Genomic DNA, 130000 nt, shown 5'->3' with positions numbered 1-130000 from the left:
TGTTCCTCCAGACAATGGCAGTGAATGGAGAGAGAAAAAAAAAACACAATTCTCCAGTCTGCTCTACCGGAGCAACAGATCACAGAATCACTGATTTGGGGTTTTTATCATGGAGGAAGAGACACGAGCCAAGACTCTACCAGAGGCACACAGAGCTTTAAAGTGAATTAAAAGATGACAGTGACTTTTCCAGACCTGTGGAGTTGAGCGGAGGCCGGCCGCCGTCCTCGGCCATGGCCGTCAGCTTCAGTATGGTGTCCTCTGTGACATCAGCAAGGTCAGAGGTCAGGGTCACCGCCCCGGTCTCACTGTCTAAGGCCAAATATGGAGAACTTCCTGCAGAGAAACTACAAGACCAGAGAACTGGGTTGTACACCAGAGAAAAAAAACACAAAACACTTTCAAAATTACATGCTAGGATATTGACAAATAAACATATTGAGATTATTTTGCTGAATACATGAATGTTACAGAGTCGGGGGTTTCTGGCACAACTTCACCTACTTCCAAGGTGCATGGAGACACTTGTAGTATATAGAACAACTTTATTGTTGGACCAACGCGTTTCGGCTTGTGGCCTTCATCAGGGTCATCATGAAACACATTACAAACTCTGTTTATCTATTTAAATGTTGTTTGTAATGTGTTTCATGATGACCCTGATGAAACGCGTTGGTCTAACAATAAAGTTGTTCTATATACTACAAGTGTTGCTGGAGTTTTGACCTGTTTATTCAGAAGCTGCTCTGACCTGTATCTGATGAGCGAGTTGTTCCCGGCGTCTCTGTCGGAGGCGGAGAGCGTCAGCAGCAGCTTCCCCTCTTCGGCGTCTTTCACCAGGATGGCGCTGCCGTAGCTGCCGGAGCTGAACTGGGGTCTGTTGTCGTTGACGTCCGTAACGCTCACTCTGACCGTGGTGATGTTCTGGAGCGCAGGGTTCAGGTCAGTCAAACACACTCCCAGTAAAGCAGATTTTAGATTGTGTTATCATTCTAGTTTTTTAACCACACTTCCCCAGTTCTTCTGTCCGTTTATGATGTTGGTTATCTCGTTTCTGTGCTTTTAGCCGTGTTTGTGAAGTACTTTGGTTTACATTGGTGTATCAAATCTGCTATATACTGTACACTGCCCATCAAAAGTCTGGGGACACTCACAGACCGAGCACTAATCAATGGATAAGACAGATGTTATCAAGCCTTCCATTAGAAGGGATAACTTACATATTAAAGGCTAAACAGCGTATTTGAGAATATATGGATGCCCTTCGTTAATTATGTTAAGGACTTAGATTTAACAGATGATCGAGCGAATGAGTAATTTTTGTGGACAATGCAGTTTCTTCAGTTTTTTTGTAAAATTATTTTTCTTCTAAATACTTGTTTCGTTTTGTATCTATTGCAATTAATATACTCAATTTTGTTTAGATTATCCTTTGTATCATTAAACAGGAGGAGCATTGTTGTTTTTTTGTTTTGTTTTGTTTTGTGTTAATGCAGCAACTTTATGTTGTATTTTATATTATATGAATGCAAAAGGCTGTATTTCATGGTGTTGAAAATTTAAATAAAAATATTGTGGAAAAAGAAAAAGTCTGGGGACACCTAGCTCTGGAAAGTGTTTAATAAAAGCGGGCGTTTTCTTTGTCAGTTTGCAATAACCTAACCCCATTAAAGACTAACTAGGTTTAGTTTGAGAAAAAAAAAATCATACATGTACATATTTGTGACGATAAAACTAAAACAATTAAAATATACGTTCATGAAACTTTCTTCACGCCGACAGTCAGAGACGCTCTGCTGTAAAAAACCTTCTCTTCACACCAAAGAGACACTTTGATGAACATGAAGCTGAATACATTTTTTTCTGTTTTTTCCTGGTTTGAATCCCAGCCCTCCCACTTATAGTTTCCATGTTATTGTTGTCAGTTACGGAGCCTGGGCCATCGGGCCATCGGGAGAAAAATAATTATGTCGTGGCCACGATTTACTGTAACGTGCACGACATGCAACTCGAGCTCTCGTTTTACTTTTTTCGTGTGCACGAGATACAATTCGTTCCCTCGATTTCCTCTTCATGTGCACAAATTGCCAAAACGTGCCTCGAAATAGTGACATGGTGCTCTGGATATATAATCCATGCGCTCTTCAGGAGCTTATAAAGAGTCAGTCACATATTGGTGACTATCTGCAATACCTTTTAAGTTGCATTTTTTCCTAAAATACACAGTTTAACGAAATTGAGGGAACAAATTGTATCTCGATTGAACTAAAACGTGACGCACGTTACAGTAAATCGTGGACTCAATATAACTTTTTTTCTCTCCCAATGGCCACTCCCGGGCTCCGTAGTCAGTAGTGTGAACACTGGTATAAATAAGATGATGAACGAGATCAAAGCCCTCTCTCTGTCTGTGTTCGTACCTCTCTCTGTGGTCTGCCTTTGTCCGCAGCCTGAACCACCAGGTCAAAACTGTCCTTGCTCTCCCGGTCCAGAGCGCCCACAGCCAGCAGGGTCCCGTCCTGCGGTGCGACACACATTGTCAGTAGGTACAATATATATGACATTCAAATTTACAGTGAAAGGAGTTGGAACATGGTGGTTTGTCTACTGCTCTAAGTGAGGGAGACACACTCTTAAAAAGGATGCATCACTTTCAACACGTTCATGTGTTTTTAGGCTGTTTTTTAGCCTGCATTTTTTTTTCTCTGGGTTGGATTGCTCTGTAGCCTAGTTTATATATCTTGTCAGCTCTGAGCCTGTGGTTTAGTTTAGTTTAGTTTAGTTTAGTTTAGTTTAGTTTAGTTTAGTTTAGTTTAGTTTAGTTTAGTTTAGTTTAGTTTAGTTTTATTTCTGTGTCATGCCAAACATCTGGCCCATCCCACATGGGATTACAGGACACCACCATTTTACAAAACATACATCTTCCGGTGATACATATAAGAGCAAAAAATAAAATAAAATAAAATAAATTACCAAATTATAAAGTACTACTATATTCTTTCAAATAACATATTTGAAATGATAGGTTTCAAATGAACAATACACTGAAAAGAACTGCTACAAACTTACAGTTTATCTTGATAAAGAGCTTTTCTTCTCCTCTCCCAGGCTTTCTCCAGGTAACTAGCTAATCTAAATGTTTCATAAGCGAACAGCCAACTCAGTCTTTGTGCATCATCCATATTTACAAAATCAATATCTGTTTTTATCTTACTAAACAAAGTATTGCGCAGTTCCCAGTAAAAAGGGCAATAGAAAACAAAGTGAAACTCATTTTCTATATCAGTCAAACAGCACATTGAACAAATCCGCTTTTCTTCTTCCAGACTGACACACCGTCCAGTTTCAACCGTAAGTGGTAAAATACCAGATCTCAGCTGGGCACATAAGGCTCTTTGCTATAAATTAATATCTATAAAAAGTAACGTTTTTATTGTGCCAGGGTTTATTGTCCCTGATTGAAGCCACAGACTGAAACAACAAAATGTGATGCGACCGCCAAACCGTCTCAAAGCACCAGGCTGATCTTATTATGTGCTTGTTGTATCAATAACTTCATTCCTCCTACCTGGTGAATGGCAGATCTTTAGTGGTGATGTCATGGTGTACCAGTAGGTGCACATAAATAGTCCAACCGATAACACCAGCCCAGATTTCTTTTAACAGTACAACAGTGTTTCAGCAGGTTTCATGGGCCCAAGGGTCATGAAACTCACTCAACACATTAATGAGCATGGACACTTTCAAGTTAGAAAAAGAAAATCACCAATATTGGAGTCTGTCTGTCTTTTAAAACATGGTTAAAACCACAGTTTAACCCCTCGCACCCCGAGTTTCCCCTTAAATTTCCTCTTAAGTAGCTTCAACATTAGAAAACATTTTTTTTCCATACTGTACGACAATTTCACAGATGTTCTGTATCTGCTCGTTCCAACGCTTCATTGAGGCTATACAGTAGCTGCTTACATTGAGTTAAATATTCAAACCCAAGATGCCATTTTTTATGTCTGCGCCTAGTGTGCCATTACAACAAATGGAGAAAATCTAGATGTTTGTGCACCATTTAAAACACATGATCCTGTAATTCAGCCTGATATATTTGGTATCTTTGGAAACCTTGGGATCTTGACTAGACTATTATAATGAAGCTCTGTGGGTTTGAACAAAACTTGGCCGTGAAACATGTTTGTAATGATGGGCCCACATGAGGGACGTTAGGGTTAATCAATTCTGGCCAAGAGAGGGAAGCTTCCCCGTCTTCACCTCACCTCTCTGAACCTGAAGAGCGGGTTGGGGGAGAGGAGGGAGAGGGTGACCTCCCCGTTGGGCCCCAGGTCAGCGTCGGTGGTCCGGATGGTGAACACCTCCCCTGGGGTTTTGTCTGAGTAGTAGCCCTCTGGAATCTGGAGGGGGTCTGGGAAAGCCAGGAACTGGGGCGTGTTGTCGTTATAGTCCAGGACTGTGATGTTGAGCTGGGCTGTGGCGTTCAGGCCATCGACCGGCTGATCCACCGCTACCACCTGAAAACACACAGAGAACAATATGAAGCAGGGCTGTAGTTCTCGAGTCAGACCACTTTTTTAATTATAATGATAATAATAATCTTTATATAAAGCACTTTTCATTATTAGGTCAGGATTGGTAGAGCACTAAAACTATCATCTTAGATTATGGGTATAAGGCGGCGGCCACACTGATCCGTTGTGTCTGTCCGTCTCCGTTCATTTCAATTCATTTTCAATGACAGTTATCTGTTGTCCAGACAGGACTGATGACGCTCCGTCTGTCAGATTTCCTTCCGTTTTGACGGACAGAAAGTTCAACCCACTTGAACTTTTTCTGGATGGACGGATTCATCACCATCCATTTAGCCCTAATGCTGGGCTCTGCACCGCCGACAACAAAATGCATCAGAAACACTGCAGAGAAGACCAATGTTAATGGAGATGTTCATGCTGTTATACCTGTAATATGTAATTGTCGGTTGTCTCTCTATCCAAGGTGACATCCTTCTTCAGGGAGACCACACCTTGTTTGTTAATGTCAAAAGTATCACTGGTGTAGAGGAAGTCACCGTGGGAGAATCCGCCCTGTAGCAGAAGATAAGGAGGAGTTAAGTACCTTGGCTTCTTTATTATTCAAAGTTAGTGCGATGGACAGCAAGACTAGTTTTGAGAATTGATTAGTTTGAAATGTAACAAGTCACATTCCTTGTAAAGAGCAAATTATCTCACAATCACTATTCAGATGTAAAAAAAAAAATCCATCAAAATATATCACATACAGAGAATCTCATCTTTCTTCCAAAAGTCTGTTGGCTCGTCTTTGGGCAGCCTTTGCTGTTGTCATGGTTGTGACTTTCTGCCTTTGTTCATTGTCTAGATTGTGTATTTCTTTGTGTATTATGTTTCCCTGTCTAGTTCTTTTAGTTCTACATGTACCATGTTTCCTGTCTGCCCCAGCTGTGTCTCATTTGTAATCACCCCCCATGTATATTAGTCTTGTTCCCCAGTCAGTCTTGGTTGGATCATTGCTTTCTGTTGTGTCAGTTTATGTGTGAAGAGCTCTCATTTTTGGTTTCCTGTGTCACCTGCAACCTGTTACATTAAACACCCAGTCTTGGGGTTTGATCACCACCTGCCTCACTGTCCTGCATTTGGGTCCTCACCACACCTCCACGTAACAGCTGTTGTTAATATATCGCACTCACTGTAGAGACCATTGGTGTTACTATTGAACGATTTTGTTGTTTTATTGCTCTGCTGCTTCTGGTGAATTACTCCCAGTTCATTAGAAAGCAATTTAAAGATTTTTGAACCAGAAAATGTACAAATCTGCTCATAGGAGAGGAGAGGAGAGGAGAGGAGAGGAGAGGAGAGGGTTATAAATTCTAGTTTAATTGCGCTGACTTACCCACTATAACTTGAAAATCTACTTCTACTTCCTGGTATGTAAATGTCCACTGGCTGCAGCAAAAACCCTGTCCATGCCTGTGACTTGTACTGTACCGCCTGGTGTGTGAGCGCACACTGTATTTCCCTAACGCTGTACTCTGCTTTGCCTAAAGAGAGCATGCCGTAAAAAGCAATACAGGAAGGAACATACAAACAAACGAGCCAACCAACAAGTTCCCCCTAGCACCTAATCATTTACAGAGCAGAAGCAGGTGCTCAGCTGGCTGGGTATTACTGACCTCGTCCCTGTCAGTGACCTCCAAGGTCAGGATGGACGCGCCGCCGGCCAGGTTCTCAGAGACGGCCACATCGTAGCTGTCCTTACTGAACCGAGGAGGGTTGTTGTTCACGTCCTTCACCCTCACCACCACAGAGCCGTTCCCGACCAGAGAGGGAGTCCCCCCGTCAGCGGCCTGGACCGTCAGACTGTAGGCCTTCACCGCACTGTAGTCCAGAGTCCGGGCTAGCCGCAGAGCCCCGGTGGAAGGGTCCAACTCGAAAACGGCGGGGGTCGACGAGGGATTTTGCTGGAAAATACTGTAAGTCACTCTCCCGTTTGCCCCTTGGTCTGGATCCTCAGCTGATAATGTGAGCAAGGTCGTTCCCACTGACTCCGTTTCTGAGACTTCAACCTCGTTCTCGACCTCAGAGAACACGGGGACGTTATCGTTGATGTCGGACACTTGGACCAGCAGGGTGGCGGTGGCCGACCTGGCTGGACGACCCTGGTCTTCGGCCACCACAACCAGGCTGAACTCTGCCTCGATCTCCCTATCCAGCTCACCGGCCACACTTACCATCCCAGACACAGGGTCAATAGAGAACTTCCCTTCTCCTCCTTGCAAGGAGTATCGGATCTCCCCGTTGAAGCCACTGTCTTTGTCTGTGGCTGGAACACCAGAAACATTGGATCCTATCTTTGTGTCCTCTGGGACGGATTTTGTGATTGAATTGGAGGCAAAAACAGGACTGTTATCATTGACGTCAGTGACGTGAACCTCCACGACTGCATTGTCAGAGCTGATGCCATCAGAGATGGAGATTTCCACAGAGTAGTTGTGGGGGGCCTCATCGTAGTCAAGCTTCACCTTGGAGGTGAAAACACCGTCCTGGTCGATGGCGAACTTGTCGGCGTCTGTCTCGACTCGGAGAGTCACAGGAACCTCTGCGGCTAGTGCTAGGAAGTTAACCTGAATACATAAAGATGAATGGCAGGATGTAGAAATTATTGTTAAACTAATTACTAACATGGACATAGTGACGTCTTGTATAGCAACACAACAACCAACTGGCAATAGTGGCATTTAACATTGTGCAGGATCTGATGACTGGTGACTATCCAGGCCTGGTTCCAATCGCGTCCTGCACACTCTTCAGATTTTGTTGAGCGATTCAGAGAGCCGGGTGTTGCTCTAGTCAGTGACTCGCGAAAGTGGACGTATTGTTACTTTGCTGATATTTTACTTAAGTAAAAGGTGTAAAAATCTACTGAAGTAAAAGTAAAAAGTAGTAGATATTTTCCATGCAATTCTAAAAGGATGAGAGGACAGAGTTCAAACTAGATTCTTTTAATTGGAAAAACTATAAATTGAAAAATAAAGTGATTAATGCATGTAAGTTGTTCACTGAAAAATAAGCAAAACCAGATAATTGTGTTCACAATCGAGCCGATTCATTGCCCTTTCAGCAGAATAATATTTGTTGAAATCACCCTCTTAACCAACATATTGTCTCTAAGTTAATAAATATGCCCAGTGTCAGTATCACTGAAAATAATGTAAGAGTTGTTGGATACTAGTGATTGGTTCGGGGAAAATCAACCCCCCCCCCCCCACACACACACAGAAAACGGCTAACGAGGCAATATCAGGCTGAATAATGGAGTGGTAAATAAGTGGAAATGGCCATTCAGTCTGAATATCAGGCTGTGACTATCCCTCTTGCTTGAGTGCCAACATGAAAACCTGCTTTGGATGTTAGAGGACAAGGTGGTGGGTCAGAAGATCTATGACTTTTTGGTTATCAGTTACAATCAATACCACTTTGCAGAGAAGCTCACCTTGAGGATCACGACTCCTGGGTCCTGCTCTTCTTCTATGGTGCCAACGTAGGTGCTTTGTAAAAACTGTGGTTTGGAATTTCCAGGAGCAAGAATGTCCACCAGCACTGAAGAGGAACGGGACACTACGCCCCCTAGAGGAGAGGTAGAGAATAATATCATCATGACAAATAACACCAGTCTCAGTCGAGTACACAATTTTGAAAGATGCGATAAAGTGGGTTGGGGCGAGAGCAAATAGGGTGTCAGCCCATCTCTACTTGGGGCGGCAACAATTTTCTGATCGCAAAGCAAATACCTGCTCTGACATCACTGATTGAGGCGTGACCAGAAGTGAAACACGGTTGAAAGTTTCAGCCCATAGAGAGCAGTGCAACAATGATTTTCTGCCCCTTGAAGCAGATGCAGGATTTAATTTGAAAAATGTTTAAATGAACATTATCTACTCACCCTCATGTCCGACACTGGTGAAGTTTGTTTGTCAATATAACACACAGCGAGTTTGGGTTTGAGTTCCAATATTTACCTCATTATCTCCTAGATTTCCCCCACTCACAGAGCTCTGGTCACCCTACACTGATCTGGTGGAGGAGTCTTGCTGCCTTCATGTGCTGCTCGTTCGCTCGTACATCTGGATTTTACTGTCGTAAATACAACTCATTGTGTATTCAAGTACTTTTTAGTCAGAAATAACAAAATGGACAAAATGCCCCTTTTGGAAGTCAAAAGGGGCAAAAAAGGGCACTCCAGTTGCTCTGCGCCAGCTAACTCTCTGTGTTATATAATCATATACAAATTTCACCAGAGTTTCAACGGACATGAGAGTGAGTAGATTTTACATTTTGGGTGAACTTACTATTCCTTTAAGTACAGGATTACTGCTATTTGCTAGAATAGCATTAATCCCGTCCTTAATAGAAGCCATATAAGCATGTTAAAGCTTAAAAAACATGATTTAGTGCAGATTCGCCCTTTAATTGATTGGTTGAATTAAATGATTCATCAAAATCGTAATATAATAATTGAGACTGGTTGAATTTAAATGATTGCTCAACTCTGTAAAGCAGTAGGAAGTGCTCATTTGACAGAGAAATATTGTTCAGATCTACCATCTCTGGCCGTTACGTAGAGAGAGAACTCCAGAATTGTATTTTCCACCAGTGGAATGGTTTTAGCCAGTGTGATCTCTCCAGTGTTTTCATCAATGGAGAAGTAGCCGTCTCTGTTCCCAAACTCGATGGAGTATTTGATCTGTCCATTTGCTCCTGCATCTGGGTCTTCTGCCTTAACCTTTGAATACCATTATAAAAATCAGTATATTTATTTGTATAGCACTTCTAAAAGATCAAACAAAAGACAAAAGAAAATCTCTAATCTCACGGGATGACAGGTTACCAAAACCTTTCCTAGCTACTGCATTCTGCACAAGTTGGAAGCGTTGGAGAGACTTTTCATTTGGGCAGGAATAGGACAGCCAACTTTTTATGTTAGCGAGGCACTGAAGAGTTGCTAGGCTATCTGATTTTCTGGATTTCTGGGATAGTTATAGCTGTGTATCATCAGCATAGCAGTGGAAGGAGATGTTGTGTCTACAGCTAATGTGGCCAAGTGGGAGCATGTACTGCAAATAGAAGAAGGGATGGGGCCTGAAATTGAACCTTGAGGAACTCCATAGGTGATGTCTGCTGAGGATGATGATCAGATGATCAGTTTCCAATTTGAACAAGCAGGGTTCAACAAGAAAGATATGACCTGAAACAATTTCCATCTGTTCTTACTGCCAACCCAGGAATTTCAGTGAACAATAAAGATATTGTGGTGTATAATGTGGGTGCTACACATCGGTGGTGGATGAGTTGAGTCCCCCCCCCCATATGTGAAGCGCTTTGAGTACCTAGAAAAGCGCTATATAAATGTAATCAATTATTATTATTATTATTAATTATTAATGTCAAAAGCTGCACTAAAATCTAGCATCAAATAGACCTTTCATCTAAATCTGCTTCCATTAGAATATCATTTGCAACCTTAATGAGGGCAGTCTCCATGCTGTGCATTTTTCTGATATCAGACTAAAATATCTCAAAGATTGTATTAATCAAAGCTATAAGTTGAGTTGAGATAACTTTCTCAAAGTTTTCTAAAGGTTCTGATAAAAATGGAAGCTTGGATATAGGTATGTAGCTGCTGGGATTCAAAGGATCTAAACTTGTTTTCTTAAGCAGTGGCTGGACCCCTGCATGCTAAAAACAAACTCTGCTAGATTACTCAAATTTAATATCTAATCTTATTACTTATAGTTACTATTGGATTACTTTAGCTCAAAAATGTGTAAAATGTGATGCTGTCATGTTATACATAGTTTATTTTAAATTACAGGCTGTAATCTTAATATTACATTTCCAACCATTATCACCCATTCTTTCAAATTGTGTAAAACACTGTTTGTATAATTTATCACACAATTCAAATGCCTTTTCAAACATGTAACTCCGCTCTTTCAGTCATTTTTCTGCTCAACGGTCATAAACGGTTTCGTACTGAATCCTCACCTGTTCAAGCAGCATTCCCACAGTTTGGTTTCTGAAGACCTTGCCCTCATACTCGCTACTGGTGAATGCAGGGCTGTTGTCATTCTCATCCAGAAGAGTTACGCTCACATCAGCCATCACAACATGGTTGGGTGGATCGGTCTCCCTTGCTTCAATCTATTCAGTGGACAGGAGAAGTAATCAGGCCCACATACAACACCTTTCCCTTTTCCCATAACTTGCTCCAGTGGGAGAGTTGAGTGCCAGGGTTACCTAATAGTTAAAGAGACCATCATATATCCGAAAGGTCACAGATTTGATCCTTGCAACACCAAATGTGTGTCCATCAACAGGCATGTACCCTGTCAAAGTGTCCTTGAGCAAGACACTGAACCCATACCTGCTGGATAAGAGTCACGCTGAATAAGGGCCTTAGCTAAATGCCTAAAAAAAAATATATACATGTAAACTAGTACTAGTACGCTGAAGAGACCTGCACCCCCAGTACATTCTACCGGGCTGCAGAACAGCACAGATAGGCTGGGCTAGAGCTAAGGCTAGGCTGTATGTTTTGACATACACAGAGCACATATGTAGAACTGGGGAACATAGGACCCTTTGTTATGTTCATTATGTGCCATATAAATCTGAATCGGAACATAGGACCCTGGGAACATAGATACGCTCCCTTTGAACACTCTGAGTGGGAAACTCTACCTCGAAAATTGGCGTATAGGCTATAAAATTAGGGTTACTTCAACACATAAGTGAGGACTTCAGATAGATCTAACATCTTCTTATAATCATTTTATCAATTAGCAAGTAATCCCAGGAACAACCACAATGAATTTGAGCAGGGAAGTTAGTTTGCTAGCTTATTAGTTAGTAAATTCCTAGCTAGCTACCTAGGCTAGACTAGAGAAAATGGGCCAATATTAAACTGTGAACCTATATCCCACTGGATTCTTGAGACCCATTAGTTTCTCATATATTTTAAGTAGGTAATCTGTAATAATCTGGTGGACAGTATGACAGAGCTGGGCTGTAGCCTACTTGTTCTTCCAGGTATTTTCCCACTCCGAGTGTTCAAAATGGCCACCGTATAAATAAGGTCAGTGGCTGTTGATAGTTTTAAAAGAAATTAATCTATATTTCAGATAGTTTTAAAAGAAATTCATCTATATTTAAGATAGTTTTAAAAGAAATTAAGATTCAGATTCTAGATTACCTGAAACATTAAGACTTCAGTTGCCTCTCGGTCCAGGACTGTGGAGTTCTTCACTCTGACCGTTCCATCAGAGCTGACAGAGAAAGGAGCGGATTCTGGAAGGATCCGCAGAGTTCCTACAAATCCTCCCTGGAGAAGATTAGGGATGGGGAGAAGAGATTGCATGTTGAATAAGAATTGGGTAAGGGTTATTGTTATGTAACTGTTACAGCTGTGGGTGAGCACTATGCACAGGTTTCGTATTTGTAGCAGGAATGTGACAATTATCTAGCATATGCCAATGTGCGGATGCTTTTATCGTAAGCACCTTACAACACCATGAGTGCATGCATTTTTAGCATTGGTGGCTCCGGTGGAAACGAAACCCCTAACCCTGGCCGTGTTAAAGGATAACACCGGTGTAATTTTAGCTTTTTTCCTGTGCACACTATATGAAGCCAAGGCAGTGCTGCCAAAACCACTGGTGGATTTTGAAGCCAATACTGAAGTGCAGCAACAGCAATTCCTCTAACGTCCACTAGAGGCCGGCTCCAAAAAGTCTCCAAACTGCCCAACTCCATGCAAGTCAATGGGACCACAACCCAATTTATGCTAAAAATATAAAGTCAATACATTTTTTCCACAAGAGGTTATGGCCTCAGTAGCTAATTTCACTTCTAATGTGTGTCCTTATGTAGATTTTCAAAATAATTGCGTCATTAACGGGATATAATGGCTATAACACAAGATTGTTTTCCTAGTGATTGACAGATTGCCTCTCCAGTGATTGACAGGTTACAGATTACGGACTAAGTGAAGGCGGAGCTGCAGCTCTGCAGACAATCTGAATTCCACCCTTTGCCTCTCTTTGACTCCTCCAGCGCCAAAAAATGTCAACATGGCGGCAATCGTACACCCAATCTCCAGGCTTCAAAACGTCTCTTCAGAAGCCAGTGGGTGACGTCACACTCACTACGTCCATCTGTTTTTACAGTTTTGCCAAACTTCATGTCCGTAGCAAGTATATAGTGGCCTTTAGTATCACACTCCATTCCCTGTATATCTCAACAGGTAAAGCATGGCACTAACACTGCTATGGCTAAAGGCTTGGTTTCCCACTGGGACCACCTATACTAAAATACATCCATGGTAATATATAAGGATGAAAACGTCCATCACCAAGTGGTATACGTTAGGTAATTGATCTCTCAACACAGTGTTATTTAAGATTTCTTCCAAATTTGAGGAGTAAAGACCAACCTGGTCCTTGTCGGTGAGTATGGCTTTGAAAAGAACAGCATCAAGAGGAGAGTTTTCCAGAAGGGTTACAGAGTAGTTAGATCGGTCAAACTCTGGAGCGTTATCGTTGATGTCCTCGACAGTGACGGACACCACAGCATCAGCCGTCTTCGAACTGTCGTCCGTCTGAGTCGCCTGGCAGACGGGGACAGGAGGGACGGATATTAAGCACCGGAATAGAAGAATCACTAATACTGAGGATGATGGTGAGTTCAGAAATAGATGAAGATGAAGGCTAGGGCTGCACAATTAAACGATAAAAATTGAAAATCACAACATGAACTACTTCAATTTCCAAATCTCAAGAGGCTGCAATTATTTGATACTTTTCTGGTGCTGAGCCCTGTCTCTGGCCTATACATTAACTTTCACTGTATTCAGTTTTTGATTTAAAATGTTTCTGGTTTGCTGAAATATCTATAATATTGAAAAATCTGTGCCTGTATACTGTATTGCATTTCCTATTGCAATTCCAATATTCAGCAAAGTAATTGCAATATGATTAGGCTATTTGTCAGTATCAGTGAAATCATCTGGTATTAGAAAGTAGCTAACGTTAGCTTCATATATGCATGAATGACCACAGGTGTAGACGTCAGTGTAATACCTTGATGCTGACAGAGATCACAGCGCTGTCCATCTCCTCTCTGTCCATGGCAGCCAGGACAGTCAGGACTCCATTGCTGGAGTCAATGTTGAAATTACTCTGATACTCGCCTGGAGACACTGAAGACACATAAACCCTGTTAAATATTACCTTGACAAGAGAGCAATAGAGGCCTGTCACTTGTCCTCAGTTATTATGTCTATCACTAGTCCATACCCGGGGGTGCGCGCACCACAACTCCGTGCAGACTTGCCAAAAAACTTGCTGATTTTGGCATCAGAATAATTTTTTTCATTAATCATAACTCTGATAAAGATTTGGTTGGAAGTACCGACTCAACAGAAGTTGTTTTCTAAACAAAGCCCCTGGATAGTTTACCTGTTGCGATGCTGTAAACTAGAGTCGCGTTGATCCCAGTGTCTCCGTCCTGGGCCTTTATCGCCTCTGGCAGAAAGGTACGGAAAGGGCCAAGCTGAAATATATAATATATATAAAGGGATTTATTCCAAAACTCTACAGATCCATTTCACAAAAAAATGCTACCTGAAATTCAGCAGTAAATATTAAAAAGAGGATTCTATCTATTAAAATAGAACTATTTCATACTAAACTAAATGATTTCAGGGTGTTAAGATGACTCGTGAATGTGCTTTACATTCATGCTTCATCATATCCAATCAGCAGTGTCTGAGATGTCACACAAGAAGTGAATGATGGAGGAAAAATGTAGCGCCCCCCTGAGCCAGTTGGTGTAATTTTGATAATGCTGGAATACAATGGTGAGATGCATCACTTCCCCAGGTTTTGTCAAAATCTGTGTTCAAATAAATGAACAAATGAATGAACAGAAGAATTGACTTGAACTGAATTCCATCGTGAAGAACAAACTGAATTTCCCCAAGGGGATTAATAAAGTGCTATCTTATCTTATACTAATAAACTAATTTGAACATTATTCTGACATTACTGCTTTGGCTTCCCCATTATCCTCTCAAGTGTGACATAATCTTTCGTCCCAAATAAGGGATTCCAGATCCCTCCCCCTTTCAGTGTAACGTCAACATGAATAGGGTGTAAAATGATCGCCTTTAGCTATGTCTGGTGCTAACTGACTATTGTTGCTTTCGAGAGGTCCTCTATTATACATTTCTTTATTACTTGAGGTGATTCTGATAGTTTTGAAGCTGCAATGGAAAAAAAAAAGATTGACTTAGCTTAGCATTCCAGCATTTTGTGGCTTTGTGAAGCGAGGATAACGCAACATCCACACCATGGTTGTTCGCAAAATATTTGTTTTAATTCAGTAATCAATAAAAATATGTAAGAACTTTGTTATATGTCACTTCTACTTACATTATTTCACCCATTATAAGAACAGAATGATCAGCATGGAATCCAAAAATCCCAAAATTTTTTGACATGGGCAAAAAAAGATGCGGTTAGAATCTGAAAGCCCTGAAATTACGACAACGCTTGAGAGGACAAATTGGGAATGCACCATGACTCTACACCTCAGACTCTAAACAATGTTTGATAATGTTTCCATGGAAATGAGCATTGGTTCGGCATTGTCAGAGCCGATGCGTTACCATGGCGACAGCACCCTTCGGTTGAACTTTCGGAGTCTCATGCACTTTTCCTTGCATTGAAGAACGTTGCCAAAATTCTATGGCAGCCATCTTAGGCGCATTCAAGGAGATTTGCATGATCCACCAGGAAGAGTCCTTTCCATCTGTTCGAGACCTGTGCTGTTGCCACACCAGGATTTGAGGAACTGTGAGAGAAACATACTGTGCCGTTTAGTTTGTGAGACTCACCTGATTCTCAGGAATAGAGGCCTGGTACTGGTTGTGGTTGAAAAAGGGGTTCAGGTTGTCAAAGTCCTCTACGTCAATCAGCACAGTGGCTCTGTCACTGAAGCCTCCGATATCCTGCAGTCGGTGATTGCAAAGACAATGTAGGCCGATCAAGTATTCATGTCACTCACTCACTGATTGTTCATTTGTTCATTTCCATAATGCTGTACAACTACTTTAAAACAATTCCAACTGGAGTTCATCATTGTCAACCAAGAACTTGAATTACCTATTATTCTTTAAAAACTCCCGTAATTTGTTGTGTTTCATGCTGTAACTCATTTTGTAAGACTAGGTGTCACATAAAACCCCCCCCCCCAAAAAAACCTCATTATTAATTGTATTTAATTATGAGGCTGAACCCCCCCCAAACTTTTACAAGTGTATGGGGCAAAAACATTGCCCATTGGAAGAGAATGTTGTGTGATGACATTTTCACTTACCTGAGCCTCCACAGTGAGGTTGTACTTTTTGACTGCGTTGTAGTTCAAACGTCTCTTCAAAATAAGAGCCCCTGCGTTGTTCACTATAAAGTCTTCTGAAGATGGTGCCTTTGGAAAGAAGGAAACTATGATTACATCACATCTCCATCCAGGTTATTGTGACATGTAGGTATGTTATGAATCCAGTTATCTTGAAGATCGGACTTAATTATCTTGTAATCTTGAGATTAGGGCTGCAACTAACGATTATTTTAATTGTCGATTAATCTGTCGATTATTTTCTCGATTAATCGATTAGTTGTTTGGTCTATAAAATGTCAGAAAATGGTGAAAAATGTGGATCAGTGTTTCCCAAAGCCCAAGATGACGTCCTCAAATGTCTTGTTTTGTCCACAACCCAAAAACATTCAGTTTACTGTCATAGAGGAGTAAAGAAAGCAGAAAATATTCACATTTAAGAAGCTGGAATCAGAGAATTCTGACTTATGTTTCTTAAAAAATTACTCAAACCGATTAATCGATTATCAAAATAGTTGGCGATTAATTTAATAGTTGACAACTAATCGATTAATCGATTAATCGTTGCAGCTCTACTTGAGATAACAAATGAATGGTGTTGCTAATGTGTAGAAAGACTAAACTGGACTTGGCAATGTCAAAAGGAGAAATCATGATTGATCAACGCATTTACTTTAATCAAGGTAGGCTATGACACAGGTAGAAATCGCATTTAAGTTGTGATCTGGAGATAACTGGATTAAAGCTGATTGCTCTCAGTAATCTCAGGGTAGTGGTGTACATGTAAACATACTCAATATAGCTTATCCAGTAATGAATGCAACTCACCAAAATGGAATATGACACTCTGTTGTTGGTTGGGGTGCTGTCTCCATCCACGGCTTCCACTCGCAGAACCTCGCTGTCCACAGGCAAAGTCTGACAGAGGAAAGACTGAGTGACTTACAGCCACAGATACCCATAAACTAGATTCTTCAGGTTCTCAAGCCCGAAGCCATTTTTATTACTACATTTATCTTCTTTCAGCCGTTCTTCTATAGCCTGCTCCTCAGCTTGTAGTCAGCTCAGCCAATCAGAAGTAACACTAGTCTGTAGTCAGCTCGGCCAATCAGAAGCCAGTCTTCCTGGCTCTTATTTCTTAAATGATACATCCAGCTTCTGAATCTCTTACACTGTTAGATCTCATCAATCTGTGATGTTCAATACATTCCAGGAGTTATTTTATGTTGTAATTTACTTTTTAGGTGTACCCACTTTCCCTCAACCTGCCTCATCTAGTTCTACTTCATTTAGTGATTTCCTAGGTTTCCCAGAATGCCTTTGGATAACCCCAGAGTCAAAGGGTCGTGAACTTGTTACATTCAGCTGTGGCTTTACGTGTCGGTGGGGAGAGAGATAGCATGGTAAGAGCAAGAGTAAGAGAGTTTTCCCAGTCGAGAAAAAATGAGAGTTGCGTTCCTTACTCAAAACACAACATGTCTTGTGGCTGCATTGCATTCTGGTCTATTGAGACTACTGTTGGTGGAGAAATCATCGGTGAATGTCAGTGCAAAATGGCGTCTCTAGAAAGAAGCCCTCGCTCTTTGATTCTGAGGGACTGACACCAAAACCTGACGTTTACCGCTGAGGTTTTACATCCTGAAACATTTTCTCATATCAAACTCCACTGGAGCTGCTGGAAACATCTGGAGGTGACGTCACCTCGTCTACGATTGGCCGGTTATCCACCAAGAAGAAAAATACACCAAACCACTAAATGGACCCAGAAATGCAAGGTACATTGCCAATAGCTGTTTTCTTTAAACACTGTTTTAGAGTTTTAACCATGTTTTTCTCTGTCATACAGGCTCTTGGGATACGTATCTCAGAGAAGCAAGTTTACACTCACTTTCTAATGAACTTCAGTGACTTACCTCGGAAACAGATTTGCTGTACACCTTCTGTTTAAATACAGGACTGTTGTCGTTCAAATCGTTGAGTTCCAGTGTCCGAGTGTTGTTGAGCTACAGGGGCAATCAGCACAGCATCATTTGAAATATCTGAATATGAATTATTGTGAATGTGAATTTAAATGTGAATGATTGTACAGTAAAGCTTTGCCTTAATCTCACTCACCTTGCCTGTGCTGTCACACATGATAGAATAATACAAGGTCCTGCCAGTCTGCAAGACAGGAACAAACAGAACGGGTTTATGTCCGGTTATAAGACATACTGCAAAACTCTAACTTAAAGGGCTATTAAGTAATATTCTATTAATATTAATAATATTATCTATCTATCTAGAATTTCAAGATAGATATTAGTATATCTATCTTGTGGATCGGGAGTTTTTGCTCCAAAACAGAGTACAGGTCATAAAGTGAGTTCTGAAAGCCAGAATTCTCCAATTATCGATATATTGATCAACAACCCTATCAACCCCCGCAGATACATAGTGATCATTTTGTGCTATGCCAAAAGCGGTACTGTAACCCAGAGTTTCCCTTAAAGAGCTGCTAACACTAAAAGAATGTCATCAATCTGGGTTTCAGTGGAGAGTTTTAGTGTCTCATGATGGTCTAAATCAGTGATTCTCAACTTTTTTTGTATCAAGGACCCCTAATTTAGTCCACATTAGGGCCACGGACCCCCATTTGATGAGATTTTGTCTCTCAGACCCGAATCTGAGAATATTTATATTGTTAGATATGATTTGTTCCAGAATTCCATCACTATCTGTATTGTAGGTAGAGAGATAACAGTGAAACTATGATCAAAACAGTCATTCTTCTACATTCTCTAATTGTGTTAACTTCTTGTAAATTAAATAATGGTGAAGTTTAACAATTCATCAATTTGCTGGGGACCCCCTGGAACCCCCTCAAGGACCCCTGATGGTCCCCGGACCCCACGTTGAGAACCACTGGTCTAAATGCTGTTTTAGAGGTTTTTCCACCCTGAGAAGAAGAAAACCCTTGGGGGAAACACTGAAACCTTGTATTCTTTTGGCATGAAAACCCCTACTTCCAGCATCTATCCACCACTTTTTCCTCCATCCATCCAACCCTCTTCCATCCATCTATTATTCTATGAATAAATGAATATATATGATATGAATAAAGCTAGAACATTTTGAAATTCAAAAAGACTATTTTTTAAAAACACAACTTATTTTTGGTTTAACATTTTTTATATTTATGTATTTGGTCAACAGTATTTTTACTAAACTTAATTTTACAGGTTTAGAACTGATTGTTTTGCTCTCAACTCATAATTATTTTGTTCATCATGGTTTTGGTTCTTGATTTTAACTTACAATGACTACTTTTTGGTTACAATAATTTTTGTTTCATTTACAACTTTTTCTTTTTCAACTCAAACATATTGGCCCTGATTTGAACCCATATCTCCACGTCAAGACAGGGCCAACATTACCAGAGAGAAAACTGAACTTGAGAAAGCAAAAAAATGATTTGTGAATGACTGAAAGAAAGTGTGCAAAGAGAAAGATTGACAAAATACTTAAAGCTAGAACATTTTGAAATTCAAAAAGACTATTTTTTAAAAACACAACTTATTTTTGCTTTAACATTTTTTTATTTATATATTTGGTCAACAGTATTTTTACTAAATTAATATTTTACAGGTTTAGAACTGATTGTTTTGCTCTAAACTCTTTTTAACTTACAATGACTACTTTTTGGTTACAATAATTTTTGTTTCATTTACAACTTTTTCTTTTTCAACTCAAACATATTGGCCCTGATTTGAACCCATATCCATGCCACCAAACTCACGTTTGCCAGCACGTCTGCGTCCAGCGGCTTCTTGGTGCGAACGGTAGCGCTGGTGTGTCCGACGGTGAAGCTGAGCTCCAGGAACTCCAGGTGAGTAGGGAACAGGAAGGGCACCAGCTGGACCCGGCTCCCCTCTACGATCCCATTCACCAGCTCCACATCTCCTGCAGCGTCACAGAGACATGTGAGGAGGACAACATCAAATCTAACATTCGATGGATCTACAGTACCCGTGTGGGCATACGTTTTTGTCCCCCATGATGAAATCGGGGAAGGGACTATGGATCGGCCCCGGCCCGTTTGTCCATGCGTCCACTGATTGTATTGTGATTACAGTTTGGAGAACGATGTGTGTGTTTCCAGCATTTACAAAATTACAGCAATTGGCCTAAGGGGGGCGCTACAACGTTTGTTTACTTGCCTGTATATCATGCACAACATCTCGGACAATACTGATTGGATTTTCACTAAACTTAGTGAATAGTGCGTCTCATTGCTCGGCTTCAGCATTTTTTCAAAATTCCACTGAATGGCCTAAGAGGGGAGTTACAGTGCTTGTGTAATAGAGTGGTCCAGCAATTATGTTTTTTTTGTAGACCAACGAGGAAGTTAGCTCCACAATGGTTCGTTGGCCATGGCCCCTTTGTAACTTCAATGAGCTTTTGAATGTGGTTTTGGATTGAAGCTGAAAATAAGCTCTTTAACACAGGCTTATGACATTCACGCATTTTATGATTCTTAAAGCAGAAATGTAATCGATATTGGTAAAAAGCAAATGCTAGGCTAACCTGTGAAAAACATAACTACAGCAGATGTTGCGCTCTCCAACGTCACAAACACTCAAAGCTTCCTCCAGCAGGCTAGCACCAGCTAGCTAATGTAAAAACCTACAAGTTAAAAAACTACAATTGGAAAAAAATATACATAGTTAAATCTACAATGGACAATCATTAAATTGAAAAGAATGCAAGTACTAGACCATAGAGCCTTTAAGAGACTTTTCAGTGTAATGAGAAGGAAATGTGAAACTGTCTTAAGCTCGTCTTAACCACAGACTTTTAACAGGATTTTAACCAAAGCCCCATTCAAATTGTAATCACTTTCTAGCCGAGGGAACCCATGGCTCCAAAATAGGTTCCACTTACGTGCTAATGTTTTTTATGAGTCAAAACTGGACGGCTCTATTCTCTGTATGTCAGACAAGAAACATGAGGTAACATATTTTCTACTCTGCATCATTCGTGGGGGACGACATATGTTTAATATTTACTCGTTAGTACACACTGTAATAAGTGCTACATCCATCATGTAGGTTTAATATACTTTAAATAGTTGTGATCTAGTTTATTTTATTTGTTTTATCCTAAAAAGTATCAATATACTTTCCCTTTACTTAAAATGTGTCAGTATATATACAACAATATATTTTAAATAAAACTATCACAATTTATTTGAGTAGTTATGTCTATGTGATTGTTGTGTACATGAAATGTTATAAAAGTGAGTTGACATACAAAATTTATTTGAGTAGTTATGTCTATGTGATTGTTGTGTACATGAAATGTTATAAAAGTGAGTTGACATACACAGTTTATTTGAGTAGTTATGTCTATGTGATTGTTGTGTACATTAAATGTTATAAAAGTGAGTTGACATACACAATTTATTAGAGTAGTTATGTCGATGTGGTTGCTGTGTTCATGTAACGTAATAAAAAAAAGTTGACATTATCACTTTTCCCCTGATGCTTTGTGCTGCAACGTGTCTGTCTGGTCTGGGCGGGACAGGTCACTTTACCCGGGAAGGTATCAGCAGCTTGCTTGGCACTACAGCCTACTCACTCTGTTCGCCGCTGCAGAATTTTATGGATCCTGGATAAAGCGGTAAGTTGAGCAATTTTAGCCGAATGATTGGTGATGTAAAGTCGCGCTAAACGTTAGCTAAGCAAATCTGTAGCTAACGTAGCTGCCCTGCACACATGGCAAGCTAAGTTAGCTGCCCGGTGCTAACTAACGTGATCCTGTCGACCACGGTTCTGTCACCGTATTTACCGCAACCTAACGTTACACTTGGGGAAAACAGAAACCTGAAGCGAAGCCTGTAAAATTTAATGTAGGCTAAGCCAAGCCGATTTAAGTTTCAATACAGACAGGCTACAGACATGCTAGCTAAAGTATGCCTTATTAGCTAAGTTAGCTATCACGTTTCAGTCAGAGTGAATTTTATGCACTTGTGCTCTTCATTATGTCTGCCATCTCGCTTCCCTTGTTTTGCCTCAGAGCAGGAAACTTGGTGTGTGGCCGTACACGAAATTAGAACCATAAACGGTTAGTTAGATAAAACCCCTAGACAAAAGACGCTAATGCTAACGCTAGTTAATGCTAACGCTAGCTAATGTCAACTTACTGTAAGTTAGCTGTAGCTGACTGTCTGATATCGAGTGTTGTGGGTTTTGGGCAGGCAGTAGTTGTTGTTTATTTTCTCAAAAATCCAATCCAAATATAGACAAAGTAAGTTTTTTTTTTATTTTCCTCTCCACATGCCCGTGGTAGCACGACGAGTTGAGAACCACAGCTTTAAAGAATGCTTGGTCTATTATACTGCAGTTGAATGAATAGTTGAAATACAGAGGGTGTATAGTTTGTGCTGGTGTCATCAGGCAGTGAATTTTGAACAGGTTTTACTTTTTGATAGGATCCATCTGCCTCTGTGGAGAAAAGGAGAGAAGTGCTCCTGAGATGCCTGACCGAGTGGGGGAGAGAAAGAAGAACTCATCAGAGACCACCATGTATGTGTTAGGCTTAAAGCTACGTATCTATCTGTCTGATCAACAGTCTAACTGGTCACCTGTTTTTGATCAGTATTTTTAAGTGAATGTCTTAATGTGTTGATATTGTGATGATATTATAGGGATGATTATCATTGCTCTCAAAAGATATTTACACACTGTAGATTAGTGATGAACAGTCATTAGTAATGTGATGACCAAGCAGGTAGAGGCAAAGAACAGAAAATTGCATCCCTTTATTGTAATGCAGCCTTTAAAACCAGGAAAAGACAACACTTATGCCAGATCACGATAGTACAATACCCACACTCCATGCCATTGTCATGGCAAAGTAAGATTGGCCAACACAGCAGGCATACTTACAGATGCTGTTTGCCAATGCTATAGTACTTAGGTCCATGGCTTGGAATTCCAGATTGGAGCACTGGAAACCAACTTGAAAATTGACTTGGATGTGTAGCTTACAGGTGACTGGGACACTGGTAATGGGGTCTTCAATTTTGGTGACTCAGACTTGAAAGCAAAGGAATTGAAGCTAAACAAACTTAAGATCCAGTGATCCAAGAACATAACTGCAATTTGGTGTTGTTAACATTACACTGACAGTAAGTGCTATATGAGATTGATTTTGACATATGCTGTCAACTAGTGTAACTGTGTAATGAAGTATCCGTCACCTTTAGCAACAATGGTACAATTTTGACTTTGTGTCTGATCTATCTTATTACCTGTCTGATCTGTTTATCTCATTACCTGTTTCTCTGACCAAACTCTTTATTCTTCTTTGTCTCCACCAATAGAGTCGTGATGAAACCGAGGTGCACGCCGAGCTCAGCAGTTGCCCGATGAAAATTTACGCGTGCCATCAGCCCGATGCCATTGGCATCATCAAAGAAGGTCATCCAGTGGTCAGAGGTCTGACCAACCTGTCAAAAGCATGCTGCCTTCTCTTTGGACTTACCTATGCCCTGGAACTTAAGTATCTACCAAAACTGGCGTGTTACATGTGCTGAAAATAATTTGTCTTTTGGCAAGTTACTCATGTAATAGAATTTTAGTTGGCATTTTCCTTTTGTGTTCATTCTAATGTGCCTTAAATGAAAATGGACTTAACTGTGTTCTGTACCATCATTGTCATTACCTCATGAGGTACATATTCAACAGTATTGTGAGCGCAATTCAGCAGTTATGGCCTGTTTTGCAATCTATGGCACTGTTAGAAGTGAAACCTTTGAAACAGTGGGTTGTGAAGAGTTAAATAAATGTTATAATCTTAAATCTGTCTTTCCATCTTGTTCTTCTGAATTTTAAATTGTTATTGTTATTGACAGGAAAGTCTATTTATGTAAAGTTAATCAAAACGTAGGGATATAGAAATTAGAACAACAAAACCTTTAGAGAAATTAATGTAGCATAATTTATTCACCAGAGGTTGTAGCCTGGACTCAATTTAATGGAGTTCATTCACATGTGTGATTAGGTTAATTTTACTATTTTACATTTTATCTACAAGTAACCTGTACTCATTTTAATTAAGTTCATTATCATGTGCAAGTGAGTTACCTTTACCAAGAAAATTAAGTTTATCTAACTAAGTAATATCAGTAGTATTAGTTAACTCAACCTGATTTTACTTGGTTCATGTTAAGTAATGTTACAGTGTTCATTCTACTTAAAAAAGCCTTGAAGTTGACTCAACTCAAAAAGTCCAATGCAACCACTTACCTCACTTTTTATAAGTTAAAGAAAGGCATTACTTTTTAGAGTGCAGGTTTCATCAGTGGGAATCAAACTCCTGTTGCTGCCTTGCTACACACTGAGCTACAGAACCATTTTAATGTTTTATTCACCTTTCTTGTTGTCTATGCACTTATCCATTATGTTATTTTGTTGTGTTTGCACCATGCTCCTCCCTGCTGATTATTTGTATCATTTTTGTTTCTGTCGTCCAACTCACTTGTGTCTTATTTAGATTATTTAGATTTTTTTTATGGGCAGATAAGCTAAACCAAACCAAAAACCACAGGCAGTAATACTTGTAGTAGTAAATAAAAAGGTGTGTAAACTATAAACTCCCATCAGAGATTGCTGTACAGCAAGGAATCACTGAAAAAACAATTTTTACAACATTTAAATACCGTACTTCCATGAAAATACCTTATTTTCATATAACATCAGAATTACATTAGTACTAGTTACTATACTGTATACTATGAACTTCGATAACACAGATTTACATTAGCTTGAAAAGGTAGTCAAGCTGTTATTTCACCAGTGGAAAAAAAGAGTAAACTCTATTTCACAAATAAAAAGGTGAGTGTAGGATTGGAATTGGCCTTTTCTTTCTACAAACTACAAAGTGAATATCACACCAACTTTACCTGTATATCCTTCATTCACTGCTCCCAAACGAAGATCTGAGCCGCTGAAGCAATTGATGTTTGTTGTACCTTGAAAAACAGAAAAAAGTTCTGCTAGATAGCTCGGAGACAGACAGATAAATAGACTGGAAACTGCAAAACATAACTTTCAGATCTCACTGTAACTCAAAATACACATCTTTTTTGAATCAGTGGCTGAGATGACAAATCTGAGAGTGAAAAAAATGTCTTCAATCCAGTGAATCAAAATATAAACAAAACCAGCTGTGGAGTAGGGTTAGACCAATATATGGGGCTGATATTGGTCTTTTATTAAATATCAGATACAAGCCAGTCAGTGTCGTCCACCTCACATGACATTTTAGTTTCACATTTTATTTTTCCATGTAATGTTTATTGTAAATTAATTATTTCAAGGCAGTAGTGTCTCCCAGAGTTTCTCTACCATTGAACAGGTGTGGTGTCTCTCTGCCTTAAAGAGCTGCTGACACTAAAAGAATTTGGTTTCAGTGGAGAGTTTTAGTGTCCCATGATGCTCTGAATGCTGTTTCAGAGGCAAAGGAAATTCTGAGGGAAACACTGAATACTTGTCATTTTTTGGCATAATGATGATGATCAAATTTAATGATATTGAATATCGGCACAAAATATCAGCTGTCAGTATAACAATAAAAACCCATATCGGCTGATGGAGGGCAGAGCGTTACTCATTCATTTCGTCACATCAGCTTTTCCTGGTCGGTCCAGGCAATTGAACTGGCAAGCTTCCAGCCACAAGCCTCTCTAATCTCTATGTCGTGTTCAAGTTCATCAGTACTGATATAACCGTATAAGAAATAAAACGTCTATTAATCTATTTTTGTCTAATGTTCTATTTTTCAATTATTGTTTTTTTTCCAATTAGATCAGGTTTGTAAAGTCTTGATTCTAACATGGAAACAGGTGTAAGAGAGTTTACTCTGACATTTATAGACCAGTGGCTGAGAGGGAGTATAATTCAAGATATACAGTTCTGGTAAATTAGGCCTAATAAATACCTCTGAACTGTTAAATTGGGTCAATGGCAAAAATGGCTGTCAAAAGAGAAAAACGACCTGACCAGGAAAAAACACATTCGGACAATAATGCACTTAAACTGGAAATTGAAGTGCGTATTCAGTGTGTAGCCTACATATTTCTTTTATAGCCTTTAAGATAACATGAACTAATTTTTAAACTAGATTTCTGATCTTACCAGCCAGAGAATGTGAGGTGGTGCAACCGTATAGAATGTTTAAATATGTACTTTAACTGTATTTATCACCACCAAAAAACATACATCTTCTGATTAACAGCTATTTGATTACTGCAGTTTTGTTCTCTTCATGTACGTGCGGGACAGTTACGCCACCTGACGTTTTTGGACTTTGGAACATCAACGCACTCAGAATTAACTGAAATGAATAAACTCACAAATTCACACAAAATCCAGACATTTGGTCTCGATATTAAACATTAGACCTATTTTGACCGAGCAAAATCAGCCTCATTATTTTTCCTATTGTTCATTATTTAAAATCTATATGTCATATTTCACCATTTTTAAACCTCAGGTAAATCCTCCCACCCTTGCTCCACTCACCTATAGGGCTGCCAGTAACGCCACACACACACATGGAGACAGTGAGGAGGACACAGGTCTGAATCAAACCAGCAGGATCCATATCAGCTTGGTGGTGTTTTCCCACGACCTGCAAACGGACACACTGAGGCGATCATCTGAATCGGAGGAATAATGAAGCGGCCGCACCTTGCCCACCTTCCCAACAGCCCTGTTTTATGGCGGGTTGTTAAGGGTTACAGCCGGGGCGTAAACACCGAGTTATCACTGAGGCCGTCACCTGCCTGAAGCGTTCACCGAGCCACAGAGCAGCATGAGGCCTGAGTTTCATTTCCCCTGTAGGAGTCTTTTTGCTTACAGAAGGCGCTGTGTGTAGGCTTTGTTTAGCCCGGATCTACACAGGGCCGGCCTCCAGCTCCTGCTGCTCTGCTACTGGACTGTTGCCTTTTAGAGTTTGGTAGTGAATTTTGACCTTGCTCGTACCTTTCATGTGATTTTTATTGTGTTTTGCTTCTGTAAATTGTCATATGTTGGTGCAGTGTTATAAAATGTTGCCAGGTCTTCCTTGAAAAATAAATTCTTGCTCTCAATGGGGTAAACTGACCTAAACTAAAATTAATTGACTTGACCCAACCTAACCTAACATAACCTAAACTAAGTTAAGCTAAACTAAACTAAACTAACCTAAATTGTCCTGACCTAAACTAAACTAACCTGACCTAATCTAACCTAACCTACTGTAATCTAACCTAAACTGTCCTGATTTTACGGAAAATAAACTGACCTAACCTTAACTGTTCTGACCTAAACTAAACTAACCTAACATAACATAAACTACCCTGACCTAACCTAGCCTAAACTAAACTGACCTAACCGAACCTAAACTTACCCAGCAAACATTTTTGTTTGCTGGGTTTGCCGACATGACATCATATAATCTTAGGGGAATGGTGATTTCGAGGAAAACTTGTTTTACAGTGGTGTAACCGAATAAGCACTGTATTTAATTAGCCTACAAGGATATAATTTTGTAACATGAGTGCGAGCGGTAATGTTTACGCATGAATCAGGTTATTATTCTAAACGCAGTATGCTATCATGTATATGGCCAATATAGGGGCTAAAATAGGTTTATCTTTTATTACAGCATTTTCCTCTAGCTGCCTTTATAGGAACTATTTATTAACCTCGCCTAAACTAACCTGATCTAACCTAACCTAAACTTACCTAAACTAAACTGACCTGACCTAACCTCACCTAAACTAACCTGATCTAACCAAAACTATTACCACGTGAAGATCCATGACTGTCAGTAAATCTCCTGCTGAAAGACAAACAACACAACAGATAGATACCACACAGACAGGCATACAGACAGACTGACTGAATAAATTGATTCTGTGTTTAGTCCATGTGGGATCTTAATTAATTACCACCAGCCATAAACTAACAACAACAACAACAACAACATGACGCCCCTATCATGGAGACGAGTCTTTGTATCTCTGTGTTTCACATGCTATTGATTCCCATAAGGCAGTGCTGCCTTATCACTGACATAACGCCAACAGATAGTTTACTGGAACACTGATAGATTTATCTATGAGGTAAATTTTATTACTGGTAATATTTCAGGTTTGACTCGTGGAATCTGTTAGTCATTTGAATGAGTCATCCTAATGAGTATGAGTTTCCATTCAGCACTAATCAGCAGCCTGCATTTTAGTTGGTTAACTGGACTTAACATGAGCACAAAACATGAACGCAGAGTTAGTTGTAAAGACCAAACTCTTTTACAGCTCGCAGACCAGTGGACAACATAATGTCCTACAATAATGTGTGTTACACATTCACCCAGCTTCCTCCAACTCCTCCTGGGGGATGTCCAGGAACTGCCAGGCATGCTGGGAGATGTAAGACAAGATAAGATAAGATATCACTTTATTAATCCCCGTGGGGAAATTCAGGTGCCACACAGGGTTCCTACGCAGGTCTGGAAAGTCTGGAAAAGTATTAAAAATGAATTTGATCATTTCCAGGTCTTGAATAGTTTGGGAATTTGAAAAAATGTCTGGAAAAGTATGGAAAATGTTGCGGTTCAGGTCCGATAAACACATAATTCTAGCTTTTATGTTGTTGTAGAGCCACTTTGAGTCCACAGTTTTTGTTGATGTGAAGAATAATGTTCAGATAGAGGGACGCTCTTATTACCCAGCCGCTGTCAGCATGCATTATATCAAATACCCACCAAAATCAAATCCAGTCAAGAACATAGGGTCTGGGAAACCGTGTAGGAACCCTGCCAATTATATGAGAAGACGCCTAGGCCAAAATTGAATACTGGTATATGTGTGTGTGCATAAGCACACACACATATACATACTCAACCACACACACATACATACATACTTATGCACACACATATATACATACTCAACCATACACATACAGTACATACATACTTATGCACACACGTACATACATTCTCACACTCATATACATAGATACTTACATGTGTATGTATGTATGTGCATGCCTGTATGTATGTATATGCATGAGAGTATGCATGTATGTGCAAGTGCTTAGTACCGTGAAGTATTCAATTTTGGCCTAGGCGGCTTCTCATAAATAGGAGTTCACCATCTCCACCTCCTCCCCCTGGATGGTGACGGGGTTTGGGGGCCTCCTGCTCCTTCTGAAGTCCACCACCAGCTCCTTGGTCTTCATGATGTTGAGCTGGAGGTGGTTGTTGTTGCACCAACCTACAAAGCTCTCTACCAGCTCTCTGTGTTCCTCCTCATTGTCCTCCGTGATGCAGCCGACAGGAGGAGTCATCAGAGAACTTCTGTAGGTGGCACGATCCAGAGTTGAAGCGGAAGTCCGAGGTGTAGAGGGTGAAAAGAAATGGCGACAGTACGGTTCCTTGGGGTGCGCCGGTGTTGCCCACCGCCACGTCTGACAGGCTCCCTGCAGCCGGACCTACTGCGGCCTGCCGGTGAGGTAGTCTGTGATCCAGTCCATGTGTATGTAGTCCCTCCAGTCAGTCTCTTTCCAGTCAGTTGTGCCCTGTATAGGGGAGAACTGGCTAAGATGAGACATTTTTTACATTTTGTGCTACTACAGCAAAGTAAATGTGTATGTATCTCAAACAATAACTGCTATGTATATTTAAAGTTGTTGGGCTTCCATGGAAATTAAAACATTTTCCGAAGCTAATAGTTTTAGATGTATGACATAAAAAAAATTGGCTGAACGTACCCCAGGGACGGGGCAAGTTGAGCCCTATGGGGGTAAAATGTTACACAATTTAAAACCTTTATTCTGTCCTTTTCAGTCCTTTCACTAGAGCCAGACAGTCTGTCTCTCCACTCTGTCTCCACTTCTTCTTCTATCACATTCTAACATCATGTGGTGATGATTTCTCGTTCACACTGGAAGCCTTAGTGCTCAATTCGGATTTATTGCTCAGATCTGATTTTTTTGTTTGGCTGTTCACATTATTTTTTAAATGTGGCCAATATCAGATTCCAGTGTGAACCGGTCACGGTCCTGAACTGACCCGCATGCGCAAAAGAACAACAACAAAGACGTCACACGCAGCACGCTGTCATACAGAAGTAAACATGGAGGCCACTGAAGTCGGCGTTTACGGTTTCAAGTCGATGTGCAGTGGAAGCCGGTGAATTCATGAGCAGATGATAATGAAGACGAGGATGAGGAGAAAGAGAGCCAAATTTTTAATTATGGCTTTTTGTGGAGCAATGGCTGCTACTTCTGTACGGAGGTGTGTGTGTGGATGCGGAGTCGGAGCCAGGAGTGGTGGGATTGTGACGGGAATGGCTTCACTGAAACAGATTTCATCCAAAATTTCACCCCAAATACTTTTGAGGTCTAACACCTCACTGTCCCTCCACTGACTCCCTCCATCGCAGCTGTCTTCCATGTTTTACACCGACTGACTCCCGCCAGCACAGAATTGTGACGAATGTCGATCTAGAGTGACGTAATGACTGTTCAGACTGAGGTCGCATTGCAAAAAATCAGACCTGTATCTGATTTAGGACCACATATGAAAGTGGCCCAAATCAGAATTGAAAAGATCAGATTCCATGTGATTTGTGTTGTTCACACTGTTATGAAAAAAACAGATCTGAGTCACATATGAGCAAAAAAAAAATCAGATTTGGGCCACTTTTGCCTGCAGTCTGAACGTAGCGATACCGATGCACAACTTGGTTCAACACAACTTTCAGCACAATGTTTGTGCGGTGTGTGTGTGTGTGTGTGTCCGTCTGTCATAACCTGTTCTTGCTTCTTCTTCCGTTGTCGATCTTCTCATATTTCTTCACTGTGATTCTGTCTGTATCTTCTGTTCCCTTTGCCACTGATCGAATCGACTTCCTCGGCTGCTGTTAGATCCTCCAGAGAGCCTGAACTCTGCTTGTTTTGCATTTGTAGTCTTGTGGCATAATGATATTTGCTCTGTAATATTAGAAAACACCTTTCGGGCGCATATATGTGTTAAACCTAACATTTTAATAGAACATAAATGGAATTAGATTGGGGTAAGCTATGGCATTGGCTCAACTTGCCCCAGGGCTAGTGGCACATTTTACCCCACAACCACCATTTTGGTAAAGCTGCTTCACAAAGCAACTCAGGCTCACAGTAATGCTATGTTAATGGCCTCATATTGTATCTTATAATACATAATAAAGCCTCACACATAATCTACTTCCATTCAGATACAAGAATCATGACAACTTTACCATGATGAAATCACTTGACATCGCAAAAATGTCATTTTTTTGACCTGGCTTTCTTCCTGCACTCTCCATTACAGATTCAGCAGTTGACAGACAGTCCTGTCACAGGACTGTCTGTCAAACTTAAATTGATGTAAATATATAAGCCAATATCTAGGTAACACTATTTCATTTTAGGGAGGTTCATTGTTACTCTACTTTCATTTATTTCATTGGTTTCATATTAATTATTTCATCCTAGATTGGGGGAAAGGTTGTGCTCATGTCATAACCTCCAATATCTCTATAACTGAAAAATTTGACATGCCAATCCATAAAGGCAACAACTTGTAATCAGCAATTAGAGTTCTTATCTCAGGATATTAGATAAATACCTAATAACAATTGATTACTGTCCTTCATGACCTGTCAATGGACACACAGTACTGTAGGATATAAACCGCTCCTGTGGTTCAAAAAGCACATGAATGAATTTTAATTAACAAAATAATCATTGATTTATTTTGTTTTCCTTTAAGTAATTTGAGTATTTAGAAGAAAAAAAAATACAATGTGGAAAAAAAACTTCTCTTATGATTAAATCAAATTAACATATTAATAACACATAAGTTCACTTTGCACTAAACATACTGTATACTTTAACACAGCTTTAACTACAGTAGGTTAAATAAATGAAACTTCTTGGCTGTAACTATCCATTTTACTGTATTATAGTGTTTGCATGCTATAATGTGAGTAGCTTTATTATCACTTACAGTATAACCAGTTAAGTACTAACTGCTATTTACAGATGTGTAAAATGATATTTGTATCAGTTATCTTTTGTATCTACGTTCTCAAACTCAAAACACTTCTTCCCTTTCTAACTTCTGCTGTGTGGGTGACTGGCTGTTTCTGGCCTTCCTGCTGGTGTGTTTCTGCAGAAATCTCCAGCTGAATCTGCAACTCATGATGAAAAGGTTTATTTATACAAAAAAAGAAAGAAAAAGAAAAGATGTACCAGTATTAGCTAAGAACTGTCTTAGCTGACAGGGTGTATGCCCTGATGAAGACGTGTTGGCATACACACAAACATCACTAACTTGACTTGATCTCACTTTATTCTATATAAATATAATACTTCTGACCCTTTTTAACCAAACAGCTCCACACAAGAATGCCTTTGGTCCCCAAAAGGCCTTGTCACATAGCCAGGTAAACAGCTTTTCTCCCACGGTCTCAGCAAAAATAGACAGGGAAAATGATCTGTTGGTAGTCATATTGACATCATACCAGCAACATTACACCTTTCAATACAGTTTCAATGTCTATATCTGTAGAATATGTCACAGACATGAAAAAAAATATTTTTTTTTTACCCAACACGTTCTGTTTCCGTTTCAAATTAAAAGCCTTCTAGCGTTTCTGTGGACAGAATCCCTTCATTTGTTAACACAAGGCTTCTATTGTGAAATATTTGCAGGACCGTGTTGTAGAAAATTCAGTGACTTGCACGGCTAAATTAGTGGAGTACCGGCTTTTAATTGTGGAAATACGGTAGTCATAGCAGAAACCCCACGTAGGCTATAGGCAGTATTTTTCCGGTGCTCGCTTGCTCGCTCTCTCTCTCTCTCTCTCTCTCTCTCTCTCTCTCTCTCTCTCTCTCTCTCTCTCTCTGAACGAGGGTAAACAAAAACCAATGCGTGCCCATTGGCTAATGAGATTTTGAGTGACAGCTCAGTGCCCCGGACGTTGTTCAGTGCAGCAAGCGCGAGTTTCGGTTGCGGACAGCCTCAACAGCAGCACTGGGCGTTCACTACCCACTAGCTAACTTTACTGGATTCCTACAAGATTAATAAAGTGTAAGTATTGATCATATATGTTGTCTGTGCTGTACTAGACGTTTTGTTGTTTTGTTGTGTTATGTTAAGTTAGAACTAAAGCTAAGCTTTGCTATGTAAGTTAGCTTTTACCTAATTAACGTTAGCTAACTTGCTATCTATAACGATTGCTAGCTAAGTAGCCTAACTGTTAGTGTACTCTGTGTGTGTGTGCGTGTGCGTGAACGGGCACACACGCAAATGGAAGTGTGTGCCCATTACTGGCCTGGTACTGGGCTATATACATAAGCTATATAAATGTATATAAATGCCAAGATTTTGCTTATTATAGTCAGTTATCGCCATGTCAGTATGCAAAATAGAGGATATGTAAACCACTGTGACTGAAATAAATGTTGGAGATGAGGTTATCTATGAAGTCGCTGAGAAGCTTCTGAAACACTCTAAAACAAGACTAAGTCAAAACCTAGTATATGGCTGGACCGTGTATGAGTGTGCCACGTGCCACGGACAACCAATGGTGTAACTAACTCTGCTGTAGACTGCTAGTACAGAATAATAGTCCATACATCCATACTGATCGTTCCAGCGCGTCCCGTCTCTCTCTCCACCGCTGCCCTCTCCACCGCGCCCATGGCCCGCATCGATCCTGCCGATCCAAGCGCCAGGCGCTGTGTTACCCGTTGGTGCCGAAAACGCTGTTTGCCGGACACCGGGGGCGCATCGTCGTCGGGACCCCGGCCGAAATCTCTGCCGGATCATCGGGAACAAATCGGCGGCCAGCTAGCGGCACTGGCCGGAACTGTGGCCCCGGGAAACTTCGGGAAGGTCGGAAATAAGCCCTCGGCGTGATGAAACCTCCATGCTTGTTTGTGTCTCTCTCAGAACAGAGGGGCTTCAGGTGGACTGAGCTCGCGCATATGCATTGACATAAACGGTGATATGATATAATTGTATAGATTCTACTTTAGCTTCAGCTTACATGCATGATATTGGTCAGCCTGCTTACTGTGTGGGAGAAACAGGCTCCTGATCTCAGCGGAGAAAATAGACGGCGGAGAAAACGAAACTGAAATTTCTGGCTCTGTGATCCTATGATGTGCCACGTGCCACGGCCGACCAATGGTGTAACTTGATCACTCAGTCACTCAGTCACTCAGTGACAGACATTGGCGTTTGTAGGGCTGGCCCCGCTGTTGCGGTCCAGCCAAAAATAAAGCAATAAGCCCCGTGAGGCCGTGGTTTACAGTGATTTTAGAACAGCTAAGGGGCGTTATGAGCCTTGCGGGGCTTATTGCTTTTAGAAAACGGTTACTACATATACCTGGCAAGGTTTCATAAAATAAAACACACAGCAACAAAAAATTCAATAATTTATTGATGACAAATAATCATTCTTCCGCTAAGAAATGTTGTTCTTCAGCGACATTTAGCAGAATGGTTGCCAAGCAACACACAGGCGCAGCAACACACAGACACAGTGGAAAGCATGCTTAAAAACTGGGGTGATTATTAACATTTATCTGGATATCGCCATTAATTGTGCAATTGTTGAAGTAGTTTTCAATTATGTTAGCACTCTTCTTTGCTGGTACAGGGGTGTTTGACTCTGGACAGGTGCGTTTGCTCCAGTATCTTCTCTCATTGTAGTTTGGGCGCCAGTAAGATTGCAGGGACGATTCACATGTATGCCCCGTCACTGACATGATTTCTCTTGCCTCTGGGCCAGCATCAGAGAGTTTTTGTACAGCGGTGCTTCGCAAGCAGTGGTTGGTGTAGATTGTCTAAGTGCCGGCTGCTTTACAAAACCGTGGCAACATGGAGCCAAGGAAGTTCACCCCCATGGGCTCTCTAGTATACCTAACGTTAGGAGAAAGAAAATAAAATGTTCCCATCATGTTGCAGTTACATTATAACCACATATGTATCTACCATCAGCAACTATTATGCTCACTTTCCCCTATAGCTGTTGTCACTTGCCAGCCATATCATTTTTGTTACAGTGACCAAGCCACACTGTAGCCTAACAAAAAAAAAGTTACATCGTTAACTTACCATAGATCGTGTAGTTTGTCCGCTTTGGATGGAGATAAAAGGCCGGTGGATTGGGTTAGCGGTCCCGGCTTCGTTTCTTGACTTTTCCAGCTCTTCAGTGTCTCTCTCATTAATATCAGCGTGTCTCCTTTCTTTTTTATCTTCCTCCTCCATCCTGTCCATCTATTTCAACCACTCATCCAGGCTTAGACCACCCAGTAAATCAAAATTAACAACAATATCTGACATTTTGAAACAATTTGTTTGGCGCAGTAATACTGATGTGATCATGCTGATGATGCGGTCACAGGTGTGTGTTTATATTTAGTATTTTAAAACGGCTTTGAACGCGGCTCAGCCAATCATAATCAAGGACTGGAACTATCCGTTTTATAAAAATGACATAAGTACTCCTATATGGTACATTATACAACAGTTAGTTCCGGTCAAGTAATTTGATTGGACAAGAGGCATTCTATGAGTGCTGATATACAGTATAACAGCACTGGGACTTTTTACTATATGTATCACTCTGCTTCACAGGTGTTCTAACAGCCTTGATCAGGCTGCATTCATACATAGTTTCTTTGTGTGGAGAAAGCTGCCTGGAGCTTCTTGTGAGAGAAATAAAACACTAACCAGCTGGTTAGCACTTCTAGCAGACAATACAGTGTTGTACAACAAACAAATGCCTACCAGATATTCCCAATACACGGCTACACAAAACTCTAACTTCATTTGCACCTAGTAGTGACAGCGATATCGAGACTGACCTTAATTATGAACAGTCGTCAGAGGAGGACGATTGGGAGGAAAGTAGCTGAATTCGTCTGTGCTAACCTCAAAGTAGCAGCTAGCCTTGCAGTATTGAAGAAATTTGATCTTGGCGACAAATGTATTACTTGGGTCAAACTACCCCTGTGCAAAGACACTCACAAAAGGAGTACTGTCTACCCAATTTCATCTACATCGCGGGACTAGACAGGGTTGTGGTTTATCACCATTGCTGTTTGCTCTGGCCATAGAGCCTCTTGCCGAGGCCGTCCACTCTGACCAGCTCATACAGGGTTATAACACCAAGAACTGTGTAAACAAAATCTCCTTATACGCAGATGACATTTTATTGTTTATTACTATCCCTCAGCTGAGTATTCCAGCTATTCTGGATTTAGTGAACCAATTTGGTACCTTCGCAGGATACAGAATAAATTGGGATAAGAGTGAACTGATGCCCGTCCATTTACGAAACCCTATTGGGCTACAACACTTCCCATTCAAGATCTCACCTGAGAGGGTTACCTATTTGGGTATCACTATCACAAGGCAGTACTCTTCCATATTCAAAGCGAACTTCCCCCCCCTACTGGCCAAACTCAAGAAAAATATACTGTTCTGGAGGTCTCTCCCAATCTCTTTGGTGGGAAGAGTGAATGCTATCAAGATGATTTTCCTGCCACAATCATTATACCTTTTCCAGAACATCCCTGTTTTCATAACCAAATCATTTTTTAATAAGCTAGATTCGATTTTAATCCCCTTTCTGTGGGACTATAAGAGTCACAGGATAAGTAAGAAACATCTGTGTAAATCCAAGAGGGATGGGGGGCTGGCTCTCCCTAATTTTCTTTTCTATTACTGGGCTTCTAATATGCGTGCTATTACATTCTGGTTGAATGACAATTCCCCTAGTTGGCTCGAGAAGGAACGAGAGGATTGCCTCCCCCATTCCATTGGCACAATTATCATGTCTCCTACAACTCTTGATAAATCAGTGTATAGACACAATATCATCATACATAGTACAATTCGTATTTGGAAGCAATTCAGATTACACTTCAATCTCAAGACCCTTTCTTTCCTAACGCCCATCACCGGGAACCCCTCCTTTGCTCCTTCAACATTAGATAAAGGTTTTAGGCTCTGTAAGGAGGCAGGTATCCGTACTATAGGAGACCTTTATGTAAATGAAACCTTTGCCTCCTTCGAACAACTGAGGATAAAATATAAACTCCCACAGAATAGTTTCTTTAGGTACCTACAAGTCAGGGACTATGTGAGGAAGCATGTGCCTGGTTTTGAGATGGCCAGTCCTTCTGGGTTTGATGACTGCCTCAATCATCTTATGGGGTCTGACAAAATAATATCTATACTGTATGATACATTTCAATATGTCAACCCACCTTCCACAGCTGCAATTAAAGCAAGATGGGAGGAGGAGCTTGGTGAACCCATTTCAGACGCAGTTTGGGAGGACAGTCTAGAATATATCCACACTTGCTCTATCAACTCCAGGCACTGTTTGATTCAATTCAAAATACTACACAGATTACATTATTCGAGGACAAGACTGCATAGGATATTTCCTGACGTTTCTCCTTTGTGCGACAAATGCCATACAGCTGATGCCACACTACTGCACAGCTATGCTCTTTGTACTGGACTACACACTTTCTGGTCAGAAGTTTTTAGGGTTCTCTCTGAAGTGCTTGAGTCTCAATTGGTACCTGACCCAATTCTAATTGTATTGGGAGTGTCTGAAATATCAGGGACACTGCCGAGAGCCCAACAAAGCTTTCTGTCATATGGTCTTATCACGGCAAAAAAACTAATTCTAATGTTTTGGAAGAAGAAAGAGGCCCCAACTGTCAAACTCTGGCTTAGCGAACTAACAGACACCTTGCACTTAGAAAAAATAAGTTTTTTATTGAAAGACAAACTAATGGAATTCGACCCTTTTACCTGCTTTCTTGATAAGATAGATGAGGGATAGTTCATGCATTTAGTTGGATACTACCCTGAGCAGCTGTGGGGTGGGTATTCTGTACTTTTTGTCATGTTTTGATTGTATGCTTATTCCTTTAATTTTTCTTGATCATATCGTCTTTCTGTCCAATGTGATTAATGTTAATATTTGTAAAAACTGAGCTTTCTTATGACACACGTAAATTTTCTTGAAAAAAAAACACTTTTGACAACAAAGTAGCAGCTAGCCTGCAGTTGAGAAACAGTTTACCTCTTGCTTGGCAAATTGTTTTTGTTGGCGGAGACAAATAACAGACAAAAATCATCTGTTGTCTCAAATTACCATTACTTGATAAATAGCTTTGTACAACTATTGTATAAAAGCAATATCACACTCGAGGTTGTGTTGTACTGTATATCAGCACGGCTGTGATTCAGTCGTAGGCACAAGGCCGCAGGCTGAGGAGCATTAATTAAGCAATCATTAACTGCTTAATTAATAATCCTCATGGTACACCTTGACTTGTTTATGGAAAAATTAGCAAAAATACATAAGTATGCTCACTTACACATAGATAAAATGTAGATAGGTACAACACAACCAGCAGACCGTAGCGGAACAACAACAGACCTGCTGTAGCAGCTTAACATGTAACAGCAGATCAAGGTAAGGAAAACACAGGCTCATAAATGTTTAATAACGTAATGCTGTTTATTATTTATTTATTATTATTTACTATTATTATGACATCAAACATTAATATGGGAGCTCACATTGAATTTGACGATTAAATACAAAGTAACTGGCTTAAAACTGGAAGTCTTGTTTCTGGTAATTGGAGCTAGTCTTACCTATCGAGGCCGGGCTGCGCACAAACATGATGTACTTTGAAAACAACAGTGGCCATTTCAGCTAAATAATGGTGTAAATGTCGGTCTTTTCAAGTCACTTTGGGATCTTTTGGCTTCAAGAGACTTGGATTATGCTGGATGAGCTGGATGGAGCCATTTTATGGTTATTTTTCATTATTTTTTTAAGACTGGAGACAGGACTCCAGCATCAGTTGTTTTGGAGAACGCTGCAACGTACTTCTGCTGGCAAGATCTGGACTATTGTACGGACTAATAAACTTTACCCGATTTTCTACTGGAGTGGAGGTGAGTAGATAATGACTGAATTTTAATTTTTGGGTGAACTATTCCTTTAATGAGAAAGACATGGACAAATGAAGGCCTGCTGCCAGCTCCTTTCAGGACGTTTTCACACCCCACAGCATCACTGGTCTGGTTTCACACCGTGTTACAATTCTGCCGAACGAACTGCGGTTCGTTTGTGTAAAACATTCGTCATCATCGTGACGTACTTTATCACTTACGTGCGCCTCATATTCTTTGTAATGAATTTGTTTATTTGGTGTCACTACCAAAAACAGTGAGCGACACTTAACACTTGTGTGCCTCACATGCTTCATGCTGCAGATGTGCAGAAGGTGAGCTGCTCTGTCTCTGAGAACAGGCAGTAGATATCGGCCTGTTTGTTGCTTCACTTGCAGAAACATAAAACATTTGAAGCATTTGGTTTCAAAGTGAGATCTCCACCACTGGAAATATGACACTCTTACAAAATCATTAAGCACAAAACTGACACTAGAAAGGCCAAATGTGGTCAAATGACGGCTGTTCTGCATTTTTTATTTTTTTACCTAGACTGACTTTCTGTACAAACCAGCATTGTCAGACTTTAAAAATCACGCAAGGAAACAGTAGTCCAAATTTTTGTTTTTGCCCTTCAACTGATGGCTTTTTGGTTTTCTACCCAAAATCCACCAGCCATTTAGCGTAAAAAAACATTTGGGAAATAAAAACAAGTAGATTCACTTCTGTTGTGAAAGTCTGTCCAGTAGCGCGTCATCGTGTCATTCGTGGACTGAATTCGCTTACCATCCTTTACAAACCACCATCATGAGTCCAGACTGCGTTCTCACTCATGCGAGCCGCACTGCAGTTCACTTTGGAACCAGACTCAGACCGCCTCGTACAGGTGAACCAGACTCAGACCGCCTCGTACAGGTGAACCAGACTCAGACCGCCTCGTACAGGTGAACTCGGCTGCGGTTCCTTGGTCCACAACTGAGGAAAAAAAGCTTTCACATTACACTACAGCAACTACAGCTTATACAGAATGCTGCGGCACGAATTTTAACCAGGACCAAGAAAAACACACACATTAGACCTGTTCTTAAATCCTTGCATTGGCTTCCAGTAAGTGTTAGAATTGATTTTAAAATCCTCCTACTTGTCTACAAGGCTCTGAATGGCCCTGGTCCACATTATATTAAGGAATTGCTTGTGCCATATCAACCAACAACAAGCCTCAGATCATCAGCCGGTGGTCTCCTTGTTGTTCCCTGTGTGCGCTCTAAAGCAGGAGAAGCTGCTTTTAGTTTTATGCTCCAAACAGATGGAACGCCCGGCCAAGTGACATTAGAGATGCCCCAACTCTTAGTTCTTTTAAAAGTAGACTTAAAACATTTCTTTTTACTGTTGTTTTTAACTCTGTCTTTTGACTTAACACACGCCTGCTCCTGTTTTACCTGAATTTATATGCAGTGGTGGAAGAAGTACTGAGATCTTTTACTTCAGTAAAAGCAGCAATACAACAATGTAAAGATACTCCATTACAAGTAAAAGCCCTGCATTCAAAATCTTACTTAAGTAAAAGTACATAAGTATTGGCAGCAAAATGTACTTAGAGTATCAAAGTAAACATACTCATTATGCAAACTGTCCCCATTTAGAGAGTTATATTTTTCATAAATTATTGGAATATTAATACTGATTTATTGACATACATGTACATGTAAGCAGCATTTTAAAGTTGTTAACGTGAAGCTAATCTTAACAATTTAGCTATACTTTTGGGTAGTCTAATCTATAACAATGCTATTTTATAGTTATTTTATAAAGATGATCAAATGTTTTAAATATAAAATATTGATCTGAAAAGTAACTAGTAACTATAGCTGTGAAATAAATGTAATAGAGTAAAAAGTACAATATTTCCCCCTAAAATGTAGTGGAGTATAAGTACAAAGTAGCATAAAATGGAAATACTCAAGTAAAGTACAAGTACCTCAAAATTGTACTTAAGCACAGTACTTGAGTAAATGTACTTAGTTACTTTCCACCACTGTTTATATGCACTTTAAATTATCTATGTCCTCTGCATGTGTGCATGCGTATGTTTGTATGTTTTTATGTATGATGATATGTATGTTCATATTTTATTTTATTATACATGCATTGCTCTTGGCCTTATGAAGCACATTGTGTTTCTTTCTGAATGAAATGTGCTCTACAAATAAATTTGACTGGACTTGACATTATCAGCTTTATCAAGGCCAGTGTGAAAACCGTCTTAACTTCCTTACTCACTCTGCAGTGACAACGTCTTTCTCTTCTCACGTTCCTTCTTCCTCATTTTTGAAAGACATGTTCAGACAAGGGCATGTTGCCACTCCAGGGGTTTGGCCAAGCTCTCCCTCTCCTCTATAAAAATGTCCCGCCTTCCTTCTGACTCCATTTCTCCGACAGCACCTTGCCTCCTAACACACAGAAGAAAACAACTGCAGACGGGCTGATCTTTTACCTCCAAAGCAGGTAAATGACCTTCAGTTGGCTACATTTGTTTACCAGGAGACCCAGACACTGGATTTAGTACTGTTGATCATGAAAAATTAAGTCTGCTTGTAAATTATTCGTTTTAACGTCAGGCGTCATGATGAATCCAAAGATAGTTAGTGAGAAAGGAGCGAGGGCGTGGCTTTAATATGACCTGACTTGTATTATTTACCCAACATATATAAAAAATGAAATGACTTTTACATTTTAAGTTTAAATGCATCTTAATTTCCCCTCACTTTGTTGGTAAAACTAATTTCTTAAAGAGTAACTCTATACTTTTAACAAATATATTTATTGCCATTTTAGTTTCAACAACAGAGATCATGACAAAAAAACAAACAGATAATACAGCACACGTCAGCCCACCTCCCACATCCAACCCCTGCCTAAATAAAAAACACAGAACTAGGGAAAAAAAAAAAACTTAACTCCACACTTAAAGACTTGGAGTTGTAAACTAGGGCTGCAACTAACGATTATTTTCTCGATTAATCGATTAGTTGTTTGGTCTATAAAATGTCAGAAAATGGTGAAAAATGTGGATCAGTGTTTCCCAAAGCCCAAGATGACGTCCTCAAATGTCTTGTTTTGTCCACAACCCAAAGATATTCAGTTTACTGTCATAGAGGAGTAAAGAAACCAGAAAATATTCACATTTAAGAAGCTGGAATCAGAGAATTTTGACTTATTTTTCTTAAAAAATTACTCAAACCGATTCATCGATTATCAAAAATATTAATTTAATAGTTGACAACTAATCGATCGATCAACTAATCGACAAATCGATTAATCATTGCAGCTCTATTGTAAACTAGTATTTAGTACTACTAATTATGAAATAGATTAAATTAGGGGAGACCGGGGCACCCATATTAATGTTTATGTCCACCTTAGTCTCTTTTCTGTATGTATTCTGCACAGTGTAATACATGCAGCTTTTATAGTTAAAATGGCACATATTATGGCATTTTTCATTATTATTATTATTATTAGTAGTATTGTAGTGGCATTCCATCTGGATGTCAAAATAAGCCATGGACGAGCTGTAGGCACAGTAACTTCAGTCTGACGCGAATGACAGGAAATGTAATCCAGTTTAGAAACGTTTACTGAAAAAGTTTAAATTACATTGTGTCACACGGTAGAAAAACGATGTGCTCTCATGCCTAACGCAGCTCTCTGCTCGACTCTACTGCACATGACGTCACTCACTATGTTAAATGGAACATTCAATATACATGTATTTGTTTTTGTACATTACCTATGTCTTATACAATGACTAGAAATTATGAAGTATGAATTTTGTATGATATTTAAATTAACTTATATTCTCACATTATGGCTCTTACAAGTATAGTATTTTTCCCCTCTTCCTTCGTCTGTCGCAAACTCAATTTTCATTGGCTATTGAAAATTTCTATTAAGATTTGAGTCTTTGACAAGCGCACATCACTGGATTATGCAAAGACTATAAAATCAAATCTCGCTCCAAAAGTACACCTACGATGAGGAGTTTTTCATTGAGTTTTTTACATTGTTTTCAGCCTGAGTTTATATTAGTGTGACTACCTGCTTAAGTAAAAAATAGATAAAAATGCCTGATGGAAAAAGCGTGGTCACCTTTAGTTTTAAGCCTTTTGGAACGGACAGAAGGGCCCGCCTGAGGATCTAAGCCAGACCCAAAAGTGCTTTAAAAGTGATCAGTAAAATTTTAAAATCAATTCTAAACCGAACAGGGAGCCGATGGAGAGCAGCCAGGATTGGGGTGATGTGATGTCGTCTGTTAGAACAGTAAGAAGCCGAGCTGCTGCGGTCTGAACTAGTTGGAGGCGAGAGAGAGAGAGAGAGTGACTTTTGGTTGATGCCAGAAAGGAAAGGAGAGAGTTACAGTCGTTGAGTCATGAGAAGATCAGGGCGTGAATTACTTTTTCCAGGTCGCTGTGTGAAAGAAAGCATTGGTTTAATTCTGGAGATGGTTCTCAGTTGAAGGAAGCAGGACTGGACAACTTTTTTTTATCTATGGTTCAAAGATCAGAGTCAAATAGAGCCTACTCCGATGTTTCTGGCAGCGGGCTTCACATTAGCAGACAGGAGGAAGAAAATTGTGTGCCATCCAACAGTTGATATCACTGAGGCAATCTACTACAGCAGCTAGGCTGTTTGGGTCTCCAGGTCTCAGGGGAAGGCACAGTATATCTGTGTGTCATCCATGTAGCAATGAAAAGAGACACTGTGTCTTTGGATAATTTGGCCAAGTGGCAGCATGTAAACTGAGAATAAAACTGAAGAATTAAAATTGCACTTTCCCCCATGTCAGCTGCTAAATCGCTGACATTCTGGGGTGTTGTTGGGACTGTTACTCATTCTTATTATTGTTATCATCTAACTAATTCAATGTGTTTTTTTAATTTTTATTTTATTTATGTTGGTAAATGACGCTAGCATTAGAAGAAAACTAACACCACAGAATGTTACAGATGTTTTTAGATCTGCTGATATCCAGAAAAAGAGACAATTGGAAAAAAGTTATGACTTTCCATTCGTGTCCCTGCATGGCTGGTTATTGTTTTGGTGTTCCTCATTGAAGTCAATGAGAACTGGCTTCAAGCTAAAAGAAAAAAATGCTTGTGGTACCAATTGATTTTAATGAGGGATGCTAACAAAACTAGCAAGCTATTTTTTGGGGGACAAGAGGGACAAATGTTACAAATGTTTATTTTTTAAAGCACAAGTGCCTGGTGAAAAAACTTAACAGACAAAAATTCAAAATGAGAAAGTGAGAAAGGGATTCACCCTGAAAGGAAGGTTGTCTGCATGGGATTTTGGATATGGCCACAGGAGAATAAAAAACATAGACCATGAAATCTGAATTTGAGTGCACAGGATGCATGTCGTTCCTTTGTTCTGGTTTATTTGTACCCTCATTTTCATTATTTTGTGTACACAATTTCATAATTTATGCCCAAGTTATTAAAATGTGGCCACGTGTTTTTAAGTGTTAGATTTAGCTCCTGCAGCAAGTTTCAAACTGATCAATTACAATTAATTGAATTTGATTTGATTGCATTGATTTATTTTTGTTTAATTAACCTAATATTTTGTTGAATAAAGATATATTTAGTTGAATGAGGCTTTTCATAAAGTATAATGTATAGATTTGCTGATTAAATTTTACTTCAGGTAAAAAGGCATTACCTACTGACAACACTACAGTGCAAAGTTTATTGTTAGTAAGAAACAACTGACATATTGAGAGCAGATGGGCTCCAGTATCATCAATATTCAGACTGGAGGGATGTTATAGTGTCAACAAGCTCTACAACACAAAGAAAAGAGGTTGGTGCAGTTCCACTGGCCCTACATATTAAGTATGTGAGCACCTTTTATATCCATTTGCATACTTTTTATGCAACTCAACCACACGTTTTATATATGGCGATCTTTTGTTCCTGTTTTTCCTGCAGGGCTACTGCCAGGCATCTTAGCACCAAACTACAGATTCATTTTTAAATAAAAGAACGAGTGCTGCAATCGTGTCCTGAAATTTTCTTACCTCATACACAAACATTAGCCTAATGTAGCACAAAATAATTGCACTTACTAATGTATAACAGTGCAAAGATACATTTGTTCATACAAATCCATTAAAAGTAGCTACTAATGGATAATCACGTTGTTTCAACCATAACCTTAACAGTCAAACTCAAATTGCACTGATCAAATCGTTACATTGTGACTATTTAACGCCTCTTGATTCTGTGTTTTCTTTTAGGGGGGTAAAAATATCTTTCTATTTTACTTGATTTGATTCTTTTAATGCAATGCAATTTGCTTGTGCTTTTATGAATTTTATCTTTTTATGTCTTTTATCTGCCTTCTATTGATGTAAAGCACTTTGAGTTGCATGTTGTGTATGAAAGGTGCTATAAAAATAAAGATTATAATTATTATTTGATACATGTTTCACTAATCATTATAGTTTGTGTAAGTAGTTCATTAGGCAATGTTGAAATAACTCCTTTTCCCATGTAGTGTGTGTGTGTGTGTGTGTGTGTGTGTGTGTGGCTGGTACTCTCATATCACTCACACTCACACTCAAGCCCTGGTCCTATTTCTTTGGAATTTACACTTTGAGTTAGTGATGTACTTGGTCTTGTTCTTATTTTTATTATCCTTGTTTTTATCAACTTTGTGATTGTCCTGTTTGTTAAAAGCACTCTATTAATAAACCAGACTTGTGTGTAGATGGCTGCAGTGTGCTGGACGGTTGTGGTGCTGGCATTCTTCCTGTCTGATGGAAACAGTGTGGATGCTATGGACCTGAACAAGCTTCAGAGAATTGTAGCTCGCATCGTGAAAGAGTGAGTCAACTTCCTCTCTACATTCTCTACAAGATATGGCTTATTGCTTTTTGTCATTTTGATCGCATTTTGCCTCATGTAAATTCTGGAAATTAAGCTCAGCAGAGGCAAGTGATTTGGGGCGTGTCTTTAGTCTTGGCTGCAGACCTTACTCAAAACACGACTCGTACCTGCATTGCATTCTGGTCTATCTCGTGCTCCTGTGGGTGGAAAAATTGGTCTCTCTCCCTGTATGATTGTTGAATGTCTCTCGGAAAATTTCCACCACACCAATCTTTTTTTCATTTTTGTGATATATATATGTACATGTTTTGCTGCTGTCACACAAATCTGAACAGTTAATGTATATTTCTCCTGCATTTTAAGTCAATTTTTAAAACTATTAGTAGAACCTAGACTAGTAGAAATTTCATGTTTTATGTTTGTCATAACGCAGTTTTCTTGGCCAGGTCTCTCTGGAAAGAAAGATTTTTTTTTATCTCAGTGGGATGACCTGGTTAAATAAAGCTTGAATAAAATAAAATAGTCAAGAAGAGAACTTTTATTTTTTTAAATACCATCGTAATATTTTATATTTGTTTCCTGTGGCAGGTACAAAACAAGAGGCGAGTTCAGTCTGGCTGTAAACATCCCACTGAACCAGACCCAGGGCTTTAAAGCTGGGCTGCAGCGAGTCTTTCATGACGACAAAAATACCAGTGTGGCTGATAAGATTTCAAAAGGTGAAGTGTACACTGGTACCTGGATGGTGGCAGCCGGAGTGGGCACTGACCACAGACACGCAGAGTCGCGCGTTCTGGACAACCTCAGAAACTTGCTCAATAAACCTGATCGTAATTTCCTGCTCTTCTACTCTTATCTCCCACCATGTGATGCAAAATGTACCAATGAAAAACATCCTGACACTATCTTATCAAGGATGAACATCATTCAGAAATGGCATGTGTATGCCTTTGTGTTTTATAAAAACCTACAAAAAAGTATCCGTTACCACAGCCGTTCCCCCAGTGGACAAGTTAGGGACAGTTCACAACCTGGTCCCAGACACAAACTGCCCTCCACTTCATTTATACCTGCTCAAAAAGGAAAAGTTGCCCGCTTGCAAATTGATCCATGGCAGTGGCAGGGTCAGGGTCAGGGGTGGGGTCAAGGGTGGGGTCAGGGTCAGGGTCAGGGTCAGGGGTGGGGTCAGGGGTGGGGTCAGGGGTGGGGTGGGGTCAATGTTGGGGTCATGGACAGGCACGGGGCTGGGGTCAACGTAGGAGTCGGGGGCGAGCATGGGGTCGGGGTTGGGGTGAGGGACAGACACGGGGCTGCGGTCAACGTCGGGGTTAACGGCAGGCAAGGGGTCGATGTTGGGGTCGTGGACAGGCACGGGGCTGGGGTCAACGTAGGAGTCGGGGGTGGCCGTGGGGTCGATGTTGGGGTCGTGGACAGGCACGGGGCTGGGGTCAACGTAGGAGTCGGGGGCGAGCATGGGGTCGGGGTTGGGGTGAGGGACAGACACGGGGCTGCGGTCAACGTTGGGGTTAACGCCAGGCAAGGGGTCGATGTTGGGGTCGTGGACAGGCACGGGGCTGGGGTCAACGTAGGAGTCGGGGGCAGCCGTGGGGTCGGGGTTGGGGTCAGGGACAGGCAGGGTCGGTTCTGGCTCGGAATCGGGTGAAGGGGCGGCAGAAGTTAGAGGGGTTCTGGAGACTGCTGTGGTTCAGGTCAAATAGATTTATTAGAACCTGGGCCTGAATCCACAGCAACCCCGTGCAGCTCATCCCGACGGAGACAAAAAAAAAAAAGATTACTTCTGCTTAAAAATGCACTTTTGCAATTCACATTGCAAGCTGATCTCTCAAGTTTTGTTGTTTTTTATTTAATGACTCCCTTCAGGTATTGATACATCTGCTATTGCACAATGACACAGCCATTAAGGGTGTATTCACACTTACTGTTTGTTTTCTTTGCCCATAGTAGAAAAGTTTACTTTGTTGGTTTGTTTAGGTTCACTATGACCGTGTATGGTCGTTTCCTGTTGTTGGATTACATTTGCTCTGAAGGGGACTGAGACTCACATTTCACCTGAGTGTGGTTATTTGGTGCCACCCAAGTTCGAATGGCATTGTTCTCACCTGCCGATCCTAAAATGATTGGTGCGAATACATCAACTGGGGTCGGGTCATATTCCCAGATTTAAAAAAAAAAAATGAGCCCAAGGCCATTTACCTCTCGTGCACCTCAGCCCTTAGCTAGTTAGCCATCTTCTGATGAACATAAAAAAAAACAGATATGAGTAACTTCCTTTAGTTGGCTAGCTACCTCACAACCACAGTATCAAAACAGTATATGTGTTATGTACTGATTTTTGAAAAATATTTGAACACTGTGGTACTAGTGTTATTGGTTAGTGAGTAGAGAGTCCTCTCACCCTAATCAATTTCCCATAATTAGCGCTTAGATATCAATACCCTCCTTGTGCTGGCTGCAAAACATGGGCCATTTGGCTTGATAATTGTTTCCTTGGTATCCTTGTTTTAAATCCTGTGTTACACCCAGTTTACCGCAGAGCAACCATTGGGAATGCAACCCTAACCCTGGCAGCGTTGTGCCTTGGTACCCATTGAGCGACACAGGGAGTTAAACCCCTACTCCATCTAGCTGACCATTTAAAAATTCAAATAGTTACATTCTGCATTTACCTCATTATACTGTAATAATGGAAAAAATGGAGATGTAATGTAAATTACCCTCAGTATTTACTGCATTCATGTACTCTTTAATGCATTATTTTAAAGCTATTTTATTAAAAGCGCTTCATAAATGTATTTGACTGATGTAAAGCATTACCAAATCCTTTAATGTTCTGTCCTGTTTGATTAAAGCTTGGCTCAGCATCCAACTTGGTCTGTCTGTCTGTCAATCATCTGTGAACCCCTGGATAACGGTGCTTTTATCCTTTTGACTACACCATTTGGATTCTGTAGGCTGGCAGCTGAAATGACACCAACCATTGCCCAACAGTAAAACTTATTTTACATTTCATTTTTAATTTAGCCTTTCTTTACCAGAGAGATTAAAAATCTATTTGCAGAGAGACCAGCCCAAAACAGTAGTATCATAACAGTTAACCCTAACCCGTACAATACCATGGTATATGCCATATACATACATCTTGGAGATGAGTTGAAACCATAGACTGTAAAAAAAGATGGATCTAGTGAGTGAGTGACGTCACCCACAGGTTTCTGAAGGGCCGTTTTGAAGCCAGAAGATTAGGTTTTTTGGAGCCAGCGCAGCCAGAGTGAAGCTGAGGGTCCACAGAGCCGCAGCTCCGCCTGCTATTGGCCCGTAATCAGAGACCTGTCGATGACTGGACAGGCGACCTGTCAATCACTCGGTAAACAACCCCGTTTATATATATATAACAACGGTTATATCCCGTTAATGACGCGATTGTTTTGAAAATCATACATACAGCCATATACTGTATGTGTCCATATGGCTGTTACGGTTTGTTTCTAGGACCCAAATGCAGACACGGTCAAAGGTGGATGGAGATGGAAAAAAGGGTTTATTACTGGAGACAGCGAGGCGGAGTGATGTGGGTGATCCGGGCCGAGCTGACTGGCAGGCGGACGAACAGATGAGCAGACAGGCTGGCTGGAAAGGCGTGGGCATGCGAGGTAACACACAGAGGAGAGGGCACGAGGAATCCTGGACACAGGGAAAACACTGTTAGGAAACAGGCATGAGGAAACACAGGGTTAACCTCAGGTAAACAAGATACTGAGGGGCCGAGAGAGTAGCTACCACGAACAAGGCTGAACAATCTGGTGGTGAGTGGATGGCGAGCCGGGGATGATATACCGTGGGCTGATGAGATGATGGGAAGCAGGTGAGCAGACTGGAGACGAGCTGATAGCAGGCAGGTGTGTAGGACGAGCTGAGAGCCAGGAGAACGAGGGGAGACCACGCCCAAACACAAACAAGACAGAGGCTGCGGTCGAATAGTCAAAAAAATACGTCCTAACTCCTATTCCTAACCACTTTTCCTTGACCTCGTTGGAAAACGTCATGAGGTCAAGGAAAGATGTGAAGGAGAATTCATAAGGACTTAGGAAAAGACAACCGCGGTGAAAGAGAATCTGACTACACTTACACTAGGCTACGTAATTATGCGACAGTGGTTGTTAATGACGTGGATCTGCCGTGGGGAAACTACAATGTTTCGAAGATGGACGACTAAAAGTGCATCTTAGATACTTGGCCCCGTGTGTTCTTACCGTGTCGTTTCATGCAGGCTGTATAAACGTGGACGACCCGGTGAAAAATATTGCTTCATCACTATTGCGGCTTGCCGCCCACAGACGCCATGACATGATCAATGCACTGTGTTGAAGTTAACTGGTAGTTACTCACAGTTTGATGATGATCCACGGAGTTCGGTGGTCCAGGGGTTCGAATGGCTACCGATAATTGTTGGGTTAGGCTATAAACTGTTTCGGCTGACTGTCGTGTCATAGATGAAACCAAACCAAAACCCCAAACAAACAAACATTCCCAAAAATAAAAACCAATCAAAAACCAGTGGGGAATAAACGAATTCATCAAACAAACTAAGATTAAATCAAAACAAAATAACCAAAACACGCTGCGGTTGAAGACTGTGTCTTCACGGCGTCTTCCACAGTTCCCATTTCAGCACACCTGCCTTAATTAAGGGGCTTCTGTGAGGTCAGGTGATGCCATACGTTTGGTTTAGCACCAAAAACTACCACTAGGGGCTGCCAAACTATTTACATTGAAATAATTGAAAAGAATAGGAAATTATAAAAGCTTTCGAGAAATGGCTCTAACAATCACCAAGGTTGGAATTGAAATAAAAAAGGAATATAGGCTACCTGTCACAAAAGTGAAACGAAATGGTTGTCCCATTGAGAATGGTTGCTCACGCTCACCCTCCTGTCCACTCATATTTATCGACATGAATCCCAATTAGTATGATTGTGTGAAAATAATTGTTAAATTCATGCAAGATAGGCATAACATGTTAGGCCTACAAATCTACTACTGTACATATCATCATTCTTAAGTTTCAAACATGTTGAATTAAAAACATCATCTGGCTAAAAACGTCTCATATTCCTTTTTCTTGAAAGACAGACTTCTGTGTTATGGTCGATATGCTGATTATGATCTGATTATAAGCCTATGCATATAATAGCTTAAGAACCACCACACAACTCAGTAAACACCTTGAAATGTTGACTTGATTGTGCTTTGAAGTTGTTATGGCTGATACAGGCCTTTATTAAGGCAAGGGTTTCAGCATCTGTGACTGAAGTAAAATTAATGAATGATATTCCTAAAGGCTGCAATACAACAACGCTCAGAATGAAGAAAGAACTAATGCAAACTGAGCATAGGTTACGCTACAACGTTAACTTCACTTTGATCATTTTACAACAGCAGCGTAATGTTCATACTTTGCCTATGGGTTTAACATATTGTTGAAAGTTCAAAACATATAAGCATATTAGCAAGTTATGGCATAAGATGGAAAATGCTTAATAAGCAACGGTAACTTGCATGATGATCTGCGTCCCTTGCGCTGAATGTTGCTGCCGCAAGGAATTATGGGGCGGCAATATCTCCTTTCCTTTCGTAAAGGATGGTCCAGTGTATCCTATGCTAAAAGAGCTAAGTAAGGAAGCATTGAAGCACCTTTCCTTAGCATTTAGAGAATTCGAACAGCTCTTATCATGGCTGCCACTTAGATACTTCCGGGTCATTTCACTCAGTTAGGAACCTTCCTAAGCAAAAAAGACTATTCGACCGCAGCCTGAGAGAGAGACAGACAGGGGAGCACTGGGAACACAGGGAAAGGGAAACACAAGGAAAACACAAGGGCTAGGCTGGGACCATGACAATGGTGCCATACAGCCATATAGCAGAAGTGAAATTAGCTGCTGAGACCATAACCTCTTGTCCAAAAATGTATTGACTTTTGAGTGAGAAGTTGGGTTGTGGTTCCATTGACTTGCATGGAGGTGGGCAGTTTGGAGTCTTTTTGGAGCCAGCATCTAGATTTTTTGTCAATATTGTTCAACCCTACTGTACTCCCATAGCTCCAATGCAGAATTCTTTATTGTCTTACAACATTAAAATAACGTTTTGATAGTAACACTGTCTTTGTCAGGGTTGATACCCTGACTACTTGGCTGGATAAATATAATATACTTTATAACAACAAGAACCTAATACAACTAAATGATTATTATTATTAGTAGTAGTAGCAGTAGTAGTATTACGGTTGTTAATACTAATACACAGAGGTGGTTTTAATTTGGGGTCTGGTGACTTGGGACTTGAATTTGTATTTTAATGACTTGAAAAGGTTTCTAAAGTCTTGACTTGAGATCTTGTGTTTGTATAAATGACTTCGATTGAAAGTGATGAGATTTGTTCCAGCAGACGACTGAATTTAAATTCTGTTTTCTGAATTTGTATGGAATGATTGAATTTATTGAAGTTGAATGACAGATAATGCCGCCATGGCACATGAATTTAACACTTAACTTAACATTTAACATACTTTATACAATCAGTAGAAGAATTGAATAGTTGAAGAATCAAAATTCTTCAACTATAACTAATAATACAGTAGCTATAGAATCACCAGATTCCTTTCGTATCCAAGAGGTCAATGAAGCAAATATTGCAGAAGTTATTAAGCAATTATCAAATTCTAAGGCAAAAGACACTTATAATTTAGACACTTGTTTCATTAAGAAATACAGCTCTATATTGATAAGACCTGTGACTCATCTCATCAATTTATCAATTAGGACCAGCAAATTCCCAAATAACTGGAAAAAGGCAGTCATTACACCAGTCTTCAAAGCAGGAGATCATGATCTGATATGCAACTATCGCCCTATTTCTATTCTTCCTGTCCTGTCAAAGGTACTTGAGAAGGTTGTGGCAGCACAGAGACCAATCAACTCCTTCATTCGCAACAATTTGGTTTTAGACCAAAATACTCCACAGAAACTGCAAATTGTTATTTCATTGAAAATGTAAAGCGTTCCTTGAATGGGGGTAATGTCGTGGGGGCAGTGTTTCTTGAACTGAAGAAGGCGTTTGACACTGTCAACCACGGCATTCTCCTGTCTAAGTTGTCTACATAAAATTTTTTCTAAACAAGCAGTTGATTGGTTTGAGTCATATCTTCAGACTAGAGAGCAGTGTGTGAAAGTTGACCAAGAAAAGTCATCCCTTTTAAACAACAGAATGGGTATTCCCCAAGGTTCAATCCTTGGTCCGCTGCTTTTCAGTCTGTTTATAAACAACCTGCCTACAAGTTGCCCAGAGGCCGGCTGCCAGCTTTATGCAGATGACGCGGTCATATATGTACCAGCTAAATCACCTAGCAAGGCAGCGAAGATCCTAACTGCATATTTGGATGATGTCCATCAGTGGCTGCAACATAATCATCTTGTATTGAATTAAAAAAAAAACAGTTTCTATGTGTTTCTCCATTAGAAAACAGGGCTCACTTAAAAATTTTAAAATCAAGATACAGAATGAAGAAATAAAGGAGGTCAATGATTTCAAGTTCTTAGGAATAATCTTAGATCCACAACTTAAATTTGATAAACATGTAAAGAAGATTTCAAAAACAGTAAAGACCAACCTTAATTGTTTCAAATTAATCAGGCACTACATACCCACTCAGGCAGCCCAGTTATTTATTCACTCTATGATTTTCTCTCATTTTTCATATTGTATGACAGTATGGGCTCAAGCACCACCATCTACAATCAGACACCTCACATCCTTATACAATCAGGCACTGAAAATAATGGACAAAAAGCCTGTCTGGTGGCATCACTGTCACATACTAAAAAGATACAATCTACTTAGCCTTGAGAGCTTTTTGTTTTCTCAAATTAATTTTAAAATGTATCAACAGTCGAGCCCCAGAGCCTCTTTCCAGATATATCCAAAGACAAGACAGTAACAGAGTAACTAGGAGCATGGTGAATGGCAACTGTAAAATATCACATTGTAGATCTAAATTTGGACAATCAGCTTTCTCCTTAAAGGGCTGTCAACTCTGGAACACATTACCAACTGAAATCAAATTAATTCCAGATATAAAATCTTTTACAACAAAGGTTAAGTGCTGGCTAAAAGCAAACCAGAGCTGTACTCATTTTTAGCTAATTGTACTCTAAATTACTATTGGTGTATGGAGTATGTGTATTGATGTATTGTGGTATGTGTATTGTGGTATGTGTATTTTATTGTATTTCCATATCTGTAGTGTATTGTGGTTTTATGATACTGAAAGCTGTATATTTTAATTACACTGTACATGTAAAAGCCCAACTAGGGACAAGAGTTGAAAATTAGCAATAGCTATAAACTCTCTGTGCAGCACATCAGTTTCATGCTCTGTATTGGAACTATGTTAAATTGCATCGTCCCTATTGTTATGACCCTGGGTCATAATTTGTATTTGAGTGTATTTGTATTTCTGCTGGTCATAATTTGTATTGAGTGTATTTGTATTTCTGCTGTTCTCCCTCCCTGCCTGCGGGTGGCGGTGTTCACCCTGTTTGTGTGTTTTCCCCAGTCTGTTGAGTTGCAGGTGGCGGCTGGTGATTGGACGGGAGACTAATGGCGCCTACTTTAAAAGGGGCATCTGTCCGATGCCGGCTCACTCCTTCTTCCTGGCTCCCAACCAGACTGTGCTGTGTTCTAGTGAACCAAGTGAACGCCGTATTGACCTAGTGCTGTAGATTGATCTTTGTTGTACATAATGTAAATAACTTCTAAAAGAGCAGTCCAGGTAGCTGTAGGGGGGGAAGCCTTTTCCTTTGTTTCCTTTTCTCCTGTTTATGTTAGGGAGGCAGGTAAGCTGCTTGTATTTTTCTTTGTTTTCTTTTGCTGAAGCTAGGTAAGTTAGTTGTCATAATCATAGGTTGTTGTGTTTGTTATTTTGGCTGTGCTCCCCCTGACGCTGTTACTGCCGTGATAAATAAATCACTTTTGCTTGGACTGCACCTGCTGTGGCACTGGTCATCCTTGGGAGTGGGGAAGGAGGGGAGTCACTTTTATGCATTTGCTATGTAAGTTAGCTTTTACCTAATTAACGTTAGCTAACTTGCTATCTATAACGATTGCTAGCTAAGTAGCCTAACTGTTAGTGTACTCTGTGTGTGTGTGTGTGTGTGTGTGTGTGTGTGTGTGTGTGCGTGTGCGTGAACGGGCACACATGCAAACGGAAGTGTGTGCCTGTTACTGGCCTGGTACTGGTACTGGCCTGTTTTCATTTCTGGTTAGATATGTAAGTGCATGCAATGATAGCTTTTGTTAAAAAGCAGCTAATTTGCCATGGGAATCAGTGGAGGCTGAGTGAGGCGATGGAGCTGTCCCATTGATATCTTAACCTGAGCAGGACCCCAACAGACCTACGATGCAGTGCCAGGTAGGCCAGTATATGGTCTACTATAACAGATTATGATCCAGCTAATACATCACAATGTCACTAATGCCATAAATTCCCATACGCAGCGTGTCTATGACAGCCCCTGAGTTGCAAACATTTTCATTTTACAGCTTTATTTGACATGCAAATGTGGAGCTTGGGCTTATCCTGTCTGTATTGCCACATGCTACACATACTGGTATTTAGTATCAGATTTTAGCTCTCTTCCTATTCGATTCCAATTCCATTCTAAAAAATGTTAAATTAATGAGACAATTGATGTTTAGTTTTTTTTTTTTCTACTGAAATCCAAATACATCTAGCGTTATATTTTTAATTACATAGGCTGTTGGGTCATGGCTCGTTTTGATCAAAGTGCAATCTGTGATAGAATTAGTGTTTTAGGATCATGTAATGAAATGTGTTCTGTTGTATAGACATTAAGGTTACTTTGTGCTGACTTGGCAATGTCTGTGCCTGCAGGAGCAAGTACGAGAAGAAATCTTGCAGAGGATTCAAGCAAGATTCATCTTGATTCTCAGAAATGAAACGCTGGATTTGGCTTACCTCCTGGACGTTGCTCAACACCTCTGAAAATGATGAGTTCTGTCTTGCGCAAGTTTCCACTAATATCTTCCCCAGTAGCCCTTTGATGCTATAAAACCTTGCCAACATCAGTCATGTATCTGAAAATGATGATTGTCTAAGGTTGTCTAGATCAGTGGTTCCCAACCCAGTCCTCAAGGACCCCCTGTCCTGCATGTTTTTATTCCATCTTTACTCTTGCACACCTGATCCCAATGGGGCCTACACACTTTCATGCTGCTCTGTTCAGGTAGATCTGTCTCTACCAATCAGCATTAAGACCTTAACTGGATCAGGTGCGCAAGAGTAGAGCTGGAACCAATATTTGCAGGAAAAGGGGTCCTTGAGGACTGGGTTGGGAAACACTGGTCTAGATGTTAGGATGGTTAGGATGTCAGGATGGTTTCTGCTACCTTTTTTTCCACTATTGTTTCCTGTTAGCCTAAACCTTGAGTCATCACAAGTTGATAATGAGCACAACCAACCAACCAACTTGGCTGCTCATTATCAACTTGTGATAACCCAAGGTTTAGGCTAACAAGTAAATAATAGTGAAAAAACAAGGTATCAGAAAACATCCTGAGGCTGGTCCTGGCTTCTGGCCTAGGTGGGTCAGTCTGAGCAGTTGGTATTGGTCTAACTTAACCTTACTGTCTTTCAGCCAATGGAGCATCTTTTCTGGGATCACTGCACTGATGCTGACCCAGAGGATGGAGCGGTGGTGTCAGAGATCCCTTGCCCCCTGTCAGACCAGAACCTTGCTGTCCTTCAGGGATTAATAAATCCTGTGACATCGACGCTGTGTGATCGGGAGCTCTATATTCAGACGCTTGATCTTGTGCGAAGACTGTGTTTGTAATAAAGTCCCATATTGGCCAGGCGGACCTCTCCATTGGTAGCGCGTGCATGCACGCACCCGAGCAAGCGTCATACGGGAGCGAGTGCTGATGTGCGCCTCGAGTCACCGCTGCAAGACTTAACGGACTTTTCCTTTGGTTAATTGGCATGTTTCTCCCCCCTTTCCTGTGTGCGTGAATGTCCAACCAGTAAGTTATCTGTTCTTATCCTCATATTGAGACTGAGAATGGACGTGTTTACAATTACAATTTCACATTTGGCAGACGCTTTTATCCAAAGCGACTTACACATGAGATTTGCATACAACACAAGCAAGTTTCTAGATAGGAGAGAACAACGAGAGTAAGTGCTATAGAGCTAAGTTCTGGTCCAACAGGACATAGGTGCTACGAGGGAGTGCTACAAGGCAGTGCTATGAGGTAATGCATAGAGTGCATCAAAATTTTTTTTTTTTTTTTTTATGAAAGGAGGTATTCGCTAAAGAGCTGGGTCTTTAGCCTTTTCTTAAGGATAGAGAGGGATTCTGCGGATCGAATGGAGTTTGGCAACTCGTTCCACCACCGGGGAACCACAGAAGAGAAGAGTCTGGCTAGAGACTTAGGGCCTTGCTGTGGTGGCAGCACCAGGCGCCGCTCCATGGCAGAGCGTAGTGAGCGGGAGGGAGCGTAGACCTGAATGAGGGAGTTCAGGTAGGTCGGAGCCGTTTTGGTTATTGTTTTGTAGGCGAGCATCAAGGACTTGAACTTGATGCGGGCAGCAACTGGGAGCCAGTGGAGGGATATGAATAGCGGAGTGACATGTGCTCTTTTGGGCTGGTTGAAGACCAGACGCGCCGCCGCGTTCTGGATCATCTGCAGAGGTTTGAAAGTACAGGCCGGGAGCCCTGCCAGTAAGGAGTTGCAGTAGTCAAGGCGTGATATTACAAGAGCCTGTACCAGGAGTTGTGCTGCATGCTCAGACAGGTAGGGTCTGATCTTCCTGATATTGTATAGAGCAAATCGGCATGACCGAGCAACAGAAGTCACATGCTCCTTGAAGGTTAGCTGGTCATCAATCATGACACCCAAGTTTCTGGCAGACTTTGTGGGTATGAGCTCAGTTGATTCGAGCTGGATACTGATTTGTTGTTGTATAGAGGGACTGGCTGGGATGACAAGGAGCTCAGTCTTTGACAAGTTAAGCTGAAGGTGGCGTTCCTTCATCCAAGCCGAGATGTCGGCGAGGCATGCCGATATCCGCGCCGAGACTGTGGGGTCGTCTGGCGGGAACGACAGGAGGAGCTGGGTATCGTCAGCGTATGAATGATAAGAGAAGCCATGTGAGCGGATCACTGCACCCAATGAGGTGGTGTATAATGAAAAGAGAAGGGGTCCAAGCACTGACCCTTGAGGTACCCCTGTGGACAAGTAGTGGGATTTAGACACTTCCCCTCTCCAAGACACTCTGAAGGATCTCCCTGAGAGGTAGGACTCAAACCAGCAGAGGGTAGATCCTGAGAAGCCGAGCTCAGCGAGTGTGGAGAGGAGGATTTGGTGGTTCACCGTGTCAAAGGCGGCCGATAGGTCAAGTAGCAGTAGGACAGAGGACTGACCGGCAGCTCTAGCTGATCGCAGTGTTTCTACTACAGACAAGAGTGCAGTCTCGGTAGAGTGTCCGCGTTTGAAGCCAGACTGGTTGGGATCATACAGGCGGTTCTCAGAAAGGAATTCAGAGACTTGATTAAAGACCGCCCGCTCAAGTGTTTTGGAAAGAAAGGTGAGTAGTGAAACTGGCCTGTAATTATCAACCTGAGATGGGTTGAGTGTAGGTTTCTTTAGTAGCGGGGTAACCCGGGCTTGCTTAAAAGCAGTGGGGAACACACCCGCTGAGAGTGAGGAGTTGATGATGTGCGTGACTGCAGGGATAAGTGTGGGAGAGATGGCCTGCAGGAGGTTGGAGGGTATGGGGTCCAACGGACAGGTAGTGGGACGAGAGTCAAGTAGTAGTTTGGAGACTTGCTCTTCAGTGAGATGGGACTGTTTCCGACTACAGAGTTAATAGACGCAGTTATTGTGTGTACATTCGGCTAGATGTATCTCTGCTTGATCAGCCGTACATGCGCTTGATTAATACTGTTACTGGTAAATCGGAATTGATAACCCATGTCAATATACCTGATTATGTGTATTATTCTTATTACCTTATGTTCAACAACTCTGCAAGCAGAGTGTAGGTGTTCCACAGCTGTGTAATCCCGTTCCTGTTCATGGATATCGTATTAGTTGCTAAGTGCAGTAGCTTCTTATATGAAACCCACGTGTTGCTGCTCTAGTGAAACGTAACCCAGCCACATGGTTGACGGGTCTTTGATGTTGGTAGTACTGGTATTAATATGAGCGTTAGTATGCCTACTGATATTGGCATTTGTATTAATAGGATTATTATTGCTGTCAGTGTTTACATTGTTACTAACTTCATCAGTGTCAGAATCAGGATTATCATTACTGTTAAGCCCTGTATACAGTTTCAGCAAAGCCTAGTTGAATTGTTGGTAGTTATGACTAACCTGATGGATGTATATTTTATTTCCGATTTGTTTCAGACCACACACCTACCTTTGATGCATGTCATAATTGGGTCTACTGTACTGCTGTGCTGTATTGAGGATAAATCAGTCACTAAACGGTTAAAGCTCCATCCTGTCTCCTGTCTAGTGTGTTCTGACCGACACCCCAGGGCGAGTGCTATCCTGAATATTTCTCAACCAGAACCGCCTATCTTTCATTGTGGTCCTTCGAGCCGGATACTCTGTGCTTACCCTGGTTCAGATGGATCCTTCCGGCCATGATACTGATGTCTGCATGGAGTCAGCACGCCCTATACGCAGCATTCAGCCTCCATGCCGCCTACCGGATTACGAGCTTGGCCCCCTCAGACGATGGCATGTTACCTCCTCGACACCTAACCTACATTGTACAGCACAGCATGCAGATAGGCCTGAAGATTTACCAGAACTATTGGAAGGAGCGGCCAGTCCGTTGGCCTATTCATCAGCTGCCTCCAGCGTTAGGATTGATGACCGCCATGACCTCCTCAGGGAACCTAGAGAGGATCCACCTAGCTCCAGCCTGAATCGGCAGCGAGATCATCAATTACCACGCCTGCTGGAGCTACAGGGCTATTCGCCTCCGACGCACTCCAGTGCCACAGAGACTGGGCTTAGAGAGAGAGAGAAGTTTAACTCCGCTCAAAGTAATTATTATTGGGGCGCCCTGGTGGCTCACCGAGTAGGGCGCGTACCATTTGGCTCAGGCCTTCCCGCAGCGACCCGGGTTCGAATCCGACCCATGGTCCTTTGCTGCATGTCCTCCCCTCGCTCTCTCTCCCATACCTTTCTGTCTCTCTCTCACTATATCTCTTAAATAAAGCATAAAATGCCAAAAATAAATCTTTAAAAAAAAAAAAAAAGTAATTATTATTCGTTGCCTCTGTCCCTAGCACAAGCACCCTTCCCTGCTCCAGTGGACAACCGACCTCCTACATGGACTCAGCATGGGTCGAACACTCCTTGAGCACCGCACGGCAGTGGCTCTCCAGCTAACCAAGGCTACAGCTCTGCCAGATATGGGAGAGGTCAACAAGAGTCATCAACACCTGGAGACGCCATGATGGACATCATGGAAAGGATGATGCATGAGCTGCAGATGATGAAGGGCTATATCACATCCCCATCACCTACAAAGTCAGAGCCCCGTCCGTCGGAGCCGGCCGTATACCACTCACGTTACGACCAGCTACAGCCACCTCAGAGCTATCCGGATCGGGCCCACTTTGCTGCCTCAGGTATTTATCAGTCCAGTCCTTACCCTGCACCACTGCCTGTGCCCCCCCAGGACTGGTGCACCTACCCGCAGCAACCGACCCGGGCGTCTTCATATTCCATGCCCAATACATATCCTCAGCCTGCCAGTCACCCTTGGACAACACATGCTCAGCCAATGCCTGCCGCCCTCAGCACCGTGCTCCAATGTGGACACCTACCCAAGGGCACTCACAGCTATCACCACCCGTGGGCCCCGAGAGGAGCTACCGAGGACCAAAGCCAACCATACCAAATTTTGTCCATCGAGACCCTGGAGAATTTGCACGACTCAAGATCGCCTTGGAGAACCTCCTACTAGCTGACAGTACCAAGCTCTTCAAATATCAGATCCTCGTGGACCACCTGAAGCTGGAGGAGGCATGCCTGATTGCGACTCCTACCTGAACTCACCTGCTCCTTATTCTGACACCATGGTGGCGCTTAATGAAAAGTATGGGCAACCCCATCTGTTGGCCTTAAAGAAGATAGCCCACGTGATGGATTCTCCAGACATTAGGCGAGGGGACACGGAGGCTTTCGAGAGGTTCGCTCTACAGGTCCGTGCCCTGGTGGGCATATTGCAAACCCTCAGCCCGGAAGGGGATGCAGAACTCAGATGCGGTTCACATGTAGCAAGGCTCCTGGGGAAATTGCCTCCTGAGCTGCGCGCAGCCTTCCGTAGGCACGTTTCACAAGCCAGGGAACATCTACACTCTCCTCGATTTCTCCCAGTGGCTACAGTACGAAACATGGTGTCAAGGCAATGAGGAGCAGCTCAGCGACAGGAGGGAGAAGCCTGGCTACAAGCAGGTGCGGCGAAAGGAGCACTCAGCCCAGCCTCGGGCGGCAACCATACTTCACGGCTCTGAGAGTCTCACGAAGGAAGACAAGTCTGCTCCACCTGCCAGGTCTTCTACCGCGGAGAAAGGGAAAAGGAACAAGCCAAAACCTTTCTGCCCCTATTGCAATTGTACAGAGCACTTCCTCAGCCAGTGCACCGTCTTCAAGTCATTCACATTGGAGCAGATTGCAGACTGGTTGAAGGAGAACAAGCAATGCCCCAAGTGTGGCAGAGCACACCAACTCAAGCAGTGCACATTAAAGAAGCCCTGTAACATCTGTCAGGAGCAGCACCTTCAGATTCTGCACGGCGTGAACGTGAGGGATAACTCGGGCAGAGCCACAGAGACGACATTGTACTTGGGCAGACCAGCCGACTGCAGTCGTGTCTTCCTGAAGGTCATCAGGGTCCAGCTGCACCATCAGGACTGCACCTTAGACACATATGCCGTCTTGGATGATGGCTCAGAGCGGACAGTGCTCCTGTCTACCGCCGCCGATAAACTAGGCCTAAAGGGCACCCCAGAAGACCTACCCTTGAGAACAGTCAGGCAGGACATTGAGACCATCCATGGAGCTGAGATCTCTTTCAAGATCTCTTCAGCCTCTCATCCGCATCGGTTATACCACATTGGTGGCACCTTCACCTCCAAGCACCTTGGCCTTGCAGGCCATTCGTACCCAGTGGCCGCCCTACAGAGGAGGTACAAACACCTGAGAGGTTTGCCTCTTGAGTCATTCGAAGGAGTCAGTCCTCTGCTGCTCATCGGCAGTGATCAGACCCACCTAATCACACCTATTGAGCCAGTGCGGAGCGGACCTCCAGGGGGACCTGTGGTCATCAAGACCAAGTTGGGGTGGACCCTGCAGGGCCCAGCTAGGGGGCTGCCACAGTACTGCCAGCCACAGAGCTGCCTCTTGACTTCCACCAACCCTGCCACAACAGAACTTCTCCATAATGTTGAGCGTCTCTGGCAGGTAGACACTCTACTGTTCCGAAGCGAAAAGCTGGTAACACGATCAAGGGAGGACCAAGAGGCCATCGCTCTTCTGGAGAGCAGGACGGTACGTGTTGAGGTGGAAGGGATATATCGTTACGCCACACCCTTGTTCAGAAGGAAAGATGTGCCTCACTTCCAAGCATCTCCAGAAGCTGTGATGCCAAGCCTTAGGAGCACAGAGAGGCGGCTCCAGAAGGACCCTGAGAAGGCCACAGCGTACCATGCGGAGATCAAGAAGCTCAAAGTAGCAGGCTCTGTGGCGAAGCTGTCCATTCCAGGAACAGCAGAGAAGGGGGAGGCATGGTTTATACCCCATCATATGGTTCAGCATAACCAGAAAAATCGCATCGTCTTCAACTGCTCCTGTGAGTATAGAGGTCTCAACCTGAACGATGCTCTCCTCCCTGGACCTGTGCTTGGGCCCTCACTCCTGGGGGTGCTGCTACGCTTCCGCCAACACAGTGTGGCCATTAGTGGAGACATAAAGGGCATGTTCCACCAGGTCCGGCTCCTGCCTGAAGACAGGCCCCTCCTACGGTTTGTGTGGCGCGACCTGAAGAGAGACACACCCCCCGACATCTACGAGTGGCAACTGCTACCCTTTGGCATGACCTGCTCACCCTGCTGTGCCACCTTCGCTCTCCAACGGCACGTTATCGACCACAGCAGCCCGGATGAAGATGTCAGATTCTCAGTAGAGAGATGTTTCTACGTCGACAACTGCCTGCAGAGCATTCCATCGGCAAAGGAAGCAAGGCAGCTGCTAGACAAGCTACGAGCTCTCCTCTCATGTGGTGGGTTCGACATCAGACAGTGGACCAGCAATGTCCCATCTGTGGTCAGCCATCTCCCCCAGGTAGCACTCTCCGACAGCACAGAACTCTGGCTCTCACAGGATCGGGTGGACATGCAGGAGGCCACACTCGGCCTGCGGTGGCACTGCCCCTCCAATACCATTGGCTACAAACATTGGCCTGTGGACCATGCGCAATGTCTATCGGGTGCTGGCTAGCCAGTATGACCCTTTGGGTTTCCTCCTTCCCTTCACCACGAGAGCCAAAGTACTCGTCCAGCACCTGTGGGACAAGCCAAGAGAATGGGATGACCCACTGCTTCCTGAGGAGCTCCTGACAGCTTGGAACACTTGGGTAACCGAACTCTCCACCCTGCCAATGATAAGCCTGCCCCGTTGCTACGTTCCTGCTCACATGGATCAGCCTGATGCAACCCATGATGTCCACATCTTCTGCGATGCCTCTGAACGGGCCTATTGTTCGGTGGCCTACCTGCGCACTGAAGACAGCTATGGCAACATCAACTTGGCATTTCTGATGGCCAGGTCAAGGGTTGCACCACGAAGGCAACACTCCATTCCCAGGTTGGAGCTCTGCGCAGCTGTCACTGGGGCCCAGCTAGCCAAGCTGGTAAAGACTGAGCTCACCCTGCCTCTCCGAGGGACCGTACTCTGGACTGACTCTACAATGGTGCTCAACTGGCTGCAGTCCGACTCTTGTCGGTTCAAGGTCTTTGTGGGGACCAGAATAGCCGAGGTACAGGAACTCACAGGCTCTGAAGCCTGGAGATACGTCAACTCAGAGGCCAACCCTGCCGACGATCTGACCCAAGGCAAGACCTTAGCCGACCTAGCCAAACACAACCGGTGGAGTAATGGACCCTCCTTCCTGTTGCAGCCACCAGAGGAGTGGCCTAAGCCTCCAGTGAGTGAGCCAGCCTATGACACCTCAGAGCTCCGGCGATCCATGTTCTGTGGGATCACCACCACCAGCCCAGACCCTGCTGTGCCGGACCCTAAAAATTACAACACCTGGGATTACTTGGTCAACGCTACTGCGCAGCAGCTTCATGGGGCGGCGAGCCAGGATGGACCACCCTCAGCAGCCAGGTACCAGCAGGCCGTGCATCTCATCCTACAAAGAGCCCAGATCGACTGTTTCCCAGATGACTACGCCCTCCTGCGAGCGGGTAAGCCTGTGTCCGCTAACAGTCGTCTTATCACCTTATCCCCTGAGTTTGATACAGCCTCAGGACTCATTAGAGTTGGTGGCAGACTGCGCCGGGCAGAGGAGCTCGACCTTTCAGCAGTACATCCAGTTGTCTTGGACCCACACCACCGAATTACAACGCAGGTGATCAGAGACTTTGACAACCGGTTGCGGCATCCAGGGCCTGAGCGGGTTTTCGCTTAAGTCAGACGTTCCTTCTGGATCCTGCGTGGGCGCGAAGCCATTAGGAAGCAACAACACTCCTGCCCAGAGTGCCGAAGATGGAGAGCTAAGCCTTCAGCACCATTCATGGCCGACCTTCCACCTGCTCGCCTCCGCCTCTTTAAACCGCCATTCCACTCTACCGGCATGGACTGTTTCGGCCCCTTTCAGGTGAAAACAGGACGCCGGACGGAGAAGAGGTGGGGACTCATATTCAAATGCCTTACGACCCGAGCCGTGTATCTAGACCTTCTGACTGCTCTTGACTCTGATGCCTTCCTCATGGCCCCCCGGAGGTTTACTTCTCGCTGTGGCACCCCTGCCGAGCTTTACTCAGATCAGGGCACCAACTTTCGTGGGGCTGAAAGGGAGTTGACTACAGCCTTCGCGGAGATGCACCCCAGCCTGAAAGAGCTCCTTGCTAAGCACCACTGGATTGAGTTCCACTTTAATCCACCGGCAGCACCACACTTTGGAGGAGCATGGGAACGCGTGATTCGATCTGTGAAGTCCACTCTCCGGGCCACCATTGGGTCTCAGACAGTCACCGAGGAGGTCCTTAAGACGGTCTTAATAGAGGTTGAGGGCATCCTGAATTCGAAGCCTTTAGGCTACGTCTCCTCTGACATTGCAGACCTTGATCCTATCACACCGAATCACCTTCTCATGGGGCGGCCTAGTTGCTCCCTACCTCTCATGGTCTACCCACAGTCAGAACTCCTGAGCAGAAGGCACTGGAGGCAGAGCCAGATCCTGACTGACCACTTCTGGTCTCGGTTCATCAGATACTACCTACCGAATCTACAACCACAGCAGAAATGGCAGGCAGCAACAGATAACCTCATTGTGGACACCATCGTCATGCTAGCCGACCCTCAACTGCCACGGGCTCTCTGGTCTATCGGCCGTGTTGTCAAGGTGATCCCCAGCACAGACGGTCAAATCAGAGCAGCGGAGGTAAAGGTTGGGGATAGAGTCTACACGCACCCGGTCGTACGACTTATCATACTCCCTGAACTTCCTGACGACAGCACCCCTGCCTAGCCTTACATCCCTGCCGGCTCTTCAGGGAACACATTTGCTACGCAACTGTGGGGGCGGCTGTAATAATGTCCCATATTGGCCAGACGGACCTCTCCATTGGTAGTGCGTGCATGCGCGCACCCGAGCAAGCGTCATACGGGAGCGAGTGCTGATGTGCGCCTCGAGTCACCGCTGCAAGACTTAATGGACTTTTCCTTTGGTTAATTGCCATGTTTCTCCCCCCTTTCCTGTGTGTGTGAATGTCCAACCAGTAAGTTATCTGTTCTTATCCTAATATTGAGACTGAGAACGGACGTGTTAATAGACGCAGTTATTGTGTGTACATTCGGCTAGATGTATCTGCTTGATCAGCCGTACATGTGCTTGATTAATACTGTTACTGGTAAATAGGAATTGATAACCCATGTCAATATACCTGATTATGTGTATTATTCTTATTACCTTATGTTCAACAACTCTGCAAGCAGAGTGTAGGTGTTCCACAGCTGTGTAATCCCGTTCCTGTTCATGGATATCGTATTAGTTGCTAAGTGCAGTAGCTTCTTATATGAAACCCACGTGTTCCTCCTGTCTAGTGTGTTCTGACCGACACCCCAGGGCGAGTGCTATCCTGAATATTTCTCAACCAGAACCGCCTATCTTTCAGTGTTTTCTGCCACTTATAGATACAATTCTGTAGATCATAAATACTATGAATTGTATTCGAGACAGTAGTTAAAACTGTATTAATTCAAGCTGCAGAGCCACACCTCATATTTATCCTGACTTGAGTTGTCATCGTGTCACAAATATGTCTACTCTTCTCTAAAGCGGTGTCATCCTCGTATAGCGCAAACATGCAGAGAACTAATTCAAACAGTCTCTAAATTGCTTCACTGACAATGATAAAATAAACACCATCAACCAAACAATATATAGCAAATAACTGCATTTGGAACATGTCATTTTATTTCAGTCACACTTTGGAAATAAACCTCCAGCAACACAGGGATTCTATATATACTTCTTTTTAAAAAAAACAAAAAAACAAAAAAAAACAACAACCTGTGAACATTAGTGTTCAAATAGGTATGTTTGCACAAGGTGCTTGATTAAGGAGCATCACAATTTGGTACACGGCCACAGTGAGGCACTTCTTATTGCAGATTCAGACGTACAACACTCAACAGACACTTAGTACTGAAACTTAACGCAGACATATATGTATATTTCAAAAGAACAGTAGTAGCTAATAACTAGAAATTTATAGCAAAAGACAAATTTTAACAGTTTGGAAAAATATTCTACATTAAAATTAAGAGGACATGAACATGTGTAAACGTACTCTTAAGTTTTAACACTGCACAACAAAACTAATCAAAGTTATGAATTATTTTCTTGCGCCTTAACATTAAACTAGCAAACACCACATAATGAAAACATTTTAGTTAATGTAAATATCCTTTAAGAAGAAATGTTTAGATCCTATAAAAGCCTGCACCGCATTTGATTGCTGTTGCATATTTTCCTTAAATTCACAGTAATTCACACAATGCAGTCAGAAATGTGATGGATGCGTGCATGCGCTAATGTGATGGAAATTCTGGTAATAAAGGCAAAATCGAACAACTCTCTTGGTTATTCTTTATTAAGCTTTCTGCGCAGAAAGGACCAGTTACAGAGCACACAAGAACTCTTGTAGACTGATACAGACAAAGGATGAAGTTCCCTTTAAATAGTATCTTCTGTTGTCTGTTCTGTCTGAACAATAGCAGAAGTCTGAGTATGATAGCAGAACTTTCCCTTTTGGCTAGGGTCATGTCCCGGTCAGAGATAGGTTCACTCGTTTGCAATGTTATTCTCTGGAACGTGTATGTGCAATTGTGACTCACCGGTGCAACTCAAGGCGGCGCTAGGCTCACACCCTAGTTGTGTAGTTCAACGCCGCCCCACTTATTTACCGTGTGTATGCACAGTTGTGTGTATACAGTGGTTGCAGAATCATCAAAGGGTTCTGGAATCTTTTTACAGTGGTTCACGTGAATCCACGTGGCTCTTTCAGCAACCTTTATCGCCGTCTGTGTTGTTGGGGAGGGCGTCTTTTACCTGCTTATGAATGTCAAACAGAGCAGAAGAAAGGTTTGCACAATAACGAAGCATTTCATCTTCACAGTGATTGGTAGACGGTAGTTGTCGTCTTGCAGGCCCAATGCCTGTATTAAGTGGTCGCCCGAACAGGATTTCAAACAGGCTAAACCCATATTTTGGTCTGACTCTGGCTCTCATTTGCATGAGAACTATGGGAAGTGCTTTAATCCATGACAGGCCTGTCTCTACACAGCATTTTGCCAGTTTGTTTTTCAGGGTTCCGTTCTCACGCTCAACTGCACCACCACTGGCCGGGTGATATGCACAGTGTTGTCTCATGTCTATACCTAGATATTCTCCTATCTGTTTTATGGCAGCGCTGACGAACGGAGTTCCGTTGTCGCTGCTGATTTTGCCTGGAATTCCCCATCTTGGAATTAATTATTATTACTGTAATCAGTGCTTTAGCTACTGCACTTGTGTCTTGTTTGCTTGTTGGAAAAGCCTCAACCCATTTTGAAAATATATCCACAATTACTAAACAGTATTTCTTCCCTTCACTAGGGGTTAATTCAATGAAATCCATCTGCAAATGATCAAATGGTTTCTCTGGTTGTGGGTGTGCGGCTTGTGGTGTTGCAATGCCTCGGCCGGTGTTATTTGTGGCACATATCACACATGACTGACAAAATTTTTGAGCGTAAGAAGTGAACCCCATTGTGAACCAATGCTGAGACAGTGCTGCCATCATCCCTGCCTTTGACACATGGTCCAACCCATGTGTCAACTTTGCATAAGAAGGAAACAAATACTTGGGCTTTGCCCTCGGGGCCGTACCATACCCCCTCAGTGAATTTACAGCCACACTTCTGCCAGAGGTGGCGTTCCTCCGGAGTGGCCCACTGCTGGAGTTCCTGCAAATCAGCTGTGGGAGTAGAGGGTGGATCAATGTCATCATGCAAGAAGAGGTTAGTATCAGTCAGAGGTTGGCGTGCAGCAGCCTTGGCAGCGGCGTCTGCTCGCGCATTGCCTCGTGAGACCGGATCTGTCTCAGAAGTGTGTGCTTCACATTTACAAATAGCAACCTGTTCTGGGAGTAGCACAGCATCGAGCAACTGCGACACAAGAAAGTGGTGCGAGATAGGCTTGCCAGACGAGGTCAGAAACTGTCTGTGTTTCCAGAGGGTACCAAAATCATGTACTACCCCGAAGACATATCTACTATCAGTATAGATTGTGACTGTTTTACCTTTAGCCAATTTGCATGCTTCAGTAAGGGCTACAAGTTCTGCAGCTTGAGCTGATAGTGAGCCTGGGAGAGGCCCTGCTTTTAATGTTTTATGGCCGTCACCACTGCATAACCAGCTTGGTTCACACGTGTGTCAGGGTTGAGAGATGCTGAGCCATCCACAAATAACTAAGTCTGCATTCTGCAAAAGCGTTTCCTGTGAGTCAGGACGTGGAGAACACACTTCTGCAATTGTGGCAACACAACTGTGTTGTTCCCCATCGCCTTCTGTAGGAAGAAGAGTAGCAGGGTTTAAAACATTACATCTTTTCACAGTTATGTTAGGCATATCAAGCAAGATGGTGTTGTACCGGAGCCAGCGTGCTGCGGAGAGATGAGAGGTTTTTTGTTCAAGCAAAATCATCGACACAGCATGTGGGATCAATAAGTTAAATCAGAGTAACCCACAATGTCCCTGGAGGCCACGACAGCCGCCTCTGCCGCTGCCACAGCCCTGAGTGTGGGGAGTCCTGCCGATACTGGTTCAAGCTTAGATGAAAAATAAGCTATAGGTCTTTGGCGTCCTCCATGCTCTTGGAGCAACACTGAAGTCATATACCCGCCCCTAACGTCAACTGTCTGAGTGAAAGGTCGGTCAGGGTCAGGTAAACCTAAGGTCGGAGTCGTTTGCAGGGCAAGTTTCAAGTCTGTAAAAGCCTTTTCAGCCTCTGTAGTCCAGGTCACATGGTCATGTGCTTGAAGTCCCTTCCCGTGAGCGATTGCGCTAAGGGGATCTTCAAGAACAGCGTAGTTTGGGATAAAGGCTCTGCAGTAAAAACACATTCCTACAAAAGACATAACCTGTTTTTTAGTAATAGGTTTTGGAATATTTTGAACAGCTGTAACTCGTTTGGGGGAGAGGGATTTGCCCTCTGTCGTGATCACGTGGCCCAAAAATGTAACTTGTCTCTGCACAAATTGTAATTTAGACAAGCTGGCCTTGTGGCCTTCAGCTGCCAAATGTTTCAACAGGGCGACTGTATCAGCTTCACATTGCTCTTTGGTGGGGGCGCAAATCATCAAATCATCAACATATTGCAACAGTGCGTTGCCTGGAGTCAAAGTTAAAGAACTCAGGCTGTCCCTTAAGGCTTCGTTGTAAATGGTAGGCGATTCACAGTAGCCTTGGCACAAACGAGTGAATGTGTAGCTCTTTCCATTAAAGGAGAAGGCAAACCAGTACTGACTGTCCGGGTGTACTGGGACACTGAAAAACGCATTGGCCAGATCCACTACAGAAAACCACTCGCTCTTTTCCGGCACCTGTGAAAGGATGGTATACGGATTAGGAACATTTGGAGGGTGCTGTTGAACTTCATCATTTACCTTTTTCAGATCTTGCACGAAGCGCCACTCGTCTGGTTGGCCTGCGTCTCCAATCTTTTTCACCGGAAAAATTGGAGTACGTACTGGGGAGTTTGGACACGGAATGATTACTCCGGCCTTCAATAAATCATTGAAAACGGGAGTAATGCCATCAACAGCCTTTTATTTTAGAGGATATTGTGGTTGGTGGGGTCTGAAATCAGATTTAGGTGTTATCACAACCGGTTGTGTATTTTTTATTAGTCCCACATCGTGTTTACCTTGGGCCCACAGAGTCTTAGGAACTTTCTGTAAGGCAGGATGTGAGGTGACGTCACATTTTTCATGTAGCATAACAGATGCATATTTAGGCTTCTGTTGTTGTTCCGATTGAACAGTTCGAACTGTCTGTACCATAGAGGTGTATTTTTGCCTATAAACCTTAAAGACTCTATAGACAACTTTTTTGCTTCAACTTATCATTATGAAGTAAATGATGATTGCACAGTGTAACGGCTATAGAATAATGACACCATCGGCGTTTAGATTGGTTCCCTATAAGCCTCGCTTTCACTATGCAATTCTGTCTGCCCCCGGGCACGATCTCCCGGGACAAGGAAGGCTCGACTTACAGCACAAAGGAAGTGCGTCATCCATTGCGCAACCAACAGAGGTCCGGTAGCTATCCCCAGTTAAAAAAACAAAAACAAAAAAGGTAGCTATCCCCAGTAGCGGAAATGGCGGACAGTGGAAACACTACCCTCTATCATAGCACTGAGATCAGGGTTTAGTTCAAATTGGGATTGTTTCTTGCTTTGGACAGTAGTAGTTTGGACAGTAGCAGGCTGCTGGTGGTAGCGTTAGCCATGTTGCTAACATTTCTGGCTGCTAGCGGTAGCGTTAGCCATGTTGCTAACGCTACCAGAAAACGAACCAGGAGCTACAAGGAAGCCAGGACCAGCCAGAAACATACATCTATGTTTGTTTCTAGAACAAAAGAAACAAACATCTAACTATGTTTGTTTCTGGCTGCTAGCGTTAGCTATCGTAGCTAGCGTTAGCAACATTAGCCATGTTGCTAACGCTAGATAACGCTAACGCTAGCAGCCAGAAACAAACAAATGATCCATTGTCCGTTTGATAATCTAAACAAAGAACACGTTTTCTTGCAGTGGCCTTTCTAAAATGAGCAGTGGTGAAAGTTACTATATTGTGTTATGATCAAGGAGTTGATAAGCAGGTTTGTTCTATTGCACAGAGCTAGGCTCTAACAGAAAGCGATCCGGTTGTCTTTGCAACAGCAGCGCAAACAACAATACCACTTGGAAACGCTAGAGGGGGACAACAGGGGGAAAGTTGAAAAGTTGTCTGTATCCACTTTAATGGTAGGATTGTATTGAACATATGGATCAGCAGTGTTTTCCCATGATGTTGCACGCAAACAGCTTTTTACCCATGGTCCCAAATCTTGCCATCTGTCATTCTTACGTTTTGCCAATGAAACATGTGGGCGAGAACAGGGAACATCAAACAGAAATTCAGGGACTGAGTTTGAAAATTTGACCTTTGGTGAACTATTAAAGGGGAAGAATGGAGAGCTATTCATGGGGGAGTGTCGTGGCCCCCCTTCTTCATCCTTTAAAAGCACAGACACAGCACATCTATGTTTTGTCCAAAACATACTTCCTAATGCCAACTTCTCCTTTAAGTGACCTTCTTTGAACCATTCTTTCTCATATCTCTTGTCCTGCCCTTGATGCACATGCGCAGTACAATGCAAGTCCTGTGGTTTCATGTAATCAGTTCCTGCGTTATGTGTACGTGCAAACGCCTTGCTGACCAAATCTGTGTTAACTGACGCCACCGCTGTCGTGCAGAGCTGCCACTCGTACACATACAACGGTTCATCTGGACTGTATTTTACAAACATGTGATTCAAAGGAATCTCGAGGTCAGCCGTTCGGACAACAACAACTCCGTCTGGTGTTGAAATGAGAGATATGCCTAGAGAACACATCACATCCCTGCCCATCAAATTTATGGGACAACAGGAGGATAACAGGAATGAGTGTTTAAATTTCCCCGTAACATCGTCCGAACATGACAACGGAGTTGTGAATTTTCCCACAATGGTATTTCCCGAGGCCCCCAGTGACTTCGCATATCTGGCACTCATTTTTGGTGGAGTTGAGAAAATGTCTGCTTTAATCACAGAATTTGTTGCGCCTGAATCAACTAAAAATGTCACGCTTTTTCCTCCCACGACTAGAGTATGTGTGGGCATTTCAACATACGCATCGCCCGTGTATTTCACGAAAGTGTCTGTGGGTGGTTCCTGTTGTTTAGTTTTCTCTTCTAATCTAGATATGGCTTCTTTAACTAATGTGTGTTTGTTTAATAAGGGTGTGGTGCAGTCACCTTCCTTTTGAGTTGGTTGATCCTCATCTGGCTGTGGCTCAGTTAAAGGTGCTGGCTCCTCCCTCTCCCGTGCTCCCACCTCGGATCAGTCGGCCTGCTGGGCTGTGGCAGAGTTTTTCTTCTGACATTCTTTGGCCCAATGTCCTTTCTCACCACAGTAAAAGCAGGTGTCGGGGTCGGCTGTAGGAAAACGACCCCCGCGGCCCCTTCTGTAACCGCCTCTTCCTCGCCCGTGTCCGCAGCCTCTGTTCTGCCCCTGGTATGGACCTTGGAACATGGTCAAAGTGGCTTTGTGCAAGTCTCTTCCCCTTTTTTCTTGCTTATTTTTGTCACTGTCTCTGAGGGTTTTCTCTGCATGCACAGCATGTGCTTCCATGAGACTCAGTTTGCACGAGTCCCATGTGATGCACGTGCGCTTGATCATGGCGGCGATTTCTGGTTTCAGTCCATTCAGGAAGCTGTTTATGTGCTTCCCATGGTCCTGCCGCTTCTTGTGTGCCGTGGAGAGAGAGAGACCGTTGGTGCATACGGCGGCGGGCCAGGTTGGAGTGGAGCTGTTGGCGGTTCAATGTGCAGGGCTACAGCTTGAGGGGCGCCTTCCCCATCTTCCTCTGGCTCTCCATTCGCCTCTTGTCCGGGTCGTCTCGGTGGAGCACAGTCGAGGTCGGAGTCCTGCATTTTGAAAAACTGAGACACAGATGAGCTTTTCTCTGTCCCTGCCTGTGACCTTCTTTCCCTTCTGTGAGTTTCTTCCATCCATAACCCAAACGCTCGCCAATCGGCTGTAAACCGTTTCTTTCCTTTCATAGTCTCTGTCTCTTTCTCCTTCCTTTCCAATTTTTGTCTCAACTGATTCAGCTGTCTCAGACTGAAACTTCCTGCCCCTGGGAACCCAAACTCGGTTACCCAGCGCTCCGCCTGCGCTATGGACGGTTCACCAAAGTTCGTTCTCATATAGTTCATGTTAGGACTGGTTGGATCTAATCCACCGCTTCCCTTAGTTCTCTGCTTGCTGTTTGTTCCACCCATGGCAAAAGCGCCGTTTATCCCAAAATTATAAAATTTATGAGAGAGATTTTAGTTATTCAGACACCTTACACTTACAGCTTTACACTTTACAACCTATTTTAGCCGTTTACACACACAAAATCATGAGACCCACTTCCTCTTTAACTTATACTTTTTTCTTATATTCTTGTCAGGTTAGTAACACAACTATAAATTTCCATTTTTAAATTTTTTTTTATTATTAGCGTGTCTTTTACTTGAGCAGCAAATTCAATCTGTGCCCAGGTTATTTGGAGCTTCACTTCACACTGAAACGGAACTCTCGTTTGTCAGCCGGTCTTAGTGAATTCATTAGACAGACTCGTCAGTGTGCCTCCAGGTTTCTACTAAACCATTGGTTAAAAAAACTTATGGGACTGAAACCCATAGGAGTTCTTACCACGCTGGGACTCAAACCCACGGGATTTTCACAACCTCGCTGAACAGATTAAACTTTAGCCGTCTTTCAAGCAATAGACACTTCCAAATTACTTTCTAACTTTTCACAATTCAATTAAGAAAATTTTCTTTCCAGAATTCCTCACCTGTCTTTTTTCTTTTTGACGGATCGCCGCGCTGAGTTAGCCCGGACTCGGGTTTTAGGTCCTCCGTCTCACCCTCTGCGGGGAGGTTGAGGCTGGGGGCTGTCCCACAGGACGCGCGGTCACCGTTCAACACCGAGTCCAGACGTCCTCAGTCGAGCGATCCCACTTCTGACACCAAGTTTGTGATGGAAATTCTGAAGGCAAATTCGAACAACTCTCTTGGTTATTCTTTATTAAGCTTTCTGCGCAGAAAGGACCAGTTACAGAGCACAAAAGAACTCTTGTAGACTGATACAGACAAAGGATGAAGTTCCCTTTAAATAGCATCTTCTGTTGTCTGTTCTGTCTGAACAATAGCAGAAGTCTGAGTATGATAGCAGATGTCTTGAATATGATAACAGAAGTCTAAGTATGATAGCAGAACTTTCCCTTTTGGCTAGGGTCATGTCCCGGTCACAGAGATAGGTTTGATAAGCCAAAATCAACTTAGGAAAGTACCTATCAAAATTATAAGCACATGATATAATTTTCCACTACACTAACAAGTGGATAACAAATGGTGTGGTTTGGCATCCGTTCCACACGTGTGGTTGAAGTGGACAGTGATCTTAAAAGTTTCTCTCTCTGAAAGAAGTAGGTGGCTGTGTGACTGTCCAGTCAAGCATTGCATCACTTCTGGGACAGGAAGTGCATCGTCATCCTCAGCAGTTCCATCTGGAGAAATTCAAAATGAGACAATGTCAAAATAGCTGAATGCAATTGGACAAAACCAGACAAAGACAAACAAGAAATGATGTTCTTCCATATGTCCGTAATGAAACGGACAAGGCTCTCATGTGAGCTGCTCTGGAACTAAAATTTTTATATATATACTTTCTTTTATACTTTTTATGTAGCCTATGTTGGATATTAATTACTATTTCTATTTTTTGCACATTTGAGCCCACAACCCATCCTCACCTACTCACCCGGTCTTTCCTTACTTTTCCTCCCTATAGCCTATGCTTAAGCAACCTCATTAAGCAGATCATCTGATTATAAAAACATATTTTAAATACTAGTCATGGTGATGTAACTGCATAACTGCAACACGTTGCTTCATGTTTGGTAGGCGTAGTCCAACTCCTACCTTTTTGAAATTTGGGTTCCTAGGACAGAACGGGAGAGTAGTCCGTTGTGTCTGTCCGTCTGTGTTCATTTCAATTCATTTTCAATGAGAGCTGTCTGTTGTCCGGGCAACGCTGATGACACGTCCGTCTCTGTCTGTTTTCCGTCTGTTTTGACGGACAGAAAGTTCAACCCTTTAAATCATGATGTTGCGATGTAGAGGGCTCAGTGGTCGACTGTCTGCGGACCAACCCCATTAGAAAAGGCTTCAAGTGTTTTCAGTATTTCATTATTTGAAGCTTCAGCAATTTGTTGAAATGGTTGACAGAGTAGTAGAAGTAGCAGTAGTGCTGTACTAGTAACAGCAGCAGCAGAACTAATACTGTAATGGCAGCAGTAGTTGTAACAGTAGTACTGGAAGTAGTAAAACATCAGTAACAACAGTAACAAAACATCAATTGTCCCATTAATTTAACATTTTTTAGAATGGAAATGGAATCGAATAGGAAGAGAGCTAAAATCTGATACTAAATACAAGTATGTGTAGCATGTGGCAATACAGACAAGATAAGCCCAAGCTCCACATTTGCATGTCAAATAAAGCTGTAAAATGAAAATGTTGGCGACTCAGGCTGCGTTCACACATAGTTTGTTTGTGTGGAGAAAGCTGCCTTGAGCTTCTTGTGAGAGAAATAATAAGCTAACTAGCTGGTTAGCACTTCTAGCAGACAATACAGTGTTGTGCAACAAACAAATGCTTACCAGATATTCCCAATACGCAGCTACACAAAACTCTAACTTCATTCGCACCTAGTAGTTACAGCGATATGGAGACTGACCTTAATTATGAACAGTCGTCAGAGGAGGATTGGGAAGAAAGTAGCTGAGTTCGTCTGTGCTAACCTCAAAGTAGCAGCTAGCCTGCAGTTGAGAAACAGTTTACCTGTTGCTTGGCAAACTGTTTTTGTTGGCGGTGACAAATAACAGACGAAAATCATCTGTTGTCTCAAATTACCATTACTTGATAAATAGCTTTGTACAACTATTGTATAAAAGCAATATCACACTCGAGGTTGTGTTGTACTGTATATCAGCACGGCTGTGATTCAGTCGTAGGCACGAGGCCGCAGGCCGAGGATCATTAATTAAGCAATCATTAATTGCTTAATTAATGATCCTCATGGTACACCTTGACTTGTTTATGGAAAAATTAGCAAAACTACATAATTATGCTCACTTACACATAGATAAAATGTAGATAGGTGCAACACAACCAACAGACCTGCTGTAGCAGCTTAACATGTAACAGCAGATCAAGGTAAGGAAAACACAGGCTCATAAATGTTTAATAACGTAATGCTATTATTATCAGTGAATGCAAATGTATGATTATAATGTGTGTGCAAACTGTTCCTGAAATTGATATGTGCTCACTGATCACCCCGACAAATGTTATGACTTATTAAACTCTTAGTGTGAGAAAAGTGCATTGTGGGACTTCAGATTAAATTAGGGGAGACCGGGGCACCCATATTAATGTTTGATGTCCACCTTAGTCTCTGTTCTGTATGTATTCTGCACAGTGTAATACATGCAGCTTTTATAGTTAAAATGGCACATATTATGGCATATTTCATTATTATTATGACATCAAACATTAATATGGGAGCTCACATTGAATTTGACGATTAAATACAAAGTAACTGGCTTAAAACTGGAAGTCTTGTTTCTGGTAATTGGAGCTAGTCTTACCTATCGAGGCCGGGCTGCGCACAAACATGATGTACTTTGAAAACAACAGGTAGAGTGGCCATTTCAGCTAAATAATGGTGTAAATGTCGGTCTTTTCATGTCACTTTGGGATCTTTTGGCTTCAAGAGACTTGGATTATGCTGGACGAGCTGGATGGAGCCATTTTATGGTTATTTTCCATTATTTTTTGAAGACTGAAGACAAGACTCAGCATCTTCAGTTGTTTTGGAGAACGCTGCAACGTACTTCTGCTGGCAAGATCTGGACTATTGTACGGACTAACAGACTTTACCTGATTTTCTACTACAATGGAGGTGAGTAGATAATGACTGAATTTTCATTTTTGGGTATTCCTTTAATGAGAAAGACATGGACAAATGAAGGCCTGCTGCCAGCTCCTTTCAGGACGTTTTCACACCCCACAGCATCACTGGTCTGGTTTCACACCGTGTTACAATTCTGCCGAACGAACTGCGGTTCGTTTGCGTAAAACATTCGTCATCATCGTGACGTACGTTATCACTTACGTGCGCCTCATATTCTTTGTAATGATTTTGTTTATTTGGTGTCACTACCAAAAACAGTGAGCGACACTTAACACTTGTGTGCCTCACATGCTTCATGCTGCAGATGTGCAGAAGGTGAGCTGCTCTGTCTCTGAGAACAGGCAGTAGACATAGGCGATTCTAGGCTTTGCCACCAGGGGGTGCAAGGTTAAGAGAGACCAATTATTCATAACCTGGTCATAACTAGGCTACATGACATCAATGCCTGTATATTGAGCTTTGGAAATGCTATAGCAGGATATGACACCACAATCTCACAACAACTCTGCATCACCAAACAAAACCACAAAATCAGCGCCAACACAGCATATCATCACAACAGTCATATAGGCCTAAGCACATAATAATATCCCACAGCTGACAGGCCAAGCCAATATCAACCTTCGCATCGCAAATGCCAGCAACGCATTGCACGTGATGAGCAGCATATCACACCAACCTCAGCACATAACCTCGGTGTTGATGCAGTCATTTTCATTTGTGTCCGTCTTGTTTTTCTTAGAGAAAAACTGATCAATTGTTTTGTTTCCCCTTTTTGACATTCTTGAACTAGCCTAGCTAACGCAAGACAAACCAAACGGAAGATGACCGTTGTTGTGTTGTGGTTGTTGTACGTAGCGTGGGTCACGTGTTGAAGAGTTGAGAGGTCATTGTGCAGGTTTACTTTATCCAGATACACGATCGAGAAATTTGCATTAAATAATGTTGAATACAATGAAATATAGATAAGAACGGAATAAAAAAAAAAAAGTTTTTTAATTTGATTTTTTAAAATAGTTTAGATGTAGAAATTTCAATGTTTTCATCTGACCACTAGGGGGTGCAATTGTACCCCTTGCACCCCCGGTAAAATCGCCACTGGCAGTAGATATCAGCCTGTTTGTTGCTTCACTTGCAGTAACATAAAACATTTGAAGTGTTTGGTTTCAAAGTGAGATCTCCACCACTGGAAAAATGACACTCTTACAAAATCATTAAGCACAAAAATGACACTAGGAAGGCCAAATGTGGTCAAATGACGACTGTTTTGGATTTTGTTTTTTTTTCCTAGACCGACTTTCTGTACAAACCAGCATTGTTGGACTTTAAAAATCACGCAAGGAAACAGTAGTTCAAATTTTTGTTTTTCCCTTCAGACTCAGACTAGCCTCGTACAGGTGAACTCAGCTGCGGTTCCTTGGTCCACAACCGAGGAAAAAAGCTTTCACCTTACACTACAGCGACTACAGCTTATACAGAATGCTGCGGCACGAATTTTAACCAGGACCAAGAAAAACACACACATTAGACCTGTTCTTAAATCCTTGCATTGGCTTCCAGTAAGTGTTAGAATTGATTTTAAAATCCTCCTACTTGTCTACAAGGCTCTGGCCCAACACTTAGTTCTTTTAAAAGTGGACTTAAAACATTTCTTTTTACTGTTGTTTTTAACTCTGTCTTTTGACTTAACACACCAATGTTGTGTTTTAGAGTAAATGCCTGCTCCTGTTTTACCTGAATTTATATGCAGTGGTGGAAGAAGTACTGAGATCTTTTACTTCAGTAAAAGTAGCAATACAACAATGTAAAGATACTCCATTACAAGTAAAAGTCCTGCATTCAAAATCTTACTTAAGTAAAAGTACATAAATATTGGCAGCAAAATGTACTTAGAGTATCAAAGTAAACATATTCATTATGCAAACTGTCCCCATTTAGAGAGTTATATTTTTCATAAATTATTGGAATATTAATACTGATTTATTGACATACATGTACATGTAAGCAGCATTTTAAAGTTGTCAACGTGAAGCTAATCTTAACAATTTAGCTATACTTTTGGGTAGTCTAATCTATAACAATGCTATTTTATAGTTATTTTATAAAGATGATCAAATGTTTTAAATATGAAATATTGATCTGAAAAGTAACTAGTAACTATAGCTGCGAAATAAATGTAATGGAGTAAAAAGTACAATATTTCCCTCTAAAATGTAGTGGAGTATAAGTACAAAGTAGCATAAAATGGAAAAACTCAAGTAAAGTACAAGTACCTCAAAATTGTACTTAAGCACAGTACTTGAGTAAATGTACTTAGTTACTTTACATTATTACTTTAAATTATCTATGTCTTCCGCATGTGTGCATGCGTATGTTTGTATGTTTTTATGTATGATGATATGTATGTTCGTATTTTATTTTATTATACATGTATTGCTCTTGGCCTTTTGAAGCACATTGTGTTGCTTTCTGTATGTACGTGAAGCTGGGAAAACATGTCTCTGACTCCCGGATCATCAGCACCGGTTCCCCCTCAAGGCTGCGTTCTTTCCCCTCTACTCTTCTCCCTGTACACCAACAGCTGCACCTCTAGTCACCAGTCTGTCAAGCTCCTGAAGTTCGCGGACGACACCACCCTCATTGGGCTCATCTCTGGTGGGGATGAGTCAGCCTACAGGCAGGAGATCGACCGCCTGGTGTCCTGGTGCGCACTGAACAACCTGGAGCTCAACGCTGTGAAGACAGTGGAGATGGTTGTGGACTACAGGAAGAACCCAGCCCCACTCACCGCCGTCACCCTGAGAGACTCCCCAGTCGACACTGTGGAGTCCTTCCGCTTCCTGGGCTCCATCATCACCCAGGACCTCAAGTGGGAGCTGAACATCAGCTCCCTCACCAAAAAAGCGCAGCAGAGGATGTACTTCCTGCGGCAGCTGAGGAAGTTCAACCTGCCGAAGACGATGATGGTGCACTTCTACACCTCCATCATTGAGTCCATCCTCACCTCCTCCATCACCATCTGGTACGCTGCTGCCACTGCCAAGGACAAGGGCAGACTGCAGCGTATCATTCGCTTTGCTGAGAAGGTGATTGGCTGCAATCTGCCTTCCCTCCAGGACCTGTACGCCTCCAGGACCCTGAGGCGAGCAAGAAAGATTGTGGCCGACCCCTCTCACCCTGGACACAAACTATTTGAAACACTCCCCTCTGGTAGGAGGCTGCGGTCCATCAGGACCAAAACCTCACGCCACAAGAACAGTTTCTTCCCGTCTGCAGCTGGCCTCATCAACAAGGCCCGGGACCCCCACTGACACAGTCCCTTATCACCCCCCCCATACCTTTGCACATTCTTGGAAAAAAATTTGCACATACCTGTACAAACTGTACATTTCATTCACTTGGATTATATTGTTATATTGCACATATATATTTGTACATATTTTTATTTCTTATTTCTTATTATATTTTTTATTACATTTTTAATTGTATTATTATTATTTTTATTTTATTTTATTTTATTATTTTTATGTTATTGTATGCACCTCCATGCCAAAGCAAATTCCTTGTACTGTGAAAACTTACTTGGCAATAAACTTTATTCTGATTCTGATTCTGATTCTGAAATGTGCTCTACAAATAAATTTGCCAGTGTGAAAACCGTCTTAACTTCCTTACTCACTCTGCAGTGACAACGTCTTTCTCTTCTCACGTTCCTTCTTCCTCATTTTTGAAAGACATGTTCAGACAAGGGCATGTTGCCACTCCAGGGGTTTGGCCAAGCTCTCCCTCTCCTCTATAAAAATGTCCCGCCTTCCTTCTGACTCCATTTCTCCGACAGCACCTTGCCTCCTAACACACAGAAGAAAACAACTGCAGACGGGCTGATCTTTTACCTCCAAAGCAGGTAAATGACCTTCAGTTGGCTACATTTGTTTACCAGGAGACCCAGACACTGGATTTAGTACTGCTGATATAGCCATTTTCAGAAGGCACGGCCAATAAAGGTGCAAATTATCACTCCATAGAATTTAATAGAAATAATGAAAAATTAAGTCTGCTTGTAAATTATTAGTTTTAACGTCAGGCGTCATGATGAATCCAAAGATGTTAGTGAGAAAGCAGCTAGGGCGTGGCTTTAATATGACCTGACTTATATTATTTACCCAACATATATTTTAACTAGTTTAAATGCATCTTAATTTTCCCTCACTTTGTTGGTAAAACTAATTTCTTAAAGAGTAACTCTATACTTTTAACAAATATATTTATTGCCATTTTAGTTTCAACAACAGAGATCATGACAAAAAAACAAACAGATAATACAGCACACGTCAGCCCACCTCCCACATCCAACCCCTGCCTAAATAAAAAACACAGAACTAGGAAAAAAAACAAAAACGTAACTCCACACTTAAAAAGCAATGAAACAATAATAAACAGGGATTAAATTCAGATAGGACGACAGAGGTGGAAAAGAGCAACATTCAAATTCAAGTAAATAGTGGGATAATCGTAAGATGAAAACAGTACGGTTAAAATAAAAGTAAGATAAAATTAAGATAGAAAAAGAATAAAAAGACGACAAAAAGATAATAAAGAGATGATAAAAAGACAATAAAAATATGTATTTTTTATCATAAAAGCATAAAAGCAAGTCTATAAAAATGGGTTTTAAGAAGTGATTTAAAAGAAGTCACTGATTCTGCTAGCCTTCTCTCCTCAGGCAGGTCGTTCAGAGCCGAGGGGAAAACCCTGATGGAAAAAGCGTGGTCACCTTTATTTTTAAGCCTTTTGGAACGGACAGAAGGGCCCGCCTGAGGATTTAAGCCAGACCCAAAAGTGATTTAAAAGTGATCAGTAAAATCTTAAAATCAATTCTAAACCGAACAGGGAGCCAATGGAGAGCAGCCAGGATTGGGGTGATGTGATGTCGTCTGTTAGAACCAGTAAGAAGCCGAGCTGCTGCCTTCTGAACTAGTTGGAGGCGAGAGAGAGAGAGAGAGAGAGTGACTTTTGGTTGATGCCAGAAAGGAAAGGAGGACGAGTTACAGTAGTCGAGTCGTGAGAAGATCAGGGCGTGAATTACTTTTTCCAGGTCGCTGTGTGAAAACATTGGTTTGATTCTGGAGATGGTTCTCAGTTGAAGGAAGCAGGACTGGACAACTTTTTTTATCTGTGGTTCAACAAGTCTTATTCCTCCAATCAGAAACATGCTAGAGCGATGACACTTATACTGCACATGCTCAGTTAGACCCTCCCCCCACCAGGAAGACAGAAGACGCAGTCAACATCTGCTGCTGCATTTATTGAATATGACCTATTTCTTTGGAATTTACACTTTGAGTTAGTGATGTACTTGGTCTTGTTCTTATTTTTATTATCCTTGTTTTTATCAACTTTGTGACTGTGCTGTTTGTTAAAAGCACTCTATTAATAAACCAGACTTGTGTGTAGATGGCTGCAGTGTGCTGGACGGTTGTGGTGCTGGCATTCTTCCTGTCTGATGGAAACAGTGTGGATGCTATGGACCTGAACAAGCTTCAGAGAATTGTAGCTCGCATCTTGAAAAAGTGAGTCAACTTCCTCTCTACATTCTCTACAAGATATGGCTTATTGCTTTTTGTCATTTTGATCGCATTTTGCCTGTAAATTCTGGAAATAAAGCTCAGCAGAGGCAAGTGATTTGGGGCGTGTCTTTAGTCTTGGCTGCACACCTTACTCAAAACACGACTCCTGGCTGCATTGCATTCTGGTCTATCTCCTGCTCCTGTGGGTGGAAAAATTGGTCTCTCTCCCTGTATGATTGTTGAACGTCTCTCGGTGCAAAATGGCGGCTCTAGAAAGAAGCCCTCGCTCTTTGATTCTGAGGCACTGACACCAAAACCTGACGTTTATCATTTATATTTAAATAGCTGAAACATTTTCTGCTATCAAACCCCATTGTAGCTGCTGGAAATATCATATGCGTTTGGCCAATTATCCACGGAAATAAGAAAAATACACCACCAAACAACAACATGGGCCCAGAAATGCAACGTACATACGCTATTACTGATTATTATTATTGAATTCCTTCCATCAAAAATTAAGAGAAGACATATTTTTCAATTCTATCATTCTTAGTTCAGTAGAAAATCCTATTTGCTGGTAATGGTGGAAAGAAAAATTTCCACCACGCCAATATTTTTTTCATTTTTGTGATGTATATATGTACATGTTTTGCTGCTGTTACACAAATCTGAACAGTTAATGTATGTTTCTCCTGCATTTTAAGTCAATTTTTAAAACTATTAGTAGAACCTAGACTAGTAGAAATTTCATGTTTTATGTTTGTCATAACGCAGTTTTCTTGGCCAGGTCTCTCTGGAAAGAAAGATTTTTTTTTATCTCAGTGGGATGACCTGGTTAAATAAAGCTTGAATAAAATAAAATAGTCAAGAAGAGAACTTTTATTTTTTTGTTTCTTTCTTTCACTTTTGTTAATAACACATTGTTTCATCAGATGTTGATAACAATATCTTAAAAATATACTGAAAGTTGAAACGTTTTAAATTGCAGTCACAGGTGTGTTGAAAATTACACATCCCTTTGAATTGAGTGTTCTCCAAAAAAATACACCATTAGAGCAGCGCTGTGACACCAATACAGAGAAGACAGCCTTGAAATGTCTTCTTTTGTTGTTCTTTCATTGTGAATTATATATTTTATTCATATAATTAAAAGTATACGTATTGCGACAGGGCACTAAAGTTAGTCTTTGTTGGGGCATCAGATGATAGGTTAAGGTGACTAACCTTTTGGTTTTGGATCTTGATTCTATATGTTGGAGATTCTCCATTCACCAATCCGTCTTCCTTTCCCATCTATCATCCATGTTCATATCTATCTATCCTTCCATCTATCCAACTTTCTATCTATCTATCTATCCTTCCTCTCTTTATCAAATGATCCAAGATACCATCGTAATATTTTATATTTGTTTCCTGTGGCAGGTACAAAACAAGAGGCGAGTTCAGTCTGGCTGTAAACATCCCACTGAACCAGACCCAGGGCTTTAAAGCTGGGCTGCAGCGAGTCTTTCACGACGACAAAAGTACCAGTGTGGTTGATAAGATTTCAAAAGGTGAAGTGTACACTGGTACCTGGATGGTGGCAGCCGGAGTGGGCACTGACCACAGACACGCAGAGTCGCGCGTTCTGGACAACCTCAGAAACTTGCTCAATAAACCTGATCGTAATTTCCTGCTCTTCTACTCTTATGTCCCACCATGTGATGCAAAATGTACCAATGAAAAACATCCTGACACTATCTTATCAAGGATGAACATCATTCAGAAATGGCATGTGTATGCCTTTGTGTTTTATAAAAAACTACAAAAAAGTATCCATTCCAACAGCTGTTCCACCAGTGGACAAGTTAGGGACAGTTCACAACCTGGTCCCAGACACAAACCGCCCTCCACTTCATTTATACCTGCTCAAAAAGGAAAAGTTGCCTGCTTGCAAATTGATCCATGGCAGTGGCTGGGTCAGGGTCAGGGTCAGGGTGGGGTCAATGTTGGGGTCATGGACAGGCACGAGACTGGGGTCAACGTAGGAGTCGGGGGCGAGCATGGGGTCGGGGTTGGGGTGAGGGACAGGCAGGGGGCTGCGGTCAACGTAGGAGTCGGGGGCGGCCGTAGGGTCGGGTTTGGGGTCAGGGACAGGTACGGGGCTGCGGTCAGCGTAGGAGTCGGGGGTGGCCGTGGGGTCGGGGTTGGGGTCAGGGACAGGTACGGGGCTGCGGTCAACGTCGGGGTCAACGCCAGGCAAGGGGTCGATGTTGGGGTCAGGGACAGGTACGGGGGTGGGGTCAGCGTAGGAGTCGGGGGCGGCCGTGGGGTCGGGGTTGGGGTCAGGGACAGGTACGGGGCTGCGGTCAAAGTCGGGGTCAACGCCAGGCAAGGGGTCGATGTTGGGGTCAGGGACAGGTACGGGGGTGGGGTCAGAGTAGGAGTCGGGGGCGGCCGTGGGGTCGGGGTTGGGGTCAGGGACAGGTACGGGGCTGCGGTCAACGTCGGGGTCAACGCCAGGCAAGGGGTCGATGTTGGGGTCGTGGACAGGCACGGGGCTGGGGTCAACGTAGGAGTCGGGGGCGGCCGTGGGGTCGGGATTGGGGTCAGGGACAGACACGGGGCTGGGGTCAACGTCGGGGTCAACGCCAGGCAAGGGGTCGATGTTGGGGTCGTGGACAGGCACGGGGCTGGGGTCAGCATAGGAGTCGGGGGTGGCCGTGGGGTCGGGGTTGGGGTCAGGGACAGGCACGGGGGTCAGTTCTGGCTCGGAATCGGGTGAAGGGGCGGCAGAAGTTAGAGGGGTTCTGGAGACTGCTGTGGTTCAGGTCAAATAGATTTATTAGAACCTGGGCCCAAATCCACAGCAACCCCGTGCAGCTCATCCCGACGGAGACAAAAAAAAGACTTCTGCTTAAAAATGCACTTTTGCAATTCACATTGCAAGCTGATCTCTCAAGTTTTGTTGTTTTTTATTTAATGACTCCCTTCAGATATTGATGACCCTTGCTATTGCACAATGACACAGCCATTAAGGGTGTGTTCACACTTACTTTTGTTTTCTTTGCCCATAGTAGAAAAGTTTACTTTGTTGGTTTGTTTAGGTTCACTATGACCGTGTATGGTCGTTTCCTGTTGTTGGATTACATTTGCTCTTAAGAGGACTGAGACTCACATTTTCAGGCACCTGAGTGTGATTATTTGGTGCCACCCAAGTTCGAATGGCATTGTTCTCACCTGCTGATCCTAAAATGATTGGTGTGAATACATCAACTGGGGTCGGGTCATATTCCCAGGTTAAAAAAAAAAAAGAGCCCAAGGCCATTTACCTCTCGTGCACCTCTCAGCCCTTAGCTAGTTAGCCATCTTCTGATGAACATAAAAAAAAACAGATTTGAGTAACTTCCTTTAGTTGGCTAGCTACCTCACAACCACAGTATCAAAACAGTATATGTGTTATGTAATGATTTTTGAAAAATATTTGAACACTGTGGTACTAGTGTTATTGGTTAGTGAGTAGAGAGTCCTCTCACCCTAATCAATTTCCCATAATTAGCGCTTAGATATCAATACCCTCCTTGTGCTGGCTGCAAAACATGGGCCATTTGGCTTGATAAATGTCTCTTTAATCTGCAAATTGTTTCCTTGGTATCCTTGTTTTAAATCCTGTGTTACACCCAGTTTACCGCAGAGCAACCATTGGGAATGCAACTCTAACCCTGGCAGCGTTGTGCCTTGGTACCCACTGAGCGACACAGGGAGTTAAACCCCTAATCCATCTAGCTGACCATTTAAAAATTCAAATAGTTACATTCTGTATTTACCTCATTAAACTGTAATAATGGAAAAAATGGAGATGTAAAGTAAATTACCCTCAGTATTTACTGCATTCATGTACTCTTTAAAGCATTATTTTAAAGCTATTTTATTAAAAGTGCTTCATAAATGTATTTGACTGATGTAAAGCATTACCAAATCCTTTAATGTTCTGTCCCGTTTGATTAAAGCTTGGCTCAGCATCCAACTTGGTCTGTCTGTCAATCATCTGTGAACCCCTGGATAACGGTGCTTTTATCCTTTTGACTACACCATTTGGATTCTGTAGGCTGGCAGCTGAAATGACACCAACCATTGCCCAACAGTAAAACTTATTTTATATTGCTTTAATTTAGCCTTTCTTTACCAGAGAGATTAAAAATCTATTTGCAGAGAGACCAGCCCAAAACAGTAGTATCATAACAGTTAACCCTAACCCGTACAATACCATGGTATATGCCATATACATACATCTTGGAGATGAGTTGAAACCATAGACTGTAAAAAAAGATGGATCTAGTGAGTGAGTGACGTCACCCACAGGTTTCTGAAGGGCCGTTTTGAAGCCAGAAGATTAGGTTTTTTGGAGCCAGCGCAGCCAGAGCGAAGCTGAGGGTCCACAGAGCCGCAGCTCCGCCTGCTATTGGCCCGTAATCAGAGACCTGTCGATGACTGGACAGGCGACCTGTCAATCACTCGGTAAACAACCCCGTTTTATAACGGTTATATCCCGTTAATGACGCGATTGTTTTGAAAATCATACATACAGCCATATACTGTATGTGTCCATATGGCTGTTACGGTTTGTTTCTAGGACCCAAATGCAGACAGGGTCAAATGTAGATGGAGATGGAAAAAAGGGTTTATTACTGGAGCCAGGGAGGCGGAGTGATGTGGGTGATCCAGGCCGAGCTGACTGGCAGGCGGACGAACAGATGAGCAGACAGGCTGGCTGGAAAGGCGTGGGCATGCGAGGTAACACAGAGGAGAGGGCACGAGGAATCCTGGACACAGGGAAAACACTGTTAGGAAACAGGCACGAGGAAACACAGGGTTAACCTCAGGTAAACAAGATACTGAGGGGCCGAGAGAGTAGCTACCACGAACAAGGCGGAACAATCTGGCGGTGAGCGGATAGCGAGCCGGGGATGATATACCGTGGGCTGATGAGATGATGGGAAGCAGGTGAGCAGACTGGAGACGAGCTGATTGCAGGCAGGTGTGTAGGACGAGCTGAGAGCCAGGAGAACGAGGGGAGACCACGCCCAAACACAAACAAGACAGAGGCTGCGGTCGAATAGTCAAAAAAATACATCCTAACTCCTATTCCTAACCACTTTTCCTTGACCTCGTTGGAAAACGTCATGAGGTCAAGGAAAGACGTGAAGGAGAATTCATAAGGACTTAGGAAAAGACAACCGCGGTGCAAAGAGAATCCGACTACACTTACACTAGGCTACGTAATTATGCGACGGTGGTTGTTAATTACGTGGATCTGCCGTGGGGAAACTACAATGTTTCGAAGATGGACGACTAAAAGTGCATCTTAGATACTTGGCCCCGTGTGTTCTTACCGTGTCGTTTCATGCAGGCTGTATAAACGTGGACGACCCGGTGAAAAATATTGCTTCATCACCAAGGTTGGAATTGAAATAAAAAAGGAATATAGGCTACCAGTCACAAAAGTGAAACGAAATGGTTGTCCCATTGAGAATGGTTGCTCACGCTCACCCTCCTGTCCACTCATATTTATCGACATGAATCCCAATTAGTATGATTGTGTGAAAATAATTGTTAAATTCATGCAAGATAGGCATAACATGTTAGGCCTACAAATCTACTACTGTACATATCATCATTCGTAAGTTTCAAACATGTTGAATTAAAAACATCATCTGGCTAAAAACGTCTCATATCCCTTTTTCTTGAAAGACAGACTTCTGTGTTATGGTTAATATGCTGATTATGATCTGATTATAAGTCTATGCATATGATAGCTTAAGAACCACCACACAACTCAGTAAACACCTTGAAATGTTGACTTGATTGTGCTTTGAAGTTGTTATGGCTGATACAGGCCTTTATTAAGGCAAGGGTTTCAGCATCTGTGACTGAAGTAAAATTAATGAATGATATTCCTAAATGCTGGCAATACAACAACGCTCAGAATAAAGAAAGAACTAATGCAAACTGAGCATAGGTTACGCTACAACGTTAACTTCACTTTGATCATTTTACAACAGCAGTGTAACGTTCATAGTTTGCCTATGGGTTTAACATATTGTTGAAAGTTCAAAACATATAAGCATATTAGCAATATATGGCATAAGATGGAAAATGCTTAATAAGCAACGGTAACTTGCATGATGATCTGCGTCCCTTGCGCTGAATGTTGCTGCCGCAAGGAATTATGGGGCGGCATTATCTCCTTTCCTTTTGTAAAGGATGGTCCAGTGTATCCTATGCTAAAGGAGCTAAGTAAGGAAGCATTGAAGCACCTTTCCTTAGCATTTAGAGAATTCAAACAGCTCTTATCATGGCTGCCACTTAGATACTTCCGGGTCATTTCACTCAGTTAAGAACCTTCCTAACCAAAAAAGACTATTCGACCGCAGCCTGAGAGAGAGACAGACAGGGGAGCACTGGGAACACAGGGAAAGGGAAACACAAGGAAAACACAAGGGCTAGGCTGGGACCATGACAATGGTGCCATACAGCCATATAGCAGAAGTGAAATTAGCTGCTGAGACCATAACCTCTTGTCCAAAAATGTATTGACTTTTGAGTGAGAAGTTGGGTTGTGGTTCCATTGACTTGCATGGAGGTGGGCAGTTTGGAGTCTTTTTGGAGCCAGCATCTAGATTTTTTCTCAATATTGTTCAACCCTACTGTACTCCCATAGCTCCAATGCAGAATTCTTTATTGTCTTACAACATTAAAATAACGTTCTGATAGTAACACTGTCTTCGTCAGGGTTGATACCCTGACTACTTGGCTGGATAAATGTAATATACTTTATAACAACAAGAACCTAATACTACTAAATGATTATTATTATTAGTAGTAGTAGCAGTAGTAGTATTACGGTTGTTAATACTAATACACAGAGGTGGTTTTAATTTGGGGTCTGGTGACTTGGGACTTGAATTTGTACTTTGATGACTTGAAAAGGTTTCTAAAGTCTTGACTTGAGATCTTGTGTTTGTGTAAATGACTTCGATTGAAAGTGATGAGATTTGTTCCAGCAGACGACTGAATTTAAATTCTGTTTTCTGAATTTGTATGGAATGATTGAATTTATTGAAGTTGAAACTGATTATAGAAATCAAACTCATGATGCTCATACCAAGTTTTTATCCTATTAAAACCATATTGCATTGAAAAGTCCTAGATATTTAGTTAGTTTGTTCTGACTTGACTTGCTGTTCTACATTTAGACTTGACAATAACATGGACTTGACTTGGACTTGACTTGGTAATCTACATTTAGACTTGGGACTTGACTTGAGACTTGCGGCTCAAGACTTGACACTGACTTGGGACTCAAGCAAAGTTGACTTGGTCAGACCTCTGCTTCAACTACTACTATTAATAGTAGTATTAGTAATGCAATAGTATTCATGAAACTGCAAGCTTTTTTCTAGCTGTCAGGCTAACCCTGGTGTAAAGTAGGAGGTTCAGAATGAAAAGTTGACTATCATCATGGGCATCGGATCAGAATGCATGGAAATAAGCCAGGAAACTTCAATCCTCTGAACAAAGGTTTAATTTCTCCAAATCAAAGAATTGCATTTATGAGCATGAAAGGAAGAAAAACACACATGGGCTTGAATCAGAACTGCCGCCCCATGCGAAGGTGAGAGAGTGAGTGAGAGGGAGTGCAGTCTTCAAATAAGGAGTGATCAGGTGAACTCAATCAGGTAAATGAGGGGTGACAAAGGGTGAAACAGGAGCCAATTAATGATGAGGAAAGGAGAGGAAAGGAAGTGAGGTAGGTGAGGAAAGGAAGTGAAAAAAATGAAAGAAAATAGGGATCTTTACTACAGCCGCCCCCGAATTTCTAGTGAGAAATATGATCAAAGACCAAACCATAATTAAAGGGTGTCTTCAGGTAGGGCAGGAAGTGGGATCAGATGAGCTACAGGCCTGACATAGGACTTGTCTTTGACTACAACTTCAGCTGTCCTGATGCGGCCATCTTTGCTGGGTAGGAGGCGGGTCACTTTTCCTACAGGCCAAAGGGCTCTCGGTAGCTGGGAGTCAACAATCATCACAATGGAGTTTAACTGCAGATCTGGTTTGTCCCTTTGCCATTTGTGCCGTGTTTGAAGTAATGGTAGGTAGGATGTGGTGAAATATTTCCCGAAATGATCAGACAATATCTGTGCATGGCGCCAACGTCGTCGACTGAGGAGATCGGAGTCAGGGTAAGACACTAGAGGGAGCGATGCATCATGTCGTCCCATGATGAGAAGGTTGGGGGTGACTGGATCAACATCTGCAATATCCGAAGATACATAGCCAAGTGGTTTTGAATTAAGAATGCCTTCAATTTCAATCAACACTGTTCTCAGAACCTCTTCAGTGACCATTTGTGCACCAATGGTTGTCTTCAGAGCATTCTTTACTGAGCGGATTTCCCGCTCCCAGACACCACCGAAGTGGGGTGCGCGTGGAGGATTGAAACGAAAGTGAATTTTCCTTGTTGCCAGCACTGACTTGAGAGTGGGCAAAAGGTTGTTGAAGGCTTCCTGTAATTCTTTGTTCCCTCCTTTGAAGTTGGTTTCTTGATCACATAAGATCTCAAATGGTGTTCCTCTCTGAGAAGTGAATCGTTGAAGGGCCATGGGGAAAGAGTCAGTATCCATGTTATTGAGGAGGTCAAGATGTACACATTGTGTTGTGAGGCATTTGAATATTATACCCCACCTCTTCTCAGATCGGCGGCCAATCTTGACATTGTATGGTCCAAAACAGTCTATGCCTGTGGAGTAGAAGGGAGGTTTAAGTAACCTGAGATGAGCAGCAGGCAAATCAGCCATCTTTGGGATGATTGGTTTCGCTCTCCACTTTTGACATGATACACAGTTATGCTGATGTCGGCGTACTGCCTCTCGTCCTCTCAAGATCCAGAATTTCCGACGTATTTCAGCAAAGAGTCTTTCTGAGCCAGTGTGGTGCAATTTTTCATCATAATCCTGAATAATCAATTTTGTCACATTGTGAGTAGGATCAAGTACAATTGGATGGATTGACTCAGATTCCAGTTGATGGCTTTGAAAAATTGCACCACACTGGCTCAGAAAGACTCAATCGACCTCCAACATGAATGAGTCCAGAAGTATTGCACAGCTCTGGGGATAAACAGAGTAAGCGACTATGTGGTGGAAGTGGTTTATGTGATTGGAGGCAAGCTAGGCCCTCACCAAAGCTGTCCATTTGTGCTTGTCGGAGGATTTCCTGTTCTGCTTTCAGGTAATCAGCTGCAGAAGGATTTCCCCTGGTCAGATTGGAGAGAGATCGGGCAGTGACATCCAGAAGATCTTGGTAAGTCTTGAAACTGTTGGTGTTTGGAACATTAGCAATGGCGTTGATGACACCACAGAAGTAAGACCTTTTCAACTCTGTTTGATCATCATCAGGTTCAGCAGATTGAAGTTTGGGCCAAGTATCTGGAGGTCCATGCAAGAATGGTGGGCCATTGGTCCATCTATTTGGGATGAGGATATCTGGCGAGGATTTGCCTCTTGTAACGTCATCAGCGGGGTTATTGGCTGAATCAACATATCTCCAATCTTGACTGTTTGTGAAGTTTTGGATTTCTGATACTCTTGCTCCTACAAATACTTTAAAGCGGCAAGAGTCTGCTTGAAGCCAGTGGAGTACAGTTGTAGAATCAGTCCAAAGTGTAGTGTCTCTGATTGGCAGGGTGAGTTCGTTTCTGATTAGGTCACAGAGGCGTGCACCGGTTAGTGCTGCACATAGCTCCAATCTTGGTACTGATAACTGTCGTTTTGGGGAGACACGTGAACGAGCTAGTATGAAACTCAGCTCTACTTGGCCTTGGTTATCTTCCAATATCAAGTATGCAACAGCACCGTAGGCGTGTTCAGAAGCATCACAAAAGATATGGATGTCTCGAACTGTGGTGGGAGCATCCATCCTTTTGGAAGTATAACAGCGAGGGATGGTGATTTGAGGAAGGTAGTGGAGTTCTTCTTCCCAGGATTTCCAAGCTGTTAGGAGGTCATGTGGAAGAAGAGGATCATCCCATTCTCGTTCCTTTCTCCAAAGTTGTTGAACCAAAATTTTCACACGAGTTGTGAAAGGTAGGAGGTAGCCTAATGGGTCATACAGATGAGCAAGGACTCTGTAGATGTGACGCATTGTTATGGTATGCGCTTCCAAGGTTCTGTATTTGTACCTGAAAAGGTCAGGTTTCCAGTTCCACAGCAGTCCCAGTGTGCGCTCTTGGGGATCAGCCCGGTCTTCAGAGAGCCAAAGTTCACTGCTTTCAGACCTTGCTTCAGATGGTAGATGACCGATCACAGTGGGATCATTGCTTGCCCATTGATGGAGATCAAAGCCCCCTGCTGAAAGGGTAGCTCTCAATTTGTCAAGGAGTGTTTGAGCTGCCACTGATGAGGGAAAGCTTTGCAAGCAATTGTCAACATAGAAGCACTGGGTTACTGAATACTGCACATCTTCGTCAGGTTGGTTGTCCTTCACATGTTTTTGCAGGGCATAAATCGCACAGCAGGGGCTACAAGTGGTACCGAAAGGAAGGACCTGCCATTGGTACACTGAAGGGGGAATATCTTTGTTCATATCACGCCATAGGAATCGAAGAAGGGGCCTGTCTTGAGGCAGGAGACAGATTTGGTGAAACATGCCTTTAATGTCACCACTTATTGCTACAGCATGTTGCCTGAAGCGCAGCAGAACGCCAAGGAGTGACGGCCCGAGGATTGATCCTGGTAATAGGTACTTATTGAGGCATTGTCCTTGGAAAGTGAATGAGCAGTCAAACACTATGCGATCTTTGTTGTTATGCGTTACCATATGATGAGAAATGTACCAAGCTTCTTCAGTGCTGTGAACCTCTTCAGGGGTCAGCTTGGCCACATAACCAGCCTGCTCCAGTTTTGAAATCTGATTACTGTATGAGATGGCTCTGTCTGGATCCTTGGATAATCGAGATTCAGTGTTACGGAGTCGTGACATCACTGCAAACTGAGGAATGTTCAAGAGAGGACAATTTGCTAGCCTAAGAAGGGGAGTGGCATAGCGGTTAACACCATTGACTTGAACTCTTTCTGTGGCCTGTTCAAGAAGCTCCATGGCTTGTTGGTCTTGCCTTGATCTGATGACTGCTTTCTCACTGCGTACAGGTAGAGCGTCGAGTTTCCAAAGTTTTTCAACATGGTAGTGCAATTCATCTGCAGGGGAACTGAAGGATGTAAACAGACACTGGACAGGCACTGAGGAATTCTGAGATTGGAAGTCTCTGATGGGGCCTTGGAGTGTCCATCCTAGACGGGTTTTAACAGCTGCAGATGACCCAGAAGGGCCCAGTCTGACTGGAGCGATAGGAATGATAAGGTGGGTGTGATCTGAGCCTATGAGCAGCAGTGGTGATGCTTTGTTAATGGACGGTAATGGAATGCCTTGTAGATGCTTGTATTTTCTTTGAAGGGATAGTACAGGATAAATGTGGTCTGAAAGTGCTAACTGGCTTGCAGTAAAGGCATGATTGATGGTGAAAGTCTTCTCAGGGTATGCGACAGGAGAGATCTGAAAACTGACAGATGAACCATGACAAGTTTCAACGTCTTGGCGAACAGTTCTGAGTGATAATTTCTCAGCTTTACCATTCAGGTGGAGATGCTGAGCAGCTGACTGAAGAAGAATGGTACGTTGAGAACCATCATCAAGGACAGCATATGTTTCCAGGGTTTGCTTCCCATTATGGAGAAGCACTTTGACAACTTTCAGGAGTACACCATTGCAGTCACTCGGTTGGTCAAGATATAAAGTCCTCACAGCAGAACTAGCAAGATTGTTGTATCTTTGATTTACCTCACACAGTATTTGTAAATGTCTTCCTTTGCAGGTAGCACAGGATTTCTTCAGGTCACACTTAGCGGCTTGATGAGTCCGAGCGCAGCGCCAGCAACGTTTGTTCTCCTTTATCCAGTTTACCTTTTGATCCTTTGTCATATCAGTGAACTCAGGACATTTGCTGATATGATGTTCAAGTAAGCTGCAGTATGCACAGGTTGCTCTGGACCTTGGAAAGAGATCTGAAGCTGGCGTGGATTCACTAGGTTTGTTTGCTCCATGTAGAATTGTCGTCAGAGCAGGTATGGACTTACGAGGGTGTCTTTGCTGATTGGAAAATGAGGTGGAAATCTCTTTTCTGGGTTGACACCGAGATTCAGTTTGCAACCAAGATGAGAACATAATCAACTCACACTTCATGACACCTTGGTTCCTGTAGACATGCCGTTTAAAGCGACTGGAGTGTTCTGCGGGCAGCTTTTCAAGAAGGTGATCCACATGAGAGCCACAGAGAAGTTCTGCATGTCCTTGATCTTCCATGGTGCTAAGCAGACCAACAAGTGCTTGTACACGAAGGGCAAAGTTATCAAGACCATCACCTACTCTTATAGGAGGGAGATCCATGATGTTCCTGAGCTCCTTCAATGCCAGTTGTCTAGGTTGCCCATAACGTTCATCAAGAGCCTTGATGGCTTGGGTGTATGGGTCAGAAGCATAGGAGAAAGCAAGAGCTAGTCGCTTGGCTTGGTCCACTTTCAGATGATCAAGGAGAACATGATATTTAAAATGCTCTGTCTCATTAGGGTCGAGTAGATTACTGAGTGCCATACGCAGCATCCTGGACTGCATTTCATCCTCTCTAGTAAGGTCTGGGAAAGAAGGGCCCTCAAGCTTGTAGACATGTGTTCTGCCAGTAGGGGGTGCCAAAGGTCTCTGTTCCTGGTGGCCATGAGATGTAGAGGACTGAGGCATCAGAGGGGAACACTGCCTCTGCTGGGAGGAAAAGGAAACAAGAGGCTGAGCAGGGTTTGCAACTGGAGGATTCAAAGGCTGAATACATGGACTTTGTGGGTGGCCCTCTGGTGGTGCTGCAGGAAAACTGCAAGGTAGCAAGTCTTCTGAAGAAAGGATTGGCCTAGGTAGACCAGCTGAAGGAACTGCAGCATCAAGGATTGACCAGTTAGGTAAATAGGGCATGGCAGAAGAAACAGCAACAGGATGACGGCTGACCTCTGGTGGACAAGAAGATAACTGGTGTTGTCGTGATTTAACACTTGGAAATTGAACAGCTTGGTGTTCTGCAGCTTGATGTTCTGCTTGAGAATCTGCTGGTAGGTAACACACGGAGTGTCTGTTCCCTGTAGATGACCCAGATTTGGATGCATGTCTGGAGGAGGAATGAGGAGTAGATGATCTATTCATAAGACGCTGAATACCCCTCATTGTCACTAAAAGTTCCTTCATGATTTCAACCTGATCAGTAGGCACAGGATCAGCAACATCAGTTATGTCATCTGCCCTTTTACTATCAGGCTCATGTCTCCTTTGTTCGTCTTGTGTATCATCCTGTAACCCATGTGTGTCTCTTGTATGATGTGTGCATTCTGTTTGACATGCAGCACCTCTAGCTCCAGGATATTGGACTTCATAATCTTCCAGATGAGCAGGAGGTCGGGTTTCACGACCAGAACGTCGAAGGGTCCCATCTGATGGCTGTGAATCCATGACAATAGTCCCATCCGGCTCGAAGGACCATGTAAAGTAGGAGGTTCAGAATGAAAAGTTGACTATCATCATGGGCATCGGATCAGAATGCATGGAAATAAGCCAGGAAACTTCAATCCTCTGAACAAAGGTTTAATTTCTCCAAATCAAAGAATTGCATTTATGAGCATGAAAGGAAGAAAAACACACGGGCTTGAATCAGAACTGCCACACCATGCGAAGGTGAGAGAGTGAGTGAGAGGGAGTGCAGTCTTCAAATAAGGAGTGATCAGGTGAACTCAATCAGGTAAATGAGGGGTGACAAAGGGTGAAACAGAAGCCAATTAATGATGAGGAAAGGAGAGGAAAGGAAGTGAGGTAGGTGAGGAAAGGAAGTGACAAAAATGAAAGAAAATAGGGATCTTTACTACACCATTTTCATGAGTTGCTCATGTTGCTCTCCTTCTCCTTCTTTAGCTTCCCTCCACTGGCTGCCTGTTTCTTTTTAGAATTGATAGCTGTTACTGATTACTTTTAAAGCTGTATGTGGTTTGGCCCCTAGCTACATCACTGATCTTTTAACTCTTTATGAGCCAGATCATAGCCTGAGATCTACTGTCAAGGCCTTTCTGGTGGTTCCTTGGTTCCAGCTGGTGACCTTATTGTACGTCACTTTGGACAAAAGCGTCTGCTAAATGATGTAATGTAATCTAATGTAATGACCAGAGGTGAGTGGGTGTTTGCTGTCAGTCTCTCGAACGCCCCGCCTCAGGAACTCAGACAAGCTACACTGGTGTCTTTTTAAATGCAACATGTTTTTTGTCTCATATGATATTGATGTTACTCTATTTTTTGTAACTCATGTTTTATTAATTAATTTTTTTATTTTCTTTCCACCGTGAAGCACTTTGTAACTTTGTGTGCTATAGTGCTATATAAAGTGCTATATAAATAAATACAGTTTATTATCATTCTTCTTCTTCTTTTTCTTCTAATCAGAGTCCATCTCTGGTAAAAAAACAAACAAACAAACAAACAAGTTATTACATCAGAAAAAATGGCTATAGTATTCAGGACTACACTGGGATCTCACACTCATGAAGATGTTCTCTTACCACTGTCGGTAGGTGGGTGAGGTGTTTGATTCCTGGACCGCAGCAAAAAATACACAAAGACTCCACATGATAAACCACAGATGCTATAAAAAAACATCTGAAAGAAGCAGGATAATTCAAAGTCACTTGGATTCACTTTCCCGTACTAAACAATATTGCGCCTACAAGCTTGACATGTAGTTACTCAATTTACTAAAAGTTCTCAGTTCTGAGGCCCACGTACCTGACTGTAGTAAGATTCTGTGAGGTAACCAAAGGGCAATCCACATATGACGACTGTGAACCGGTAGTTATACTCACAGTTTGTACTTGGATCAACACCCCTGCAAAGAGACATCAGATAGTGTTCTGGTTTGTACTTGGAAGCACAAGGTTCAATAAAATGTTGCCTATTTTCGCCTATACTGTAAACCTGATGCTAATGTGCCCTACTTTTATCTTTTTAGTTCCTTAGATATTAATTTGTAATTTTTATATTGATTTCAATTGCCTAGAAATTCCACTTAATTCGCAAGTATACAAAATAATTGACAGAGTTAAAGATTATACTATGGAGGTATTATTGGAACAAAACATCTGAGCACATGTGACAGTGGAATTTGTAGTTGTAGAAAATACTCACACATGTGTATCAGTAAATTTGAAGTCACAGAGAAAAATGCTTTAAGAGTTGCAAACTTGTAGAATTTTTTTCTCTCCCACAAACACAACACAACAGTTACACCATCTCAAATTCTTCATTTACAGGTGCACAAATCCTATTCTACGAATCACAAATTAAGAAACTCATACGCTCACATTTTTGCTACAGTTGCTGCAGTGAATATGGTGCAAAACACATTCACACACCTGTATCAAATAATGTGAAGTCATGGACAAAATTTGCACATCTTCAAATCAGTATGTGAATTCATACAATGAGAGTTGCACACCTGTAGAATATTTTCTCACAAATATTTTTTTTTTCTTGGATATTTTTCTAGCACAAACACAAGTCAATAACTACAACTGCTTGAATCTGCCGCTACGAATCTCAAATGCTGTTTTTTCGCTCACAAATGACAAGTTCCGCGCGCTCTGACTTTTGCACCACATATCTCAGTGAAATGTGGATTCTATAGATGTGGATTCGTACCATGGATGTATTAAACTGAAACATTCTCAGTATTAAGCATTACAAGACAGTCTCATCATCAGTCTCATCAGACAGTCATTTGAAGAAGACCAATCCAGTGATTAGAAAAAAACAATCATCTTTGAACTGGCACACTAGTTTATAACAGGTGGATATTTAGAGATCCCCGGTCCACAGAGGGCAGCTGTAATATGTCAGTACAGGTAAGATTCAGTAAAAGCAAAATGTTAAGAAATCAAGTAAAATAGATTTTTGTCATCTCAATGGGACTTCCTGGTAAAATAAAGGTAAAAAATAAATAAATACGAAATCTAGTGAAGAAAGAAAGAAACTAGTGTAACACATCATAAATAAGTTAATTTCTTTGGGAGCATTTTCTAGAGGAGTGTCAGTGGTTCTTGAAGAGCAGGGGTTTCTGTAACAGAAGAAACTGCAGTAAGTATCTGCGGCTCAGTGTCTAACAGAAAACAGTTAGCATACATCATCATGATGATTACAGCACAGGGTGAAAAGTACTTAATTTGTGAAGCACTGACTCCAGTAGAGGTGAAAAAGGTGCTACCAAGTCATTACTATCTGTGACCGACATGAACCATCTCACATCGAAAATGCTCTAAATTAAGTTCAAAATAAATCTCCTCACCTGGTTAAGCACGAGTAAACCCTTGACATGGACCTGGCTAGCGATGTGTGGCATGAACTTGACTCTCTGTGAGAAACACAAGACAACGTTCAACACAACATGTGGAGCAACACGAGTGGAGCATAAATCACAAATGCAAAGTTTAGTCTATAATCTAGCGAACATTTCTATCTTTAAGTTAACTTGCCTGATGTTAACCCATGGATGTGTTAGCTGACTCCGTCTCGTTATGCTAACCGTTATTACCAACGTTAGCTTAGCTCAACTTTATTCAGACTGAATCACTTCACATCGGATGTAAGATTTATACAAATAAAGCAAATGTTCTGTGCTTGAATAAATGATAGAGTCATACCTGGACGATGGTTTCCCGAAGAGCCGAGTCTGCAGCAGCAACAATCAATCAGAACCTAGAAACCTGCACATAAATGCGCCGTCGTCACGGTCGCTATGACAACGCCACTAGACTCGTTCATGTGGGCCACTACTGCGCAGGTGCCCAAACGAGCTCCTTTGATTGGCCAAAAGGGTTCTGTGATCTCTGAACAGTGCCCGCCCCTGGCTCTACAGGTACGAATCCACATTTCACTGAGATATGTGGTGCAAAAGTCAGAGCGCGCGGAACTTGTCATTTGTGAGCGAAAAAACAGCATTTGAGATTCGTAGCGACAGATTCAAGCAGTTGTAGTTATTGACTTGTGTTTGTGCTAGAAAAATATCCAAGAAAAAAAAAATATTTGTGAGAAAATATTCTACAGGTGTGCAACTCTCATTGCATGAATTCACATACTGATTTGAAGATGTGCAAATGTTGTCCATGACTTCACATTATTTGATACGGGTGTGTGAATGTGTTTTGCACCATATTCACTGCAGCAACTGTAGCAAAAATGTGAGCGTATGAGTTTCTTAATTTGTGATTCGTAGAATAGGATTTGTGCACCTGTAAATGAAGAATTTGAAAAGGTGTAACTGTTGTGTTGTGTTTGTGGGAGAGAAAAAAATTCTACAAGTTTGCAACTCTTAAAGCATTTTTCTCTGTGACTTCAAATTTACTGATACACATGTGTGAGTATTTTCTACAACTACAAATTCCACTGTCACAGGTGCTCAGATGTTTTGCTCCAATAATACCTCCATATTATACCTTCCTGTCACTATCGCTCTGTAAGTATCTGGGACATGCTATTTATTCTGACTGAATTTCAGTGAGTTCTTACTAACACAAGGACTCTGTCATCCAGATAATATGACTGGGAAGAGAAACTAATCTATTTATCAGATGCACTATACTAAAGGAAATGGTGTATCACTTTCTAACGGTCCTGTGATGTATCACGCTCTGTATTTAGCATATTAGGTTTGCTTTTTGGTGAAGTGCAGTAAATGAGACATCTCTACTGCCGAGGAAAACTGAGTGATCAAGTCCTTTTTCTGAAATGTGTTTGTTAGTGTCTGTTCTTCTGTGAGCATTATGAACTTCAGCTTAAGAAAAAGCATCACTTGAGGGAAATGACGTTTCACCAAAAATACAAACCCACATACTTGTTTGAAATCTCAATGACAAAGTATATATCGACGCTGCTGTGACCCTGAGGCTCCAGATTCCCACAAGGCGAGTTTATTTGACACATCCATCTGTAAAACACACCCACTGGCCATTAAAGGATATGTTTGGCAATTTTGGACCTATATATAATTTGTCTCTTACATACTTGTAGTATTTGGACCCGCAGATAATATTGGCTCCAGAGTCAGCTGCCTAAGGCAACGGCAATCTCTGTTGCCTCTTGCTGCTAACAATGAGTCCAAACTGTTTGTCAAAATATCTCCAAAAAAGTCAGTCTGTGAAAACCCTTATGGAGACCGGCCAACGTATTTCTCTCCACGGCCCGGAAAGCAGCAGCACCACACCGTTTCCACTCAGTGGATCATCTTCTACCAAACTAGATCACTCCGCCAGTAACAGCCTTTCACCCCACAGCATTCTGTGCTGCGGCAGAGAAAAAATAGTTCTGTGATTTCCTGATTAGTGAAAGTGTGCGCAATGGAGGAACTGTGTCATGAAAGCATCAAATCAAATCATCAATCAGATCATCAAATCATCATCAATCAATCAATCAAATCATTTAAACTTTTACGTATACTCTCAACTCCCCTGTGGAGCCACAAACAGCTTTTTAGAGATATTTTGACAAACCCCATTTGGACACATTGGCTATGTTTACATACGCACAATAATGCGACTATTGCCAATACTGTGATTAAGGCAATAGTCTGATTAAGCCGTTTACGTGATTTCATCAACTGACAACTGAGTTGTCAGTTCATGAAATGCATGTTCTTGCATTGGCTTAATCCTAATTATCTACTAGGCTTTTTTTTCATGCCCATATTATTATCTTGGTCTATTTTGTTTTTGAGTTTATAATAGTTCTAACCATCACTGAACACATATACAGTGATAAAAACCTTTACATAAGGAGAAAATACATTTGATGTTAAAATAATGCCGAAACAATTATTAAATGATCTCAGGGCCAGTGAATTTGGAAAGTTACTGGCCCAGAGCTAGTGGAAGATTTTGCTCATTGTCAACCCCTAAACTCCCCAGAATAATCCCCTTTACATGACTGTAGTACTATTTATTTATTATCCAGAGAGAACTGTGGAAATGGGATATATACATATATTTAAATTCTTAAGTAATTATAGTTTTATTAATAATATTTAATAATTCTGCTCTACCATATCATGTTGTAGATGTTAAGATCGGAGTACTCCACATATCTTACTGCGATTGTGCTTACTTCGACTATGAGCATAATCACATTATCATAATCAGAGTATGGTGTTTACATGGGTTCTGCCTTACTCGCATTATTGCCTTAATCGCATTATAATCGCATTATTGGTGTGCATGTAAACATAGCCATTGTTAGCAGTAAGTGGCAATGGAGCTCGCTGTTTCAACTGACTGACTGATTCTAGAGCCAATTTTGTCTGTGGGTCCAAGAACTACAGGTACGTAAGAGACAAAATATACTGTAGGTCCAAAATCTCCGAAATTAACCTTTAATTCAGTAATAAACAACTGCATCCTGGTAGGCACAGGGCCAAATGAATTCAGTCATATGATCAGAACAGTCTATGGAGTAATACCGTATCTTGCTTTTCAGTCCTTGCATGATGACATGTCCATCCTGAGTGAGGCTGACAGAGTCACTACTTTGATGCACCTTCCAAATCAGACTCCTGTGGGACCTGACAAAGAGTTTTTGGTGTCTCTGTGATAAACTGACCAATATATAGGTGACTTTGAACACTCAGATGCATCTGACAACAATTCCTTGTTGTGACTAATGATAGCTGATAGCTGTGCTTCCTGTTTACCCATATTTTAAGCTGTTGTATTTTAGCACCTCCTCTGGACTGTACATGCGGATGTTGTCTCTGGAGTGCGCTCCACCACCAACAACCTTGAAGGTGTAGCTACAGTTCAACAGATGGAGAACAGAACAGCCAGCCATGGTGATATAGAAGCATTCATCAAAAAACATCTTTTAATGCCTTTTCCTTAAAATCCAGTCAGAATTGTTGGTACTCCTTCCAATTTTGCTGATAATTTTGTCTCGATAATAGTCTGTCAACAATCTAAGCAAGGAAAGACTTGAAAAATGGTTTGACATCTTAGTTCACACTATTCTGCTTTTTTTTACTTTAAAGTTAATCAGGAGCAGCTGCAATGCAAATGGAAAGCAGCTCCTTTGGAAACGTGCTGCAAATGGCATCTTTTTAGGCAGCGCTTTCTAAAGTTGAGGAGGTTCAAGGATTTTAAGAGACCACATTATGTGAACCGCTATTTTGTGAACTGACCAATGGCAAGAAACAAGAGGTGGGGGTTTAATAGTATGGTATAGTATAGTATAGTATAGTATAGTATAGTATAGTATAGTATAGTATAGTATAGTATAATATAGTATAGTATAGTATAGTATAGGATAGTATAGTATAGTAGTGGAGATAGAAAAGGTGGCAGTTGTTGTATGTATGGATCACAATGGCAGTGTTGCAGATGTTCGATGTTAGTAGCAGCTACTGCAGCGGGTCGTCATAGAAACAAGTGTGTCTTGCAACAAGTTTTTTAAATTATCAGCACAAAATGCAGTTAAGGTGGAGGTTTTTCTACCAAAAAGCAGAATAGTGTGAACGCACCATTAACTAAGTTTTCTATGGAATTCAACTGGACATGTTAAATTTTGAGAAGCAGCTGTGCTAAAGTCAGGATCACCTTGGACAGAGATTAGTTGACATTTCTAAATGGGTGATATAAGCTAATGCATAATTTTGATGAGAATTGTTTGGTCGGTTGTAGCAACTCAGAACCAACTGCAATATTGCTGCCATAGCAAGCAGGCAGTTTAGTAAGCTTATGTGAGAAGGTATGCTATAGCAGTGTTCATATATTTGTGTTTTACAGAAGGAGAAACAAAGTGACCAAAAACTAGGCTAAGATTAACAAGACAGTGCTACAAGAGTGTTTATAACTCATGAATTCTCAACAAAGAACGTAACTGGATTAGTTTAATTCACTGTATTTACTTGGCTGACTCTATGACTTGCACCATGTGTTATGTGCAACAATCATTACTCACTTCCCAAGGAACCATCTGGACTCTCCTGAGACCACGTCCTGCATCAGGAAGTGGGGAAGAAGCACTGCACACAGCCGAGGGACAAGGGATCTCATTTATAAACATTGCGTATGCACAAATCAGGTCTTCAAACCACACCACTTTCCACACAAAACTTGATGTGAGAATATGTGTACCTGTATGGAAACGTTGACCCATACATATACACATTTTTGGACACATTTGAGAAATGGCAACTGCAAAGCAGTGACATAAAGTAAAATGTTCGAATGACACTTAAAATAAAATTTAAAAAAACCTAACCCTAACCCTCCATATAAAGTAAAATTACCCAGACTTCTAATAATAATATCCAAGAGAAACATCCAAACCTTTATCATTTACAGTATTTGTTGCTTTAGTCTAAAAGAAGTCTAGTTAATACTAAAAGCATTTCCCAATGAACTTCCATTTATGGGCTTAAAAGTGGCGTGTCCCAATTAATTGTGCCAAATTCAAGGTGTTGCAATTGGACTGAATGTCACAGAGTTATAAAAGGGAAAAGCTACTTAATGAAGTGAATGGACCGGGAGGAGCTTCGTTCAGGAGCGGAATGTGACAGCAAGCTTTAGGAAATTGGTGAAAACAGCAACACAGCTGCTGCTGTGTGGATATTGGTTTACATCATTATGTCTCAATGAAATCTCCACATACACATTAGTTTCAGGATTGGTTAGAAGGTCTGATATAGCTTATTGCAGTTTAATGTAAATGGCAATGCATTTTTTGCACCTCATGTATGTTCTGGATATAGTATTTTCATTTCATATTGTTTTCTTAATGTTCTTACATTCAGCTCATTTGTTATATATTGCATATATATTTATATTTCATCATTTTCATTTTTTTCCCCACACCTTCTTACTGCTGTAATCTGTACTTTGTTCATAATCTCCTCCATACATTCCTACTTAACATGTTCTACTTTGGAATTGTCAATTGAGCATGTTTACATTTGCTCTACTCTTGTTTATATTTATATTCTAATTTTCTTTCAGTATCGTTCCACTATTTGCTGCTGTGCCTAATTTCTTAATGTGGATCATTAATGTTTCATCTTATTTTTTCATGTCTTATGACATTAGAAACCCATCAAATGTGTCTTAGGCTTTGAAGGACTCACCCCCTCCAAAGGAAAAGCAGGTAAAGACAGCGTTGGGGTTGTAGCAGTTCAAATAATTGTGATTGAAGAGGGTGGCCTCCCTCAGGGTGCTGGTGACATCAAATGCCAGCCATTTTCCAGGGGGGCAGCCGACATAGATGGGCAGTCTGTAGTGGCCCTGAGGTGGACAAGTAGGATAACGTCGGCAAGGGCAGACACAGACCAAGCTTTCACTTCTGTTCTTTCTAAACAATGGCGTGTACATACATGCTGGAGGTGTAAACCAGACAATAATAAGGAATACTGACCTTGAAGGCCATTCCATCACTGGTCTGCTGGAAGCACTGCATCTCTGAGTGGGCAACCTGCTCTCCCAAATGATTTTAAAACTCATAAGTTCATTGTTAATCAAATATAGTAATGACAGTGATCAATAGTTTAGTTTTATCTGAAAGTTGCACCCTGCAAGACTGACTTAATAAGCATTGTTGTGGAAGCTACTTTAAAAGTCATGTTTTACAAGCTACCATTTACACTGAAGAAGAAGTTGAACTACAGTAAAGCTACCTTCAAGACAAATCGTTACATTAACTAAAGCTTCTTAGAGAAAGTGTTTAATTCACATCCCATGACTGCAAAATATACCACCAATAATACCAATAATCTCTCGATAAAATCCTTACTGAAGTCTGTAAACCAATCAGAGGCACAGCTTCAATCAAACCAACCAATCAAAGCAAGCAATTCAATGATTTCATCACATTTCATGCAAACAGCTCTTGTCATTGTGGACAGAAATTGTTTTGAGAAGTGACATAGATGAAATTGATTCTCCATGCACAAGTAAAAGACAAAAAACACACAACTGCTCAGTACACACGTTTCTATCACTAAATCACTTTGTTGACATCATTTTAGGTAAAAGGTTTAAATACATTTCTGTGAATTCCTTCATCTGTTTTGCCTCTTTTTTTGTCTTTAGCGCTTCTGAGCAGCTATGTAGTTGAACTGACTTTATGATTAACTGAATTTGTACTGTACATGAGGATATCAGCATTAACGGAGTAACAGCAGTTATTAAGTGTTAAACAAGTGGCAATTTCAATGTATACAAAATATCAAAAATGGCCTTAGACAGCAAATTGTATTTTATTTTAAATATGTAAGTGTATGTTCATTTTGAGGTCATTTTAAGGATTATGAAAATACACAATCAACGTGACATCTAGTGTCAGTAGTGGCAGTTATAAATATGATGTATTTCACAAGTTGAAAATACAAAATGCATGCATAGGAACCTTTAATGAATAATAAGCTCTTATACTGTATCTTACCCGCAGCAGGAGGCTGTGAGGGAGAAGCTGCTCCCCTGGCAAAGCCTGGCCAGGATACAACCCCCTGTCAGTCACTGTCACCTGAAAAAACACAGCTATTTACATAATCTTTTAATTACACACAGTCTTAAATGTATGGAGGATACTTTCTGACAATATGAAGGGAATACAGGACAAAAAAGGAGAAAAACAGGATGTGCAGTGTATGCCTGTCACCTTATAGGCAACGGCCCCTCGGTTAAGAAACTCTGTCCTGGTCAAAGACACACTGAGGTAGAGGTGGTTGGACACTTCAGCCGAGAGCCAGATACGATCTGTGTCACTGAGCTCTGTAGACGACAAACATCGAATGAACACAAAGCATGCTGTTGAGCTCCAAAAGGAGTTGCATTTTCACTTATCCCTTATTTAAACCCAGATAGGGTTTAATCTCTTTTCCAAGAGAGACATGAGAACAAAAACATTCATAAAAATGACAAAGAGGCCTAATATAAATTGACCTAATATAAATTGACCAATATAATTGACCAACCAACTTTAATATAAATCACAAGGGTGAATGTGAAATTTATCTAATGTAATAAAGTGCAAACTGCACACAGTTGCTCCAAAGAAGAGGCAGCATGTGAATACCAAAATTAAAGAATAATGAATAAGCGACTGTGTTTTTATTTCAGGTAAATTTGTTTTTGTTGTTAGTATACCACCACCTTAATAAGAGGAAGATCAAGTCTAGGAAAACAAAAGTATGTGTGTGTGTGTATGTTTGTGTGTGTGTGTGTGTCCATAGTTTTTCTTTGATGCAAGTCTATCCACAGTCCCACCTCTGTTGTCCTTGTTCACAGAGAGGCGTGCTGGGTCAATAGCGATGTACACGGTGAAGGAGAAGGAGGCTTGTCGGTCCAGGTAAACCTCATCAGGTAAGACGGTGTCAGAGTTTGTGTCCGGCCTGGTGAAGCTGTCCGTCTCCACTCTCATCAAGAAGTTGTAGTCCTGCCAGAGAACCATGAAACAACTCAGTGTTGGGCGAGTTACTTGGAAAATGTAATCAATTACTCTTTACTTATTACTTCTTTAAAAAGTAATCACATTACTTTGCTTATTACTCTACAGGAACAGTAAGTAGTTACATTACTCGTTACATTACTTTCCGTTACTGAGTAACGCGTTACTGCGTTGGAAACTGGAAACAAAAATACTGGCAAAACGGTGGCAATGAGGCCATACTGAAAGTAATAATCCACAACATTTTCATATTAATACATGTCTGTTTTGTTCATCGATGATTGATATAACAGTGATTCAACCTATGGCCAGTTCATGAAAGGTTTTCCATTTGCTGTTCTAAACAGCCGGTGTCTGGTGGCTCTTTCCTGGGAAAAATCCTCTGCTGCACAGGAAGTGATGCCAAAAACAAAGTGATACAGACAAAGAAAAGAGCGCCACCGACAGAAAATCCAGGAAAAAGACGTCACAGTACCGTCCACACTGTTGACAGGTAGAGATGATAGAAACAAAATAAAAAACTGGAGGATTACTACTTTAACTTTCAGTTACTGTGCCAGCCTTACCACATCCTCTACATAGTGCTTCTGAAAGCGCTGAACTGGGTTCTGTGCAGGGTCTCCAATGGCCTGAATTTAAAAACAAGAGGCACTTGAGCTGCATAATGTCCCACTGTAATCACCATGACATAACCAGTGATGTGAAAAGTTAATTAATGCATTCATTCAATCAATGCAAATATTAATATGTCAACACACTTGTCTTTATAACACATGGATGGAATTAACATGAAATCTGTATCTTAAAGCATTAAGGAGTTATAGTAGTTACTTCACTGCAGCTGCAGCACATTGCTGGATCCAAAACCAGAGTCAGATGAGCCACAACTTTGGAGATACGTATGGCTTCTATTTTTGTTGGACTACGCAGCAGTCTGTTACGTACTTGAGCCATATTATAAATGAATATAAATGCCAAGATTTTGCTTATTATAGTAATTTATCACCATGTCAGTAAACAAAATAGAGGATACATAAACCAGTGTCACTGAAATAAATGACAGATAAATTAATAAATTAAGTTATCTATGGAGCTTCTGAGAAGCTTCAGTACGCCTGCAGTACGCCTACACTCTCAAAAAGTTTAAGTACTCCTCTGTGGTACATTAATGCATGTAAGTTGTTCATGGAAAAATAAGCAAAACCAGATAATTGTGTTCACTTACACACAGGTAAAATGTCTGAAACCCATAGGTAAATGGGTCTGAATACTTGTGTAAATGTGATATTTCAGTTTTTTTTTTTTAATACATTTGCCATTGTCATTGTGGGTAGATTGATGAGGAAAAAAATGAATTGAATCATTTTAGAATAAGGCTGTAACATAACAAAATGTGGAAAGCGTGAAGGGGTCTGAAAACTTTCCAAATGCACTGTATATTCTTGGCTCTTTCTGTGGCACCTGTAACTAATCCTACACCCCCGCCGCCATCTTGTCTTCTCCAGAGAGAAGCCTTCTGGTAGCCTGCACAGCCTGCCAAAGGAAGGTGTGCAACACAGCAGAGCGAGAGCAGGCGGGCCTGGGAGGGGCTGTGCGAGCTCACCATGGTGTACTGACAGTGGAGGAGCAGGAAGTGGTGCAGCAGGTCCTGGTAGGAGGCCAGAGAGGAGGTGCTGTGGAGGCCGGAGGAGCGGTGGACCAGCGGGGGTCTGGCCATGTAGCGCAGCAGGCGGCTGTAGGGCTCCGGGTGGGGCAGATCCTCCAGAACCTCCCAGTCTAACGGACAGGTCTGGGGGAAGGAGAAGGCACTGAAGTACAGACAGGGATGAGAGTAGAAACAGAGTAAAGGGGTGAAGGTTGGGGTGGGATACAAACTCTGGTAAAGGTAAGAGAAAAGGGCGGGGCTGGTGTTGACCCTGATTAGCATGTAGACTAGGAATGGAACAACAACTGGTATTACTATATATTGCGGTAATTAACAATAACGGTTATGACATCGCCCCTCATTTTTTTTAACCGTAACCACCGCAATAACCGGTGACTTGTTGGGAAGCAAATAACAAACTCAGCACAGTCCCAGGTCTCTCTCCTGTCAGCATTGATGTTTTATTTTCTCTGAAACGGGGAGTCCTCAAATACACTGTTATATTCTTGCTGCTGACTGAGTTACAGTGGATGCAGGCCAGTAGCACTTTGACTCATTCGACTTTATTTAAGATGCTGTTAAGTGGATTTTTATGCGTTGTTTAAAACTATCCTTTCAGTTTTTATAAGCTAAACCAGCATTTTATAATTGTGTTTTTTAAGAAAAAAGTTCAGTCTTACATTAAAAAAAGAAATGTCTTGTGATTGATATGATAAATTAGTTTTTAAGTAACTGAAGAATATTACAGTGATGTTTTTATGGTTTTCATCTTATTATATTATATTATATTATATTATATTATATTATATGATAATATTGTATATCAAGATAATTTTGTCTGAGATAATCATACTATACTGCTAAATTATCGGGACAGGCCTAACACAGACCCTGGTTAGGTTAAGGGTGAAAGGTGTAGTAGGGATATGGACCCTGGTTTGGGTATGGGGAGCCTTAGGACTAAAATTATGCTCCCAACCCAATATATCAACATACTAACAAAACCAATACACCAGCAACACATGCTATTATACAAAACATGCTAAAAACAAAAGGGCAAACGCACAGGATAACTAAAACAACAAAACAAATACAGACCATAGTTCAAGGCAAGCCTATAAAGTGTGTTTTTTAAAGAGCTCTAAAGGAAGACACTGAGTTGGCACTGAACAATTCAAAAATGAGTTAAAAAACCCACATTACTTGTTGTGATGAACTGTCGGGGGCGATGAGGAGGAGTGGCTGTAAGACAGGATCTCAGCTACAGGCACCGATCTCTTCACTATTCTGCCTTTCCCGTTTGCGTCCAAGTGGTAAACCACCTGGAAACACAAGTAGAAAGTCCACAACAGAGACACTTGAAACCACAGAGGAGGAAACAGAAACAGACCACAGCAGGAATCATAACTGTGACTGTGAATCTGTGAGTAAACTTTCTCAGAATGATGCTATAGGAACAAAGTTGTCATTAGTTCTGTTAGTACAAAAATGTGACGTGAGCAGAAAAAAGAATCACGATATTTGCTTTTTTTTTTATTCTGCTGTAGTAATCTGTATCTTATTTATTTATTTATTTAACCTTTATTTAACCAGGCAGGTCAATTAAGAACATTTTTAAATTGCTGTTTACATTCTAGCGATCGTAGCTGTATGGAATCATGAACCCCATATCGCATATCGAATTGTATTGTGATATAAGCATATCGTCCCATCCCTACTTACTTTCCAACTAATAAAGTTATTATTATTCTTATTATTCTCAGTTTTCTTATTGTGACTGTATAGGCTGATGTGAGCGCTGAGTAACCTCCTGCAGCTTCTTGTCCCAGTCGTAGAAGACGGTGAGCAGGCTGTCGCTGCCAGAGGAGCCTGCAGAGGGACGCACACGCACCACCTTCCCCATGGCCTCCTGACCCCACCACAGCTGGAACACACACACACACACACACACACACACACACACACACACACACACACACACACACACAGTGCAGTACATACATGAATGAGCAGTCTGTCATTCCTCAGGAAGCCAAGTTTAAGACTTTTTAAGGCCTTTTTAATGTTACCTAGAATTGGTTTTAGGACCAATTTTACGACCAAAATAAAGAAACAAAAAGCTAAATAGAATAAGCAAAAGCAAAATAGAATATTTCAGACTGAACATAGCTGATGAAAGTTCTGAAACTATAAATGGACAGAATAAGAAACAAATGTTATTATAATTGTTAAGGGGCAACTGTGTTTAATAACGCAGATGTGATGTAAACAAAACGTGTTTGTCACTGTATTATATTAATCTAACAATGGACATGCATGTGGGTTAAACTTATTGTGATCAAATGGAAGTCAAGAAAATTGACCACTAGTGCCAGTCACATACACAATTCATGCCATTGTCCTTATTTTGTTTGCCTTACTTTGCCTCAGCTTTCAGCAAATGATGTAAATCTGCATAGCTGCATTGAAAATAAACCTGCATAACATGTTGAAAAAGATAAAACTTTCTCATTTCTGTATTTAAGACATTTTAATACTTCTTAATTTATTTATTTATTTTTTTAAACATTTCAGATTTTTTTAGGGACGTGTGGATGCCCTCTGCCCACAGTGTGCAGTGGCACAATCCAGGTTATGAGGCACAAGCTTGCTTGCTTTGTGAAAGTGAAAGTGAAAGTGTTGACCTGCCTCCTCAGTCTCCGTGACGAAGGCAAACTCTCCATGAAAGGACAGTGTGAAGTATTTGATGGTCTGGTCTGGAGGGAAGCCAGCAAACACCAGGTAGCTCTCCCCCATATCCTGACTGTTGGAACAGACAAAAGACAAAAGACAAAAGACCCGGCTGAAGACTGTCACTGCTGCACATGTTGGCAAGTCACAAAGTTACACAGCTTACCCATGTGTAACTGGGTCAATGACCCATTTACACATGGGTTTTTGTGTCCAAATAAATTTTATAAAAATATACAGTACTGTGCAAAAGTCTTAGGCACGTGTAAAAGAAAAAAAGTAATATCAAAAAATGTACTATAAAGAGCAGTCTACTGACACACTAATGCAGAAAAAAAATGAATAAACATCTAAGACACAATTTATATAAAAACTCTTGGGTGCCTAAGACTTTTGCACAGTACTGTATATACAGTAGGGCTGGGCGATATGGTTGAAATCAATATCATGATAATCATAAGGATTTTTCTCGATATCAGTATATATCACGATATGGTTCATGTATGCAAAATCACGTTAAATAATCAAATTAATGTTCATCTCATTGAACCGAATGGTAATGTTAGGTGTGATGTCAAACAAAACAGAAATTTTCAAATAATATTCCTACCATACCTCATTTTATCAGAATTTTTAAGTAAAATTTGTTTGTCATCATCAATTTATCATCAACAGCAGAAATGTGTCACAATATCAAAATATCTTCATATCATCACGATATGATTCCACTGAAAGACGATAAATGATAATATTGAATTATCGCCCAGCCCTAATATACAGTATATATATAAATATCCAAAAAATTATTATTGTATTAATTCAGATTATTCTACAATATGTGCATCATAACCACTTTCCAACCAAGTAGACAAGGCAGGCTGAGGGAAAGTGGCTGCCACCAAAAAAGTAAATTACAACACTTCATCACTAAATAGCTGCATGGAACATTACAGACTGATGATATCTACAGTGTAAGAGTATTTGAGGGAGAATCCTTTAAGCATGCAAACACACACACACACACACACACACACACACACACACACACACACACACACACATACACACAGACAGAGGAAGGTACACACGAGCACAGCAGGGTGTTTCCCCAGATGTAGAGGGTGTTGGTGTTGGGGTTGAAAACCAGGCCCCTCAGCTCCAGAGGCACCGCAGTCTGCTCCTCCAACCCTGTCACTGTAGTGAACGTGTCTCCATTGTCTGTTCCCACACACACACACACACACACACGGCATCAGAAATCTGTTCATTAAAATTAACAAACTAATCAAGATGGGGAATCAAATGTTACCTTTGGGAATAAACTTGGGAAAGGCCCCCGCTCTGTGAAAATTCGTCCCTGCAAAGATATGGAAGGTTTACTTGGATTTGCACAGAAAAAACATAGTGTTTTATTAACAAACCCGCTGGTTTTCCAGGTAACATCACTGAAAATAAGTTGAGCTATAAATAAAAAAATAGGGAAGTCCCAGAATCATGCGGAAAGTCACAGCTGCCTACAGTATGAGCGGACAACTTGTCGATTGAAAAGTTGTAATTCTGCTCTGTCTTCATTTCATGACTTCTTCTATTGTTTCTCCATTTCACCTTGTATTTCTGAAGGCTGCAGAATATTGCAGAAATTCACATTTTCTAACTGCAGGTTTTTGACAAGTATGACAGCATATTAGGTGAATTTACACTGAGACTAAAGTCAGAAATTAAAAGTAAGGGAAGTAAAAACGTATTAAGGACCTGTACGCCTCCAGGACCCTGAGGCGAGCAAGAAAGATTGTGGCCGACCCCTCTCACCCTGGACACAAACTATTTGAAACACTCCCCTCTGGTAGGAGGCTGCGGTCCATCAGGACCAAAACCTCACGCCACAAGAACAGTTTCTTCCCGTCTGCAGCTGGCCTCATCAACAAGGCCCGGGACCCCCACTGACACAGTCCCTTATCCCCCCCCCCATACCTTTGCACATTCTTTGGAAATTTTTTTGCACATACCTGTACAAACTGTACATTTCATTCACTTGAAAAAAAAACAAAAAAAAAAACAGTTATATTGTTATATTGCACATATATATTTGTACATATTTTTATTTCTTATTTCTTATTATATTTTTTATTATATTTTTAATTGTATTATTATTATTTTTATTTTATTTTATTTTATTATTTTTATGTTTATTGTATGCACCTCCATGCCAAAGCAAATTCCTTGTACTGTGAAAACTTACTTGGCAATAAACTTTATTCTGATTCTGATTCTGATTCTGATTCTGATTCTGATTTTTGGGAAGGAACCATGTTGCTTCACTTTGCAAGGAAGGAACAACCAAGTGGAACACTTCAGTCTCCACAGCACAGACTGAACATGAGGAGGAGCAACAAACTGGCATCAAGTTTACTTATTTAGATAGTGAAATTAATGGTAGGTGAGCTGCTAGGTTATGAGTTGTTGTTTTTTTTGTAAATTTCTGACTTTAATCTCAGAAATTCTGTTTTTTTCCCACTCACCCCATTACCTCACTTGTCCTGGCTGCGGTAAACAAAGAAATTCACCTACAATGGCCCTAATACGGCGTCATAGACAAGTGACCTGCGGATTTTGATATTTTTTGGGGGACTATTTCATAGTCATGGAGGTTTAGGTGGATCTTTTGGCATTGTCACCATGTTATAGTACCTAACAGGAGGAGCTGGTAGGAGCGAGTCATGTTGGGTTTGTGCAGCAGCTCAACAAGAACCAGGTCAGTCAGCTCATGCAGGGGGTGATGTGTCGCCCATGTGACCCGGCAGGTTTCTCCTGAGGACCAGGCAGACAGAGGAGAGAGTTCACCAGACCTCAGCACCTGATTGTTGATCTGTGGACTGTCACAATACTGTTGTTAGACCGATATATCTCACTGATATTGGCCTTTTATTAAATACTGCATGGGCTAGTCATGTTGTCCAAATCCTGCCTGACCACAGCTACAGAAAAACAGTCTGTAAAACCTGACATGAAGTATTTTCTTTACACATTTTATTTATTAATTTATTCATTTAAAGGCAGTAATGTATCCCCTACCACTGAATAGGTGTGGTGGGAATTTAATTAGTCTGGGTTTCAGTGGAGAGTTTTAGTGTCCCATGATGGTCTAAATGCTGTTTCAGAGACTAATCCACCCTGACAAGAATACAATTCTGGGGGAAACACTGAATACTTTTTTGGCATGAAAATGGTCAAATTTAATGATTTGGAAAATCAGCAATTGATGACTTCAGTCTAAAAACATGGGTATCATCCTTCAAAACCCAACCATACACAGTACTGAGCAGTGAAGGTTAAAAACTCACTTTGAATGAACTCACATGTGGTGCGCCCCTTGGAGTCTAACAATTCAGTGAATGAAACTTCACCATCTGGAAAAAGGTACAATTACAGAATTAGAATAGGCAGAGAATGTTGTGACAGGAATGCCAAAATAAAACATCTTCTTATCAGTGCAGAGTTTAATTTAATTAAGTTTGCAGTAGTAACATTACATTCATACTAGTGCAATAATTACATTTATTCTAGTGCAACAATGTACACTTATTCTAGTGCAAAATTACATTGTATTTATTTATTTATTTATTTTTACTTATTTATTATTATTATTTTAGAACCTGTGTTGTTGGCTGTGGATGTTTGTTTGATGAGGTTGTTTTGTTTTGTTTCTGTTTTGTTCCCTGTGTCTTTTTAATTGCACTGATCAGGAGTAGCGCTCCTAATTTCGTTGTATTCTGTACAATGATAATAATGGGTTTCTATTCTATTCTGTTCTACTCTAATATTATCAAACTATGATGGCTATTGATAGGACAAAATGCCAACCTGTGTTTCATCAGAGTTTCATCACTCAGCATGTCTTGATGCATTTTCCCTACAGTAACAGTAATACTGCTGAAGCTTGGCACTGACCGTAGCTGTGGGCCCTGTAGAGGCGGCCCTGCTTCCGGCCTCCTGCCAGGACGAAGAACAACTCTCGGCCTTCGTGGGGCAGGAAGACGGGCACCAAGCGCGACACACACACTGAACCCAGCAGCTGCTGCCAAGAGTCTGAGGCATAATACAGAGAGGATGTTAACTCACCGAACCATCTACTAACACACGTTAACAATCCATAGTTCTTACATACTGTATTTTTGATACTGCATGACATACAGCACAAGTTCCAAGACCAATATTTGTTAAAGTCAAATGTTGATTTTGTTGTGGAATGGCTGCTATCAATGTCCCAGGTCTTAAATATTTTTGTATGTGTTATGACAGTAGCCAAGCTTTATATTAAAACTTGGGCGATTAAAAAATAAAAATAGAAACAAAAAAATGAATGACATAATAACATAACAATTCCAAAACCTTTTGGATATGAATAATATTCCATAACTTAACATAAAGAATGGCATATTATTTGTCCAGATTTTCTGACTGTCTGTTCAGACTGTACGAACTCTGAAAATCATTTTCACTCTCTGCTGCTATCAAATAGCAGCATGTGGTCAATGAATTAATGGTCATGACAGAAGCTGACAGGCCAAAATAATAAATAACCTTGGGCTAGGCAATATATCGCATAATATCGATATTTTGATATGAGACTAGATATCGTCTGGGATTTTGGTTATCGTAACATTGTGAAATAACTTAAATGTCACTTCTTCCTGGTCTTAAAGGCTGCGTTACAGTAAAGTGATAAAATTTTCTGAACTTATCAGCCTGTTCTGGCGTAAAATGAACAATGATTGGCTTTACCTGCTCATCATATCCACATTACTTATTACTGATTTCACATTACTGATTACTAATGGTCATTACTAATTTTCAAAATTTTCTTGTGTGTAAATATCTTATGAAAGCATGAATACTCATTCCCCCAAAATATTGTGACATTATCGATATCGAGGTGTTCGAACTCGCAGTCTATTTCAGTCAGCACGCGTAGATTACTTTCCCATACAGCGGAGTGTATTACAGGTGACAGACCTGAGGGGGGCGCCGTGAGGGGCAGGAGGGAGTAATTGCCAACAAAGCGATACAGCAGCTGATTGTGACGGATGAAAAGAGAGCTCTCAGTAGATATGGCCTCCTGGATCATGGAGGAAAACTCCACCTGCGGACATTCAGGAGAGTCCGGCCATGAGCTCTGTATGCCCACCTGCACAGAGAGAGAGAGAGAGCGAGAGAGAGAGAGAGAGAGAGAGAGAGAGAGAGAGAGAGACCATCTGTAACCAGAGTTGTCGCCAAAATTAAGAGGATGACATAGTTTAGTGTTAAATCATATTGTCTTGGTGATATTCCACCATCTTAAACCTTTCACAATAAGGCTTATTCTGCTCGTTCTGTTAATTTGTGTTTCATCATTCTGAACTTGCATTACAGAATAATAGCCTGTTCATAGACATGGGTGGGGCTGAGTTATGAAGACGGATGGCTCAATCTAAGGAAAAAACTTGAAAGTTAAATTCATTTTGAGGTACTGGTTCGAAATGAATGATTCACCAAAAAGACTCAATCTGCCCAGCACTTTTTCTCTCTTGCCCTCTCTACAGGGAGGTCAGAGGTCAGCACCCCTGTAGCTGGTAGGGATTCAGTGTCATGCTCAAGGACACTCAAGCAGAACAGACAATTGCTGCCTTGGGGGCTTGAACCTGGGTCTTCCAATTAAAGGACGGTCTCTCTAACCACTAAGCCACCGTTTCAGGTTGTTTCACCTCGATGAGGCTGGTGTGCTGGAACTCGGTGGATGTCATCAGCACGGCCTTGTGACCGGGGATGCCGGGCAGGATCAGCACAGGAGTTCGCTCCACCACCGACCACAGCGGACCGGACGGACTGCCCACAGCCAGAACGTCCTCTAGCACCGGCAGCTACAGAGCGAGGCAGAGGAGAGATGACATATGAGGTGTGGCCATGAGACCGAGGAATGTCACCCACTCCCTTTCTCACCCTCTGTCCTCACCTCCGAACCGATGGAAATCTCCTCTTTCCCTCGCTCTGCTGTACGTACGAAGCCGTTCACGTTGACCGCAAAGCTACTCATACAGGACAAAGCACATTTCAGACAGACAGAAACACAGAACAGTTCATCTCTCTGCTGCCTAGGCACAATCAGTCCAGACTGTGCAAGGTGCTCTAGGCCAGTGTTTCCCAAACTGATGTCCAGAGACCTTGTGTGGGCTCCAGGGGGTCCCCAGCAAAATGACAAATATTTAATTTCACTATTATTTCAATCACTAGATGTCAGCACAATGAGAGAATGTATCATGACTGTTTGATTATAGGCGTGAGTCTCCTCACTGTGGTTATCACTCTAGAGCATGGGTAGTTATTAAATTCTATACTAAACCATAACTAATGAGAGAAATCCTCCCAGATAGGGTTCCACAGAACAAAATCTTTTCAAATGGGGGGTTTGCTGTCTATTACATATCTATTTGGGGGGTCCATGAGATGAAAAAGCTTGCGAATCACTGCTCTAGGACCAACACCAAACACCAACAACCAATCAGAGAGAGTGCAATCACTGACAAAAGGCAGGAAGTTTACACTGAATCACAAGGTCTTAAAACTAATTGCAAAACAAATTACTGGGAAAGTATTTATTGGAACAAAGTTGCTTTGATTTGGTTTGAGTGTGGACAGGATTTAGTCCTGTAGTGTGTATCCAGTCAAAACAAGACAGCGTAGGGTTGGGCGATAATTCAATATTATCGTTCATAGTCTTTCAGTGGAATCATATCGTGATGATATGAAGATATTTTAATATCGTGACACACATTTCTGCTGTCTAAATTGATGATGACAAGCAAATTTTACTTAAAAACTCTGAGATATGGTAGGAATATTATTTGAAAATTTCAGTTTTGTCACACCTAACATCACCATTCGGTTCAATAAGATGAACATTAATTTGATTATTTAATGTGATTTTGCATATGTGAGCCATATCGTGATATATTGATATCGAGAAAAATCCTTATGATTATCATGATATTGATTTCAACCATATCGCCCAGCCCTAAGACAGCGCTCTAAGCAATGTGGCATGGAGCATTAAATGCTTGTCATGCAGAGCTGCCTTAACGATAGCTTCACGCAAACACAAAACACAAACACACATCTGACACACAACACTCTGTGACTGACCTCTTCTCTGGTAGGTCTCGACCCAGACTGTTGGACGCTACCTTTACCCGGTACACCACTGACCCGTTAAGGATAGGCATTCGAGTGTACCAACCCATCTGGCATATGTCGCTTTCACAAGGCACTGCGAGGGCAAACATACACCGGCTTCAAAACATAAAACAAAGAGCAAAGGATGGTAGAAGTAGAAGCTTAGGGGTAACCTGAGGGGTATTCCAGAAAGACGGTTTAAGAAATCCTGAACTAAATCCTGAATTCTGACTTGAGTGAGCTAGACACGGCATAGCGGGAATTTTCGGTTCCAGAACAACTAATTCAGATTTCAGTGATCGGGCTTGATCAACTCCGGATAGGTTGATACTGAACTGTGCGCGTTCATGGTGAACTTATAAAGCCATCCTCAATCGAGGACTGAAAATAGGATTAATGATGGATTCAGAGGCGACAAGCAGAGCAGAGCGTCATATTTCACTCCAGCCGAACATGAAATATTAATGACAGCTTACAGTGAATTTCAGCATATTTTCAAAAAACAAGCATGTCAAAAAATTGTAGATGGAGTTAATGCGTGAGTTAACTATCACATTTAATGTTTTAGTCATTCAACATTTAACAGACCTCTGTAAACTAATGTTTTTAATTAATAGGAAGGATGCAACATATTGCCTGAATTGTACACTCTTACTGACTTTTTTAATTTAGGTGTAATCCAGGCGGCATGAAATGCACTTGGCAACAAATTTAAAAAAAGTATAATACCATAATTCAAATTCGTAGGATTTTATTAATTTATAACTACTTCATTTTCTTAATAGTAGCTTAAATGTAGGCCTAGACGTATCACTTCCACTCTGTAGCTAATTGGAAAAAGGCTGAGGCTGTAAAACAGGTGAGGGTCCCAGCACCACCTTTCACAGCAGCAGAGGAGCCGGCCCTTACAGTGATAACTGATGGCATGAAGGAGCTCATCAGAGCAACTAGACCCCCAGGACACACGCTCCTATATAAAGGGTTTATCACATTCATAATTAATATTTATCTCTTATCTCTATCTACAATGTTATACAGAGAGCGTCCAGTAGCGAAAAAAGGGCAATGCATAACGTTTGTACAGAGGTGAGGGGGAAATGAGAGGCTGAAGAAGGCTATTCAGATAAAGTGACTCTTTTAAAAAGGTAACGCTCGCGATGAAATGCTACAGGTGGCTGTCATACTGTGGCCGGTCACCCTCTCTTGACATAAAGCCCTGCAAATAATTTGAGCTTCCATGTCGACGGGATCTTCCATGACAGGTTTAAAGCCATTTTCCAGAAAAGTTAAACAAACTGACTTGTGTGATGCTTAAATGCTGCAGGCTCAGTCAGGTTTAACTCACGTCAGCCTCAAACCTGCCACAGAGCAGGTTAGCTTGAGAACATAAATTGGCATAGTAACTGATCTAGACTTACTCTGATCTCGGTTTTTGGAACAGAAAATCACGGATTCCCGTGAATTCTGAGTTAACAGATCTGGATAATTTGCCAATCCTGCTTTCTGGAATACCCCTCTGAAAAACTACAGACTTAAAGAAACACACACCGCTATCAACAAGAGGGGCTGTGGTGAGAACGATTTCCAGTCTCTGTGGTTTGCGGCGGCTGGGGCGGACGGGCTCCTGGATGGTCACTGCTACTGTGGGGATCAAACCTGTGGAGTGAGCCTCCAGAACGGCTTGTCTTGACAACTCCTGTTAGAAACAACAGTCCCTCTTGGTTATATTAATGTGCTCTAATAAAAACTCCTAACTATAAAATGTAATCTCAATTTAGGCATCTTGGGATTGTCCTCTATAATATTTGCATAAAGATAATTGATAGGCCAAATTGTTTGGCTTTTATCAACCAGTCAACTTTTAATGAAACACGGCCTAACACAAAATTGTCCATAATTGATTGACCATTCATCTAATCAAACTAAAATGTGAAACACATTTTGAAGAGTGTTGCTTGAGCACACCCACAAAGTGTTTTTAGTTCTACCACTAGTGGGCGCCACAAATAAAAAAAAGATTTATATCTCAAAAAACACCATCCAAATCTGAACTACTAGCTGAACTAGCTGAACTACCTAAAAAGTACTGCAAATTAAGTTAACTACCACTTTATGTAGTGTTTTATAATTTTATGGTTTTAGTATTTATACTTATTCTATTTATTATCATTATTTTTTTTTCTATTTTGTTTTATCAACATTTCACTGTTGATCATTATTATTTACTTTATTCTATTTTATTTTATGAACATTTTACTGTTTTACTATAATCAATTTATTTTGTGTAGTGTTTCATAATTTTATTTTTATTGTTATTTTTATTGCTTGTATTATCTTTCATTGTTTATCTTTTAGTATCTTATCTACCCATCTTTTATTGTTGTCTTATTCAATTAACTTTGTTTTTTTGGAGGGTTTTGGTCGTTTTGGTGCGCATTAGTCTCAAAATCCATTTTTAACATTCTACATTTTGTCAATCACTTGTAAAGCACTTTGAATTGCATTTGATTTGTTTGAAAGGTGCTATATAAATAAAGTTTGATTGATTGATTGATTGATTGATTGGACGTCTGTGAAGGTTTACCAAATGAAGAGTGTGTGTGTTTTACCTTGGAACCACAGAGTATATCTACTCGCAGAAAGTAAGGAGAGAGAGAGCCCTTGTATTTCTGCAAAAAGAAAATGGGAAATAGCACACACAGAGAGAAATGAATGTCATTTAATTTACCAAACGTAAACAGAAAATTCAAAACAAATATGAGACACTCACAGTGGTATCGTTGTGGCTCTCCACAGGCTGGTCAGACAGTGTTTCTAATGGGGAGGTGGGGTCCAGCAGATCACCAAGATGCATCCTCCATTCACAGAGATCCTTTCCTCCAAGCCCTCTACCCATCAGGAGGCTGAGGACAAGGCAAACAAGCCAAACCGTCCCGTGGATGGTCCTCATCTACGTTAGAAGCACAAAGATAATCAAGAGTGAATGAAATTAAGTTGTGTATTCAACAGCCTCATGGCATTTAATTGAAGTTGTTTAGGTGATATTTCACTTTTGATCAATTTAATTCCAGTGACTATTAGATATGGGATGATATATCAAAATTCAATATATCGCAATACAAAAATCTGACAATGCGTCTCAAATTAATTGCGATATCAGCTCCATTTTATTCTGCTGTAGTAATCACAAATGAGACGCTTGATCACAATTTCCCAAGCTCTCCATCCAAATTATATTATTGTCACTTTATAATGACATTTTTAAATTGTTGTTGACATTCTAACAAGCCAATGCCTCAGAAATAAACAGAATTCTTCACAGTGAGTCAGACTTTGTTGTCATTGAACTTTTATTTATGACATTGTATCTTGGTTGTATCAAATCATGAAGCCTATATCGTGTATTGAATCGTATCGATTCGTGAGATAAGCATATCATCACATCCCTAGTGACTATACCTCTTCAGGAGTTTGTGGATGTTGACCTGTTTTGGCCACCACATCCTAGTCTTAAAAAAGGGGCTAGTCAGCTAAAGGCATGAGGGGGGTTGGGTTAACTTTCCTGATGAACAACTTCTATTCTTTTCATGTATTCTCTATAGAAAAATAAATTAGGTCAAGATTTACCATGATTTACAAGACACATATCATCAACACGAATCAATAAATAACAGTAGATCAACCTCTAAAAAGTTTTTGTCATCATGAAATCAGTGTAATTCATTGTTTAACTGCTGTTGGATTTTCTTTCTGCTAACAGTATCAACCTAACTACAGGCAAAAGATATCAGATCCATTTTATTCTGCTGTAGTAATCACAAATGAGACGCTTGACCATCACAATTTCACAAGCTCTCCATCCAAATTATATTATACGTTATATTATACATTTTGCTAGTCTTTTGATAACAATGACTTGAGATAACAATGACTTGTCGGCCCAACGGTGGCCCATCGTAGACACTTTTCAATGTTGGCTCATAACCAATTGCTATGTTTTAATTTGCTATGCCACAGTTGGGCCAACGGGTCAATGCTATCTGGGAGTTATCTTATAAAGTAAAACAGTAGCAATGTTGAACTGTTAGTAAGTTTATCATTCATCCGCTTTATCTACTTTCATTTAATCAGTTTCCTTGTTAAATGATATGTTAGTAAGCTGACAATTTTAACAGTTGGGTGAACATTTGACATTCCTACCAATGAATGCTAACACAAAATCACACCCTCTGTTGGCTTGATTCAAATAATTTTAGCACTGAATAATTTATTATTGTTTGGCTATGTTTTACTACTAACGTTAAAAACAGAAAATGTATCTTTACCTTCTCAAACTCTGCTATTAACTGAATCTTCGGTCAAATTAAGAGTAATCCGCAAGAAACAACGGAAAAACTAGCGGCGGGAAAATTGTTTCTGTTTAAACTACAACTCCAACAACGCCTCGAGACGCTGTCCAGCGTGACGCAGCTTCACATGACCCGGATCACGTGACCAGAACAGGGCAACATGGCGGATGTCGAAGCAACGAAATCTCTGAGCGGTCTGCTAAACGGAATAGCTCAAAAAGTATATTACAATAACGCGGAAATTACAGAGGAGCTGCTGAAAAATGAACTGTACCCCGACCTGCCGCAGGAGGAGTTCCAGGCCTTGCATGAGAAAATGAAGGGGGTCCTAAAGGTAATAAAACACTCGGAAAACTTCAGGAATCTATCATACATTATTGTAATATTGCCCTAAATATTAAGAAACAACGAGCTTTTTTTCTTTTGCAATGTCTTATCTGAGTACAGTTAATATAAAACCTGTAGTGCTGTGGAAGTAAGTGGCTGTAATGTGGTGGAAGGATGGGCAATTACTAAAACAAACGTTCCTTACCCATAATAATAATATGACCGTATTTATGCCCAAAGGAGAAATTCTCTTCTCTCTTGCCCCCCTCCACAGAGAGGTCAAAGGTCAGAGCAGCAGCCCTGGAGCTGGTAGTTATTCAGTGTTTTGCTCAAGGACAACATTCATGTATTCATGTGTGTGTTGTCTACTCCTGTCAGCCTCGCCTGTCGTCAGCAGGGGGCAGCACTAACACACCTGTCCCCACTCTGCTTCTACTTATCACATTTTACGTGTTTAGCTGATGCTTTTATTTATTTATTTATTTTCATTTGAGTATAAATTGTACAACAATATATGACAAATCATACATCAACAGTAGTAGGCTCTTTAGAAAACGGAGCACACAATGTAAACAGAATTATAACATAAATATAAATAAAAAATAAATAAATAATAGAATAAAGTAGCTAAGGGGTCTCTTCTAATAATTTTAAGGCATCAATAATGCTCAGTAGATTTTTTGCTTTTTTCTTTTCCATATACTTAAGTGATTTGCAGTACATTGATAGTTCTCTCATAAAAAAAACACCAATAAGGGTTGTGTCTTAATACATTTACATTTATGGTTAAAAAAAAAAATACCTAAAATAAATTAAGTATTCAACAGAAATTCAGTTTTTTTTATCCTCCATCATGATTCAATATCATTTCTGGTCAAATGCGAGAGAGAAAAGATTTTTGATTCTATCCAGTCATACATATCACACCAGAAAGTATTGCTATGAAGACAGAAGAAAAATAAGTGACTTACAGTGAGGTCAACAGTAGAGTAAGCTCCACTTCCTAGATCACCAACATTACAAGCAACCTAAACATAAGTAGGTCAAAGGTCGCTAGACGTGTCAGTTCAGTGCTGGCTCATTATAAACACCATATATCCTTCTTTACTGTTATGAACTATTGGTGCAGTTTCAAGAGTGTTCTGTTTTATCTGTTTTAAAGGGGCTGGAATTAGAGCTGCAACGATTAATCGATTAATCGATTAGTTGTCAACTATTAAATTAATCGCCAACTATTTTGATAATCGATTAATCGGTTTGAGTAATTTTTTAAGAAAAATAAGTCAAAATTCTCTGATTCCAGCTTCTTAAATGTGAATATTTTCTGGTTTCTTTCCTCCTCTATGACAGTAAACTGAATATCTTTGGGTTGTGGACAAAACAAGACATTTGAGGACGTCATCTTGGGCTTTGGAAACACTGATCCACATTTTTCACCATTTTCTGACATTTTATAGACCAAACAACTAATCGAGAAAATAGTCGACAGATTAATCGACAATGAAAATAATTGTTAGTTGCAGCCCTAGCTGGAATACAACTTTTAGCGGGGTTGTAAGGCCTAGGAAACAGCATTAACACCTTCTGATGCCCAAACTCTCCTCTGAAACCAATACTAATGGAATTGGTGTAGGTGGGTTGGTTGATCCAGTCTATGTAACACAGTAAAATTGCCCTGTTCTAGACCAAGACAAGGCCAAAACCAGGTCTAGTTGAGACTGAGACCAAGAGCAGAACCAGTCAAGTTTTTTTTCTGAGACCAAGATCAGGATAATTGGCAGCGTTAGATGACAACCAGTTACTTTATATTCAGAATGTAAACACAGTGTGGAGTATATACTCAAGTATATAACACAGACTAACAAAATCAGAAGAATAGTAATGTTTGGTTTCGAGTATTAGGCTTCACAAATATGGATTTTAGAAAACTGATCTTGGAGTTTTTTTTTGCAATAAAGCTGCTGATAGCCAATATTCTATGCTGATATTCAATATCTTCAGATGTGACAATTTTCATGGAAAAAAAATTACACATATTCACTGTTTCTCCCAGAATTTTATTCTAGACAATAATAATAGGATAATAAAATCTTTACACATACTTGTGTGGAATCTGATCAAAACATCCATACACAATCAGTGTAGCGTTGATCAGTTCTACAATAAACATTTAATCAATCAATCTGCATCATATCCATCCTGTCAGAGGAGGACAACACTAACTGGCTTGTATCCATTTATTTATTTACTTACTTTAATTAAAAGCCAATATGGTTATTGATATATCGGTCCGACCTGGTGTGCAGAATAACACTGTTGCAGCTGATCTAACCCTCCTCCTCTCCTCCTCTCCTCCTCTCCTCCCCTCCTCCTCTCCTCTCCTCCCCTCCTCTCCTCTCCTCCTCTCCTCTCCTCCCCTCCCCTCCTCCTCTCCTCTCCTCCCCTCCTCCTCTTCTCTCCTCCTCTCCTCTCCTCTCCTCCTCCCCTCCTCTCCTCTCCTCCTCTCCTCCTCCCCTCCTCTCCTCCTCTCTTCCTCTCCTCCTCTCATCCCCTGCTCACCTCCCCTCCCCTCCTCTCCTCCCATCCTCTCCTCCTCCTCTCCTCTCCTCTCCTCCTCCCCTCCTCTCCTCTCCTCCTCTCTTCCTCTCCTCCTCTCATCCCCTGCTCACCTCCCCTCCCCTCCTCTCCTCCCATCCTCTCCTCTCCTCTCCTCTCCTCTCCTCTCCTCTCCTCTCCTCCTCTCCTCCTCCTCTCATCCCCTGCTCACCTCCCCTCCCCTCCTCTCCTCCTCCCCTCCTCTCCTCTTCTCCTCCTCCACTCCCCCTCCTCCCCCCCCTCTCCTCCTCCTCTCCTCTCCTCTCCTCCTCCTCTCCTCCCCTCCTCCCCTCCTCCCCTCCTCCCCTCCTCTCATCCTCTCCTCTCCTCCCCTCCTCTCATCCTCTCCTCTCCTCTCTTCCTCCTCTCCTCCTCTCATCCTCTCCTCCTCCCCTCCTCCTCCTCTCCTCTCCTCCTCCCCTCCTCTCCTCCTCCTCTCCTCCTCTCCTCCTCCACCCCCTCCCCCTCCTCCCCTCCCTCCTCCCCCTCCCAGTCCATCGCCACAGCGGACATGGACCACGGCCAGCTGGAGGCCTTCCTCACCGCCCAGACCAGGAAGCAGGGGGGCGGGGGGGTGAGCGCCGAGCAGGCCGCCGCCCTGTCCCGCTTCTGGAAGAGCCAGCGTGTCCGAGTGAGGGAGAGCCTGCTGGGTCAGAGCCGCTGGGAGCCCGGCCTCAGGGGCGTCTCCTGGAGGGTGGACCTGCAGACCGCCGCCGGCCGGGGGGGGGCGGCGGCCCACAGCGGCCCGGTCGCCCTGCTGGAGCTGGAGCTGGGCCGTGCGGGACAGGTGAGACCCTAACACTAACCCCCCTAACCCTTCGCTGGTCCCTCCGAGGCTGGGACCAACACCACCTCCACCAACACCACCACCACCATAAAAATTCATGAAATGAGCACGAACTCTGAAACGCAGATTTACATGTTGTGGACATGAGTTATGTAAAAAATGACCTTCCTCCACCATGAATTGGATTCTGTAACAAAAACACGGATTGGACACGACATTTTTAGCTAAAAGTTGGCTACGGTTAAGTTTAAACTTGTTCTCTAATTTATTATTTTATTTACTATTTTTATTTCTTTCGCTCCAACCTCACCAAATCAAATTTCTCGTATGTGTAATTGTACCTGGCAATAAATCTGATTCTGATTCTGATTCTAAAACAACTTTGGTTAAGGTTTGGGTTGTTTGGGTTGCTGCATGTCGTCTCTTAAAAGATAAGGCTGTTTTTTTTTTATGCATTGCTTACCGTCAACAAATCCTGTGAAAATAACAAAATCAAGAATGCGTTTGCTCTACTCCCGTTACTTTCTGACTTCCCACGTTCTGTTTTTAGCCGTCAACCCGGAAGTCATTGGCTCCAATTGTAAGCTAAAAACCTTGAACTACAGCTCACAAAGACATAGTTTACATTTTAAAAATCGCTAACTGTTACTATGTAAAGTCAGACTGTTGTAGTTATTACCAAATCAAATTCAAATGGGAACAAATTCTTCATTACGCTGGGGACTATTTTCTGTGCTACGGAACTACTTTCCTGAGATGGGAAAAGTGTTTACAGCCGGCTTATTAAGTTGTTTGAGGAAAAAGTGGTCCGGCCCGGTGCATGGTGATGATGAAATATGTTGCAGAGCAGCAGCATGACTCTGTGACGGGTTTTTAATCGTTTTTTAATACAATGGAGTTCTATGGCTGCTGGGACATGGCTGCATTGGGCACCGGGTACATGGCTACATTACTGATTTTGTTATTTTCATAGGATTTGATGACGGTAAGAAATGCATTAAAAAAGTTTATACTGAAGGAATCGATAAAGAATCAGATCGATAATGAGAATCGAAAATGACACCGGAATCGGTAAAATCCTAACGATACCCAACCCTAGACCTTCATCACATGTCATCCTGTCTCTTCTCTGTCAACTATCTAATAAAAAAACACCAAAATGCCTGAAAAACAATCTTAAAAAATTAAATAAAACGTCCTGTAGGTAATAGCGCTGTTGATGAATCAATTACTCGACTGACATAAAATTAATCAAATATAATTTTGATAATCGATTAATCACTTTAGTCAGTTATCAAGTAAAAATAGCACCCGTCTTGCTTTTCATCAAAAAATATGACGTTCTAACTTGACGTACTAAGTTTTCAACCCAAGAAACATCCAATGCTGAAATTGCACCACGTGATTTATTTATTTTATTTTTTTGTAGTAGAAAGTCTGGAATCCATTTATTGTCTTTGGGGAGGAATGAGGGGAGGTGGCAGAGTAACAAGGCGACTCATAACATAACGTACTAAACACTGATGGCAGCACAGTCATGACCAACCAGGAGATGAGGTGGTTTTGGGGTTGGATCGGTGCGGCAGCAGGCCTGGTTCTGGATGTGACCGGATTACTGGTGTGTTTTAATGAGCCTGGATCCCCTGAGGAGACTAAATTTACTCAATCTGGGTCCTGAGCTGAAAACAGTTTCAGAGCCTCAGAGGAGAGAGGCTCTGGGTCATGTTGATGTGGAGACTTCTACTCCAAAATACAAAGCCATTTTGGGGGGAAAAATATTATCACCTGAAGTCAGGGTGTGAAATTACCACCCGCTAAATACCGGTAGATGTGTTTTGGCGGTCACTGACTGGTAACATGTTGAGACATTTGAATTCCTCTGTTATATACAGCCTTTGGTCTTTGCCTGTTCTCAAACTTTGTCCCTGCTGGCCACCATACACAATCAAATCAAAGCAAAACAACAGCTCTTAATAAAACAGGCTACTTATTGGCTGTCTGTTGCAGTGGCTTTACACAAAGAAGTAGCAACCAAACTTGTGCACACTTTGACATATTTCCATGAAAAATTCCATATTTGAATGAAAAATATGTATTATTTTGTCCAGTAAAAATGAAGAAACTGAATTTCAGACACTGCCTGAAGTTAATCATCCAAAATCTGTAAAACCAAGAGGATCCAGGCTGTAACTATCTACTACTACTCTCTATTAAAAACACCATAATTCACACTACTCCCATCCACCATGTGACTTTTTTTGTTATCAAAGAAACAGTCCACAGATAAGCCATTATCTAGGCCGGGTGATACGTTTAGTCTTGGTGTGTCATGCATTGTGTTGTGGGTGTGACATTGTCTACTGCTGCTGATGTCCGGGGCAGGAAACTAACTTTTTTTTTTACATCCCAAGCCATGTCCACTGTTTTACCAGCCAAGTAGCTTTTTAGAATAGAATTCAACCTCCAGATGATGGTTGGTTAGCTGCCAAAGTGACCAGAAGAGGAGAGAAACTCACAAGCCACAAACAAAACTAAC

General features: G+C 41.6%; 2 protein-coding genes and 3 long non-coding RNA genes across 5 annotated transcripts; 4 read left to right on the top strand and 1 right to left on the bottom strand.

Moving 5' to 3' along the window:
- Positions 1 to 21528: 21528 nt before the first annotated feature.
- LOC139668037 (uncharacterized) lies at positions 21529 to 23778 on the top strand. The gene is made up of 3 exons (XR_011696974.1): positions 21529 to 21635; positions 22447 to 22540; positions 23341 to 23778. It is a non-coding gene; the product is annotated as an uncharacterized lncRNA (long non-coding RNA).
- Positions 23779 to 41465: 17687 nt separating this feature from the next.
- Positions 41466 to 47056, top strand: LOC139668035 (uncharacterized). Its single transcript, XR_011696972.1, has 3 exons — positions 41466 to 41543; positions 45813 to 45928; positions 46520 to 47056. It is a non-coding gene; the product is annotated as an uncharacterized lncRNA (long non-coding RNA).
- A 34434-nt stretch (positions 47057 to 81490) lies between these two features.
- Positions 81491 to 85177, top strand: LOC139668036 (uncharacterized). Its single transcript, XR_011696973.1, has 3 exons — positions 81491 to 81568; positions 83119 to 83234; positions 84657 to 85177. It is a non-coding gene; the product is annotated as an uncharacterized lncRNA (long non-coding RNA).
- A 12516-nt stretch (positions 85178 to 97693) lies between these two features.
- Positions 97694 to 122260, bottom strand: LOC139668040 (cation channel sperm-associated auxiliary subunit gamma-like). Its single transcript, XM_071547515.1, is given in 28 exon segments — positions 97694 to 97805; positions 97913 to 98009; positions 98136 to 98235; positions 101236 to 101328; positions 102853 to 102954; positions 103084 to 103182; positions 104346 to 104409; positions 105508 to 105664; positions 105795 to 105851; positions 106821 to 106901; positions 107037 to 107149; positions 107645 to 107813; positions 108392 to 108454; positions 109429 to 109633; positions 110665 to 110792; positions 111278 to 111394; positions 112159 to 112273; positions 113289 to 113418; positions 114889 to 115008; positions 115542 to 115607; positions 116149 to 116286; positions 117214 to 117385; positions 117942 to 118097; positions 118190 to 118262; positions 119377 to 119500; positions 120955 to 121102; positions 122016 to 122075; positions 122177 to 122260. Coding segments are annotated over 28 exon segments (3048 nt in total). The 3' UTR covers positions 97694 to 97788.
- A 1654-nt stretch (positions 122261 to 123914) lies between these two features.
- Positions 123915 to 127464, top strand: LOC139668038 (COMM domain-containing protein 1-like; the record flags this gene model as incomplete). The annotated part of the gene is made up of 2 exons (XM_071547514.1): positions 123915 to 124089; positions 127171 to 127464. Coding segments are annotated over exons 1-2 (468 nt in total), but the record flags the coding sequence as incomplete, so codon positions are not given.
- Positions 127465 to 130000: the final 2536 nt, after the last annotated feature.

The sequence above is a fragment of the Centroberyx affinis genome, unplaced genomic scaffold (genome assembly GCF_046629955.1).
Source record: "Centroberyx affinis isolate AG114_WGS23_722 - 3 ecotype Tasmania unplaced genomic scaffold, CSIRO-AGI_Caff_v1 ptg005992l_1, whole genome shotgun sequence".
Classification (NCBI taxonomy): domain Eukaryota; kingdom Metazoa; phylum Chordata; class Actinopteri; order Beryciformes; family Berycidae; genus Centroberyx; species Centroberyx affinis.
This window is presented reverse-complemented; position numbering and strand designations above follow the sequence as displayed.